We start from the raw sequence: 144,179 nt of genomic DNA, 5'->3' as shown, positions 1-144,179 counted from the left end.
TCTGTGATCGACACTCTTACTGTGGGTAGCCAATGCTATGGCAAATGCCAGTGAGTTAGTCTTATTGTGTTTCAGGTCCAGAATACCTAAAGGAATCCTGACAGATTACAGTATCCATTAAATCGAAGGTAACTGTAGTTTAGTGCTGGATCTTATTTTTTCTTTCTGATTTTTGACAAGCAGGTAGACTTACATGACCTGAAATCAAATCTGAGCTACTTAATGACAACAGTATACAAGTATTGATCACAGGATCATCATATAACATTATTCAATGTGCACAGTAACATCTGTTAAACATTATTAACAGAAGAGTATCTATTTGACAGCTAAACGGTTAACATTTACAAAAGAAGAATCACATACATGTTCAATTTTACATACAGAAGTTCCTAAAAGAAGAATTATTTGACAGGTATATATATCTCTGTGATTATTTAACATATTTTCTGGAATTAGTAGGAAAAAAAGTATTTACAATAAAATGTTTTTTGAATTTTTCATATCATGCCTTTTATGCTTCTGAAGTCCCATAATGACATATCAATATCATTACAAGTATAACAGAAAAATATGTATTTACAGTCTTTCTTTTGAGGATTTGTCTGCTCATACATTTGATTTTACTCTGCAATATTTGCAGAAGAGTAGATATGTAATGATTAGCATTAGCCATCATCTCAGAAGCATTTACATTTGGCTTCAGTTAAAAATATTCTTTAAGTTTTGTATGAAACTTCTGGAGAGTTTCTTTTTTTCTATCTTATTTTTGCTGGCAGCTGGTTTTAGCAGGCTGGCCCAACTCTTCAGATGGCCTTTTTCTCTAATCACCAGTCTGAAATGCAGTCTATTTAATATAACTGCATTGCAAATGTTTCTTCTGTTTAATTTCCCCAAGTTTTTTGGGTTTTTAATACCATGACGGGAATGGACCCCATTCCTAAGTCAAAGTACAGCTAAAGTTCATGAAATTAGTATTGTTTCAATTTTTGATGTCAGCCAGAAGTGTTCTGCGCAGCACCTGCAATGTGCCCATTAATGACTCCTTCTGCAATTCATATGGGGTTACATGTACTGATAACATATCTTAATACAATTGTAGATTCTTTTTTATAAGACTGGTTGCTCCTACTACTATTGGAACTGGCTGGGTATCTTTCTTCCACATTGCTCTCATTTCTGCCTGCAAATCCTGATATTTTATGACTTTGTGTCATGCTGTACGCAAGACACTGTAATCAATGGGTGTGGTGATTTCAATGATCAATGCTACTTTTTGTCTTCTTTTCATGGGCCACTATATCTGGTTTTCTAGGATCTATCTTTTGAACTGTTGGCAATGGGTGATCCCAAGTGATGTAGACCATCATTTTCTGTGATGCTTTGTGGCTCATGTTTCCAATGTTTTTCAGCTAGTTCAATACCATAATGTTTGCACAATCCCCAGTGCAACAGTCTTGCCACATTATTATGCCTTTCAGTATACAGTCCTTTTGCCATTAGTATGTCACAACCAGAAACGAGGTGTGCAACTGTTTCCGATTCTGTTTTACAAAACCTACATTTGTCTGTTTTTCTCATATGTTCAATGGAATTTGTAAACCAATGTGTACGTAGCCCACTATCTTGGGCCATCAATATTAACCTTTCATCTCTTGGTTTGAATTTGCCTCTCCTTAACCACTCCTGCGTTCAATCCTGATCAATATGCAGTTCTTCCAGACGTTTATACTTGCAACTATATTTATGCATTTTCCACATTTCTTGCCTTCTCATATGGTCCTTTACCTTATATTATTTCTTTTGTTTTTTGGCATATTCAGTTGCTGCCTGACTTTTATCTACTTCTGGTTTGATTTTCATTCCTGCTTGACGCCGATATGCTTCTACTAGACTAAGCAGAGAAGTCATCTTAGATTTATTCTCCTCACGTTTCAAAACATTCACCACTTTTGGGTCTTGTGAGGTCAGCAAATATGTATGCAGTCCCACGACTGCAGTTCTATACATGTAATCAGGTTCAAGGAAGCCCATCCTTCCTACGGAACAGGGAATATATAATCTTGATATGCACTGATTTTTATACGTCATTTGGTGAGCATGAAGCATCCTTCTCGTTTTCCTGTCCAATCTATTTAATACGTTTTGAGTCCAGTCAATCACTGCAAAAATGTAAGTTAGGACAGGAACAGCAAATTGGTTTATAGCTTGAATTGTGTTCCTAGATGTCAATGCTGCTTTCAGGATTAATTTAAGTCTTCTAAAGTATTCCTTACTAAGTTTTATTCACATTTGTTCATGTTTTATTGTTGATCTTCATCAATTCCCAAATATTTATACACACCATTTTGCATGAGTACATTTTATATCACATTCTTGTGCCAAACTGATGTTTTCTTGGTGCTGCAGTTTTGCTGCTTTAAAGGTTGTTTTGCACATTTATCAAGAAGAAATGACATTCTTATATCATCAGAAAACGTTTTGACAACTTGCAGTTGTGCTCTCAATTCCTCATCTGATGAGCTATACAGTTTTAAATCATCAACAAAGAGAAGATAAGTCTTTACACTTTATTGTTTTCTAGGAGCCAAATTATAGCCATGGACTAAGCTATTAAGTAGACAGCTTAATCGATTAAGGGCAAGACGGAATAGCAGTGGTGACAAAGAATTTTTATCCCTGGGATAATAATTTGTACTTTATCATGGCTTAATTGCAAACTGGTCTGCCACTGTTTCATGGTCACTGTAATGTAGTCGATTGGTGTAGGATGTATCTTATACATTTTTAAGCACTCTTTTATCCATGAATGTGGGATACTATCAAATGCTTTTTTGTAGTCAGCCCATGCCATACTTAAATTCCCCTTTTTACAGTTCTCCACCTTGACTTTATTTAACAACAGATGATCCTTTGTTCTATATGACTTTCTTTTATTGCCCTTTTGTTCTATTGCTATAACTGAGTTTTCTTCTAAATGACTATAAACTCTGTCGGCATCAATTCCAGTGTATAGTTGATATGTCATCAGAAGGCAAGTTATTGGTCTATAATTTTTAGGATGGCTTGCAGGTTCACTCTTAAGTAGGAGCATTGTTTTTCCTGTTGTTAGCCAGGCTGCTGTGTGTTCAGGATTTGCATATAAATAGCTCTTACTCATGGCTAAATCTTCATACAAAGATGTTAATACTTTTAACCAGAAGTTAGGTACTGCATCTGGGCTTGGGGTTTTCCAATTAGAGGCTTTTCTTAACTTTGTTTCAATCTCTCTGGCTGTTATTCATCCTATTTCATATCCTGTACCTTTACACTTCTTATTCTTTCTTTTATTTCTTCTATCCATTTAGCATATTTGTTATGTTCCACAGGATCTTCATAAATACTTCTCCAAAATATATCTATTTCTTCTTTTTTTGATGGTCTTTCAATTCCATTCACCTTGTTTCCCTGTTCTCTATGAAACTTTCTTGGGTCATCAATAAATTGCTTATTTTGTACTTTTCCTTTATATTTCTATGTATATCTTCAAAGTTTTTCCGCCTGTGCTGAGATTTTTAGTTTGTTATTTGTGATAGTGCATGATAGATCCAGCTCTGTTCTAATACTGCACATTGCTTTTATCACACCTATCTTTCTAAGTATTTTTGTTGATCTGTTCCCTCCTCTATACTGTTCTAATACTGACACTTCTTGCCTTAATTGCTTTAGTTTTCTCTGTTTGATGCTTCCATGATAGTATTCAATTTCTCCCCTTCCTTCCCTCACTACCCTGTGTTCTTGTGGTAGAACTTTATCAGTTAATTTAGCTGCACAGTAATATATCCTGTTTACTTCTGTTATATCACCTGGATCTCTATGGACAGTTTTAATTACTGCATTCATTTGTTTTGTCAGACTTCTGACTTTTTGGGTTTTATTGACCTTCTGCAGTCTATTTCTTTCATTGATCTTAATATGCATATCTATCTCTGTTAAATAAAGCAACTCTTTTCCATTTTCTTCTAAACTGAGGGCACATTTTTTTCTTTTCCATTTCCTGCAGGAAGTTCTATAGCATCTTCCTGTGGCACATTCTCTTCAACTTTATCCTGTGCCGTCTGTTGCTCTGTCATATGGGAACTCGCTGGCCTATCCCTCCTCAACACTGCCTACATCAGAGTTTCCACAGTTTCCTGTTTCTGCTCTTGTTGTCCAGCTTTACTTGTTTCCTGTGGAAGGCTCCAAAATATCTTTATATGGCACCTGACCAATTGCTTCCCATTCCACTGGATTCCCCTTAATTTGGATGTCCATTGCTCTATCCTGTTGTGGTGCTTTCTGAATTAGGTTTTCTACACTGAATCCTTCACTTCACAGGTACTCCATAACTTCAGTTTCTATTTCTTTAACTTCTCCATTACTAATCTCCTTTTCTACTTTTCCTCTTTGTCTTCTTATTTTTTTGTATTGTAGAGTTTTCCATGTCCAGATTCCTTTGCCTGTATTTCTCTTCAAATATCTTTGATGCTGCTCTTTTTGTATTGGTTAGTTTTGCTTTCTCCTTTGCATAGATATTATACCATATTAATTCTCTTTTTCTTTCCCATGTCCATATTTCTTCTTCAGATGTTTCCTGATCTTCCTGTGTCTCCTTACTTTGGGGACTCGTTCCATTAGGCTGTGATGTAACCTATGTTAGACCTTCTACACCAAATCCTTGACTTTGCAGGCACTGCATAACTTCAACTTCTATTTTTCAACTTCTACTTTACTAATCTTCTTTTCTACATTCCCTCTTTGTGATATTATTTTTTTATTGTGAAATTTGCCATATCTGGATGCCTTTGTCTGTATTTCTCTTTGAATATATTTGGGACTGCCTTCTTTATATTGATTAATTTGGGTTTCTCCTTTGAGTAAATATTGCACCATATCAAATCTCTCTTTCCCATGTCCATATGTCTTTTTTATACTTTTCAAAAATCTCTAGGTTTTGTTGTTTATATTTTCACACTTCTTCAGATGCTTATTTTTCCAAACAGATCAAAGTTTTTTGGTCTATATATTGTTTTTCACAAATCTGTTGTATTAATGAACACAACTTTTTATTTGAGGCTTCTGACAGTTTTTCTTTTGGAAGTATTTTTTCTTCCCTCTAATTTCTCTCAGTCCTTTTGTACATCTCATACCTGGAAATTCTGGGCTTTTTGTATAATAGTAACAATACATAATTTCTTTTGAGTGGGTATCTTAATGTTCTGGCTGTTAATTTAGACAGCAATAGTAGGCACTTTAAAAAGTAGAATGGTTACTCTTATCTGTTACATGTAGTCAGTGCAATTTATGTTATAGCAAGCAATCAACGTTTTTGTGTTCAGCCAAGTAAAAAACATACATATCTTCTAAACTATTATTTTGTAGTTTACTGTTTGTGCTAGAATGAAAGAATCCATATTCTAGTTTTGGTACCAGTACATTTTTTCGCAAAGGTTTTCCTGGCTACAAGTGCTACTAAGTTTGTACCTTTGTAGCAACGTTTCAGTTGTAATTATACTTTATTTCAGTGTAGCATCTCAAGCACAGCTTGGGGTCTAGCAGGATGCACACATAGTTTTGCTAAGTGAGTTGAACAATGCTTTTTAGTGCATCTGTTATCTTTACTGGTGAAGCATTATCTAGATTTTGTACTGTGCCAACTGTTCCTTTCTAAGGATTTGTAATGCAGTGAAGTCATTCTGCAGGCTGAGTTATGGGTTACCTGATGTGGCATCTGGGTTAAGCAAAAGTAAAGTATCAGTGTACATTGTTATCTTTTGCAGAGGAATTTCTTATTTCAGGTTGTTTATAAATATGGAGAAGTGGATGAGCTCTAATGCATACCTCTGAGGAGCCATATAATTAAAGTATCCTATATCAAAGAATATTCACCTGTGCATACTTGGTTGGTCCTACTAGATAGGAAGTTCTTGAACAATTTAATGACCACTGGCCCATAACTGAGTTTTTCTTATTTTTGTACCATAAGGGCATGATCTACGTACGTGTTATATATATGTATGCAAAATGTCACATGTTAATAGAGTTTTATTCATGTGGTTGCAAATCAGTTTAACATTAGCACAGTGGGCTTATTGGGTTGTGCTCTGTTCAGATCTTATGCTGGACATCAAACAGCAGGCCATGTATGTCTGCATGCTCGTACATTTGTGAAAAGACTTGTTACTCAAAAGTCTAATTTTTCTCTGTGTAGGTTTGGGGGGGCATAAAGAGGCAGGAGAAGGTACTCTAGCCAGTAGTATGATATGGGAATGTTTAGAAATGTACTGGCCTTACTCTGGTTGAAAAAGAGAGACTGAATAGCTGTAATAAATGTTTGGCTACTTGGGATGCTCCTAAATTTTACAAAACTTGAAGCTACGAGCAGATCAGGGCATCTGTTTATCATCCACAGATAAACTAGTTAGTCTTATGGTCTAATATTCTTGATAAATTTCAGATTTAAGTGTGCTAGAGTCAGAGAGTGTCCCTACAAATATGCAGTTATGGCCAGTTGACTGAATATTTATGAAGCCTGCAAATAAGACCATCACTAAACAGTAACAGAAAGAGTCTGAGCAACAGTGTTGTGTCATCAACCAGTTCACTCCCTTTTTGGATACATAAAAAAAAGAGTTTCTATCATTAACCATGGTCAGAATTTAAAAGTCTTGCCCCTGTATTTAGGTAAAGGTTGGTTAGGGTGTTAAGGATTTTCCTAATGTTGTGTTATGAAAAATCAGGTGGATATAGTTTCCATCATACTAAATGATTTGTTAATATCTACATTTTTTTTTGTCAGTACTGCGGTGGTGCTGCAGTAGCGTTGTCGCCTCACAGTAAGACGTTGTCCTGTTCGATTCTCAGCTAGAGCGTCTTCTGTGTGGAGACATGCATGAATGGGCGTACCTTCGTTGAAGGTTGTGTGTCAGAGCTGGCAACTCGGCACGTAAATATCTACTGCCAATCATTAGCAGACCGGAGTTCCGCTGTGGCGACCCCTAACCGGGAAAAGCTGAAAGACACAACATTCATTTTTTTGTCAGAAGTTTGGCTAAGGTTGGACGGCTAGAGATTAGTCAAATATCAGAAATCTTGGTAGATTTTGTAGATTTTATGGAAAATCTAACTACCACATCAACAACAACACCATAAGCATGCACTCAGTGGTAAAAAACCTGGGCATACAGGTTGAAAGCAACCTTACCTTTGATCACCATGTCTCCATAGTGGTAAGAAAGGCATACTACATTGCTCATCTCATAAGTAAGGGCATTGCATCCAGAAAAAGGACGTTATAATGTCTCTGTACTCTTCTCTCATCAGGCCAATAACTGAGTGCAATGCCCCTTTTGGTATGTGGGTCTATTTTGACCCATCGAAATTATGTTTCAAATAAACGTAATAACATGAGCTGGTTTTCGTGAAAGTGCACTTTTACCGAAATGCACTTTCGCGAAAAACAACTTAACCGAAAAAAAACAAAAAAAACAAACAAAATAAAAAAAACAACACTAACCATATATATGCAGGGGGCAAGCCCCACTGCACCCCCCACCCCCGCTACTTTTATATTCTCACTCCGAGATCGCACTACTGTGGGGAAAAAGGAATATTCCCTTATCCCTGCTGTACCGCGATCTAAGCAACAGCCCCCATTGCATTTTTGCAAACTAGAGCTCACCAAATTATGTTTCAGTAAAATGTAATTTCCTTGGGTCGAGGTAGACCCTGGTATGTACCTTTCCAAGCACCTGCAGCAATTGGAGAGACCACAAAGGTTCCTCACAAGGAAAATTCAAGGTCTTCAGTATCTGTCTTAGGTGGATCACCTGAAATCACTGTTACTTTATTCTGTTTCATAGAGACTACTCAGATTTCCTTGCATATAAGGCAATCTTTGACCCTGCTTTATTGGAAATGCTGCATATCCGCAAGTCAAATAGTACACAGGTTACTCACTTTAAAGACCTTAACCTGGTATGTGACATTACTAGAACTTGCTGGGGGGACATATTTGTCTCCCAGAGGTTACCACCTTTGGAATGGACTCCCGTGTCATGTCAAATAGAGCACCTCATTGGCCCTCTTCAAACGTAATCCGGATGACTGGATGGGTAACCGCAAATTCACCCTGGGGGTTCCACCTGTGTCCCTCTTGGACAACGGCAATCGGTGCTGATCATGGAAATTAGGGTAGAACTAGACTAGGCTTATAAGGGCCCTAGGGCCATTAGCCTAGTAACTTCCTATGATCCTATGAAAAAGTGACCAAGGCAAATAAGGTAAGATTAACTCTTGTAGTTACTGACAAAAATGAAAATAATGGCTAGTGATTTGTGAAGAAAGGGATGAACATTTTGAAAAAGGCTGTGTGAAGGCAGGCTCACCTTCAGTAGGATAATACTTCACTGGAAGAGAAGAAAGGAGTTCATATTTTGATTTTGAAAACTGTTCTAAACTGGACTTGTAGGGTGTAGAATGTAAGGCTGAGTTTGGGTTCAGGACAGCTGGAATTGAACTTTCATATGTGGTTACTAGATGAGGAGTTTGTGATGTGATCACTGCAAATCAGCACCTCCCTGTAATGGTAGTAGTTCACAGTCTGGGCAATCTAGGGAGTGGTTGGATTTTATTTATTTATTTATTTTACATTTGTTGACCGGGCTAGTCCAGCTAGATACATTTCCATTTTCAGCAGAGGCCCGGGGAGAAAAGCTCCTTGAGAGTACAGAACAATATTTTACTTAAATCAAAAAATAAAACAATTCAAAGTTTAACAGGTGGAAGTACCATATAAAGTTAAGCTATTTTACGCATGAAAGATCATACTGGAGTAAGTAGTTTAGTAAATAAGGAAATATGTTCAGTTCACAACACATTTGATTGTAGTATCTTTTAGTTATGTACTCACCATAACTTCAGATGTTTGGGATCCATCTCGCCTACATTCTGAACTGATGGGTTCGGAGCCGATCCCTCGGCTCCGACTCGGCACGCTTATGCTATAGAGCGAGGCCTCTAATTGGCTGAGCTATCTTTATCCCAGGATGCACCACCACTAATCCCCCAGATCTTGTTTGTCCGCATTCATGCACACATGCACAACTTGGTTATATAACATTGTTAGATGTTTCAAGATGAAACAACAGGATTCGGACCTTCTGATATCCTCTGATCTCCAAGGAAGGGGGAAGGAGGGTGGGTTATTGGGAATGTAGGCGAGATGGATCCCAAACATCTGAAGTTATGGTGAGTACATAACTAAAAGATGTTATGTGATCCTATCTCGCCTACATTCTGAACTGATGGGACAGCGTCCCAAGCACCTAAATCCCGGGTGACTCATTGGAAAACACTCCTGAGCACTGTGGAACCAAATGAAGCTCGTCCTCTAGATGCCACATCTAATTTGTAGTGGGAAATGAAGGTGTGTGGGGAAGACCATGTAGCCGCAGCACAAATGTCACTAATAGCAAGCTTAGAATGAAATGCTACCGAAGTAGACATAGCCCTTGTAGAATGAGCCTTGACAGAGGTTGTAAGCTCTTTGTTAGAATAAACATATGCTTGAGTAATACAGTCCCTGATCCATTTGGCAATAGTGACCTTTGTGACAGCGTTGCCCAATCTGTTATCTGCAAAGGATACAAACAACTGATCTGTTTTCCTTGTTTGTTTGGTCCTGTCTAAATAAAAACGTAACTGTCTGTGGACATCTAGTGTGTGGAATATGAACTCTGCTTTGTTAGAGTATTTCGGGAAAAAAACTGGAAGCTCTAACGATTGTTGTAAGCAGAAAGTAGAACAAACTTTAGGAACAAAAGAAGGATTTGGTCTGAGGGATACTCTGTCTTTATGAAAAACTAAGTACGGGGGTTTCACTGACAAAGCTTGAAGCTCTGAAACTCTTCTGGCAGAAGTAATCGCCACCAGAAAGGCTGTCTTCCATGATAGAAACTTTAGATCACATGTAGCTGCTGGTTCAAAGGGGAAAGAAGTCAAAGCGCGTAATACTATATCGAGATCCCATGAAGGTGCAGGATGAGAAATTGGAGGTCTTAATAGAGCAGCACCTTTCAAGAAGGTCTTACACAATCTGTTGCTCATTAAAGGTGGGTCTATGGATTCATGAAAATTAGAAATTGCTGCCAATTGAACTTTGATGGTAGAAACTGAAGAGCCTTGATTGAAAAGAGAGGTCAGAAATTTTAGTACTTCTGCCACAGGAATAGAAATGGGGTCCAGGCCCCGGAGTTGAGCCCAAATAGCAAACCTTTTCCATTTGCTAGAATACAGTTACTTTGTAGCAGACTTATGGGCCGAAGATAATATGTGTACAACATCTGAATCCAATGTATGACTCCTGACTATCGTCGGAAGAGGAGGAGCCAAGCCGTCAATTTTAAGGTGTGTAGGGACTGGTGGAACAGTCCCGACTGATGAACCAGTAGGTCTGGTATCTGATCCAGAAACCATGGACCTTCCAGGACATGTTTCCGAAGATAGGGGAACCACACTTGACGAGGCCAGTAAGGAGCAATCAAGATAATTTTGCTCCCCAAGAGGGATGCCTTTTGAATCATCCTGGGGAGGAGTAGAACTGGAGGGAAGGCATAAAGCAAGCCGGTGGGCCAAGGATGGACTAATGCATCCATGGGGCTCTTCCCCGGAGCCGGGATTAGGGAGAAGAATTCCTTGCACTTCGCATTCAGAGGAGTCGCGAAGAGGTCGCAACACAGAACTCCCCATTCGCTGAAAATCTGACTTGCAACTGTCATATTCAGAGACCATTCGTGAGGGGAGAGGACTGTTCTGCTCAATCTGTTGGCTATCACATTGGACTTGCCCGGTATGTGAGTAGCCACTAGGAAGCGTTTGGTTGAGACTGCCCATTCCCAAACTCTCATGGCTTCTCTGCAAAGAGGATAGGATCTGGTCCCTCCCTGTTTGTTCAGGTACCAGACAACTGACATGTTGTCTGAGTGAACAGCGATTACGCCCTGGGGGAGATAATCGTGAAGGGCTTGAAGGGACAGGAGTACTGCCCTCATTTCTAGGATGCTGATATGAAGAAGAGTCTCTTCCGGGTGCCATTTGTCTTGGACTGACCTGCCCAGGGAATGCCCCCCCCCCATCTGGGAGGCGTCCGTGGTCAAAGTGGCCGCCGGAGGAGGAAGAACAAAGGGTCGTCCCTGATCCAAATTGGAGGGCACTAGCCACCAGCGAAGGTCCCGTTTGCAAGATTCCGTGATCCATATGAGGTGACTGAGAGGGAGTTCCTGAAAGGACCACTGGGCTGAAAGAAGCCACTGGAGGATTCTCATGTGCAACCTTGCCAAGGGGACTAGAAGAACTGTTGCCGACATGGATCCCAATAACTGCAGGACCATTCTGGCTGGGGCTTTGGACCTGGGAAGTAAGGCTCGAACTTGATTTTGTATGGTTTGAATTCTGTCCGAAGGTAGCTAGACCCGCATTTGGATTGAGTCTATCTCTACCCCTATGAATCTTATTCGTTGAGATGGCCGCAATACAGACTTTGGCCAATTGAAGGTGATTCCAAGGGAATTGCCCAGTAAGATAGTGGCTTGAAGGCTCCGCCGAAGTAGATGCTTGGAGGTGGCAGTTAGGAGCCAGTCGTCTAGATACACCTGGAATCCTAGACTTCTCAGGTGAGCAGTCACTACTGCCAAGCACTTGGTGAACACCCTGGGGGCTGTGGTGAGACCAAAGGGCAGCGCACGGAACTGAAAATGACTGCCTCCTAGGCTGAAGCGCAGATGTCTCCTGGACGCTTGATGTACCATGATATGGTAATAAGCGTCCTTGAGATCTATGGAGCACATCCAAACACCCTTCTCCAGCAATGGGAGAATGGTTTGTAGAGTGACCATTCGGAACTTGGACTTTCTGACTGAATGGTTTAGGATGCTGAGGTCCAAAATGGGCCTCAAGTCCCCGGTCTTTTTTGGCACCAAAAAGAATCTTGAGTAAGTTCCTAATCCGATCTGGTCTACGGGGACCGGTTGGATGACTCCTTTTTGCAGCAGCTTTGAAACTTCTGAGGCTGCGGTATCCCGTTGACTGGGTGGCAGGTCCGGGATTTTTTTGGACTGAGGGATGGGGTGAGAGAATGGGATGGAGTAACCTCCAGCAATAATCCGAAGCACCCATCGGTCCTGAGTGATCCCTTCCCAGGCCTTCAGGTGCTTCGAGAAACGACCCCCAACTGGCTCCGGAGCAGCACAGCCGGGCAATCCCTCAGGGACTATGAAAGGTTGAAGAGCCACGAAAGGACTCGCGGTCTCCAGTATTGCGAGGGCCTCTGCCGCCTCTGGGACGGCATCTTCCGGATGAATTTCCCCCTCCTCTGCCTCTGGAAGGGGAACCTTCCTGCTGAGAGGGGTAAGGCTTCTGAGATCTACGGAATCACATCTTCCCTCCTCTTTTAGCCTTGGGATAAGGCCGAAAGGGAGTGGAAAATCGTGCCCCTACGGCAGTCAGAGTCTTACCCTCCTGTTCACAGCGGGTTAGTGTGTCTTTTACCTTGGGTCCAAACAGGGAGGACCCATCAAAGGGGGCGTTGGCAAATGAAGACTTAAAGGCCTCCGCGAAGAGACACAGGCGGAGCCAGGCTTGTCTACGTAGAGCAATGCCTGTACCCGCCGCTCTACTCGCCCCTTCGGCCGCATACGAAATGAACCTCATGGACGAGTTCGAAATGGACGACATTGTAGCCAGCTGAGAGCCAACCGTCTGGGCCAGCTCCTCAGGCAGGTTACCCAAGAGGGTATCGGATAGCTCCTTAATCAGATCCCTCTGAAATCTGGTAAAGTGCGTCAGGTAGTTCAAAGACCTCAGTGTAAAGGCCGCTGAACTAAGGGTGCGCTTTCCGTACCGATCCATGCTCCTAGACTCCTTATTAGGAGGATGGACGGACGTAGAAGCCTCTGCTACATCTTGCTGGGTAGCAGATGCCACCACCAAAGCATCTACAGCCACACCTTTAGTAAGGAACTCTCTATCAGGGGGCGGCGAGAGAAATTTGTTCGGACGAGCAGGCACCGGTTCCACAGAGTCTGGATGTACCCACGCCCTCCGACAGATCAAATCCAAGAGCTCGTCGAAGGGCGGAGACACCCAGGAGGCGGAGGGCTGAGCCCCGAAGGCCTTCAGGAACACCGACTCATCAGCAGAGGGAGGTTTGGATTGCCAGCCGCCTCGCTGTTTTAGGGCTTCTAGGATGTCTGCAAAGGAGACATCATCCGAGGACGACTTAGGGGACCCCTCTGCATCATCGAGATCGGTGTCGGATGTCAAAGACTCATCAGGGGAGTCAACGTGCTTCCTCTTGCACGACCTTTTCCTGGGGGGTTCTTCCGAAGAGGCTTCAGAAGGACCTCCAGGAGGGGGAGAAACCCCAGCGGGGGTAACCTGAGGCCCGGGGGCTCCGCTGTCCAAAGACAGGGGGACTGCCAACGACCCAGTCTCCGTATGCAGGGAGGTAGCTGGGGAAACCATGGAGGTAGCCAAGGAAGATTTGGCTAAAGCGCTCCTCATAGCCCTGAAGGCGGGACCACCAGAATCCTGGGAGGGTCCCACCTCCGTGGCCACGACAGTGGACGGTACTCCCGCCGACGCACCAAGAGGGAGACTTGGGACCGAGAGCATCAATCCTGAAGCCTCCCCCCCAGGGCCGAAGGAAGAAGTCCGTGTACTGAACTCCGACCCAAGAGCCGGAGTTGGAGCAAGGGTTGGGCCCGACCCTAACACCTCCACAGGTTCCACCAGCACCGGCTCCAACGGTGCCGAAGCTGTTGGAGGAGGAACCACAGTAAGGGAGTGGACCATCGGCTCCGAAGCCAAATGGGCTGGAGCCGAAACAAGCTTTTGGAACACCGGAGACTGGAAGAGTCGAAGGAGCACCCTGTCGATGTCCGAATCAGACATCTTGGATGACCTAGAGGATACCGATCGGGCCCGAACCGATTTCTCCATCGGCTCCGAAGGGCTCGGGACCGCCCGAAGGACTCAACAACTATCGGCTCCGAGGAAGGTTTCAAGGAAATTTCCCTCGGTGCCGATAAGGACTTCGGCTCCAAGGGGGAAGAGTCTGAGCCGGTAACCCTGATCGGCTCCAATATCAGTGGAGCCGATGAGGGTGACCTGCCTCTCGATGCCCCAGACCTCGGCTCCGAAACCAGAGGGGTCGAGGCTGGAGGCATCGAGGCAGACCGTTCCGACCTCGGCTCCGAAGTCCGTGGAGCCGATGGAGAAGTCTGCTTGGATTTCTTAGCAGTCGGTTCCGACTGACTGGTCGGAGCCGATGCTTTTTTCTTTTTAGAAGGAGACGGAGAGGAAGATAAAGCCTCCTCGAAGGAGGGCTTGATTAATCCCTTGAGGATTAATTTGTTTTTCCTCTCCTGGAGGACTCTTGAAGAGAACGCGTGGCACACACTACACGACTCTTGCAAATGCTTAGCACCTAAGCAATAGACGCACGAGGCGTGGTCGTCCGTTATGGACATTTTAAAACCACACCTCGTGCATTTCTTAAACCCGGAGGGTTTGTGTTCTTTGAACATCACTGCTTCGTCAAAGAACCAATAAAGGTAAACATTAAACACTAAAACACTAAATTTTAGTTAAAGACAGTCCAATACTACCTCAACAAAAATATATCTTTTTTTTTTTTTTTTTTTTTTACACTAACAGTAAACAGTAAACGGTAAACTGACAAAAAAAGAGTGAAAGATAGAGAGAGGGAGTCAAGACCCTCTAACTTAAACGGGTGCTTGACCCAAGAAATTACACAGACTGTAACTTAACAGGGGAAGGCCCCTCTAACTGAAACGGGAAACCTTCCCTGACTAAAAAATTCACGAAATTAGTAACACAATTTCACCAAACATACTAATATAACAACAATAGCTGTTAAAACAGCTTTTGGGTTCGAAGAAAGGAAGTTTGTGACAGGAAAAAAGCCTAAAAACTAGTACTTAGCCCAGCCAATGTTGAGACCACGTCTAAGCTTGATAGCGGCAAACCAGATCTGGGGGATTAGTGGTGGTGCATCCTGGGATAAAGATAGCTCAGCCAATTAGAGGCCTCGCTCTATAGCATAAGCGTGCCGAGTCGGAGCCGAACCCATCAGTTCAGAATGTAGGCGAGATAGATCACATAACATCTTATGTTAAGTATATATGTTAACATAGTAGGGAGACTGAGAGTCATATTTTGATATAGAAAGAGAGTCCAATCAATTGAAAGGCCAGTTATAATTCTGGTTTTCATTAGGCAGTTAGATTATACAGTAATTAAGACTTGTAACTTAGTGAAAAGAAGAAGTGAGAGGTTAGTCTGGGTTCAGACAGGTGCACAACCAATGTGATTTGAGGTAGGTTTTAAGCCTGATTTTAAATTGTGTTAGTGAATGTAGGGAGGTCAGGTCACTGGGGAGAGAGTTCCAGGTTTTACCCACGGTATTAGAGAACAGAGAGTCCCCTGCCTTATTGTATTCTTCAGCATCTTATGATTTAATTAACCTCTGTCCAGAAAGTTTTGAGGTTGTTAAATTGCTGCTAAGTTTTTTAAACAGTCAGCTTTTGCTCTTTTAACTTCTATTCTAGTTGAGGATTGAAAGTTAGGGCATTAGTCAGGCTGGCTAGTGGCTTTCCATAATCTCCAAGCACTGTGTCTCTCTCTGTCTCTCTGTCTCTCTCTCTCTCTCCCTTTTAAGTTTGAATTTACTTCCCTGGACAGCCATAGGTATCAGTTGTTCCAGACTTGACAACTGATGGTGGGAATAGGTGCCACCTGCACTATGAGAAGATTTTCTGTGGAGATTTCTAAGGTTATGTTAACATCAGCAGGGTGGTACATTTTTATGTTCTTACCAATAAGGTAAACTCCCATTGTGATTAAGCAGTCAGTTATGAACATAGCTTTAGGTGGTTTGATTGCCCAGAAACAACACAGGAAATTGTCACTAACAGAGCTTAGTAGAACCTCTAAATGGAGAAAGCTGTAAGTTTTGTTTAGTGAAGATGATGTTGAAACAAGAGTCATTATTTTGTACTGATTGTGGTATCAAATAAAATCATCTTAAAAGCAGACTAATCTGCCACAGCTCAGATCCTCCTCCTAAAGATGTATAACGTGACAGAACCTGGAAAATCCAGGAAAGCCCTCACTAAAGAATTCTGATGTATTTCCCTGGCAGGTGAGCAAGATTTGTATTTGACAGCCCCTAGTAATGAACACTGCAGTACTGCATATGAGATAATACGTGTTACAACATGAATAATTGCTACCAAATTCATAGATACAGACAGAATTGGGACACTGTTCCAGATGATGTTCTTGTGATAGAAGTAAGATATCCTGATAACCACTTACACCAAGTTCTTATATTTTAGAGCATTACTAAACACAACACCCAGATATATAACATTAGCTGAAAACATCACTTTTCTCCAAAGAAAATAAGGTGCACTAGTTACACAACCAGCATAATCTCAGCTTTCACAAGAATGATCTTAAGATGACTAATATTTATCTAGGTGATGACAGACTCTGGTAAGTCTAATAAGTTGGTAAAAATTGCTTACATGGTCCTGAGAAAAGAAAAGTTACAACTGCATACCATCAGCATAACAATGCTAATGGATTCCTCTTCCTTACATGATCTGCACTGAGTTTGCATATACTCTGTAAATAGTGATGAAACATTACACTGTGCAACCCCACACTTCATGAGGTAACTGTCAAAGAAATTAGCCTCATTGATAACCCTCTGGGAATGACCTGCAAGAAAGAGATGAGCCAGTCAGGTACAGTAGCAACATAAGAAGGAGCTCCAAGATGATCCCATTATCCACAGTGTCAAAATACACTCAGTGATCAAGTAGGGCCATAATGGTGATCTTAAAACAATGACTGCCAACATACAGAATTGCTCCATGTATCCAGCCTATGTTACTCCCAAGGGCTGGGAGAAAGAAGGAAAGAAACCAGCCCTTGCTTGAGCAAGAAAATGTAATGATTTAGCTTAGAGAAGCCTTAATTAATACATGGATTTGAGAGAAGGGTTAGACTCGGAACAGAACCAGATTCAATGCACCTGTGGTAGAACCATACCACAGAAAACTAAATACATCCATTATCCTGACCCGCCATTCCCAATGTGTCTGTTGTATGCTCTCATATATACACACCAAACAGTGAACTTCGATATATGTTATTTTGTACACTTGTACTGTTTATATCTAACTTACTTAACTGTAAAATGTTTATAGAGCTTTACTCCCCAGGCCTCCACTGCAAATGGGCTTTGTTCTCAGTCAGACTTTCCTGGTAAACAAATGTCAAATAAAATAAAATAAATAAATAAATGAAAAAAGTCTCCATTCTGATGGTATTTTATTTATTTATTTCAGTTTGATGACCAAGGAAGTCCACTGGGCCTAAAAGGAGCCCATTTTCAGTGGAGGCCTGGGGAGAAAAGCTCCAGTAACAATGACAAACATATTAGCATATACACATACAAAGCAAATAAGTCATACAACTTTATGCAGCATTCTACAGTAAAAAAAAATTCTACATTCTACAATAATAATAAAATCTAGCAACTGTACAGTGTAAAAATCATTAACAGTAAATTACAATTGAAACTTTACATTCCACAATAATAGCAGTAAAAATCTAGCAACAGCCTAAGAGTCATTAACAGTGAAATAAAATTGAGGACGAGAAATTGTTGGAAATAAACTATTAACAAAATTTGGAGGTTAAGGAGGAGTAGGAGGGCAAATGATGATTACTAGAAAAGCTCACACAGACTCTGCTACACTTTGTTGTGAGGGAAAGGTTAGTTTGCTTTTTATTTGTTGTATTACTTTATTGCCTTTTTCTATTTTGAATACTGTGATTTGTTTTATTTACCTTGTGTTTTACTTGTATTCTGCTTTTAACTGCATATTAAAACTTGAAGAGAGACCACAGCTCTGTCTCTTGTTAGACAGGTAGAAATTAGTACAGGTCAATAGAATAGGTCATTTAAGGTTAATCATCTGTGAACTGAGGGGGTGGAACTAGGAACTAAACCTTCTATTTAAGAGGTAAAATAAAACATTTCAGAGCTTTACTAGAAAGGCTTGCCCAGACTCTGCTACACTTTGCTGTGAGTGAAAGGTTAGTTTGCTTTTTATTTGCTGTATTACTTTATTGCCTTTTTCTATTTTGAATACTGTGATTTGTTTTATTTACCTTGCATTTTACTTGTATTCTGCTTTTAACTGCATATTAAAACTTGAAAAGAGACCACAGCTCTGTCTCTTGTGAGTCAAGCAGAATTTTTTCTCCACCCTCCCACCTGTTTCTGTAGTGTTCTTAAACACCACTGGATTTCTAGTTGCCTTCCCCTTATGTTAATTTGACCATATATCTCATTTCCTCTCTGTTTTTACTGGCTTGTGTAAGCACAAAATTATAATTTTGTGAAATCACTCCCCTTCAACTATTTAAATTTATTGACCATACTACTGTATTCCATAGTACCAGAATACAAAAGTGACCACCCCCTTTCAATCTATCTTGCTGTTTTAAAAATAGTGACTCTCCACTAAAACGTAAAGTTTTAGACAGGTAAAAACTTAAGTTACCTACTTTCACATCTAACTCTTCTAGTGCACACTGCAGTGTTTAGGATAAACCATTTTTTTTTCATCTTACCTTTAAGCATCCCTGTGACTAGCACTTGCTTTAAAACCTGCTGGAAAGCACTAGGAAGTCTTAAACTGATACAATCACTCAACTCTCCTTGCTAATAAGGAGAAATTAATCGTAGGCACTAAGCCTATAACTGCAAAGTACCTTGCTAAAGTAAGGGAAAACAGCTCTTGTACTTTACAAAAAAAAAGCACCAAACCAGGCATGTCCAAGGGTCAGCTTCTGGTAAATTCTCCTGTCCACCTGGTGAATCTGGGCATACTGGGGCAATGCAGCAATTGCCTCATGTACACAGACAACCATCTCCTCCTACCACCCAACACTACAACCTGTGAGAGATGCACTTACATAGCCAAACTGGAAGCAAAGCTCTCTCCACCCAAGATTGTGCTAGACAGTCAAGAGGAGAAGGTTAACACCCGCACTACACCTCAAGCAACACATAGCCCTTCTAAAGCCACACCACCAACACCCACACATAGCAACACTAAACCCACATATGTAGAGGCCCTTAACATTAACCTGCCCAAGCAACAAGGACCTCCGAAGCTGAAACGCAAACAAACACCAATTACAACCAAAATGCCACATAGCTTACAACACCAGTGTGCTACCCAACAACAGCCCCTAAGGCAAGACAATGTACCCAACACTTTAGTCATAGGTGACTCTATAGTCAGGCACACTGATGTCCCACTCACCATGCTGAACAAAGAGAAAATTACAGTCAGCTGCCTGCTGGGTGCCAGGATGCACCACATAATGCATGCACTCAAGTCACTCCACAAGTACAAATATGACTCTGTCATTGTCCATGTTGGAGTGAATGAATTGAGACGTACCTCCCTAGACTACATGAAAAGAGACATGGAAGAGCTCTGAGATCATGTGACCCAGGCAAGTATGACCCTAGCCCTGAGTAGCGTCCTGCCTTCACCCAGAATGATACCACAGTATAAGGACAAAATGATTGACTTTAACAACTGGCTAAGCTTCTGGTGTCATTCATAGGGGATTCAGTATCTGTCTGCTTGGGACGACATGATCGACAGACCACGATGCTTCACCCCCGGGATTCAGGTTACTGGCTAAGGCTCTTGCCACCCCTATAGTGCCTATTTTAGGCAAAGTTCAAAGGACAAAACCACCTTAACAGGTACAAGCATGTAACATCTGAAGGTAATGCTACTCAATGCTAGAAGTCTAAACCTCAAAATGCACTCTCTCGAGGCACTCCTAAAAATGGAGAACATCAATATCTGTGCAGTAACTCAGACCTGATTCAAGGCTCCAAAGAGCACCCCTGCAATACCAGGCTGCAACTCTTACCATACTTTTTGGCGACCAAACCAGGACTGAAACACTAAAGGTGGAGGAGTGTCCATATTCACCAAGGATATTCATACCACCAGGCTAGTTGCCCAACACAATGTGTCTGAAATTCTCCAGGTGCAACTAACACTAGGTAAGACTGCAATCCAAATTGTAGCTTGCTAAAGATCCCCCACCATGCCCCAAGATTCTCACTACACTTTTCTAAACATACTGGAAAATATTAAGATACAACCAAATACCCTAATACTGGGTGATTTCAACTATCCTGCCATTAACTGGGAAAACTACCCATGTACCAACACCTTTGCCCAACGGTTCTTGAAATTCATAAATTCCAATGCCCTGGCTCAACTAATCCACAGTCTCACCAGCGGGCTCCAATATCCTAGACCTGGTCATTACCAACATTGGAAATCGATGCTCCATACCTATGGTTACCCCCTCGTTGGTCAGATCTGACCATAAGCTAATCACCCTTGACATTCACATCCCACCCCCACCCCCCAGTAAGGAAACCTCCGTAAAAAACTTCTCCAAAGCCAACTTTATGCTACTCAAGTCAGAAGTGACAAACTTCATGACACCCATGCAGACGGGAACTGAAAGTTCGACTTCTGAATCCTACACTAAGGCACTATACGAACACATACATTTGTGCATGAATTGTGCCATCCCCAATAGAACCAAGACACTCCCCTCCAAAAAAGGAAGCCAATCTGGTAGTCCCTTGCCATAAACAAACTTTACAACAAAAGGAAGAAACTGTTGCAGAAAAGAGGAAAATCCCAGGATGCAAAAAACTCCCTTAACAGCCTCAGTAAGAAGCTGACATCCCTCATAAAATCCTCAAAAGCTACTTACGAAAATAAAATTGCCAAAGATTCCAAAGACAACCACAAGGCATTCTATAGCTATGTCAAGAATCTAAATGGCAATGCTCAGATCTGCTCTGAGCTACAACATAATGGCATTAAATATACTGATCCCAAGGATAATGCCAATATCCTGGCAGATCGATTCAGTGCAAACTTTACCCCCCTCTCACCCCCCTAAAGGGCCCATTTCAATACCAAAAGATTGCCAAATTCTGGTAATAACAGCCACACAGGAAAACAATGCACTCTTCAAAGCTAAGAATACAGCATCCATGGGACCAGACGACATCCCAGGTTGTGTACTACAAGAACTATAAAATTGGCACCTCACCTAAGTGTCATGTTTAATTATAGCCTCCCCCTCAGGCTTCATGCCCACTGAGTGGCGCACAGCTACAGTTATCCCACTCCATATGGGGGATCCACCTTGGATCCTGGGAACTACCGCACAATCAGTCTGACGAGCCTGATCTGCAAGGCCATGGAACGTATTATCATGGAACTTATAAACAAAGACATTGACAACCTTCAAACACTGGACCCCACGCAGTTTGGGTTCGTGAAGGGCTGATATTGTCTCCTGAACCTGACTGACATCTTCAAATCAGTCTCCAGAGCTGTGCACAAGGATAAGGTGGTCCACACAGCCTACCTGGACCTCGCAAAGGCCTTTGACACCACCCCCAACTCTGGAATCATAGATATACTTACTAAGCTGGGCATTAATCCCTATGTCCCTCGATGGGTTGCCAACTGGCTTACTAACAGAACCCACACTGTAAAAGTAGCTGACTCCATATCCAGCTCCAGACAAGTGACAAGTGGAGTACCTCAGGGTTCAGTCCTGGGACCACTCTTGCTTGGCATCTACTTCTCTGAAGCACAGGCCAACACTAAGGGACTCTGTCTAACAAAGTTCGCAGATGACTGTAAACTGGGAGCCATTATTAAATCCACAAATGATGTGGATATTCTACAAAAGGGCCTTACAGAAACAGATGTTTGGTGCCAGAGCTATGGGCTCAAGCTCAATGCCAAGAAATGTATAGTCATCCCCTTTGAGAAAAAACATGTACCCGTGAGTTACCACATAGGTGGCAGTACACTAAACAATGAAAGTGTGATAAGAGACTTAGGGACACAGGTGGACAGTGGTATCACCTTCGATAACCACATTGCCACAACAGTCACGAAATCCTTCTATGTGGCACACCTCATCACTAAGGGCTTTTCATCCAGAAAAAAGGAGGTCATTGTCCCACTGTACTCATCCATCATTAGACCCATTATAGAATACAACACCCCATTTGGTATGTACCTCTCAAGACATCTGCAACAACTGAAAAGGCTGCAGAAATACCTCACTAAAAGAATCACAGGCCTAAAGCAGATGCCCTATGCTGACCATCTAAAAAAAACTCCACCTATACTCTGTCGCATACTGTCTACTCAGAGGCGATCTCTGCTTAACATACAAGGCCATGTCAAACCCAGTGCTATTGGGCATGCTACACTTAAAGAAATCTCAATCCCTCAGAGACACACACTCCAGGGATCTAAACCTTGTCATCACAATGAACAAAACATGCTGGAGGGATAGGTTCCTGACCCAGAGACTCCCCAGACTCTTGTATAGACTTCCCATACATGTCAAGCAGAGCACCTCTTTCGTCCTTTTCAAAAGGAACCTTGATGATTGGATTGGAGATAGGAAATTCGCCCTGTTATACAGGGGTCCAGGGAAGTAAATACTGTGGGAAGAAATAGCCAGGGAATTGTTATGGCTAGCCTTGTATAGGCCCTAGGGCCAATAGCATAGTACCAACCTATGAGTGCAGAGATGATGCACACAGAAGGTGGGTTTTCATATAGGACAGTCCTATGTGGGGAAGGAGCAAGGGCACTCCCCCACTTTGAAGATAGTTAGAAATGGAGGAGGGATTGAAAGTTAGAGTGGTTATGAGTACTGCTAAGGAAGGGAGGTCTTGTGCAGCATTTGGAGTTTCATTGGATAAGTGCACCACAAGCTTTTATGCAACAGCTAGCAAGTCTCACTTAATACGAGCATAACAAATGTTCAGACAGGCTCTAGCAAATAATGAGCCCAGACATGGCTATAGACATTAATAAGTAACAACACTAGTATTGTGCTCTGTCTACATTGTGAACTCTTGTGTTCTTTTCAAATTAAGTGCAGTAAAGTAGGACTTGCTATAAATGATCACCTTTGCTGCTTGAGTTAGAAGAGTGTATTACAGTTTCCTGGATTTATTCAAAAATAAGAATTCTCTAGAAAGCAGTAAAATGCTTGGGATAGGATTAATTTCCAAGTATTCAGTTCCACGTAAAGTGTTCCAGGAAATATGGCCAGGGCAAGGGCCACTTCCCAGTATGGTGTTGCAGACTAGGGAATCCGTTTAATTAAATCAAAACACTGAGTTGGCCCAGGACACATGCTGCAATGTAATTTCTACCCACTACCTGTAACATCTAGATGCTCATACGGATGCTCAGTAAACAACACAGACACTGTTGGTGTCTTTATTTGTTTCTTTAATTTTTTTTACTTGAAAGTAAACCATTACGGAGATATCAGTTACATTCAAATATATTACAGATACAATCTTCAATTCACATTAACATTCTGTTATAATACAGAAACAGTACACGAGTATCCGATCCCAGTGCCTGGTGACTCGAGCAATGCGGAGGTGAAAAATAGTGATAAAATAATAGAATCTCCACCAGTAGAATAAAGGAACCACGTTTTATTCAACTCTTCACACAAATTCACGTACAATGCTGCATCAACTAGGGTTAAGCGCTTTCATCTGTCTATGCCAGATTTCATCAGAACCAAAGAGTTACTGTTGTAGCTCTGTTTTATACCAGATTTTGGCGCCATAATTAGCAATAATTAAATAATTACATCCATTAAATGCATTTGAATATTAAAAAGATGCTTAAAAATATGTATAAAACTTATACATGCATATGCAATTGCACTATATAACCCTTCCTCAACATACATGTCTATGTTAAACAATTTTTTAAAAACTTTATTGTAACATATAAAATATATCTAATATATAACTATAGACTTATGAAATATAATCATAACACTATAATAAATATGCAACTATAACATGATGTGCTAAAATACACAATAAACAATAAAATACTACTACTTGATAAGTACTAGATAAATATATAATGAGAACTATAATACTTGTCAATTGTAGTGGTAACCCCACTATAAACCATATAATATCAGTACATTGTAGAGATATGAATATAAATAAATGTATATGTAAAAATGTTAAAAAGTTAAAAAACAGAATCATATACTCTGAACAGACATGATCAGACTAGCATATAACATGGTGATAACCAGCATGATGTGAAAGTATATAATGTAAATTTTATAATATTTTTAACATTTATAAAATATATATGTAATAATTACATGTAATAAATTTATGGCATGATTATATTACTTCATAATCTCACATATCTACTCTATCCACCACAAACTAGAAGCTACCCACTTCCGTAATTAGAAAGATCCTAATACCAAAAATGGTTTCAAACTAATGTGTTCATTGAGACCTGGGAATGTGGTAGCATCAAGACATATCTGCCATCTACTCTCCAAAGATCCTAATCTAGCCTTCCAATTTCCACTTCCTCCTGATCTATTATGGCAAATTTAAATCTATGTTCTTTTCCATTGGCTATAATATGTTTACTGAGTGCGTTCTTCTCATCACCTTTTTTCATCTTGTAAATGTGTTCATAAATCCTGGTTTTGAGTTTTCTTTCTGTTTTCCCTATATTATATGCGTTGCACTCAGTATAAGAGGCTAAGTATACGACTCCTTGGCTGTTGCAGTTTCCAAATTTAAATTTACATATACTTTTCATAGTGTTGTTCAGTTTGATTCTAAGATCAACATTAATATGTTGGCACTGTCTACATGAGCCACATTTTTGTGTCCCTTTTGTCAAACAATGTTTTCCATGCTTAGTGTTATCACTTCTTTCTATAAGTCTCTTTAAATTGTATCCAGTTTTTAATACTATATTGGGAGTGTGACCTACTGTGTTTCTTACTTCCTCATCAATAGGGGAGGGGGGTGGCCTAATGGTTAAGGTGCTTGCCTTACAAACACAAGGTCAGGATTTGAGTCTCACAAGGGATAATTGGCTAGGCTTAAAGTGGCTCGCAAGGGCAGTTAGCTTAGTACTAACCTATGAACCTATGAATAGAAAAAATAGACCAATGTCTACGTAAAATTTCCTTGATGATGTTAGTGTATGGGTTGAACATAATAACACACACTCGTCTATTGAATACTTTACTAAACTTTGTATTGGGGTCTGCTTTCCCTAATAATGAATTATACTTAACACCCCATTGTGATCTAACATACTCAACTACATCTTCGAGCATATAAATAGGATCGCCTCTTTCCATAAATAATTTTTTAATAAAATCTAATTCCTGCGACATAATTTCTCTTGTGGATGACATTCGAGCTGCCCTCACACACTGACCTTTAACCACATTCTTGAATGTGTGTGGAGGATGGCTACTCCCATATTGAATGTAATCATTGGAAAAGGTGGGCTTACAATACAGTTTAGACATATAACCAACCTCATTGGTACTAATGTATGTGTCTAAATATGCTATGCCACATTTTTCAACTGTGTGTATGAATCTCAAAAATTCTGTAGTATTATTGATATAGTTAATAAAGTCAGAAATACTATCTGTTTCACCTTTCCATACAATAAATATGTCATCCAAGAATCAAGTATATAGTAACATATGTTTATAGTGTTCACTGGGGAATATGAACTGGTTCTCCCATTCTAACATGACTAAGTTGGCAAATATGGGTGCACAAGATGCACCCATAGCCAATCCTCTAGTTTGTCTAAACATTCCCCTTGGAATTCAATGTAATTGTGATCCAAAATGAGCTCCATCATGCTCATAATTAACTTGATTTTGTCCCAAGTGAAACCAGAGTATTTTCTCATACTATTACAAAAATAATCTAGGCCGATATCCTTTGGTATGCAGGAAAACAGATCTTTTACATCCACTGTTATAAATGTTATGTCCATATCCCAAACATCACAGTTTAGTTTACTGAGAAAGTGCCAAGAGTCCTTAATTAAATGTGGAACATTGTTATATATGTGTTTTGTCCAATGATCCACTGTTACACCCAAGTGAAATGTTTTGGATTTTGAACCGGATATAATAGGTCTATAAGGGGGGTTGCTGAGATTTTTATGAATCTTGGGAATACCTATAATGTGTGCCATAATAGGATATTCATTTCTTATAAAATTGTATAGCTCTTCCGTAATTCTGTGGTCCAATAGGTATTCTTCAATGGCTAAGTCAATCCGTCTATAGCCAATATGAATCTGATTCAAAGAAACTACCTCATAATTACCCGAATTAAACAAAGTGTCATGAAGTTGCTTCTGGTAGTCACATTGATATGCAAGTATGATCCCCCCCCCCCTTATCAGGTTTCATAATCCTAACATCTTTGTTGGAAATAATATCATATAACATTTTTCTTTCTTCCTTTGTTAGATTATCTCTAGGTGTATCATGTAAAACATTTCTTTTCCCAATATAATTACATAATGCGTATACTTCTCTAGACACCGCTTGTTCATACAATGCTACATGATGGTTATTGGGTGGAATGAATGTACTTTTCTTCATCAATTTGTTTTCATTAATAGTAGAACTCTCCTCGGTGTCCTTAAAAAATAAAGCCAAATTCAGTCTTCGACAATATAGTTTAACCTCTTTTATAATGTCAAACAGATTAAAACTTCCTGTAGGAATATATTTCATTCCTTTACTAAAGAGGGTAAATAGTTCATGTTTTATTTCCATATTGGTGTAATTGTATACCATAAATCCCTTAAAATTGAAAATCTTAGGCTACTTTTGTTGGTATTTTCCTCATTTTGCTCACTTTCATGTATCTCAGTTGTCACATCTTCCACCATATGGCCCACCATAGAGGTGAGATTACCTATTCTCCTTTGTTTCAATATCTCTTTTGGAATTTCTTTGGGGCTGGAAAAAATCTGCCTCCTTGAAAATTTGAATTCCCATCCTGTCTATCATGTATGTTCTTACCATTACTATGTTCCAAAAGGTTTGTATTGTTACCTTCCCTCTGTTGTTGTGGCCAAATATACACCCTACCTATCCTGTATTGTTCAGTGTCTCTCTTTACTTTATGTACTTTCCTATTGTATATACTCTTCATCCTATAACTAGCTGTCTGAAACTGTTTAAAATATAACTCTTGCCATTTCTCAAATTCATTATCAGAAGTAATTTCATCATTTAATACTTCTAATTCATTAAATAACTTGGCAATCTTTCCATCATTGTGTTTCATTAACATTTTCATATACATATTACCAAACATATCAAATAATTTGTTAAAATCTTGTTTAACAGTGCTGTTATAGTCAATCCCTAAAGGAAGTTTAAAAAAGCGTAGCCCTTTGGGCACAATGTGTGCATTCATGCACTTCTCCAAATACACATTGTCAAGCTTGACACTTTTAAATTGTATTAACTTTTTACCCAAAAGGTTAATCTTCATTTTCATACTATTGTTATATGGTGCACTAAAAGCATCAATGTCATGTCTATTTTTAAAATCACCATCTAAACAAAATTCAAAATCATCAGTTAAGAATTCTTGCATAATATTGTCCTTATTTCCTTTATCATATATCTTCGGATTAATTCCGTACTTATCAGGTTGTTTATATGAAGGAATAGGGCTTGAAATAAATTCTTTAAAAACAGTACCTGTATTTGTTTTATTCACAGCCTTGCTGATTGCACTAGAATATGTTTTAGTTTTTTCACATAATTTGGGACGAGCCCCCAGTCTCTGTGTCTCCTCTTTGTTGTGGAACAAGCTGAAATCAAAGGTGAATTCAGCTTCGGATAACACGTTGTCACCCGTTTCTTTGATATCAAGGTCAGCGGATTGCTTGGGTGTATTTTTCGCGTGTATTTGGACATTTGGTATTTGGCCATTTGGGATGTCACCCACGCTGTTCAACTCAATCTGTTCGCCAATGAACGGAGGTGTGTCAGTTATTTTATCCCTTCTATTCGGAGAGCTTGTACTGTTGCCAGCTTGCAATGTAGCAGCTAGCTTCCCCACAAGGTCAAGAAGCTTGTTTACGTCAGCTTGTAACATTGAGACTTCCGCTCTCAACGAAACAAACTCCGCCCTGCTCAATGAAGTATCCAAGGGTGCTGGTTCGGCCATAAAGCAACTCAGAAGAACTGTAACAAGCAAACCAACCACACGAGTATCCGATCCCAGTGCCTGGTGACTCGAGCAATGCGGAGGTGAAAAATAGTGATAAAATAATAGAATCTCCACCAGTAGAATAAAGGAACCACGTTTTATTCAACTCTTCACACAAATTCACGTACAATGCTGCATCAACTAGGGTTAAGCGCTTTCATCTGTCTATGCCAGATTTCATCAGAACCAAAGAGTTACTGTTGTAGCTCTGTTTTATACCAGATTTTGGCGCCATAATTAGCAATAATTAAATAATTACATCCATTAAATGCATTTGAATATTAAAAAGATGCTTAAAAATATGTATAAAACTTATACATGCATATGCAATTGCACTATATAACCCTTCCTCAACATACATGTCTATGTTAAACAATTTTTTAAAAACTTTATTGTAACATATAAAATATATCTAATATATAACTATAGACTTATGAAATATAATCATAACACTATAATAAATATGCAACTATAACATGATGTGCTAAAATACACAACAAACAATAAAATACTACTACTTGATAAGTACTAGATAAATATATAATGAGAACTATAATACTTGTCAATTGTAGTGGTAACCCCACTATAAACCATATAATATCAGTACATTGTAGAGATATGAATATAAATAAATTTATATGTAAAAATGTTAAAAAACAGAATCATATACTCTGAACAGACATGATCAGACTAGCATATAACATGGTGATAACCAGCATGATGTGAAAGTATATAATGTAAATTTTATAATATTTTTAACATTTATAAAATATATATGTAATAATTACGTGTAATAAATTTATGGCATGATTATATTACTTCATAATCTCACATATCTACTCTATCCACCACAAACTAGAAGCTACCCACTTCCGTAATTAGGAAGATCCTAATACCAAAAATGGTTTCAAACTAATGTGTTCATTGAGACCTGGGAATGTGGTAGCATCAAGACATATCTGCCATCTACTCTCCAAAGACCCTAATCTAGCCTTCCAATTTCCACTTCCTCCTGATCTATCTACCTGATCTATTATGGCAAATTTAAATCTATGTTCTTTTCCATTGGCTATAATATGTTTACTGAGTGCGTTCTTCTCATCACCTTTTTTCATCTTGTAAATGTGTTCATAAATCCTGGTTTTGAGTTTTCTTTCTGTTTTCCCTATATAATATGCGTTGCACTCAGTACAAGAGGCTAAGTATACGACTCCTTGGCTGTTGCAGTTTCCAAATTTAAATTTACATATACTTTTCATAGTGTTGTTCAGTTTGATTCTAAGATCAACATTAATATTTTGGCACTGTCTACATGAGCCACATTTTTGTGTCCCTTTTGTCATACAATGTTTTCCATGCTTAGTGTTATCACTTCTTTCTATAAGTCTGTTTAAATTGTATCCAGTTTTTAATACTATATTGGGGGTGTGACCTACTGTGTTTCTTACTTTCTCATCAATAGAAAAAATAGACCAATGTCTATGTAAAATTTCCTTGACGATGTTAGTGTATGGGTTGAACATAATAACACACACTCGTCTATTGAATACTTTACTAAACTTTGTACTGGAGTCTGCTTTCCCTAATAATGAATTATACTTAACACCCCATTGTGATCTAACATACTCAACTACATCTTCGAGCATATAAATAGGATAGCCTCTTTCCATAAATAATTTTTTAATAAAATCTAATTCCTGCGACATAATTTCTCTTGTGGATGACATTCGAGCTGCCCTCACACACTGACCTTTAACCACATTCTTGAATGTGTGTGGAGGGTGGCTACTCCCATATTGAATGTAATCATTGGAAAAGGTGGGCTTACGATACAGTTTAGACATATAACCAACCTCACTGGTACTAATGTATGTGTCTAAATATGCTATGCCACATTTTTCAACTGTGTGTGTGAATCTCAAAAATTCTGTAGTATTATTGATATAGTTAATAAAGTCAGAAATACTATCCATTTCACCTTTCCATACAATAAATATGTCATCCAAGAATCGAGTATATAGTAACATATGTTTATAGTGTTCACTGGGGAATATGAACTGGTTCTCCCATTCTAACATGACTAAGTTGGCAAATATGGGTGCACAAGATGCACCCATAGCCACTCCTCTAGTTTGTCTAAACATTTCCCCTTGGAATTCAATGTAATTGTGATCCAAAATGAGCTCCATCATGCTCATAATTAACTTGATTTTGTCCCAAGTGAAACCAGAGTATTTTCTCATACTATTACAAAAATAATCTAGGCCGATATCCTTTGGTATGCAGGAAAACAGATCTTTTACATCCACTGTTATAAATGTTATGTCCATATCCCAAACATCACAGTTTAGTTTACTGAGAAAGTGCCAAGAGTCCTTAATTAAATGTGGAAAATTGTTATATATGTGTTTTGTCCAATGATCCACTGTTACACCCAAGTGAAATGTTTTGGATTTTGAACCGGATATAATAGATCTATAAGGGGGATTGCTGAGATTTTTATGAATCTTGGGAATACCTATAATGTGTGCCATAACAGGATATTCATTTCTTATAAAATTGTATAGCTCTTCCCTAATTCTGTTGTCCAATAGGTATTCTTCAATGGCTAGGTCAATCCGTCTATAGCCAATATGAATCTGATTCAAAGAAACTACCTCATAATTACCCGAATTAAACAAAATGTCATGAAGTTGCTTCTGGTAGTCACATTGATATGCAAGTATGAACCCCCTCCCCCTTATCAGGTTTCATAATCCTAACATCTTTGTTGGAAATAATATCATATAACATTTTTCTTTCTTCCTTTGTTAGATTATCTCTAGGTGTATCATGTAAAACATTTCTTTTCCCAATATAATTACATAATGCGTATACTTCTCTGGACACCGCTTGTTCATATAGTGCTACATGATGGTTATTGGGTGGAATGAATGTACTTTTCTTCATCAATTTGTTTTCATTAATAGTAGAACTCTCCTCGGTGTCCTTAAAAAATAAAGCCAAATTCAGTCTTCGACAATATAGTTTAACCTCTTTTATAATGTCAAACAGATTAAAACTTCCCTAGTTGATGCAGCACTGTACGTGAATTTGTGTGAAAAGTTGAATAAAATGTGGTTCCTTTATTCTACTGGTGGAGATTCTATTATTTTATCACTATTTTTCACCTCCGCATTGCTCGAGTCACCAGGCACTGGGATCGGATACTCGTGTGGTTGGTTTGCTTGTTACAGTTCTTCTGAGTTGCTTTATGGCCGAACCAGCACCCTATAATACAGAAACAGTAACAAACTGATGGTCTATATTTAGTATCTCATATTACAGAATCATAAATGAGGTACAGCATTTAATCCACAATCACTTTCAATTACAATTACAAACTGTCCCACGTAGTAGCAAATGAAAGAATAGTTGCACTAATAAATTTGTATGGATTACATGCATACTGTTATCCACTACTGGTTGCACATTAGTTGTATGCTGCTGAGAGAATTCGCTACATACTGAGTATAGACTCTCATAAGCTGTGCAGTAATTATCCTGTATCCCTTAAGCAAGTGCACTTACATTTGCTTATAAGCTGTTCCTTTGGTAGCTTTCTAAAGTGTGTGAGTTTGTCGGTTCTGTGCAGTTTGTTTGAGAATGTACTTCACGCCAAAGGCATAGCTGGCTCCATCTGCTCCCTGTCCTGTTATCACAAACCATTTCCCCACCCCCACCCCCTCAGCTCTTCAAATGACGAGAAAAAACAAGCACTTCACTGTATTAAGCTGTGAAGTGCTTTATTTTTTTGTAGATCCACCCCTTCCCCAATTCTTACAATGATTAAAAAAAATTTTAAAAAGCAATTCCTTCTAAAAGATGTGCAATACACACACCCTCCTTCCTGCCCCAGTCATTCAAGTCCTGTTTCTGTGCTCCACTTCCCCTGCCACAATTTATTTAAAAAAATCTTTTAAACTAACAAACAGTTGCTATAGTTTATACCCTGCTTAAGTAAAAAAAAAATCCTTCTTTTAAACTGTAGTAAACTGCCTGCTACAAATGTAGCAAACAGTTGCTACAGCTTAGACCACACACGGAGCATTGCAGCTCTGAGATTTGACTGCAAATGCAATATAGGCTTTTAAAGCCGGTGTTGCACTGGAGAGTGATCAGGTTGATCTATGGCCAAACATGCCCACCCAATACTTTGTACCTGGAGCCACTGCCCTCTCACCCTGCCCTAGCTACGCTTCTGCTTCATGATTTTCCTGCTGTCTTAAGTCATAATTTATACTTCTGACTAGCAGTGCTGTCTTCAAGTATTGGCAATAGCTTTCATTTAGTAGCTTACAGGAAAATGTATTTAATACAAAATAAAAAAATTAGCTATAGCTTCAACTGGCAGCCATGTAGATATTTATATAGTAGTCCCATGATAATACTTTTATGCAGTGAGGCAGTATTTTGTTGGGAAATTAGACTAATAAGTGATAATGTATAATCAAAGGTTGGGTAAAGACATTTTGTTTCAGGAGGCATACATTTCCAGTGTAAGTAGGTTAGAGATTCTATAGGCTATCATGAGCTGCTTTACAACTTTGTTTACCTGCTGTTCATACCTCTCAACCTCTTAGAGCAAGAATTCTGGACAAAGCCATAAATAATTGGGAGCAAAGGTCCAAAAATGGGGACATTTTTTAAATATTGCTCTTACAAACTCTGGAAGTTGATAGAACAACAGGTTTTGCATTAGTATGAATTTTCTGAAGGGTATGGAGTCTGAAACTCAAATGTCTGTCATTATTTTCTGACTTCGGTCTTTATTGACTAGCCACTGATTTGCCAGAACACCACAATTTTATGCAAAACAGATTAAAAATATGATGCAAAAATGTGGACATTCTGTGAAAATCTGTACAGTTGAGAGGTATGCTGCTGTTCTACATGAGGGAGAACAATTAATGTGTTATTTAAAATAATCCATAGAAACCGTAGTACTTCAGTTGAAAGAATAGGTATACCATCAGGACTAGTGATGTTTACACTGTTACTCTGAGCAAGTCTATTCTGTGTCCCAAATACCACTGATGAATATTCTGTTGTGTTGGCAGTTAGCTTTGTGGCAGTAAGTCAACTCCAGACTTCAGCAAACTCATTTTGAAGCTGTTGTTTAAAATGTTGGAATCTCTGTGGCCTCTTATAAGCATGGTATCATTTGCATAAAGACTGTGCTTCATATTTGGGATATCATAGGGTAGAATATTAATGAGTATGAGGGTAAACAGAGGGATGAATGTTAAACATTTGTGTTCTTACCCATGTGTACAGCTTCTGAATTCCAGATTTTGCATTGCAGACCATTGTCAGGCATGATAACATCAGGTATATACAGTCTCAAGATTACAGACTTTAACTCACTAATTAAACTTTCATTGGTTGTGTCAATCAATGTGAGTATTCCAGGGTACTCTCAATAATAGTCTACACACAGAGCTTCATTAAATCGAACTATTCAGCACAACAGATGACCTAGTGTTGAATCTACTCCCATATGTGTACTATTTGTTCTATCTAAGTCAATATTCCAGGACAGTAAATTACATCTCTTGCTGTTTCTTCACAATTTTCTATTCCAGGATGTAACTCATGTATACTCTTAAGTATATGTCTTATCAGTTAATCAGGAACTATTATGTCAGCTTTCTGTACAACTTACTTTTCCTTCAGACTTAAATAAAACTGAATTTCTCTGAGACACATCCTATATCAACCATGCTGAACTATATTCGCTATTAAATCTGTTTGCGGTACCTCCCTTAATCCCCCCCCCACCTCACCCATTTAAAATTCACTGGGAGGGTTAGGAGGTGCCAACCACTCTTAAAAACAGAACTATCAGAAAATATAATTTGTTTACCTCATGTAATTTAACAAAGTAAGTGAAAACTGTTCATCATGGATCCTCCTGTGGACCTTCCCTTATCAAATAAGGAATACACCCTCTTAGACAAATAAAATAGTGAGGGTACAGCCTTAGACCACTCCCACTTCATAATCTGGCAGGGGGTAATGGAAATGCAAGTTAACAAACAGAGGCAGGAGTCAGAAGATGAGCAAGACAGTTGCTCAATGCATGAACACTAAAGTGTTAGTAGGTGCTTTACGTACTGATTCTGAGACGGCAGTATCAAAGGCAATCTTGAAGTTAGCCTTTACAAGTAAAGGTGTTGTGGAAGAGACAGACTGCTATGCTGAGGAATGCAGGGTGGTAAAAGTCTCCCTGCAAAATTCAGTTGCAGAGAATAAAGGTGAATTTCATTTTTTTTCTTTTATAATCTCACTTTGGTATTCACTCTGCAGCCTCAAGCATAAACATAACAATTATTTGTTAGGCAGCTAACAAAAGCTCTGTTTCCAGTGAAGTCAACAAAGAAATTAAGAGGTAAAGCAACTAAAGAAAATGGGATTTTGGAAGCTGTGATGATGTGAAAACGAAATCACTGATGAACAGCCCTAAAAGAATGTAGTTAAAAAGGTATTATTTTATCCTACTTTTGGGCCCCAAATTTCACATATAAGTGTATTCAGCTATGATAATAACATATTACCTGGAAGAAAAAGGAGACAGTTTATTCAAATAAAGATAAAGATAAAGCATTTCAAGGTGGTGGTGCTGCAGTAGTGTTGTCGCCTCACTGTAAGACGTTGTCCTGTTCGATTCTCAGCTAGAGCGTTTTCTGTGTGGAGACATGCGTGAATAGGCGTACCTTCGTTGAAGGTTGTGCGTCAGAGCTGGCAACTCGGCATGTAAAAATCTACTGCCAATCATTAGCAGACCGGAGTTCCGCTGTGGCGACCCCAAACCGGGAAAAAGCCAAAAGACATAACAACAACATAAAGCATTTCAAATATGCATTCATATTTACATTCATACCTCTCAACTTCCAAAATTATAGCAGGGAACAATCAAAAATTATAGCAGAGTCCCAAAATCAGTAAATTTAAAATTCACTTACATGTAAAGATTCTGCCATGTGAGTGTAGAACTTGTAAATTTGTCTTTGGGAGGCACAACTTGTAAAATTAAAAACAAGCTAATATCTGTCAACACACACACACACACACACACACACACACACACACACACACACACACACACACACACTCACTCCTACACTCTTCAGCAGCTACATGGCTGAATATTTCTATTTAAACCGACTATACCTAATATTTCCTACCGTAAGATCCCTGTACAATCAGATGTCAACACATCACTTGCTAGGTTACTAATTAAGAAAAGCCTGAATTGTGACAGTGGCATACTGGCAGTGTACTCTAATCCCTGGTCACAATGGACTCTAATCCCTGGGCACACATGACCCAGTCACTTGAGAGATATATAAAATAACATGGGGAGTAGGAAGATGACATTTCCCAGCCTGGCTGCAGTCTGCTAGTGACTATAGTAATTATTCCTATATCATAATCACAGAACCAAGATACTGTTGAGCACTCTGTCTTGAAATGGTCCCCTTTTTCATTTTAGGTGAAATTTTTTTCCATTCCACCAGAATGCACATGCAGGCGCCATGAATGAGTGTCAGTTCTCACTCCAGTAACTGAAGATCAACACATGCTTTTCTTTAATTTGCCAAGAAGAATCCCAGACATACTGCTCTAGGCTGACACGGCTGAAAATACAGATGTATCAAGCTTCAGATACCACGGCTAACTGAGACCAACTCCAGTTTTTATACTACTGTGCAGCACAGGCATTAGTCAGAGATCACAGCTGTTTTTGTATTATCTTTGCAGGAATTAAAAAAAACTTTTATTGGTTACATCATAAACTAGATTACTATTAAAAGTGCATCATTAAGTATGCTAACAAACAGTTCTGCATTAAGTGATTTTAAAACTATACTTTTTTCATTAAACATTAAGAATTTAATAATTAGGAACTCTATTCCATCTTGACAGCCCTACAAGTTATACATTCATAACCAGGGCATTTGAAAAAGGATATATATTGATCATTTACAAGGAGAAAAAGAAGAAGAAATCTCTGCATCTTAATCCAGCAGCTCACAAAGACAGCATCTAAAAAAGAAACAGCAGCGGCATCAGCAGAACAGACACAAGAGTGGGGCAACAGATAGCAGTCCCACCTTTGGTGCTGCAAGGCCAGAATGCTAAGGCTTCTATTCCCACACTAGATAGCTGGAATTATTTTTAATACTTACACTGCAGATGACAGGATGAGACAAAAAAGAGCGTCTGAGTGGAAGGAATGTTAGAATCCATACAACAGGAGATAATACTAGAAGAGGGAAAAGATACAATTGTAAAATTATGGACTGGTCACACTGCTAAATGCAGATCGTAGATCCAATATAAAATTATAGACTGGTCACACTGCTAAATGCAGATTCAAGATACAATGTAAAATTATAGATTGGTCACACTGCTAAATGCAGATTCTAAGATCTTGGCGAACATACTGGTGAACAGCTAGTCAGGTTTGAGAAAGGGGAAACCACCGGTAGAACCTGAAGAAGTTAGGTTTGCTGAGTCAGATGGAGGAACTAAGACAGACAGGGTTGATCAAATGATACTATCAACAATCTGAAGTCAAGCCACAGTGGTGCAGCGGTAGCATTGTTGCCTCACAGCAAGAGGTTCTCCAGTTTGATTCTCGGCTGGAGCGCCTTCTGTGTGGAGTCTGCATGTCCTCCCCACAGTTGAGTGGCATTCGATAGACATGCGTAGAATGGGTGTGCCTTCGTTGAAGGTTGGGCATCGAGCTGGCACTTTGGCACCCTAAAAATCTACTGCCAATCATTAGCGGACCGGAGTTCCGCTGTGGCGTCCCCTAACCAGGAAAAGCTGAAAGAAGAAGAACAACAACAACATTCTGAAGTTATTTGATTCAGTGGAGTATACATGCTTCAAGGTGGTAAATGAATGGATTACACTAGGTGTATGCTATATAAAAGACCAGATAATTATGGTTGGTGAGGTCAGGTGATATCAGAAACTTCTGAGCTGAGTATAGCTACAATACAATGGTTCCTGCTATTCCCTTTTTCTTTATCATCATTGTGGGGGTTCTATCATGTAGCATAAAGAATGATATTTGGAAAAGGGGGAAAGAAAACCTACATATGTTTGCAGATGACTGCATTCTAATGATCAACAATGTGGAGAAGATATGAGGAGAGTGCTAGAGGAATTTGGTAGGGAGGGTGTCAGTGAAAGTTTGTGGTAACTGGATTAATGGGAATTAGAGTTAGGCTTATTATGGCTGGATGGGCAGCCAAATTACTTGACAATGATGGCACATCACTATTGCTGATGTGGAAGAGGAGACAAGGTGGAAAACACTGATGGGGTATGTTTGTAAGAGGAAAGGCCTTTACACAAGATGAGAGTGCAGGAGAAAGTTGATGAGTGCAGTTATGCCTCTGGGAATATGTAAATGTGATAGCTCTGGATGTGAATGTGAAATGTTGAGGAGCTCAGACTTGCAGGGATCAGGGGAAAAGAGATTAGAAAGAAGAAGGAGATCAGTGTGGACAGGTCTTGGTAGACCAGAATGAAAATGATGGGTGGAGTTAAGGGTAAAAGTGCAATGAGAAAGATTATGATGAACTAAGAAATTCACTGCAGGGTGAGGATGCTGAAACATATTATATGGAAAAGAAAAGAGAAGAAAAAAATTAGGCATTTAAATCAGACAAATTGTAGCTGAAACGTAAATATGTCATTTTAGCATGTGAGTACGACTAAGACAGAGAGAAAGGACACAAATTAGGACCCTGGTGGAGGGAGGCAGAGTGAAGTGGGTGAGAGATATAAGACATTTCACATAAGTGTTTGGCAGTGCCCTGTGTCGGCACAGGCACCTTGAGTTTACATTTTCCTGTAATTATTCCTTGAAATTTCACCAATACCTAGTTGCACACAGGGCAAATAGTTTGCAGTGAAAAGCGCCGACCATAGAGTTCCAAATCAGAGACTCCTGACATTACTTTACATTCTCACTGCAATCGTCTAATCAATAAAACAGGGCCTGTTGCCATGGATATGCATTTTCCCACTATGTCAGATATCAGCTTGGTGAATATGGGCATCCTGAAGCAATGCAGAAATTGCCTAATGTTTGCTGACAGCCAGCTAATCCCCAAAAAACTGATGTGGTATATGAGAGATGATGTACACAATATCACTGGACAAAGCTCTCACATAAAAGCACTCCTAATGTCAATAAGGTCGCCAGCAGTACACATGCTGCACCCATCATGCACACAGTTCAAAGCAGATGTATAGACCCACATATACTGAGGCATTTACATGTTACCTTCCTAAACCCCAAAGACCTCTTAGATGAAGTACACATAACCAATACCCAAAGCAGCTCTGCATGCACTCTTTCAAAACAACACCCCACATCAACACACAGAGCTACATCTCATGCAGCCTCTACTTCCAGGCCCATAAGGCAAGCTACCACACAGTCCAACATTATGGTCATTGTAGACTCCATTGTGAGACACACTGATGTCCCTCTCACCAGCTGAGTAAGGAGAAAGTCACAGTCAGTTACTTATTATGGGCCAGGATCCACAACTTTACACATGCACTCAGGTCATTAGACCACAACCAGTATGACTCAGTCATAGTCCATGTGGGTGCAAATGACCTGAAATGTACCTCCTTAGACTATGAAATATGTGTCTCAGGCTAGTGTGAACCTAGCACTGAGCAGCATTTTACCTTCTCAAAGGATGATGCCACAATACAAATAGAAGATAACTGACTTTAGTAATTGGCTTAGTTTCTGGTATCATTCTAAGGTGTGCAATTTTTATCAGCATGGAAGTCGATGGTCAACAGATCATGCTGCTCTGCCAGGGATGGTCATGGTTTGTTTGAGCTGCTCAATGCTAGCAGTCTAAACAAGCTCTCTTTGCCCTAGTGAATGCTGATGTCTGTGTGGTCACTGAGACATGGTTTAAAGCCGCAGAGAGCAAACTGGCAGTGCAAGGCTATAATGCCTTCCGTGCATTTAGTCCAGGTACAATAAGGTTGAGGTGTCTCAATTTACATCAAAAATAAATATATCTCAAGGCTGGTCAAAACTCCACTTGAGCTTGTTCACATTCAAATCACCATAGGCAAAATCCCATACCACTTCATTGCAAATTATAGGTCACCTTCTAAGACCTAGAAAACATACAACATGTATTTAAACTTACTGGAAACACTCACTATCCAACCCAATACTACATTCATAGGTGACTTTAATTACCCCACTATTAAATGTGAATCCCATATGATACCTAACATGCTGGCACCAAGATTCCTGGATTTTGTAAACACAAACTCCCTGGACAAGATTTTCAGTATGGCGGCCAGGGGGGGTGCAAACATACTGGATATTATCCTCACTGATATGGGAGAGTGCTTCACACTCCTCGTGTAATGTCTTCTCTAGTAAGGTCAGACCACAAAATAGTCTCCTTTGAAGTAAAAATAAAACCCAGAACCGCAACGAACCTTGGAATGTTCGGAAACTACTCTAAGGCTAACTCCCTACTATTAAGTGATAACCTGACAAAATTTAAATTCTCCATAAACCCTGAGAACACTGCTGCCTACACAGAAACCCTATACAGAATTAACTCAAAAAATAAGCCACTCTGTTGGAATCACAACATCAATAAGCTGTATAACAGAAGGAAGAATATCACGGCAAAAATTAGGAGATACAGCACCCAGCAGGATAAACACACTCTCATCAAACTAAAAAACAACCAAGAGGACAAATAAAGTCTACAAAAGCCACATTTGAGGCAAATTTGCCTTCCCAGGCCAAAGACAACCATAAGGCATTCTTTAGCTATGCCCACAACATCAAAGGCAATACACAATTGTGTGCAGAGCTCATTGTAAATGGAGCCACCTATACTGAGCCAGACGATATAGGTAACCTACTGGCTGACAAATTCAGCTCCAACTATGCCCCTCTCTCCCCCCCTCAACCTCCTCTCAAGAAATACCATCAAATATAACTCCTACTATCACCATGGAATAGGTCCTCAATGCTTTCTCTAATGCCAAGAACACTGCATCAATGGACCCAGGCAATATCCCAGGTTTTCTTCTAAATAGCATGAATCATGACTTATCAGGTCCTCTGGAATTGCTATTTATCTGTAGTCTCCAAACAGACTTTATGTCTCATGAATGGAGAACCGCTACAGTAATCCCTCTGCAGAAAACTAGGCCATCTACAAACCCTGGAAACTATAGACCCATAAGTCTCATTAGTCTATATGCATATTAATGGAAAAAATTATCATAGAAATGATCAGTAGTGACACGGCAAACCTCCAGACACTGGACACAACCCAAATTTGTTTCATCAAGGGCAGGTTATGTCTACTCAACCTGGTGGACTACTTTGAGAAAGTCATTAAAGCAATGGATGAAGGTAAATGGTTCACACTGCCTACCTTGACCCGGCCAAGGTATTCGAAACAATACCCCACAAGGGCATTGTTGACAAACTCAAGAAGTGAAGCATAAACCCTTATGTCATCCGATGAATAGCCAGCTGGCTCACAGACAACTCCCAGAAAGTTAGAATTGAGGAGTTCACCTCTACAAAGAGGCCAGTCATAAGCAGAGTCCCTCAGGGATTGGTCCTTGGACTACTCCTTTTTGGCATTTACTTCTCTGAAGTCAAAAGCAATGTTAAGGGCCTCTGGCTGACTAAAGTTGTAGATGATTGTAAATTAGGAGGAGTCACAGAATCCCCCACCAGAACAAATGTTCTCTAGGAAGGGCTGACACACAAGTGCCACTTTTCAATGGTGTTCAAGGAACACCACCTTGTTATGAGACTGTCTCAGTTGTATAGCAAGCAAACGGAGACTATACAAATCAAATCTAGGACTGCAGGATAAAGCTCATTAGCAGCTTAAATTCATAATCTTCTGCAGTAAATGGCCCTCCTAAAGAATTAAACAAATATTTCCAAATTATTAATTGTTAATTTTGTTCATACACGCTCCATACACAATGACTTGCACTATGTAGTGGGTCCACGTCCTTATATGTCATAAAAATCTGCAAACTGTATAGTTGACTATTAGACCAGCTGATAAAGATGGTCCTACTGTGTTATTTGATACTGAAAAATATAATAATGATATGGTAACTATGCTTTCAGATAATTGTTTTTACTCTAAGAAAGCCTCTAGACACATTGAATTTATGATTAAGAAGGTTAATCATGTTTTCAAAACACTATTTGATGATGGTTTGATTGATAAACAGTTGTTTAGTTACTTATTTGTTAAAGATGCTCTAGTACCTGTCATCCATCCAAGGCCTGTCCAAATTACACAAGGACCCATTACATCCCCCTTTACGACCCATTGTAGCAGGAAGGAACTGGTGTACAGAACCTGCCTCTATTTTCATTGAAAAACAGCTTAGACCTGCCTTAAACACATGCCCACATATTTTAAGGGATACTCAGCATTTTTAAGTGATTTATTTCTGTTTATGAGCACATATGAAAAACAAGATAGCTTGTATTTAGTGACTTTAGATGTTACGTCTCTTTTTACAGTCATTCAGAATAATGAAGGGCTTGCATATGTTAAACAATTTCTGGAAAGGTGTACTGATTTTGATAGTAAGAAAGTTGAGTTAATATGTGTATTATTAGATTGTGTTTTGAACAACAATGTGTTCGTATTTGGTAATAATTTCTATTGGCAGAAACATGGCGTGGCTATGGGCACATCATGTGCCAATAGCTACTCCAATGTGGCCATGGGAATTTGGAAAGAACAGTTTATTTTTAATGGACCTTTCAGTAAACAGGTTATTTTTTATCATCGGCTTATGGACAACATTTTTCTTTTATGGGAAAGCCCTACTGAAGTTTTACATGAGTTCATTCGTTATGTTAATAATACCACTTTGTTTTTGAATTTTTCTTACAAAATTTCGGTTGACTCTGCAGAATTTTTGGATGTTAGAGTAGTTTGTGATATAAATGGTCACATCATGACTGAATTATATAGAAAGCCCTGCTATTGTAATCATTTTTTATATAAAGAGAGTATGTATCCACCGCATGTGTTCAAAAGTGTTGTTAGGAGTCAGGTCTATAGAGCCTCAAGGCTGAATGTTAAAAATTCTGAATTTACTAAGACAAACTTATTCTTTAAAGGAAGCCTTTGCTGCCAGGGGCTATGCACAAAATTATGTTGCTGAGAATACTGAAATAGTTTCTAGTTTGAGAACTAGTAGGGCTAGACCCTACTTTGGTGAGAAGTATACTGAGAGTATGCAAACTGCACCTCAGAAAAATGATAAGTTAAAGGTGTGTTTGTTCTACTCCACCGATATTAAACAGTATAGGGAGATTATTGAAAGACACTGGGGCATCTTGACTACAGATGATGATATCAGAACTATAGTAGACACTAGATCTGGATTTGTGTACAAGAATATGAGGTCCCTAAAGAAATGTTTATGCTATCCAAGGAATATGCCAATTAATATGAGCCATGGACGTACTATTGCATGTGGACATTGTCAGGTTTGTAAATATATTGACAATACTGGTGAATACAACCATCCTGATCAAAACAGAATATATAGTTTTAACGTCTCTGCGACATGCAGCAGTGTCCATGTGGTTTATTTGGCTCACTGCTCAGTGTGTATGAAATTTTATATTGGTAAGACTGATAGATCACTTAGAGATATGATTAAGGAACACTGTTACCATATAGGTAAAGGTGATACAGTTAGTGCTTTATCTAAGCACACTGCAGATACAGATATTTCTCACTTCTTTAAGTTTATGGTAATAAGACGCACCTATGAGAACATTAGGAAAGTTGACATTAGGAACCAAACTGAGCAGTTAGAAGCCAAATGGATAGTTAGAATGTGTGGAGACTATGGACATGGCCTGAATGACAGAGTATCGTTGAGACCTAAACTTAAAGCCAGACCTTTAAATAGAAGATAGCCCGACTTTTATTTATCTTGAATCATCACTACAACATAGGAATATATATGTATATGTATATATATATATATATATATATATATATATATATATATATATATATATATTTATACATTTATAACTATGTGTTTTTGTATACTTTTTTATATATGTATATGTGTTTTTATCTATATGTGTTCATATATATGTGTGTATATATATATATATATATATAGATATATATATATATATATATATAGATATAGATAGATATTGCTTATAAGCATTTTTTATGGCATATGTCTTTAAGAAAGCAAGTTAGTCATGTGATTTTTAATTAGTGTATTTAATGAACTGAATTGTCAGCTGTGTTATGCATCTGATGAAGTAGCTTTGCTATGAAAGTGTTCATGCTTTTATTCTTTGTACATTAAAGACATATTTAGTTTGGAGTTCTCTGGCCATCCTTGGATCCTTTTATATATTTTTTGTGCTTTACAATTTTCTTGATGGACCCAGGTTCTGGTGCTGGTTGGTAGTTGCTGTGTTTTATTACATAAATTACTCAATTACTGCTTTCCTTTAAACCTCACTCATCCTCCAAAATATTACTCTGCATGTATTGTTACCATAATTTCCATTTTTTATGTAGTTTTCTCCTACCCTTTTCCAAACAACCCATTTCCAGTTCATTTATCTCCGTTACAATAATCACTACTACCTGGGAAAAGTATTGAAACTTTGTATGTATGTATGTTGCATCCTGTTCAGGCAACTATGAAACCATTTCCTCCTTCACAGTAATTACTCTTCTGGTTTGACGCAAATGTGCAATAGATGTCAAGCATGATTAAGTCACAACAGTGGACTCCAAATCAGAAGAGATTAGGTCCCAGAACTGCAAATGCTGGCTGTGTCATTTGTAGTTATCATTATTTTCATACTAGCACATTCCTTACATTCATATAATTTTGCAGTAAATGTTTATCAGGACAAAGTTTGTAAGTAAAGCAAAACAAAAGAAATATAATAAGGATATAGAAGAATAAGATTTTGGGTCAGACATCTTACATCCCAGTTTTATCACTGATGTACACATTCACTAGGTTTTCCAGTTAAAAAAAAAAATCATGGTATAAATGCAGCAGTCCATGGCAATGTAGTGATGGTCATGGTGGGATGAAGTCCCTCCCAGTTGTGGTATTTGTTCCCTCAGGGTTCACCCTTGGAACTAAAGCCAGCAATTATGGAGTGAATCCTACTATGACACATACCTTTCAATGTATTCTGCAATCTTAGGAGCAAGGAGTTAATACTTGGGACCACTGAGTGAAATGTATACCTTCACACACCTTAGGGGATGCAGTCCGCAGGTGACTGCTGCACTGTAAAGATGAAACAAAATTTTGAGGCAGGACTTATAAGACTGCAGGAAGCAGACATGTCATGAGACAGTGCAAATCTGTCTGTGCCATTTTGATAACAGGTATGCTTAATTATTATTGCCTTTAATGCAAACAAACAAGCTTCATATTAGCAAACATTTCTCTTGAAATTACAGAGATTCACTTAGTATCAAATGATTCTTTCAGTACTAAGTTAAATAAAAATGGGGCAGGAAAATGAATAGAAAGTCCTGGTAAAGTGTGACATACCACAGCCATCGATATCTCAATTCACCAACACTGAACTAACAGCTGGTCTACTAAAAATGAATAAACACAAGAATATCTGCATCACTGCCCTATATATCTCACCTGGTAACAACATCTCTACCCTCGAAAATATTCTCCTATGGCCTCAATTGAAATAAACTATGAAACTTACATTCTAGGGGATGTAAATATCGACTGGAATAAAATCAATAGTCCCTCTCCCTCCCTTTCCATTAACCTCTATAATTTTACTCAAGTAATCCTCTCCATCACCCAACCCAACAAAATAAATCCCCCAGGATCCACTATTGATTGGATCCTAGTCACCCATACAAATAAAATAACCAACTCTGGCACCATTCCCGACAGCATTAGCGACCACCTCCCAGCTTTCATTCATCGTTCAACTAGCTCTACCCCACACCAGCAGCAATGCATTCTCACTCGCAACCTCAGCAGCTTCAACCCCACAACTTTCTCAAATATTCTCAAATAAATGAACTGGCAAATTCTTAATACCCTTCCTCTTGACAAAGCTATAGACTACTTCAACTCTGTCTTCCTAGACACTTTAAGCTCCCTAGTCCTACTAAGAAACAAAAGGATAAAAAATAATACTGCTCCTTGGCTATCCAAAGACACAAAACAAATTATGCATCAAAAGGTCAAATTATGGAAGCTTTACCAAAACAATAAACTGCCCAATACCCTGCTCCAATACATGCAACTCTGTAACCTTGCAAAACAGCTAATCACTAAGGACAAAAAATCCTACTATATTAAGCTCCAGTCCAATAATAATAAAAACCTCAAGTGGTTCTGGAAATCCATAAACTCACTTCTCAATCCAGGCTCCAAGAATAACCCCTGGCCCTGACCCAAGTAAATCTGACCTCGATTTAGGCACCAAATTTAACTCATTTTTCATAGAAACTATTTCTGACCTGACCAAGACTTTTCCCAACAATAATCCACCTGTCCCTCATTCTTCTCCATCTAAGTCCCATAATAACCTTCCCATTATGTTTGAGCTCAAACCTGTCTCTACTTACTTTATAAAAAGACTTGTATCCAAACTTAAACCTTGCTCCAATGCTCCTGACAATATTCCCTGCTCCTTCCTATAATGTGCTGCTGATGGTATAGCACTCCCAATCAGCATCATTATTAACAGATCTATAAAGGAATCATAAGTCCTTAAACTCTGGCGCTCAGCTTATCTTCTTCCTCTTCACAAAGGAGGCAAAAAACACCAATATCTCAAACTTCCTCCTCATTGCGCTGCTCTTACCAATCTCCAAAATCTTAGAAAAATGCATCCATCTCCAACTTATGCCTTTCCTGACCCAAAATCAACTTCTTACACCTACCCAGCATGGCTTCTGCCCAGGCCACAGCATTATAACCACTCTACTCTCTTTCTTAGAAACTGTCAATCAAGCCCGAGATTCAGGACACTTAGTATCTACAGTTCTCCTCGATCTTTCTAAAGCATTCAATACTGTTTTCCACAAACACCTTCTCTATCATCTCTCAAACCTTCATCTCTCACCAAATACTTTATCCTGGATCTCTAGTTACCTGTCAGATAGATCACAGGCAGTTAAATGGAAGAACACCACCTCTACCTTCTTACCTACCCCAACTGGCATACCACAGGGGTCCATCCTCGGACCTATGCTTTTTAACATCTTTATCAATAACTTTCACATTGGTATTCCTGATGCCAAAATCATTCAATATGCAGACGATTCAATTTTAGTCTGCTCTGCCTCAAACCTCCCTGAACTGCTGACTAAAACCCAAACTGCTTTTTCAACTACTGAAAATTGGATGGGCCAAAACTACCTCTCTCTCAATGCAAATAAGTCAAAAATTCTACTATTCCCTCCCACAAAGACTTACTCTTATGACAAAAATGCATTCAAAGTCCTTAGTCAAACCAACTCACCTATAGAAGTGGTTCCTTTCGCTAAACTTCTTGGCATTACTATAGGCGAACACCTCAAGTTTGATATCCATATTCAACAAAATACAAAGAAAACCCACCAAAAGTTAGGTATGCTTTACAGAAACAATCCCTTTCTCTCCAACTCTACTAGGCATACTCTGGCCACTACTTATCTTCTTCCTTCCTTATTATACGGAGCACCTCTTCTAGCTAACCTGTCCTCTTCCATCACCTCCAAACTAGAAAACTGCTATAATAAAATCTCTAAATTTGCCACTAAATCCAAAAATTCCACCCATCACTGCCTTACCCTTCATGCTCTGAATTGGATAGAACTCACAAACTACCTAGACTACCTCCAACTCACCACTGCACACAGACTTGTATTTCACCCAACAAAATGTCCTGCTTTAACAAACATCCTTCCCCCTTACACCCCTAACAGTACTCTCAGATCTGAACACCAAAACTTAATTATTATCCACACACCTAAACAACCTGCTGGCCAAATTCTCCTCTCTTTCTCACTAGGCAAGAAATGGAATTTTCTCTCTTCCACTCTTACGACAATATAAAACTCAGAAAACTTCAAAACCCAGCTTTTCACATACCTGTCCACTAAATGGAAATGTACCTGCTTTCACCCTACCTAATTCTATTTCAGTATATGCCCCAAGGAGGTTTTTTCCCAGGTTCTTAAGCTCTCTACAACTCTCCTAGCTGTTTCCTAAGAGTGGATCCAAGCTCTCTGCAACTCCTATAGATACCCATCTCACAATTTCAACTTTGTAAATACTGTAAATAGCATCTTACTTTATATGAGTGCATGTAAAGTGTTTCCATACTTGCTTCACACGTGTGTATGTAAAGTGTTTCCACAACAGACATAAGAAATGCTCAAATGAATATGTACAGTCCAACCCTTAAGACCAATCACAATGAACTTTGTTGCTCATGCTTGACATTGAATGTACATATTTGTAAACTGTTCTATATACTGTATCTTTTATATTTTTGAATATTTACTGTATTTTGTATTTTCCCGTGGTGGTGGTGCTGCGGTAGCGTTGTCGCCTCACAGTAAGACGCTGTCCGGTTCGATCCTCAGCTAGAGCGTCTTCTGCATGGAGACATGCGTGAATGGGAGTACCTTAGTTGAAGGTTGTGCGTCAGGCCTGGCAAGCCGGCACGTAAAAATCAACTGCCAGTCATTAGCGGACCGGAGTTCCGCTGTGGCAACCCCTAACCGGGAAAAAGCCGAAAGACACAAACAAACTGTATTTTGGAGCTTTTCTCCCTGGGCTTCCACTGAAAATGGGCACATTTTGGGCCCAGTGGACTTCCCCGGTAATCAAACTGGAAATAAATAAATATCTGTGCTTACAGAACATAGGTAACAATGGCTCATCTTCCCTAGCATTTCAAAAAATGTTTTAATTTCATCACGATCAAGGACACATACTATGATGATGTGTGAAGAAGCTGATTAAGTGTCTGTATATATTGTGCAAATACAACACAACCATTGCCATTTTAAGACTAATATACTGTGTTGCCCTTTTAAGACTGTACATATCTTATCATGCATTGCATTTCTGAGTGGGTTTCAGAGAAATGTGTGTGAGATACTAAGGTATAAACACTGTTTATGTTAAGCTGCCATGTTGTTATGGCTAAAGGTTAGCAGTCTGGTTAACCTGATGGTGTATTCTGATATTTCTAATTTGATCAAAACATGTTACTGGGTATCCATTGGTACACACTGTGATAAATCATAAATTATATCTCATGGTGAAATCCAAGGATGGTGTACTTTGATTAGCCACTGATAGCCAAAATAACACTGCCCGGTACTGTCATTTTAGCAGAACTTAGAAAATTAACTCAGGAAAAGGCAACATCCACCTACCAAGAATTCCATAAGGGAAAAATCTTAAAGAAAAACTCCACCTTAGAACTAAAAAAAAACTTATTTTTTTCATTGCATCTTTGTTTTTGAGATATTTTAATACATCAAAATCACTCCATGTGCTTCTTTTACAATGTTAATGTGTTTCTCTCAAAATGGCGGATGATGGGGCCTGCCTTGGTAACGTGATCTTACTTTCTTTCTTTCTTCCCAGAATACATTTCAAGTCCTCATTATATGACTCATGCCAGACATAAGGAAGTGGTGCTGTTTTCTCATGCCATTAAAATATAATGGCAGGACTGTAAAGCACTGTCATCTAAACACACCTTCTGTAAAAGAGCTGCTTCTCTGTTTACCTGACTGAGCCTCATTTATCTGTCTGCCAGAACTTGTTCTATGCTATAAATAGCTGTTAACTACTTGCAGCAAAAGAATGCAGATAAAAAACTGTTTTTTGTAAGAGGAGTCTTTTGTAGTCCTAACAAACTTGATAACTCCCCCCCATACTCTCATGCTGACTTGTGAAAACTCTCACTGCAGTAAATAATCCTTGCTGTAGATTTACAAGTGACAAGTAGTAGGACTCTAAACTTCGTCTTCTGCTACTTCTCAATGCCTTCAGTGGGAGGATTTTTCTCTCTCATGAATGATGCAGACTTAAAATGTGCTTTACTAGTTTCTCAATTATTTCTGTCATGTTCTCCCTCCTTTTTTCTATTTCATATTTGTTTATACTTTGGTAACCAGGAAAGTGAACTGGTCCCAGGACCCTTTTCAGCCACAACATAAGCTACACTGAACAATTATCACATGCACTTATCAATAGAAAGAAAAAATACTGACAGAAAGACAATGACCAAGATTGCATGTGGTACACATAGCCAATGTGTTACAGCAACCAAGTAAATCAATGAGCAACATTTACTAGAATGTATACATTAGTAATGCTTAACTATACTATGTGGTTTATTATAAATAATTAATTAATTTTCAAAATCAGGAAGCAAACAGCAGGCTGCACGTCTCGCTACCCGCTGTAACCACGGGCACTCCCTGTACTATCCTTACAAATAAGGATAGTATTTCCAGTCAGGAATCCCTCCGGTCATAGTGAGGACATCTGAGGATACTCTGCTCCCAGGCATAACAATCGCCTCCCAAACAGAAAAAGGCTCAATTCCACTCCTAGAGGAACAACTCAGTGTATGTAGCTCTAAGGGCAATATTGTAACAGCATTATAGTGTTATCCAGCGTCCTAACTAGTGTATGCGATAGCAGCCTGCCGCAAGCCCCCTGAGTCCATGGTTATCCCCGACTGCTCCTACTAACCCCTTAAAAGCATTACAAGCATTGTGCAGACTCCTAAACTGCTGTGAATCACTCCCCCTTCTTCACCACCAGGTGGCAGCATTTCACCCTAAAAAGGTCCTGCTAAACCCATTTTATAAGACCTTTGCAGACTTACCAAATAGGATTTCTCTCTGCTCCTAAACAGAGTATTCCACTTAATTATCTTTCTCCCTAGGGTTTTTCTTTTTTGTAGAAATTATAACAGTTCTTGAAAATACTTTTAGTGCAGACACCACAAAGATACAACCCACTCCCTGGCTTTACCTGCAGTTGAAATCCTGTTCACTGATTGTTTTTTCCTGAGGCACCTCACCTCTCGGCTCAATACCCCTCCTCCTCCCCTGCTGTCTCTACCTCATCCCCTCCCACAAAGACTCATATCCGCCCCAAGTTTACATAGCAGTGGTGCTCTCTGTGGCGCCATTTTCAAAATCAGGAAGCAAACGGTAGGCTGCACGTCTCGCTAACTGGTAGGTTTCAACAGAAATGGCAATGTACCTTGTTTAATGTAAATCAACTGCCTTATTGCTCTGTTTCAAGTGTGTTAGAAGACTGTTAAAACAAAATGCACCACAATTCAGTGTAACCGTAGCTTGTGCTGTTAAACCTACTATGCTATGAACTCTGTACTTGTGACATGTGCTTAGAAATGACCCTTAAGATATCCTTAGTAGCTTTGTTATTGTTGGATCATTAGCGACTGCAACTTATAAGGTTACAGATATTTAATATAGTCGCCTGAAGCATCGTTTGTTTCATTTGCACAATATCCCTACTATCTACCTCTTATACCAGTAGAACTACCTGCTTTACTGCTGACAAATGCTGATATCTGTTAGATTAATGACTAGAGGCTATATGAATAGGTGCTAGTATGCTGTCCTGTGAAACGTTCATATTGCAGTTTGTGTATTGTGCAAGTGTACTTATTTCCGTTGCTAGCTGCTGTAGGGACACAAAATACCTAGTGGCTCCTAATCTTTAGAATACTGCCACTGTTTGCTGTTTTAAGTCCTCTCGACCTCATTGTGTAGTGCGTTATTAACAGTCGCTAGTACTTATTCAGTCGCTAATGCTGAAAAGATGTTAAATACTTAGTGGCTCCTAGATTTTTTAGAATTCATCTAAAAGTATGTTTTTAGATCCTCTTGACCTCATTGCGTAGTGTGTTATTAGCGTACTTATACAGCCGCTAGTACTTATTCAGTCGCTAGTGCTGAAGTGACGTGAAATACCTAGTGGCTCCTAGACTTTTAGAATTCTCCCAATGTTTGCTGTTTTAGGTCCTTCCTCATTGTGCAGAGAGTAACCATATCCATATGAATGCATTGCAGTGTATTTTATTTTGTGTAAAGAGATTGAAGCAAGTGTTCTCCTCAAGTTAACAGGGGCATTGTATTTGTATAGAGAATAACAGATCAAGTTATGTTATACAAGTGTTCTCCTCGAGTTAACAGGGGCATTGTGTCTGCAGAGAATAACCATATCCATATGAATGCATTGTAGCGTAATTTATTTTGTGTAGAGAGATTGATACAAGTGTTCTCCTCGAGTTAACAGGGGCATTGTATTTTATTTTGTGTAGAGTGTTTGATACAAGTGTACTCCCCGAGTTAACAGGGGCACTGTATTTAATAGTGGAACTCCATACTTTGTACTACTAATCTGCCTCCCATTCCTCTTCATCTGTCCTTATTTCTGCAGTTGTCTCTCCCTCTGCCTCCTGTTCTACTCTTTCTTCTGCTACAGTAGAGGTCTCTCCCGCCGCCTGACTCTCTTCCCTCTTTTACTCTCAGTATCCTCTTTCCTTGGCTCACACTGGTACTATCCCTCTCACTCTGAACTCTCCTTCTCTATGCCCTATCCTCTACACAATCCTCCTCCTACTTTCCTGAAGTACTAAGGTTTGTTTGTCTCTCCTCTCCTTACAGCTGTAACCACGGGCACTCCATGTACTATCCTTACAAATAAGGATAGTATTTCAAGTCAGGAATCCCTCCGGTCTTAGTGAGGACGTCTGAGGATACCCTTCTCCCAAGCATAACAATCGCCTCCCAAAGAGAAAAAGGCTCAATTCCACTCCTACAGGGACAACTCAAGAGTATGTAGCTGTAAGGGCAATATTGTAACAGCATTATAGTGTTATCCAGCGTCCTAACCAGTGTATGCGATAGCAGCCTGCCGCAAGCCCCCTGAGTCCATGGTTATCACCCGACTGCTCCTACTAACCCCTTAAAAGCATTACAAGCATTGTGCAGACTCCTAAACTGCTGTGCAGGTGGCAGCATTTCACCCTAAATAGGTCCTGCTAAACCCATTTTATAAAACTTTTTTCAAACTTACCAGATAGGATTTCTCTCTGCCCCTAAACAGAGTATTCCACTTAATTATCTTTCTCCCTAGGTTTTTTCTTTTTTGTAGAAATTATAACAGTTCTTGAACATACTTTTAGTGCAGACACCACAATGATACAACCCACTCCCTGGCTTTACCTGCAGTTGAAATCCTGTTCACTAATTGTTTTTTCCTGAGCCACCTCACCTCTTGGTTCTTCCCACTCTGTTCACCCTCCGGGCTCACTCTGCTCCCCTACCCTACCCCCAAAATCTCACCCACCCCCAGTGCAACTAAACTTATAATATACCCTGAAAACCAATCCAATCTCCACACCAATCAGCAACTTCCTTCAATTACACCCAGCCACACCAAAATTAAATACCCCACCCAATAGCCAAACTAAAGACCTAAGATCCAACCACTACCACACCCATCTTACTTCCTATCTCAATATCTCTAGTAACTAGACAAACCATGCAATTCATACTACCAGTACTAGTACTAACTCTCTCCACTCTAACCTACACCACATCCACACCCACTAACATACCATTAAACAGTACCTTCCACACTACACATACGTTCACACACACACACACACACACACACACACACACACACACACACACACACACACACACATACATTTTACAATCTGCTCTACACTATTTAATGATAGCTCATTATTCTATATATACAAAACACACACCACTCTACCTCTCAGAAGACAAACACTACCTAGAGCAAATATAAACCTAGCACATGCTATAGAACTCAAACTATTCTACAAAAGATGTTTATTAATCTCAGGAGACATACACCCCAACCCAGGTCCATGTAACAACTTTCTCTCACACAAACAGAAATCAGACCTAATTATTATTATTAACCTAAACTCAAGAAGTATATCTAACAAACTGCATGACCTACACACATTCATAGCCCACTACTCCCCAAATTTACTAACCATTACTGAAACCTGGCTAAAACCCTCCACCCAAAATGAAGAAATTCTCCCACCAGGCTATAACATCTTAAGACTAGACATAGATGCTAGAAAGGGAGGTGGAGTTGCAATTCTATTTAAAAACACACTCAACCTCCAGCCTCTGCAAACCCCACTTCCCAAATTCCTAAATGCAGAAACATTAGGCTCAATTTTATCTCTAAAAAACAGAAAGAGAATCAACATCCTATGCAGTTATATCCCTCCAGGAAATAACTCCCCAATAATAGAGGAAATCTTGCAATGGGCTACAGCCAACCTGCCACAAGAAACTATCCTGTTATTAGACCAAAACCTAGACTGGCTATCCTGCAATTCTAGCAATCCCACAAACCATATTAACTTATTCAGATTCTCACAACTAATCCAAGAACCCACCAGAGTGGACAAAAAAATCCCAGAAACAGTCAATTCTATATTGGACTTTAGTAAACTTCCCCAAGCAGAATTATCACATGGGCTGCCTACCTGATGCACTCAGTGATCACTGCCCCACTTTCCTTCTTCGTAAAAAGGTAAGCATACCCAAACTCATACTGAATAAGGAAACTAGAGATGAGCACAAAGTAAATCCACAAATTCTTAATAGTATGTTACAACAATGTAATTGGCACCCATTACATACTCTAGCACTAGACCAGGCAGTTAAACTTTTCAATAGTACTTTTATGAATGTTCTTAATACAGTAGCTCCCATTACAAAACTTAGAACCAAAGTAAACTATGCCCCTTGGCTGACTAGGACCACAAAAGGCTTACTAAAAGCCAGAGACAATGCCTGGAAGATCTGGAAAAAGAACAACACTGGCTTAAATAGGCAGAACTATCAACAACTTCGTAATCAAGTCAAAAGACAAACAAAACTAGATAAACAAATCTACTTCCTAAATATCCAAAACAAACATTCCAAAACCCCCCAAAAGTTCTGGCAGGCTATCAATTCCCTTCTGAAACCTGGCAAAACTACCACCCCAGCTCCCAACACAAAAACTAATAATGACAGCATAGCTTCTCAATCACTTCACAGATTCTATTCTATCACTATCTACCCAGCTATCTAGCAATAACTCTCTATCCACCCCCACTAAGGATCACAATAATATACCATCATTTACTCTCTCACCTGTACCAACCTCCATAGTCAAAAAACTACTCTCAAAACTAAAACCTACCACTCTCGCAGCTGATGGCTTACCCACTAATTTCCTAAAATTAGCCGCAGAGTCCCTAGCCTACCCTGTCTTAATTCTGATTAACTGCTCCATACAAGACGCTTACATCTTCCAAGTATGGAAAGTATCATATATTATCCCCCTACACAAAGGTGGCAACTCCTATGAGCTATCAAACTACCACCCCATTGCTATCCTATCCCCCTGTCCAAGCTCCTTGAAAAATGTATTCACACCCAAATGATGCATTTCCTAACCTCACATAATCTCCTCTCCTCAACTCAGCATGGCTTCCGCGCAAATCATAGTACAACTACTGCTCTTCTGTCTTTTACAAACCAGGTTAACCATCTTAGAAATAACAACAACTTTGTATCAGCCATATTCTTAGATCTCTCTAAGGCATTTGACATAGTCTCACATAACCTACTTCTAGACATTCTATCCTCCATGTCCTTTGCCCCCTCCACAACTGATTGGTTCAAAAAACATCACTCTGATAGGAAACAGTCAAATGACAAGGAGTACTATCACCTTTACTTTCATCCACCACAGGTGTTCCACAAGGCTCAATACTGGGCTCTTTACTATTTTCACCAACAGACTGCACACCTCCACACTGCATGGGTCACTTATACAGTACGCAGATGCCTCCACCTTAATCTGCTCAGCCCCATCCCTAACCACTCTTCAAAACCTTACCCAGGAATCCTTCAACTCTGTTGAAAAATGGATTACTGATATCCAACTGATTCTTAACCCCAACAAGACCAAATTACTCCTATTCACCCCTAACAAATACAGATCCACACCTCTTTCCTTCACCATCACCTCCAAAAATGGCACCACAATTTCCCCCTCCCTCCATACTAAGCTCCTTGGCATTGAAATAGATAAAGATCTTCACTTTGATATCCATATCTCTCAAACCATTAAAAAAGTACATAAAAAATTATGAACCCTATACAAACACAAACACTTCCTATCAGACCAAGCACGGGTCACCCTAGCCCAAACCCACCTTCTGTCTACCCTAATGTATGCATCTCCAATCCTAACCCACATTAGGAAAACAGGCATGAACAAACTACAGTCATGTTACAATAAGATTGCTAAATTTGCCAATAACTCTGCTTTTAGAAGCCATCCTTGCCTTGTTCTAAAGGAGCTTCAGTGGTTAAAACTTCCTCATTTAATTAGTTACCACCAACTAGTCCTCACCTATAACATCCTAAAGAATCCCCACAAGACTCCAGCCCTAAACCAACTACTGAACAAATACTCAGCAAACCGTCCGCACCGCTCATCCAACAAAACCCTTTTACGTATAACTAATGCCAACAACACTGCAGGAAAAGCTCTTTTCTTTCATACCATAGCAAAAATGTGGAATAACCTCCCCCAGAATATTTTCTCAGCACCATATATCTCACTCTTCAAAAAATCACTCACACCTCTTGCATTCCTGGCTCTGCCTTGCATCACATAAATGCTTTACTGCTCTCCTCAAATACTTACGACCTTCCTCTATACTCTGCTCACTGTCTCTATATTACAGTACTAAGAACTCCTCAAAACTGCTATACAGGGCCTACCTCTGGATACATTTAAACTTGCTTAGCACAAAATATTGTCAATTTATACTGTCTTATGTGATGTCTCTGCTGACTGTATTGTTACGGTGGAGTTTTTTTCTCCCAAGGCATACAAAACTGCCATTCAGGGCATAATATGTATAAATTAAGCTAGCTTTAACAAACCATTGTAAATGTGTTCTTCTTGTATGAAATATCTTCTTGGATTGTAAAAATATCACTGTACATATTGTTTAGTTGTGGAGCTTTTCTCCCCGGGACTCCGCTGTAAATGGACCTAGTTTCAGGCGGACTTTCCTGGTCAACAAATGTACAATAAAAATAAATAAATTGTATATACATACACACACACACACACACACACACACACACACACACACACATACACACACACATAGTGTGTGTGTTTCTGTATATGTGTATGTCTATAAAATACATGTGTACAAAAGCGTGTGTGCATTTAAACACAGTTAAGTACTTCTGATTTCCTTTTCTTAGTGTTTTTAATACAAGGGCAGATAGTAAATGTATGTTAAAGTAAATTCAGCTGTATATTATGGTTGCTGTCTGACAATTCAATGACTGAGTCAAAGTCACTAGGAATCTCTTACAATGGAGCTGCATGTACTAGATATGCATCCCCCTCTGGAAGGATGTCACACAAAGCATAAAAGACCTTTTTTATGAACAGTATCAGTGCACCTAGTTGATAGGGTTGCCACCTGACTCTCTTTCTGCAGTTCTGGCGTGTGTGTGTGTTTGTGTTTGTGTGGATGTGTGTGTGTGTGTGTGTGTGTGTGTGTGTGTGTGTGTGTGTGTGTGTAGGGGGGGCTTGAAAATGGTAAATGCATTTATACTTTACAAGAAAAAATATTTACTGACTTTTCTCTAAATGTCACAGAAACCTTTGCTACTACTCTCACGTTATCTTAACACAAACTATTATAAATAACATTTAAAGATTAGAATTTCAATACTGTGTTGCTCCTTATGTAAATTTGTCAGAAGAGTTGCAATTGCCTTTAAACCCCTTCCTCATCTAATTGCTTTGTTTTGCTATGAAAGGGGAGTGTTAAGTTATCCTCCCCTCTGCAATAAAAACAGTGGAAACAATTCTACAGCTTTCTGTCTTTTTTATATCAGCTGCTGTGTTCCTGACATTAGCAGAATTAATTACCCATCTAAGATTGACAACAGTACCTGACAGGGTAAACTACAGATTTAACTGTGTCTATGATATGTCATGCAGGTGGAGATGGATTTCTCTGCAAAGTATGTGAAAAGTTGAGTTAAAAAGAAGTAGGTGGGCTTTCCCTTCCTTTGACTCCAATGCAAGGAAATAAAAGTTTTAAAAACTACAAGCAGGTTTCTGGTACATACACAATGCTGGAACCACATTGTAGGGAGAAAAGAAACCTAACAATGGCGTTAAACTATATGAGAGGGTGGAGTTTTCCTTTAAGGCATGTTCTGAGAAATTATGTGGCAAAATGCTATCCATTCTATAGAGCCTTGTTGAGGCCTTAAAAAATACAGACGCCTACTATCTGTTAGTCTTCATTTGGATATAAATCTGTAAAATACAAGTAAACAAATTTGTTACCTGATGATGACAATAACTAGCAGGCTACCAGAGGGGGGATTACACTTTCTTTACAGTTTTATAACAAGCAAAATAAACAAGTGAACAACTTGTGTTACATTTTATTTATGTGTTTCTGTTTATTAACTTGGATGGCCATCTGGGCAGACCTTAATTAAAGAGGAGATCCTAGGAGAATGGTTCCAGTCAATATTACAGTCAGGGTTCACCACATTTGCATTTGCAACATGAATAAGCATACACATATTGTGCGACATACAGTGCAACAGAACACATATACATCAATATAGTATACAAATATAGAATACACAGATAATGAGCATGCAAAAAAACATAGACATTCTAGTTTTCAAGCATACACTGCACAATTAGCACTACAGAATTGTGCCACCACTGCACTGGCCCAGTAATCAAGGACCCTCAATCCTCACCACTAGCACCAGTGAGGGACATGCACATTGGGAAAATGACAAGTACACACACAGTAAAGTGCAATTTCCCTTAAGAGCACACAGAGATCACAGTCAGTCTGGGGCTGGTTTCTCCCTCTTTCTCCAGATCCCCACTGGCACAGCTATAGAGTTGAGTCCTTAGCCAGAGTTCCAAGCCAAGTCCTCCCAGCACTCTCTCTGTCCAACCAGTGCTTTGTGTCCCTGCGCAAGTAGCTGACACACACACACACACACACACACACATACACACACACACTTTGAGATTTGATTTATACACAGACATACACCTGGGAAAGGCTGGCATAGGTTTACTAGCTATGCCCCCTTCTGTCCAGACCATAAGGTAGTTAGCACTGCCACTAGAACCTCTTATCAGCTACTTTAAGGCCCTTCCCAAATGGTGACCAATTTTACTGTGTAATGTTCCTATTATCCAAATGGTACGTCTGACCAATACTTTCAAGGCTATTTAGGAGTGGCCTGTACAGTATCACCGAATACATATGCAAGTACTCTAAGAGCTTAAATATATCTAAACAAACCAGCCAGAAGTAAAAGGTTTAAATATATTTATTAATAAATAATAAAGAACAAGACAATATTCAATAACTCAGCACAGTGACTACAAAGTTCAGAATAACAGGAAATATTTTAAAACAACATTCTAGGACAGTCTCAAATAAATACAGAAAACATATAAACTAATCTTCACTATATTCCTATCTATATCTAAAAGAAAACACTTTAATCTAGTTACTTACTATTAGCAAGGCAAGTTCTCATGAGAGGATGTTGTCAGATCCAAAGACAAATACAAGATGCACAGACTCACTCTCTGAGATAGTTCTTAAATTAATAATACACATTACTGCTGGGTTAGCTGGGATGACATCACTCTTTCTCACATGCCTTCAATTCCCATGCTAACCAAAACTTAGAATTTAGCACCTCTGTGTCAGAGGTACATATCTCTCAGAAGGTTGCCTAGAACTGGAAGTCATAAAACAGTTAAACACTTTTACATTTGAAACATAGTAAATATTTCTGTTTCAAGACAATAGGAAAATGTCCAACTCTAGACATTGTGTCTCTTTGCATTAACTAAGTTTTATAGCACAGTCATAAATGATTTCAACTTATTTTCTTGAAGTTTTGCAAGTTAACTCTGTATGTCCTGACTTCTTCCATTTAAACTATCTGCACTGGTATACAGTTTATACACATTTCTGCTCTTTTCCAGCAGGGTACACTGTGGTTACATTCTTGAAGCTCAGTTCATAACATACTGTTCAACACACACTTCTGCACCAATAGTTTAATATACACATAACATATAGTTCTCTTACATTTGTAAGACAAGCCTATGGATCATATTAGTATTCACAAATGACATATGATTATTTACAAAATTACAGATAGCTGGGCTGGCAGCATTTCAGTTTGTCACACTTCTCCCCCCATGAGAGCTCACGTTAGTTTTTCAAGTGACCCTTGAGAAACGCTGCTTGAGAGGGTTGAGCCTATCTGGGAATACCTTATCCCATTCCCTGTCTTGACAGCCCATCTGCAGTGGCATTGCTAAATTCACTGCAGTGCTGCACTATCATATCATATCATATGCTTGCAACCCTAGGCTCCACCTTAGTAACTTGGCATTTAGCTGGCAGGCTCGATGTAGCCATATTAAGGGATTGTGGTCTGTAACTACAGTGAATTTCTTTCCATACAGATAAGGCTGAAGTTTCTGCAGTGCCCACACTATGGCAAAACATTCCTTTTCTACAGCTGCATAGCATTCCTCCCTGGGTTGGAGCCTATGGCTGAGATAAACCACTAGGTGTTCTTCTCCCTCTCAGGAAACCTGTCTACGTACAGCTCCCACCCCATGATTTGAAGCATCCACCTGAACAATACATTCTTTGCTGTAATGTGGACTTACTAAGCTTCTGGAATGCCTGCTCACATGCTGAGGTCCACACTACCTTATCTGGCCTGTTTTTCCTTGTCAGATTTGTGAGGGGAGCAGCTATGGTACTATAACTGGGGGCAAACTTTCTGTAGTGCTCTGCTGTCCCTAAGAATGCCCTCACCTGCTTTTTGGTAACAGGGGCAGGCCATGCCTGAATGGCTTCCACTTTGGCAGGTTCTGGTCTGATCTTACCACTCCCCACTCTATGTCCCAGGTAGGAAACCTCCACCATACCCACCTGACATTTGCTAGGCTTAATGGTCAACCCTGCCATCTGAAAACTGCCCAGCACCTCCCTGACATGCTGAAGGTGCTCTTGCCAGTAATGGCGGTAGATGGCAATATCATCTAGGTAAGCAAGGGCAAAATCTCCTGCTCCTGCTAAGATATGATCTACCAGCCTCTGGAAAGTTGCTGGGGCCTTTTTCATCCCAAGGGGCATCTTTGTGAACACATCCAAGTCACAAAGGCTGACCTCTCTCTAGCACTGGGAGTCAAGGGCACCTCCCAGTAACCCTTAGTAAGATCAATGGTGGTAGGATACTTAGCCCAACCCAGCTGCTTTAGGGCTTCATCTGTCCTAGGCATGGGGTAATCATCAGACTCTGTGTGACTATTTAATTTCCTGTAGTCCACACAGAGCATGGTGCTGCCATACTTGTTTGGTACCAGCACCACTGGGGAAGTCCATGGACTGCTGGAATCCTGAATGACCCCTAGTTTCAACATTTCCTGTACCTCCTCCCTCAGAGTCTGTTTGACTCTTTCAGACACCCTATAAAGGGCCTGCTTAATAGGCCTTTTGGGTCCTGTGACCACATGGTGCTGCATCAGGTGGGTGCACCCTGGTTTCCCAGTGAACATGTCCCCAAACACATATAACACTGCTTGAATTTCTTGAACCTGGGTAGGGGATAGCTCCTGGGACATTGCTACCCCTTCCACTGAGGTATCAGTCCAAGCCTCATTGAGGAGGTTATTTACCAGATCCCCTCAGACTCCTCCTGCAATCTGCTGCAACTACTCAGCACAAGGGCCTCCCTATCATGGTAAGTTTTCAACATGTGGCCCTGCCTCCTGCCTAGCAGTTCTACCATATAGTTAACATCCTTGACCTTCCTTACCACCTTGTAGGGTCCCTCCCAAGCTGCCTGCAGCTTGTTGTGTCTGACAGGAATGAAAACCATTACCTGCTGCCCAACCGCATCCTCTCTAGCTCAAGCATTCCTGTCATAGCAGACCTTTTTCTGCTGTTGGGCTTCTGCCAGGTTCTCCTGGGCCAAAACCATGAGTTCCCTGAGCCTTGTCCTGAGGTTTAGGACACATGCCACAACAGATTCCTTGTGGGATTCACACTCACTCTCCCACTCATCTCGAATCAAATCTAGAGGCCCTCTCACCCTATGCCCATATAGCAACATAAAGGGTGAAAAACCTGTGGATTCCTGGGGAAACTCTCTGTAAGCAAACAACAGATGGGGCAAACATTTGCCCCAGTCCCTCTTAAACTGGTCCGCAAATGCCTGTAGCATGGACTTGAGTGTAGAGTTTAACCTCTCAACAAGACCATTAGTCTGGGAATGGTAGGGAATGGTCTTCAAGTTCGTCACCCCACAGTACTTCCACAGACAAGTCAGCAGGTCTGACATAAAGTTGGCACTTTCATCAGTCAGTATCTCCCTTGGAAAACCTACCCTGCTGAAAATTTCTAACAAGGCATTTGTCCACTTTCTCTGCCTCAATGGAGGGAAGAGCCGCCACCTCAGGGTAGCTGGTAGCATAATCCATCAGCACCAGGATATACTTCTTTCCTGTAGAAGTTGGAGTACTCAAAGGCCCCTGCAATATCAGTCTCCCACAGACTGCACAGAGGTGATTGCTTTCTGGCATACAAAGAATCTCAGACTCCACCCTGATGGGACTGCTGTATATCCACAAGTCAAGCTCCACTCAAGTAGCACACATGCACGACCTCAACCTGGTCTGTGACATCAATAGGACTTGTTGGTGGGACAGATTTGTGTCACAGAGACTCCCCCTTTTGTGGAATAGACTAACTCTCCACGTAAAGCAGAGTACCTCATTAACCATTTTTTAAGCACAACCTGGATAACTGGATGGGGAACAAAAAATATACCCCTGGAATTCCACCTGTGTCCCTGCTGGATAGTGGCATAGGGTGCTGACCTGTTGGAACATGGGCTAAATTCTTGGCTAGTCTTGTAATGGTATCAGGGCCAATAGCCTAGTAACTTCCTATGATCCCATGATCATGTGATCCATGGCTACCCTCTGAAACAGCTCTTCATTCACAGGCAAAGGCATCAACAGAGCCTTGACCTTGTCTCCCACCTTGCCTACCTTTTGGCACTGCTCACAGGTCCTGCAGTACCCCTTTACATCTTTTGCAATCCCAGGCCAATAAAAGTTTTGCATAATGCATCTCTCTTACTATGCTTTATGCCCACATGGCCTAGAAAAGGAATGCCATGGCTATGGCTAGAAATGCCAGATGGTAGGATATTGGTACTACCAACTGCTGTATTACCTCATCCTCTAAACCTGCCTCAGGGGTCCACTCTCTGTACAGTAACCCTTTATTTCAGTATACAGACTCCACTCTTCCATGAGCACCAGGTGCCTCCTTACCTACATCTCTCTAAAGCTTCATAATATAGAGTCCATAAGTTCAGCCTATCTCATCTCTACTCTTATGGCCCTACTCAGCTCCCCTTCCACAGGAAATTCAGTATCCCCTGTCAGTGTTGCCTCACTGTCAGTCTGGATACCATCATTCACCTCTGTCCTTGCAGTCACCATCTCCATGATAACACCAGTATGTACAAGTAGCTGTGGTTCACCTTCAGGCTCACTGCTAAAAGGTAGCTCACTCCCAGAAGTAACCACATCACCAGCCCCAGCTTCAGGCATAGGATCTGTCTTGGTCTCCTCCAGGTTACCAGACCTACCTGCCTGTTTCCAAGCTTCACTGTGCATCACTGCATGCACACAAGGTGCTATAATATCAAAATCATTCTCTATTAAGACATCTGCAGGGATATTCTCAAACACACCTACCTTCTTGTTCCCTTTACCACCCTCCCAGTGAAGATGAACCCTGGCCAAAGGTATATGGAATGGGATCCCACCCAAAAATCTGACTGGTGTGGACTGCCCAAGCAAGTAGTCTCCTCCTTAACCACTGCAGGTTTCACAATGGTTATATCAGAAGCTGTGTCTCTCTTAGCAATGGTCTGTCTTTCATCCACTAGGATAGGATACAAATTTTGGTGATAGTTTGGCACCTCTGTTGTTTCCAGACAACTTATCACTGTCATTCTGTCATTCCCACTTGCTGACTCCCACACCTTTTGTTTCTCACCTTGCTTCAATGGACATTTGTATGCTACATGGCCCCTGTGATTGCATTTGAAATATCTAATCCCTGATCTTGGCCATGTGCTTGAACTATTGGCTTCCCCTGTTACTGGTGAACTCTGTTGGAGTGGTTTAGGCTGAGCTCCATGGGTTCCCTTATGTCCATGTACAGCACTGCGTATTCCTTTTTTTATGCAGTGGTGCCCTGCTTGCCAAGTAGAGATCCCTTTTTCTCCCCAGCTCATTTGCAGAGTTACACTCTTGGTCTGCTAACCAGATCCTCACGTCCTCAGACAAAGTGCTGATAGCTTGTTCCCTCACCAAAAGGTTGGCCAGTCCCTCAAAAGTGGTGACCTGACACCCACTCACCTACCTGTGAAAGTAAGTACTTAAATCAGCAATGTAATCACATATACTTTCATCTGCCTTGTGTCTATGTTCAGGAAACTTTTTTCTATACATTTTAGAAGTCAATTTAAAACAATCAAGTAAATATTGTTTTACATGATTGTAATTCAAACAATCAATATCAGACAGTTTAGCTATTGCATTAACAGCTTTACCATGGAGTAAGGACATCAGGAACCATACCCAGAACCCTTGGTCAATATTATATTGTTTACATACCCTCTCAAATATATAAATAAAACTATCTAAGTAATCTCCCACCCTGTACTGAGGAAAACGTTTACTGACCTTTATGGCTTCTAGGGTTCAGTCATTCCCTTCTCCATTACCTCCATGACCCTGTCGAAGGGTTAGAAGCTCCTTTTCGTACTGTCTCTGCCTCTCATTTTCTTCAGCTTTAATCTACAAATGTCACAGTTCATACTGACACTGTCTCGTCTCGGTCTCCAAACATTTGGTTTCCAGTTCATGATAACACTGCTTTTCTCTCTCCTCAACTTCCAGTTCATCCTACCACTACCACTAAATAATGTGACAACCCCACTTAAACCTGAGGTAGTAACTAAGGAGCCTTAATCCTCACCACTGTCACCAGTAATGGACTGTCACTGAAGGCAGAGATAGAAATACACAGTTTCTCCTAGGAGTACATGAGGAACAGGCTCCAAACCTGGGGCTAGACTATATGCTTCACTCCAGGTCCCCAAATGAGTCTTCACACTAACCACTGCAGAACACTGTGTCCCAGTTCTAAGTATATGACACACTCACTCTTAAATATTTGATATTCACACATACAAACACTCTTGTGAAAGACTGGCACAGATTTACCTGCTATATCCTCTTTCCTAAATTACAAGGTAATGGCTGCCACCAGTCAAATACCACAATACTCTTCAAAAGGATGTTTAATTATATTGGATAAAATAAATGTTGATATAAATTGTAGCATGTTATCCAAGCAGTAAGGCTTTTTGAAGTGGCCCTGTTGTTATCACAATAAGCATAAACACTCTCAGGTTACTAAAAACACTTTCTAAATAACCAGGCGCAATAAAATATTTAATAAATAAAATGATTTAAAACATTTATACACACTGAATAACTGATTACAATAAACCACAGAGTTTCACACAAAGGAATTATGAAAATAACACTGTAGGCTATATTTCACATTGATTGCAGAAAAACACTAACTATCTAACCATAGTTCCTTAACTATCTTAAAATTAACTGTCCCTGTCTAATCTAATTAACTCAACATGGCAGGATGATACCCTTACTTCTGCCAGGCAAGATATGAATTTATGCCTACTCTTCAGGCTGTTGTCTGGTCCTCATCGACTACAATAACAACTCCTACTATTACTGCTAAACAGCTCTGGAAAACAAACTGAGTGATAACTACTGATCTGGAAAGCAACAACCACAGGACTACTCTGGAAACAACCACAACAACCAAACTTTAACTGACTTAGAACCTGCTTTTATAGCAGAATTTTATTTTAAAAGTCACAGAAAGCTATTATGCAGTACACTATTTTTTTAACTTTTCACATCAAGATCATAGATTTGGCACCCAAACAAGAATAGACAAAATTTTAGTCTTCCATGATCTGTTCTCTAACATTTTCCATTTTTCCATACTTCCTTGCCCATTGTCTGATCTTGATTTACTTACATTTAAGTTTCAAAAGATTTCAAAAGACCTTCCTTTACAACCAGAATTCCTGCTTACATAACTAAAATCTAAGATTTTTAACCATGGCTAACTTTGGAACTATACATTTTCCTTAAAACAAACTTTACACCAGATATAAACATTGTTATTATTTGGGATACAATAAAAGCTTACAGATATGGTAAAATACTTACTTGGTTTGAATATACATTAAAATAATGATAGTAGCTAGAATTACAAGATATTCAATCTTAACTTTTATTAGCTAAAATAAGAAGTTATGTACCTACCATAACGTTCCATGTTAGTTGTCTTCTCTCGCCTTCTTTCTTGCTTGATGGGTTCGGAGCCGATCCTCGGCTCCGACTCGGCACTTGCTAAGCTCGAGAGTCACTTTTACCAGCTCGAGGCAGCCCCATATCCCATGATGCAAGGCGGTAAGTACCCAGATCTCGTTTGATGACAAAGGGCAATAGCACCAAGCATAAATACTTCCCAAAGGAAGAAAGAAAGCCTACAGGATGAAAGAAGGACCAGTTCTGAATGGTCTTCAGCATAACAATCTCTTGTAGAAAGGTCTGTCCAGGCCTGGGGAAGGAGGGAGGGTCGAAGAAAGAAGCGAGAAGACAACTAACATGGAACGTTATGGTAGGTACATAACTTCTTAATGTTAAGTTGTCAATCTCGCCTTCATTCTTGCTTGATGGGACCGCGTCCCTAGCACCTCTATCCTGGGTGGCTCAATGGAACAGACTCTTGAGGACTGTAGAGCCAAAACTGGCTCTGTCCCTGGAGGCCAAGTCCAATTTGTAATGGGAAACAAAAGTATGAGGAGTGGCCCAAGTGGCCGCTGCACAAATAGTGTCTAAAGGAAGTCTAGCTTGAAAGGCTGTAGAAGTAGCTAAGCTCCTAGTTGAATGTGCTTTAGGTTTTGAGCACAGCTGTTTTCCCTGAGCAGATAAATTTCAGAGATGACAGAAGAAAGCCATCTAGATAAAGTCACTTTAGAGACAGGAAGGCCTTTCCTGTTATCCACATAGGAAACAAAGAGTTGATCGGATTTCCTAAATTGTTTAGTTCTGTCCAAATAATATCTGAGTTGGCGGTGGACATCAAGATAATGTAATTTTTGTTCCGATCTGTTTGAATAGTTTGGAAAAAATACAGGGAGATCAATGGATTGATTCAAATTAGCCTTTGAGGCGACCTTAGGCAAAAAGGTCAGATTAGTTCTCAATAATACTCTGTCCTTGTGAAAGACCAAATAGGGGGGTCGAACCGAAAGAGCATGAAGTTCAGACACCCTCCTGGCCGATGTAATAGCTACTAGGAATAATGTTTTCCAAGAAAGAAATTTTAGCGAGCAAGAAACAGCTGGCTCGAAGGGGGGAAGAATCAAGGATGTCAGCACTAAATTTAGATCCCATTGAGGAGGAGGATTCCTGATTGGAGGCTTTAGAAGGAAAATTCCTTTCAAGAAGGCTTTACAAAACCTATGGGACATGATATTGTGATCTGCGATCCCGACATGAAAGTTCGAGATAGCAGCCAGTTGAACTCTAACTGTGGAAGAAGAGGAGCCTGCATGAAAAATCTCCGCTAAGAAGTCCAAAACTGCCTGAACTGGGGCAGTGAAGGGATCGATATTCTTGGCTTTAGCCCAATAAGAGAAACGCTTCCATTTGCTTGTATAAATCCTCCTGGTAGAGGATTTTAAAGAAGCTACTATGATGTCTCTAACAGGGTTAGAGATCAAAGGAAGCCTGGCTAAGGAAGGAAGTGGAGCAACCATGCTGAGAGGTTGAGAGAAGGGATAGACCGGTGCAGCTGACCGGATTGGTGAACCAGAAGATCTGGCACTGGGTCCAGATGCCATGGCTGCACCAAAAGATGACGATGGAGGAACGGAAACCAAATTTGTCGAGGCCAGTAAGGAGCAATGAGAATCATTTTGGCTCTCAAAACGGTAGCTTTCTGGATAACCTGAGGGATTAGAGGAAAAGGAGGAAAAGCATAAAGAAGTCCCTGGGGCCAATCCTGGGTCAGAGCGTCTCTGGGGGGATGGCCTGACAGAGGGAAGAGAGAGAAGAAGTCTGGGCATTTTCTGTTTTGGGGAGTAGCAAAAAGATCGCAACATGGGCGACCCCATTCCAGAAAAATCTCCTCCACTATAGATTGCTTGAGAGACCACTCGTGAGGCATGAGAATAGCTCTGCTCAATCTGTCCGCTAAAATGTTGGTTTTCCCAGGGATGTGCATTGCTACCAGAAACCGATGAGAGGAGATCGCCCATTGCCACAGTCTGAGCGCTTCGACACAAGGGTAGGACTTGGTTCTGCCCTGTTTGTTGATATACCAAACTACAGACATGTTGTCTGTGTGGACTGCAATTGTCCCTACAGGAAGAAAGTCGTTGAGGGCTTGCAACGTTAAAAGCACTGCTCTCATCTCTAGGACATTTATGTGCAGGTGGTACTCGAACGGTTGCCACGTCCCATGAACCATCCTGTCCTGATAATGCCCCCCCCACCCGATCAGGGAGGCATCCGTGGTGACAGTGGCTACCGGGGATGGGGGTACAAAGTGTCTGCCTTGGTGAATCTGGGGAGAAGTGATCCACCAAGCAAGATGATTTTTGCAAATCTGTGTCACCAGAATGTGGTGACGCATTGGAAGTTGTTGGTAAGACCACTGAGTGAACAACATCCACTGAAGAAGGTGCATGTAGAAGCGAGCCAGGGAAAGAAGAGTAATGGCCGCAGCCATGAGACCTAATACTTTTAGAACCATTCTGGCCTGTACCTTCTTGTTGGCTAGAATGATCCTGACATGACTTTGAATGTCTGAAACTCTTTGGTCTGTAAGGGTAGCTGACATCCGAACAGTGTTTAAGTTTGCGCCTATGAAAGTAATAGACTGGCAGGGCAATAAGGATGACTTTTCAAGTTGATCGAGATGCCCAAATGAGAACAAAGATTTATTGTGTAATCCCTGGCTTGAACAAGCTGATGCCTGGTGGTGGCTGACAGGAGCCAGTCGTCGAGATACGGAAACACCTGGAATCCTTGACGTCTCAGGTGAGCCGTGACCACTGCCATGCATTTGGTGAACACCCTGGGGGCTGTGGTGAGACCAAAGGGCAGGGCTCTGAACTGGAAATGACTGGACCCCAGCCGAAAGCGGAGAAATCTCCTGGAGCGTCTGTGAATTTTTATGTGATAGTATGCATCCTGAAGATCTATTGAGCACATCCAGTTGTCCTTCTGCAAGAAGGGTAGAATCAACTGAAGAGTGACCATTCGGAATCTTGTCTTCCTCACAGACTTGTTGAGTCTGCTGAGATCCAATATTGGTCTCCAGTCTCCCGTCTTTTTGGGGACCCAAAAAGAACCTTGAGTAGTTTCCGGCTCTGAATGGTCTGTTGTAACTGGCTGAATGGCTCTTTTTTGCAGTAGTTTTGAGACTTCCAACTCTGCAATTTCCCTTAGACCGGGTGGTACGTCTGGGAGGGAATTTGAGGGATAGAAAGGACTTTCCTCAAAAGGAATTATGTAACCCTCGGATATGATCGACTGTACCCATCTGTCTTGAGTGAGAGAACGCCAGGCTTCTGGGTACAGTGATAGTCTTCCCCCGACTGCCTCCAAGGAGGGACAGCCGGGCAACATCTCAGGGATGCTGAAAGGGCTTGTCAGAGAGAGACTCTCTGTTTCCCTGGTTTTGTGGACCCCCTCTGCCTCTAGAGCGGCGTCTGTTGTTGTTACCCCCTCTGCCTCTAGGGTAAACTGACCACGTGAATCCGGCGTGACTCCTTGGGATTTGCGGAACCACATTTTGCCACCCTTCTGTCCTTTGGGATAAGGTCTAGAAGGGGTGGAAAAACGGACTCCTACGGCAGAAAGAGTTTTGCTGTCCTGCTCACACCTGGTCAACGTTTCCTTCACTTGAGGGCCAAACAAAGCTGACCCATCAAAGGGAGAGTTTGTGAAGGACGCCTTAAAGGGATCTGCAAAATTACATAGTCACATCCAGGCTTGGCGTCTAAGAGCCACACCTGTACCTGGCCTACTAAGCTCCATCAGCAGCATATGATATAAGCCGCATGGAGGAGTTTGCAATGGAGTTAAGGGTTCCTAGCTGTGAAGCAATTTTTCCTGAGCCCCGCAGCTGTAGGATCCTGCACAACTTCACCTAGCTCCTTAAGGATATCCCTTTGGAGTCTGGTGAAGTGACAAAGATAGTTCAGCGAACGATAGCAAAGGTCGTTGAAGAAAACATCCGCTACCATATCTATCCATGGTCCTAGAGTCCTTATTAGGAGGATGGACAGGTACGGAAGGATCTGCAAGTTCCTTCTTGGTGGCAGCCGCCACCACCATGGCATCAGCGGGACACCTTTGTAAGGAATTGCTTGTCTGACGGGCAGTAATAAATTTAGAAGGCCTCCTAGGGACAGGCTCTACAGAGTCAGGAGCAGTCCACGCCTTCGAGCAATAACCTGCATAAGGGGGTCGAAAGGCGGAGACACCCAGGAGGTGGAGGGCCGAGATCCAAACGCCTCCAGGTATACTGACTCATCCTCAGAGGGATTGTTGGTGGGCCAGTTTCCCCTCTGTCTAAGGAGTTCTAGGGTGTCTGAGAAGGAGACATCCTCAGAGGGGATCTTGGGGATCCCTCTGACTCATCTAAGTCAGTATCCAGTGATAGACTCGGGAGTCTACGTGTTTCCTCTTACAAGTCCTCTTCCGCGGAGGATCACCCGACAAATCAGGAGAATCCTCAGAAGAGGGAGATATTCCCAGTGGGGAAACCTGAGGCGGAGGATTTCTGGGTCCGGGAGCAAGAGAAGTGGCAGAGATGTCAACAGGCACTATAGAGGGAGGAGCTAAGGGAACAGACTGCTGGCTGAGTCCAGAGGCCAGCACACTCTTCATCACCTCAAGGCTCCTCCCAGGGAGGTCCGAGAGAACCCGCTCCGAAGAGCTAGGAACTCCAGGACCCACCGAAAAGGAAGGCTCCGAGGCAGATGTCGGAGCCGAGCTCACCAAGGCCGAGGCTCCAAGGGAAGAGCGGGTCGGACAAGGGTCCGATGCCACTCACCCCTCGGAGGAGACCAGGGAAGCCCGCCACCGAATCCCTCTAAGGAAGGTCTCGAAGAGGAGATAAGAGTAGAGGCTGAAGGAGCAGAAGGGGGTATCTGTCCCTCAGCCGTAGCAGAAATTATTCCCGAAAACTCCAACTCCAAACTCTGGGGTAGAGTCGAAGGAGGAACTGCAATGGGGTGTGGACTAATAGTCGTCTGCTGAGACGGACTATGTAGCATTTGGGCCAGTGCCTGTGACTTTAGTAGTCTACTGACCACTCTCTCCAAATCATGGTCAGAAAGCCTGGATGACCTTGAAGATCGGCTTCGATGGCTCCGCTCCGAGAGGAGAGGCGAAGCCGGAGCCGAAAGTATCGGCTCCAAGGAAGGGGACCTAGACCTCTTCCTCGAAGGAACCATCGGAGCCGATGAAACTACTAAAACTGTCGGAGCCGACAACTTATCGGCACCGACAGGTAGCTTCGATGTATCGGCTCCAGCCGGAGCCGATACGGCCATAAATGTAAGGGTGTCGGAGCCGATCGGAGCCGACACCGATGCCTGGGCCACATGGTGGTTGGAACTGATCGGAGCCAACACCGAAGTGGTCGAACCAGAGTCGGCACCGATAGCCATCGGTGACGAAGGTTTAGGTAACCCAGAATCGGCTCCAGCCGGAGCCGATCTCGACTCTGAATGAGTCGGAGCCGAGGCCACAGGCTTGGACACAGAAGCCTGGGCCTTGGAAGACTTAGAAGTCTTAGATGGGGCCGACTTAGCCGGAGAGCCCTCCGGCTTAAGAAGGCCCCTCAAAATCAATTTATTTCTTCTTTCCTGCAGGACTCTCTGGCTAAAAGAATGACATATAGCACAGGAGTCCTGCAGGTGAAGAGGCCCCAGACAGTACAGGCAAGAAGTGTGACCGTCTGTCAGAGACATCTTCTGACAGCACGAGTCACACTTCTTAAAGCCTGAGACCCTTTCTTTAGACATGGTGTAAAACACACACACACACACACCAGTCCAAGAAATTAAATTAAATATACCAAAAGGTATCACTAACAGACACACACACACACCCTAACAGGGGGGGGGGGATGGGATGGGTTTTAGTCTGACTAAAAGTTTTGAGGAGACAGGGAAATTTTCTGTCAGAAAGGAATTAAAACTAAGTTAAAACTAATAATTTAAGTTTTTTTTTGTAAAAAGGGGCTAAAATAGTAAAGTAATAATTCACTTACCAGGAGCTGGTAAAAGGAGGACCTCATCAGCTTAGGCAAACGAGATCTGGGTACTTACCGCCTTGCATCATGGGATATGGGGCTGCCTCGAGCTGGTAAAAGTGACTCTCGAGCTTAGCAAGTGCCGAGTCGGAGCCGAGGATCAGCTCCGAACCCATCAAGCAAGAATGAAGGCGAGATTGACAACTTAACATCCAATCTTTCCAAAAATAAAACTGACAACAAAAAGAAACTTGAGGAATTAAATAAAAATATATTAATAACATCTCATAAGGCAAATATGGCGATGGAGAGATTAAAACTGAATTCTTATTCTTCGTCTCCCATATGTATAACTTATCAATGAGAGCTAAGATGCATTCTAAGTCCAATAATGTTATAAAATACTACATGAAGGTATAAAAAAAGAAAGTATCAGATATTGGAGGGATACATGAACCTTTTAAATATCATTACTCAGTTCAAAATAACTGTAATAATATGGAGGTCAATTTCTCAATATTAAGCTCAAATTGTTTTAATAATATAAAAATTCATGAAGAATTAAAATTAAATCTTCAAACACAAATTTCATATAAAAAAGTTGCAGATAAAGTCAAAAATTTCAAATCAAACAAAGCACCAGGAATGGATGGCATAATTATAGAAATTTGTAAACTATTTCCTCCATCTATCACATCCTTTTTTTTTTTTTTTTTTGTAAAATTTTGGTTCAAATTCAAACACAAGGTAAGATTCCTCATCTTGGAAATACTCACTAATTACCCCCATTCTAAAAGAAAACAAAGATCCTCAATTGTGTAGCTCTTATAGACCAATTTCCTCTTAAACAATGATTATAAGATCTTCATGTCAGACAGAATAAAAATGCCACTATCTTATATAATGAATAATGATCAAACAGGTTTTATATATAACAGACACACACAATAATATAAGAAGAATATTAACCCTTATCAAATATTTAAATAGGGATAACAAAGAAGCTTTGATAATTGGTCTAGACATCGAAAAAGTTTTTGACTCTTTCAATTGGGATTATCTATTTAAAGTTTTAAACTTATTTGATTTTCCCTCTTCTTTTACTTCTCTTTTAAAAAATATCTATAAAAATAACTTTGCTTATGTTAAATTAGGACTTTCACTTCAAATTCTATTCCTTTATCAAAAGGCACTAAACAGGGCTATCCTTTGTCTCTCATTTTGTTTGCAATGGCTATAAAAATTTTTGCCATTCTATTAGAATTAATCCAAACATTAAATGTATTGACATAAATAATCAAAATTGCTCCAAAATGATTTTATTTGCAGATGATATTTTATTAACATTACCTAACTCAGATGTAACTTTATCAGAATTAAAATCCTTAATAAATATCTTTCAGTCAATGTCTGGTCTACAATTTAATAAACAAAAATCACATTACTTATTTCTAAACAAAAAGAAAAAATACAAATTTGCAAAAATAACATTATTGGGAAACAATCTCTTGACTACCTGGGTATGGTTCTACATAGTGCAATAAAAGATCTAATTATAACAAGCTATAATGATATTATAAATATAATTAAAAATGCTATAGACAAATGGAACAAGCATTTTATTTCCTTTGAGGACAGGCTTCAGTTAATAAAATGATCATTTTACCCAAAATCTTATATATAACCCATGCCTTTTTAATAATTCCTAATAAACATTTCATCAAACGTATAAATAAGCTATTAAAATCTCTGTGGTTTCCTAATAGGAGTAGAATAGCTTTTTGCATCATATCAGACCTTGGGACAAGGAAGGGATACATTTTCCAGATAATGAAACTTATATCAAAGCTTCAACTTTTAAAATTGTATTGAATTTGGTGGATCCAAATTATTCTTCCATTGGAAATCTTTACATTCAACTATTTTAAAAACTGAACATAATATTCTAAATAACCTTACTTTAGAGAACCATCCCAATAAAATCTGGTCCTTTCTCTGTTAAATCTTACAATAAAACATCTCTACGCCAACAAAATTTAATCCTATAATCTCTATTTTCAACAATTTTAAGAAATTTATCATTTCTAATGTTGATATAAAATCTGGTCTGAAGTTCTAATACCCTTTAGTATTACAAAAAATATTTTTATAATGTTAAAAAGAACACATTTACCTCATGGGAAGCTAAACATTTTATTTGTTGGCAAGAGTGTAAAAAGAATACAAAGTCACTGACCATCATCTTATGAAAGATTTTGACTTGGCCTCAGATGACTAGTTATTATTACAAAGTATATCCATTTACTCACAAGATCTTTGCAAAACATTTAATAATTATTTTTCAAAGATATACCCAAACTAATAAACTGATATAAAATTATATACAACAAATTCAACATAGAAAGCATTATTTCCAAGCTATATAAAATATTAGTAAATTATAAAACCCATCCACAACAAAAACTTTGGAATTATATCACTATGGGTAATCTTCCTTGTTTATCTAAAAAAAAAAACAAATATAACATCTTATCATCTATAAAAATCAATTCTTTGACACAATATTGGAGCATATTCACGTGAAAGTATTACATAGGGCTTTTCTAACCCCTAACAGGATACCTAAATTCAGTAAATCTAAAAATGTTTCTTGTTGGAGATGTTCTCAAGTTTGCAAAGCAGATTGGCTACATATGTTTTATGATTGTCCTATGTCAAAATAATTTTGGAATGATCTGTATGACTTCTTAAAAGCTTTATGTTTTTATTCCTTTTCATTAACTAAAGCTTTAGTCTTACTTAACTCATTATAGCTGAGTGCACCTCCAGGCATTTCTGCAGTTACCTCCTACTGTGCCTCTAGGCATCAAATATTGCTTGTTCATATTTGCATTAATAATTCTAAAATCATGCTGCATACAAGATATCAGAATATTTTATCTTGAAGCATATATGACAGCAAACACAACTGCATTGATATTTGACCTCTGTCAATGAGTATTTGTTAGAACTGTAAGTTAATGACTTCATTTTTTAAAGGCTCAGGCTGCCTCCACTGGGAGTCAAAGGTACATACTCAAAAGAGCTGTACTGGAGGGAATGAGTTAATGTCAATGATGGTTTTCCTTTGAACAAAAATAATCTCATTGAAGACTTCTTATCCTTGTTGAAAGAAGCTGTGTTTAAAGAAACCAAAGTTAAAGAACACAAAATTCATCCCAAACCTTTCACCAACAATCCTTGGAAAAAAAAGTTATACCTCTTATTGACTAGTTATTATACATGGATTCTACCTTTCTTCAATGAATAAGTAAAAGTCATCTTTATATTTTTTTCCTTTATTGAGTAATGTAAATTTTATAGTTCTATTTTTTTAGGCCAATGTACATATTGTATATAGTTAATATTGTTAAATTTTGTGTTTATCAAATCTTAAGTTTTACGTATATACTATTAATTATCTATGGGGAACTGCTATCACTGTCATTCACTGAACATAAAACTGTGAATTTATAAAATAAGGCATAAATGTGGACTTTAGGAAAATTGTGATACCATAAGAAGAGGGAGGAAGTAATGGTCTGGACTGTGCAAAAGAGTTAACATCTTGGATTGGGTTTCTACAACATTGGTAGCTGCAAAGAAGACACATTGGTTGGCACTGTTGTCTTTGGGAAAGTCTTGTGTACAGTCAGTGCAGTTTTTATCCATGTGCAACAAGGAGGAGATATTTTTGCAACTTTGTAGAAGGGCTAAAAATTTTGTAGTGGAAGGGAGAACTGCTTTCCCTGATCAGGATTATTTGTGGTTAGCACTCAAGCAATATTATTTTTTTTACATCATGAGGAAATGTCAGACTAAAAAATTAATTTTAGTTTGAAGTATCCTGCAGTTTTGAAGGTGTTTTCCCTAATGAGATAAAAATTACAAAATTAACAGAACACTCTTCCAATTTAGCATTAAAAGGAAATGTCAGTGAAATAAATCCATATTAGTAGATTCTACCTGATGCTATTAAGGAAATTATTAAACAGTATAATAGTTTTAGTTATTGATAGCCAGCTTAAAGTTATTATTGGTTAAGTGATTACATTTGATAGCAAATGGTAAGAGCAAAAATCAGGAATAAATACTGTAATAAATACTATGGAAAATAGTATATATTATAATTTTATTCATGAAGGGGTAGCATAGATCTGACAACTTTGTCAAACGCTGAAATGTTCCACATAGCAAAGGGTTACTGGACTAAATTACGTTTTATGAATGAAGTAAAGATCATGGCAGATGCATGTGAGTGGTTGGGGGGATTCAGATCAGTGTCAAAGGCTCAGAAGGTAGCACACACCTTTGGCGCTAGATGACCAGAAAGCTGTGGGTTCTATCTTCACTCCAGATGACTGGATTGGATTGCTGATTCTGTAGTTCAGCATTAGGAGGGAGGGGGTTTTGCTGTACTCCTGAGTGTATCATCCATCAGATGAGATGTTAAACCAAGGTCCTATCTGCTTAGGCTGCTGGTACCTCAGGTGAATGTAAAATATCCCACAGTATCTATCAAAAAGAGTAGGTGAATTTCCCCTATCATCAATCATCATCACCAACCTTTTCCCACTTTCCACATGAGGTCAGGGTGCCATATCAGTTGTCATTATCTCTCTTGATTCAATGCCACTCCACTACCTTCTTTGACAGTCACGCCTAACAGTTGCAGATCATCTTTCATACAATCTAGCCATCTCTTTACTGGTCACCTTTGTTTCCTCTTACCTTCTTCCGGTCTGTCCCAAATATTCTTTCCCAGGTTGTCTTTTGCTTTTCTCATTCAGACTTCCCTTCTCCTCAACCATCCTCTCAGATACTTGAAGCTGTTAATGTGTTCCACAATTTTCCCTTCTATCTCAATTCTCAGCTCCTTCTAATGTCCCCCATTTGTTGCAATTACAACTATTTTATCTGTACTCAGTTTCACCCCATGTGCTTTCAGTTTGGCATTCCATTCCTCAATCTTTTTCTGAAGATGTTGCTCAGATGCTGCATGTAATGCTACATCATCTGTATACAGCAACATTGTTCATCTGTCCCCTCTGACCTGTTTGCTAATGTAGTCTATCACTGGTATGAACAGTGGGTTCCATCTGAAAATCTTGAAGTCTCAGATGCTTGAAACTTATAAGAACAAGATCAGATGCTTGAATCTTATAAGTTCAAACTGGCAAAAAGAAATGGAACAGTGTTAGTGTTTCTTTTTATTGAACCTGAACAGTCCGGATCATGGCAACATGGGGACTGGGGTACTGATCCTTTCCCTTCTGTGGTGCAGTCTCAGAGTTGGAATATATAAGTAGCTAGAAGTGCAGGAGAACTTTTCCCCTGCAAAAACAAGTGTTTTGTTTTTGTTTTTTTGTCCAATTTACAAGATTTGCACATTTCAGCTTGATCTTAAAAATTTCCAGCATTTGGGATTTCAGGCTTTTAATATAGAACAGAAGAGTAATGGGCTCAAAGCTAAAACCTGATGCACAATCACTCCTTCTGGAAAAAACTCTGAGTCTGAATGCTGTTCATACTTGAGTCATTGGGTCCTTACATGTAGCCCTCACTAATTCTACCGATGTATGTTTCTGGGACTTCAAACCACTGCAGGACTGTTATATGCTTTCTCCAACAAGACTAGCAATGCCCAGGTGGACTCTTTCTTCATCTCCAGATTCTTCTCATCTATCTGTATTACTGCAGACATTAGGTTTGTTGTACTACATACTTATTTGAATCCAAACTGCTTGTCTCCTATCTTAGTTTTTACTACCCTACCTGTTCATTAATCAAGCACTATCTCCAAAACGTTCATGCAATGTGATAGGAGTTTGACACCTTTGTACTGCCCACTGTTGAGGATGTCCCCTTTTTCTTGTACACTGCATTAGTATGCTTATTCTCCAGTCATCTGGGATAGACCTTTCTCTCCATACTTCTATAACTACCCTAAGGAGCCACTTTTCCCTATCATTCTGTCTTTGCCTTGCAACCTGATAAAGTTTCCTTGTGGCACCTGCTGAGTCAAATTTTCCAGAAGCTAGTAGAGTGTCTCTGATGCCTTGTGCTTTGCTATTGTGACTCTTCTCTTAGTCTCTCTCTGGTAGCCAACCAGTATTCCTTCTTAGGCTGGTCTATCTTTTCTATCTCCCACTTTTTTCCTGCACTCCTTCTTTCTTTTGATAACTTCCTGGAAGTCTGCATTCCACCACCAGCTTTCTTTATGTACCTTGCTTCAATGCCTGGCTCAGGCACATATCTATTCTATAGTCCTTACATATGTTGTTTTGAGGCACTGCCATTCTTCTTCAACTCCACCTATTTGCACCTAGCAAAAAAGTGGGAGTCCTTTATTTATATACAAAAAACTCTTATTTATAACGTTAACAAATATTTACAAATATATAGATATACAAATATATTAACAGATATTCATAATTCTCCTTAAAGTCATACAAAATGTTCATCCCTATTAGACCCCCACTCCTTTTTCCATAACCACCATCTGATTTTACTTAATATTGGTACTGAAATCCAACATGATTTCATTCTTTTTTTTCATTCCATATAATCCATATGACATAAAATTACTTTTTATCTATTCTTTTAACATATTCTTTACTTTTATTCTTATAATATCCATACTTAATCATATCGATTTTTATTTTATCCATGTTTTTTATATATTCAAAAATTTTCTTTACATAGTTTTACCCATAACTTTTTTTTACTCGTTTTCATTTCAAAAATACATGTTCAGTAGTTTCTTCTTCTTGACAATGTAAACATATTTTATTACTTTTCTTTTTATATGGCATATCCCACTCGTTTTGGCCTGCACCTCAGAGAAGTATATCCCAAATAACAGAAGCCCCAAAACCGATCCCTGCGATATGCTGCTCATTATGGGTCTACTGCTTGAGGTGACTTCTCTTATTTTGATTAGGTTTATCAACTTTAATACTTTGTTCTCATAGTAACATGCTCTTTGCGTCGCCATATTACTTATCTATTTCCTTCTTTATACCATGCTTTCTCATTTATCCCTTTTATTACTTTGTCTATTTTTGTATATTCCTTGTTTTCCTTCATCTCTAGCCATATTGCAAGATGATCAGAAAATTCTGGTTCAACTACCTTCCTTCCCATATAACTAAACCTTCTGATTCTATAAAAAAATCTATTTCAGTTCTATAAACAACTCTTTTGTAAGTCCATGAATTTTTGTCCCAGTGTTTCACTTACCACATCTTATAACTTCTAAGATTTTTCTTATATCATTTCCTTTCTTTTTGCACTTGACTCTTAAATCACAGTTAGTCTCCTGTTATTATAATATTCATATTTATCACTACAGTCTAAAATCTGATAAAATAAGCTTTCCTTTTCTTTACAATTAATATAAGCATTTAATGTTCTAATTCTGTATACTTGCTTTTTCCATTTTAAATCTGCAATGGTTAATCTTCCCATTTTTGCTAAAGTTATATTTAATATCTTTACTGTATTTCTACAGAATACGGCTATTTCATAACATCTCTCATTTCTCAAATTCCAGATTATCTTTCCTCTCCATAGTTTTTCTGTTTGTAATCTTTCTTCATCTGTTAAAAAAAAATTGTGTCTTCTAATATAATTACATCTACTTTACATCTATTCTTTATGTATTACACCACTCCAAAATCCCTGTTCTTCTTACTATATTCTTAATACTACTCATACTTACAGAAAGTACTCTAAAATTTTCATTTTCTTTTAACTTATATTCATGGTTTCGTACTGTAAGTTCATGGCTAGCTGCCTTGATGGGCCATTCTAAGCCTCACCAATTTCCCTGCCAAAGGTCAGACTCAAACACTTGTGTCTGTTAATCAAACACCTTAATCATCACACCAACCCCAGCCAATAGCTGTATATACTATTTTTCACCCATTTTCTTTTTTTGTTTTGTACATGTCCCTTTAAATTTTCTTTTTCTGTCTTTTACACTTTTACCAATAGAATTTTTTTTTTCTTTTGCTATAAATGTATTTCTTCTTCATCACTTATTTCGGAGCCTTCTGTCCTCTGTATTATTTTTTCCTTATCTACTTTTTCTTCTATTTCTGCTACTTCTAAACATTCTTCTCTTTGTTCACTTTCTTATTTTTCTTCTATCACAGTTATTTATCAAAAGTTCTTTTCTGCAAAATAAATGTTTTGGGTTGTCCCCAGTATTTTTCGACATCCCTATTCCACTCCACATTTATCATGCTTGGTATATTTATAATGTTTTCTCTTTCTATTTTAATACAATGTTACAATCCCATCCACCAGTCCATAAACCCCTTTTATCATAAATGTTTGCAATATCCAGTAGTTCTTTACATATAGTTTTCAAATGTTCTTTCAAAGTCTGTTTTTCCACCTCTGTTCAAAATTGTACATGACTTTTCTTTTTTGCTTCTCTGTTAAATGCTTTTATCACATAAAAATCTCATGGGTTATAGTCTTTTTTTTCATATTCTCCAAGAATGTTTTCCATTGAAAAAACAGTCGCAAATATAATGTCACAAAATCTCTCTTTGTTAATAAGTATAAATGCTCTTACCTCATGTGCTTTCACACCCAATGGATCTATTAAACTGCCCCACACTTCATAGCTGTCCATTTATTTGTGTTCTTTACTTTGAATACTTACCATGCATTTCTGTTTTTCATTTTCTTCTGACTTTTTCTTTTCTACTACTCCCCCCTTTGTTTTCTTTTACTTTCTCTGCATATGTTTTCTTTTCCATCCTACCACTATTCTTCAGGATTGTCTCTGAATCCTCCTTTTGTATTTTCTCCATAATACCCCCCCCTCCCCCCCAGAAATGTCTCCTTCATTTTCTGGCTTACTTTGCATAACCATTTATTTAAGTTAATCATTCTGCATCCCTCCCAACTGGAGGGGTGTAATTATATAGCCATCATTTGCTGACTCATCTTCATCAAACAGATTTCTTTGAAACATCTTCTCAGAATCCTGAATGTATCGTCTGGTCTCAATATTGGCTTTCTCATCCATTTCTCTCACCATTCCATTATCTCCTCTCTCCATCTGCCTCCTTGTTTCTCCAAGTCACCTCTTCACCTGGAATGGATATAGGAAGTGCTCATGCGAAATGGGCCCCCCTCACAACAATGACAAGTATGGGAAGTTCCCTGATGCCCTGGCTAAAAGTTCCCTCTTAATATACTAACCCAGTCGACAAAGGATAAATAAACAAAATAAAACTCTGGGAGATAATTCTACTTTGTGATACTGGAGTACTTCTGAATAGAGGCTGATCTTTCAGTGGTTTGACATTAGAAAGTTATAGGTGCCATTAAAGGTGACTGCCTAAAAGCTGGTTGTACTTCTTGGCATAGATCTTTACAAAATACAGGGTTTCGTTATTAATTTGACTGATGACTGTGCTAACTGTTATGGACTTTCTGTTCCATTTTTATGTTTAGTCAAGATGGTCTCCTCGTAACTATAACATAACTGATATTATTTATACTTTATTAAAATGTAACTATTTAATTGACTGGATTTTCTCAGCTGTTTGAGAGGCAATATGAGGAAATTTGTTTATGTTGTGTAAGATGATTTTAATCTGACCAACTAACACAGTGGGTGAATATTTATTTGCAAGATTACAAGGGCTAGAAGGATTCTGACTGGCCTTCTTCTTCTGTGGATTTTATGTATTGCTACACAGGCCACAGCAAAGACCTCTTAACCTGACTTAGTTTACCTCATTTTATGTATATGTTGCAGTTTTGAGAGTCTTACATTAGAATAACAGTTTGGGGTGATTCTGTCAGGAGGTCTGACTGTAGAACACATTTTGACAATAAATTTAAATTTCAGGCAATCAAGAGTTAAAGGTTGAGCTATAGTTATGAGTTTGGAATGACTAAGGTACATTATGCAATAATATATTATGGGTTGTTAAACAGGGGCATAAGAAGTTATGATTATTAAACCAGACAAACCGAAGATGTGAGTAGCACTATTTCATGATGAGTTTTAAGTTACAGGAAGTTAAAGAAATTGGGATTTGGGAGTTCTTGGATTAGCCAATACCACTTTGTTAATAAGCAATTATCAGATGGGCCACAGTTTTATATGGGTAACATTTCCCATAATAGGCTGATTTTATTGATCAATGATATTCTATTGTAGTTTTGTAAGTTTCATAAGTATACTTTAACATGCAAAGGAAAGTTGAGCTGAAGTAAGATTTACTATTATTTACAAAGTATGGTTAAGTGTTTCTTACAGCAGTCAGCACATAGTGTTTTCTAAATGGAAGGAATGGTTGGGATGAAAACAGAGGAGTCTAACACAAAGCTGTCTTCTCATAGCACAACTAGTATTGTAATTAAATGAAGTTGCAAACTCGAGGTTGCTTTTTTTTTTTTTTTTTACATTAATATGAGCTAGCAGTGAGGTCTATGGTGGGAGTGACGGATGCATTTAAGGTGGAGGTGGGATTACATCAAGGATCAGCTCTGAGCCCTTTCTTATTTACAATGGTGATGGACAGGTTGACAGACGAGATCAGACAGGAGTTCCCGTGGACTACGATGTTTGCAGATGACATTGTAATCTGTAGTGAGAGTAGGAAACAAGTGGAGGGGACCCTGGAGAGGTGAAGATATGCTCTAGAGAGAGAAGAGGAATGAAGGTCAGCAGGACTAAGACAGAATATGTGTGTGTGAATGAGAGGGAGGATAGAGGGATGGTGAGGATGCAGGGAGTAGAGGTGGCAAAGGTGGATGAGTTTAAATACTTGGGATCAACAGTTCAGAGTAATGGTGAGTGTGAAAAAGAGGTGAAGAAGAGAGTACAAGCAGGATGGAGTGGGTGGAGTAGAGTGTCAGGAGTGATTTGTGACAGACGAGTACCAGTAAGAGTAAAAGGGAAGGTCTACAAGAGGGTAGTGAGACCAGCTATGTTATATGGGTTGGAGACAGTGGCACTGACAAAAAGGCAGGAGTCAGAGCTGGAAGTGGCAGAGTTAAAGATGTTAAGATTTGCACTGGGTGTGACGAGGGTGGACAGGATTAGGAATAAGTATATTAGAGGGTCAGCCCAGGTTGGAAGGTTTGGAGACAAAGCCAGAGAGGCACGATTACTTTGGTTTGGACATGTGCTGAGGAGGGATACAGAGTATATTGGGAAAAAGATGCTATGGATGAAGCTGCCAGGTAACAGGAAAAGAGAAAGGCCTAAGATAAGGTTTATGGATATGGTGAGAGAGGACTTGCAAGTGGTTGGTGTGACAGAGCAAGATGCAGAGGACAGGAAGAAATGGAAACAGATGATCCACTGTGGCGACCCCTAATGGGAGCAGCTGAAAGAAGAAGATGAGATATTACTGTGAAGATTGGGTAGAGATGGGTGAAGGCTGCCAGCCTAGCCAAACAGAATTTGATACATAATTATGGCATTTGTAAATATACATGTAAAATACAGGTTTGTTTCTTAAATGAAAGAAAACACTGTAAAATGTTAAACTTCAAGATTGTAGCAATATTGTCATCTGCAGTAAGGAAAACTAAGTCAAGCATTAAAAATCTTTCTTTTGAAGTTAAAATTATTTCAAGTCTAGTCTTTGATCTGTAGAGCTTGGAGTCAGCCTGTCTGAGCTAGCACATTCTTTCTATTGTTTTAACTTAAGGAATAATTACTAGAGTGTACATGTGAAATGCCTTTTATTGTTGTGGCTTCCTCAGCAGGTGTTAGTTTGTTAAATAATGTAGCCTGTTGGCCTGGGAACTCCAGACTAAGTGTCAAAATGATGTAATGTGTATACTGGGAAAACCCAAGTGTCAAAATTATGTAATCTGGAAGGTCCAGCAGAAATGTTTGTTAGTGATTTTAAAAACTATTGCTCAGAGAGAGACTGTAAGCATTTTGATCTTGGACATCTAACTCAGCACTGCCTATGCTCTTAAGCAAGTTATCTCAGAAGTGTGTTTTCTTGTAGCGATAGCTAGGAAATTAGAAAAGATTAGGCTAAGTGTTTTTCTGTTATGTCAGAACTGTACTACGGAATTATTTTAAGTTTCTGTGTGATCTCTGAACTCTTGAATAGCACTGTGGTGTAGTAGTATTGTCTTGTGTTTTTAGTATTTATTATTAAAAATGTTTAAACCCTTTTCAACTGTGGCTGGTTTATGTAGAGATAAATTAAGCTCTAGAGTACATTGCATGCTTATAAGTGATCCTGTAATAAGCCCTTCCAATAAGCCTTAAGACTGCTTAGTTACACTACTACTGGCTTATAATATTGCACAGTAATAATTGGACACCCTTTTAAGGGCCTTTGGGTGGCTGATAATTATTAGCTGGTGGTGGCAGTAATTACTACCATATAGTCTGGGTATACGGTCACAGCTGGAGAATCTGTGTCAGCCTTTCCCAGGAGTGTCTGTGAAATTGTATAAATACTTATCTCAAAGTGTGTGTGTGTGTGTGTGTGTGTGTGTGTGTGTGTGTGTGTGTGTGTGTGTGTGTGTGTGTGTGTGCGCGTCAGCTACTTGGGCAGGGACACAAAGCACTGGTTGGACAGAGAGGGTACTGAAGGTTAGCTTGCCAGCTAGGTTGTGATCTGGACCCTATAGCTGTACCAGTAGGGACTCATATTGGGGGCCTGTGCAGCAAGGGAGCGACCAGCCCCAGACTGACTGTGATCTCTATGTGCTCTTGAGGGAAATTGCATTACACTGTGTGTATTTTTTATCCTTTCTCCTATATGAGACGCCCTCTCTGGTGTTAGTGGTGAGGATTGAAGCTCCTTGATTCCTGGGCCAGGGCACGGCGTCACAATTACATTAATATGCTGCATACTGAGTATTATAATCTGAAGTTTATGACCAAAATGAGTAACACTGTTCTCTGTTCTTTGCTTGTTTTAACAAGGATTCTTCTACTAAGATTATACAGAATGTTGCTGATGTATACGACATTTAATACTTAAATGCAAATATGATGATTATTTTATCTGTCTAGTCTTAAAATCTTCACATCTATCCACATAATTCTTGTATTAAAGCTATTAATATTCATATTTCATTGTATTATCTTTAGGATGAATTAATAGTTTCACAGATATATTTATTAACAGCTAGTGGAAAAAAAAACTACAGCACATAAACATTGTAAGGTGAATTCTAACAAAGGCAGTTTTCAAGCTCGTCTACACACAAAACATTAAGGCCATCTGTTATCAATATAAACTGCAGCACTGACATATGAATCACTGCTTGAAAGATTTTATTTAAATACCACATCTGGCAGTTAGCAGTGGATTACAGCTATGATCTGTTAGCGAGAGGCTTCCTGTGGTATACGGTTCGATTCCCTTTGTGTTCATTTGCCTACTGTTTGACCTTAAGTAAGTCACTTAACGAGACCTTTGGGACAATTAGAAAATTGGACTAGTCTCCTCAATGGTTTCCTGGATTACATGCCGAGTAACTACCTATGCATCTATGTTTTCAAGATGGGCTGTAAATAATTTTAAAGATGACATTCCAGGCAATGTTTATCAATTGTTACTCTATATCTGTATGATATGTAAGATTGGAAGTGCAACTGTGAATTATTTATCATGCCTTTATAAGCTGCAAATAAAGATAGCATGTTTAAAAATGTAGAGAACAATGAACTATTTGACCTTAATTGTGTTGCTGAAATAACATTATAAGCTAAATTATTGTTCTTAACATGACTTGTAATACTTTGGAGCTTTTCTCCCTGGGCCTGCACTGAAAATGGGCTCCTACCCAGTTGGACTTTCCCAGTAATCAAATGTCAATGAATTAATCCATCAATTAATCAATAAATAAATAAGACACAGCTGCTGTACAGGAAACCAGGAACAGTGTCCATGAGTCATGAGTTATATGACAATGATTTAATGCTTAAGAGAAATTGTATTTGTTTATAGAGAAATTAAAGGTAAGTTAGCATAATACAAACAGGAATTGCAATATGAAGTTAGAGAAAAGAAGGCTTATGGCATATTTAGAGAAAGACAGGAGAGACATTGATAGAAGTAAGGAAGTGAGTGGAAAAGGGAGATTATGGAGATGCAAGGGATGAACAGGTATTTGTTCACATTTACGGATATAGTTTATCCTGTTGTTGACCAAGAACAGAGCCAGCTTTTGGCTAGGAAGTCTTTCATAATAGTTTTGAAGGATGGAAGGGAGGGTATTGACCTGATGGATACAGATAAGGAGTTCCAGGCTTTGCAACATTAGACGAGTACTGACAATGCCCATAGGTTTGTGGACACACAGAAGTTTTTGGTCACTAGATCATAATGACAGGCTAGGAACATAGTTGCGTAAAATGTTATTTAGTGCTGGACAAGCAGATGGATGTTGGATAATTTTATAGGTGGTAAGAAGTTGTGTATATGGAGTTAATGAGATAGTTCTAAAAAATGTAGGCTTTATATTGCTATACAGTGCAGGGTTCTGAAAGGGGTATCTGCTGCAAATTTAGCAACTTTGTTATAGCATAGTTCAAGTTTTGATTGTTTTGTCAAGCCTGGAGGTTAGAAAAGATTGGAGCACCATAAAGAAGTTTGGGTAGGAGATAAGTAGTGGCAGGTGTAGTTTTAGTTATGTGGATAATAACATTTTTGGCTCTATAAAGCATCCCTAGTTTTGGTAAATTTTTGTATGCAATTTTGTATCTGTAGGTGGAATTTAAGATTATTACTAAATTTGCTGTGAGAAGTGACTTCAATGGTCTGTGTATTTATTTCTGCTCAATATCTGAGCTGTTTGACTGGCTGTATCTACCTGCAATCAACTGTATTACAAGCTGAGTTAAGTATACTTTGTTCTGCACAGTACTGCATTTTATTTATCTGTTTATTTATTTGTTTCATTAAATATTGTGGTCTCTCTGTCTCTAGTTTGCTACAGGTATAGTAAACTGGTTTCATTGGGGGTTATTGTTGCTTCACTTCTTTGATATTCGGTGTTTAACTCTTAGACTAGAGGGTTTCTCTGTGCTTATAAGTGTTAGTCACATATCTGTGTATTTATTTCTGCTCAATATATGAGCTGTTTGGCTGGCTGCTATCTACCTGCAATCAATTGTATAAGAAGTTGAGTTAAGTATACTTTGTTCTGCACTCGCAGTGTTACAGATAGTACTACATTTGTTTCATTGAATATTGTGGTCTCTCTGCAGTTAGTTTCCCATCTTCCCTCCCTGTTCTTGTTGTGGTATTAATCTTGGTGGCTTTGGAATTGCCTGCCCCTCCTGTAAATTTGTGTTGAAACACTACTCCTGGGCCCATCTCATTTGCTCATTCAATTGATTTCAGACACTCCTACCAGTCCCATCTCGTCAGCTCTATCCACTGTGTACAGAGAGAGCATTTGGGAAGGACAACCCCTGTAGTCTCTTAATTGTGGTCTATTCCATCCCTCTCCACTAAAAAAAAAAAAAAAAAATATTTATATTTTATTCAGCTGCTCTTACTGTAACTGTCTTCTACCTTCTTTATTACCTTAGTTTGATGTTCTCTGTGCTCTTAAGTGGTCAAATGCTCTTATTCTGCCCTTATTACTGCTTGTTAGTAACCTGATTAAATTTATCTGCTATTCTAAGTGTCTTAGTTTTGGTTTTAGCACTTGTGCTTCAGGCCAGTTATTTTACATTTAGGATTTTTGTGGACAAACCGTCATCAAACCCTGTTTTCCCTACGTCCACCAAGTATTCTGAGCTCTATGTCTGGACAATTCCCATCAGTTTCTCCTGCCAGTCTGTCTGGTCAACATAGGCATACTGAGACAATGTAGCAACTGCCTCATGTTCACGGACATTCCCCTTCTCCTAGCACATAATTTTTCTACTTGCGAGAGAAGCATCTACATCAGTAAGCTGGAATCCATGCTCTCTCACACCATAGTCAGTACTCCTGGCAAAGAGGAGATGGCCAGTACAAGCACCACACCACCCACATCACAGAGACACACACCCACCTAAGCATGGATCCTCAACAAAAACTTACCTAAACAACAGAGACCCGTGAAACACATTCACAAACATTCCACACACAATGCCAATCACATTGCACAAAGTAGTCAACACACCAGTCTCTCAGAAAGCCAAGCCCAGTAGGCATAACAGTAAACCAATGCAGCCCGTTAGGCATAAGAATAAACCAAACATTGGCAACTCCATAATGAGACACACTGATGTCCCCCTCACCAGGCTCAACAAGGAGAAGGTCAGAGTCAGCTGTTTGTTTGGGTGCTAGAATCTGCCACATCATACACGCACTTAAGTCTCTCCACAACAAGTACAACTATGACTCTGTCATTGTCTATGTTGGTGTGAATGACTTGAGATGTACCTCCCTGGACTACATGAAGAGAGACATGATCGAGCTCTCAGAATATGCGCTCCAGGCAGGTGTGACCCTAGCCCTGAGCAGCATCCTACTTTCACCAAGAATGATGCCATAATACCAACAAAAAAATGATTGAATTCAACAATTGGCTTAGTTTTTGATGCCTTTTCAAGGGATCCAGTACCTGTTTGCCTAGGATGACATGGTTGACAGGCCTCGTTGCTTTGCCAGAGATGGCCTCCACCTGTCACCCCTGGGGTTCCGGATCTTGGCCAAGGCTCTTGCCTCTCCTATTGTGCCTTTTTAGGCTATGTCCCAAAGACAAGTCTTCCAACATGAAAGATCTGTCAAAAAGCAAATTGAGGTCATGCTGCTCAATGCTAGGAGCCTTAATCTGAAAATGCACTCACTGGAGGCTCTCCTCACACTAGAAGATGTCAATGCCTGTGCAGTCACAGAAACTTAGTTCAAGGCTGCAGAGAGTACCCCTGCCTTATCAGCCTATACCTCATTCCAAACTTTCTAACCTCAAAATGAGGTTGGAAAGTCTAAGGGTGGTGGAGTCTCTATCTTCACTAAACACAAGCACATCTCTAGGCTGGCTTACCAGCATGATGCACTGGAATTACTCCAGGTGCAACTGACAGTTGGCAAGACACCCATCCAAGTTATAGCCACCTACCATATACCCCCTCCATGTCTCAGGACACCCATGTCTCCTACCTGGACTTACTTGACTCAATCAAGGTACCCCCTAACACCATGGTCCTTGGTGACTTCAACTACTCCACCATAGACTGGGTGAACTATTCCTGCTCTAATGCACTCACCCAATGATTCCTTGACTTCATCAACTCTAATGCACTAGACCAGCTGGTCTCATCCCCCACAAAGCGAGATAACATACTGGACTTGGTTCTCACCAACATGGACCACTGCACCACTCCCATAGTATGTTCTTCCCTGGTGAGATCAGATCATTAGTCTGTCTCATTCGAAGTTTCTATCCCACCCAACCCCTCCCCAGTCATAACCAGGCTAAAAAACTTCTCAAAAGCTGACTACACCCTCCTAAGGGAGGGTATCAGCAGCTTCACACCACCGCCCCCCTCAGAGGATGCAGACAACTATGCTGAAAAGTACACCAGTACAGTATACAAGCACCTGTACAACTGCATGGACTCAGCTATACCCAATAGAACTAAAACCTGCTCCTCAAGGAAACACAAACCTGCCTGGTGGACAGCCTCTATCAACAGGCTTTATGACAAAAGGTAGAAACTGTTGTCCAAGGGTAAAAAGGAAGAAATTCCAAATCAGAAAATATCCCCTGCCTCAACATGCAAATTAGATCACTAGTGAAAAACTCCAGAGCCAATTATGAGTTGAAACTAGCCTCCAAAACAAAGGGAAACCACAAGTCCTTCTTTAGTTATGTTAGGAACCTCCATGGCAAAGCCCAAGTTTGTTCCGAATTAGTCCTTAATGGTACCAATTACACTAATCCTGCCGACTTAGTCAACCTACTAGCTCATAGGTTCAGTTCAAACTTCACCCCTTATGGCCCCCTAAAGGCACAGTAGACATCCCCAATACTTGGCCCACACCTCACATCTCCATAGACCAAGTGTTAAAGGTCCTATCCAAGGCAAAGAACACAGCTTCCATGGGACCTGATAATATCCCAGGCTGTATTCTGCACCATATCCAGCAAGAACTAGTTTCGCCACTGAGCACTCTATTCATCCACAGCCTAATTACAGGCTTCATTCCAGCAGAGTGGAGAACCCCCCATTCTCATCCCCTTGCATGAAAGTGGTGCAACTACTGACCCAGGAAACTATCACTACATTAGCTTGCAAGTCTGATCTGTAAAGCCATGGAGCGCATTATTATGGATCTCATAAACAAGGGCATAGGCAATCTCCCAACACTCAACGCCACCCAATTCGGATTCGTCAGGGGCAGATCTTGCCTACTGAACCTAGTTGGCTTCTTTGAGATGGTCACCAAGGCCCTGAATGAGGGAAAGTCAGTACATACAGCTTACCTTGACCTGGCCAAGGCTTTTGACACAATTCCCCATTCAGGCATCATTGAAAAGTTAACAACTTGGTGTTAATCCTTATCTCATCAGATGGGTGGCCAACTGGCTCACAGATAGGACAAAGTCAAAATAGGTGCCACCACCTCTGACAGCAGACCTCTCACTAGTGGTGTTCCCAAGGAGCTGTACTGGGAGCCCTGCTGTTTAGCATCTACTTCTCAGAGGTCCAGGGAAAGACCAAGGGCTTGTGGCTGACCAAGTTTGCAGATGACTCTAAGTTGGATGCCATCACTGACTCTCCAAATGACATTAACATACTGCATGAGGGTCTCACAGCTACAAATAACTGGTGCCAAAGTCATGGCCTTAAGTTAAATACAAAAAAATGTATTATCATACCATTCTGCAAAAACATGGTCCCTACTGATTACCACATCAACAGCAATCCCCTAAGCACACAACCGGTGGTGAGAGACCTGGGCACTCAGGTTGACAATCTCACATGTGACCATCATGTGGCGACAGTGGTCAGAAAAGCCTTTTACTTGGGTTCATCTCATAAGTAAATGGATTGCAGCCAGAAAAAAGGAGATTATTACCTCTCTTTACTCCTCCCTCATTAGACCTATAATTTAGTGTAACGCCCCGTTTGGTATGTACCTCTCCAAACACCTGCACCAACTGGAAAGGCCACAGAAATACCTCAAAAAAAGACTCCATGGCTTCTACCACCTGTCTTCTGTGGACAGGCTCAAATCACTATCACTTTACTCAGTATCATACAGATTGCTCAGAGGTAATCTGTGTCTCGCCTACAAGGCAATATCGGACCCTGCCCTACTAGAGATGCTCCATATCTGTAAGACTAACTCCTTGCACATTACCCGCTCAATAGGCCTAAATCTAATATGTGACATCAACAAAACCTGCTGGAGAGAGAGCTTTGTCTCCCAGAGGCTGCCCCATCTCTGGAATATTCTTCCCATACATGTCAAACTGAGTACTTCACTGACCCTCTTCAAGTGCAACCTTGATGAGTGGATGGGAAACCACAAATTTGTCCCAGGCATTCCACTTTTGTCCCTCATTGACAGGGGTGACAGGTGCTGACTGAGGTTTCTTTTTTTGGAGGATAAACTTTTGGCTAGGCTTGTAAGGACCCCAGGGCCATTAGCCTAGTAACCTCCTATGATCTTATGATAAGAGAGAGGATTTTAAAATTTTGTTTTTTCATGAGAGAGGAATTTGGGGGGAAAAGTAGTACTTTGTTGTTTTTAAGGTTAAGCATGAGTAGTGAGTTACAAAGCCATGTTTCAGTTGTTGTTAAAGCTTCCTGAGTAATTTTTAGAGGTGTGCCACTTTGTCAGATGTGCAAATGAGTATGGATTTATCTGTGAAGTGTATTAGGGATGCCTGTTGTCTGGATGTATGGAAGTTGTTGGTGAGAATGTTAAAGAGGAGGGGACCAAGGACAGAGCCTTGTGGTACACTTGTGGTGACTGGGAAGTATGGCGAGAGGGTGGAGTACCATTTTACTGACTGATACCTATTAGATAGGTAGCTTTTGAAGCGCAGAAGGGTAGACTAAGGAGAAGTACAGGTTTGCTGTGGCAAAATTTGTTGAAGGCTATAGACAAGTCTATAAATAAGGAGGAGACTAGTTTGCCATTATTTCTAGCTTTATTGACAGTATTTATATAGATTAGAAGTGCAGTGTTAGTATTATTGGAAGGACAGAAGTCATGCTACGTTAGGGATAGGAGTTCTTCCTGCAGGAAATAGTTCAGCAATTGTTTTTGAATACATTTTTCAAGTATTTTGGAGAGGGGGATACGATTGCTATCATTCTAAAGTTACTAATGTTGGTTGAATTTTCTCCTTTGTGCAGAAGGATAATGTGTGACTTTTTCCAGAGAAAGGTAACATGGGATTCCTGTATTGACCTGTTTATAATGATTAAGATAGGGTAGTCAATGCTAGTAGCTGCTATTTTAAGGTATTGGCTTAGAAGGTAATCAGCTGAAATAGAACATGTTTGGGTTTATTTAGGAAGAGTTTTATATAGGATGCAGGCACAAGTTTGAAGGTGAAAGTGGATATGATGATACATGGCTGCCGGGCAGGGTTAGGATTAGATGCTGGGGAATCCTTTGTTCAAGATGCTATACTATCTATGAAGTAAGATTTGAATTGTATCATGGTTTTAAGTGTTGAGTCATTGGTAGACGGGTTAGGGTTGAATTTATGGCCAGGATGCACGATTTCGTAAATGGCTGTCCAGATTTTTTTTTAGAGTTGTGTTTACTAGTATTCTGAACGTTATTATAGTATAATTTTTTGTCTTCATTAATTTGCTTTTTAGTAAGTTTGCGAAACATTCTGATGTTTTCAAGATATTGTGGAGTTTTATATGTTTCCCATTCTTAAAATTATATTTTTCTTAAGTTTATGATCAGGGTTGCTGCAACCATGTATTCCATAGTAAGTGCATCCTGCCTCCAACATTTTAGAAAACATCAAAAATGATAGCAGTAGAATAAATGGTGGGAAGGTATTCAGTTACCATCATATCCCTCCATGCTAAATATAAAAATAATATGAACACACAGATATACACACACATGCACACACACACTATTGCTATCTGACTATGGATGTCCTCAACATTTTGAAAAGACTCTGCAGCAAGCAGTTGTGAAATGCAAGCTTTGTTTTTTTCTGTTTTATGAAAACAAAGTTGTTCTTAGAATAATAAAAAACTTCAAGTAGATGGTTGACTTTATTTTAGTCACATTTACTCATGCAGCTACTACTGCTCTAAAATGTTGAGACTAATCACAAAGAGCTTTAACTAAATCAGGGGTATACTCCTTGGATTCAGATAGTTACTACAACAGATGAGTTGTTTGGTCCCTTAATTTTTATACATCTAGCTGCCTGTCACAAGTTCTTCATTGTGAAACCCCACACACATATTGTACATCTACTTTCATTTCAAAAAAGAAAAAAAAGATCTACCTCTGAAAGGGGCTGCTTAAAAAATTACTAGAAACAGAAAAAAATAAAGTCCTCATTGGCTTTGTTATAAAGCAGAACACAAGTTCAGACCAAAAATAGATGTGGGGTCCACTAGTTTTATTAAAATACCATATACTGGTTTTGTCCTCACTATATTTCATCAGTAAGTAGTTACAACTACTTTCAGACCCTTATTGTTATACTGTAGTGACTTCTCAAATCTGTGTCTGGTTGCACATCCTATCAGAACCTACTTTTGATCAAACATAATGCAGAAATTTCTGAAGTCTCTAAAATGTATTATTCTGCCAGCCTATTTAATTTGCTCTACCTAGATTTTTATATCAACATTTCTCCACTCTGTGAGTTAAGCATTATCCTATAGAGAAACATTGGTAAAATTATGAATAAGGACCATCTGGACCAAATTATGTGCATCACACACTGCATGCTGGATAATCTTCTAGTCCTGGTTAATACACAGCATCTTTACATAGAAACAAGTATCATAGCATTTCTTCCTCATACACACTTGAATTCCTTCACTTTTTCAAAGCAAACATTCTCCCCAAGGAGCCTGTTCCATGTTGTCAGTAGCTAGTACCCTTCTTGGAAAAAATATTTTCTCAAGTTGCTCCTCAGTTCATTCACCTTTATCTGTAACACTTGCCCTCTCATTCTCATACATCATTACTTCAACAACATTATATCCCCTCGGATATATGTCAAAGGAGTTAATTCCTTCTAGCACCTTGTATAGAAAAGCTTTTGATCTAAAAATAATGCACTGTAAAGCACCACTGAGGCTCAATGATTGCCTCCACCTCAAAGCTCCTGGTTTCAGGGCTCAGATTTTACATTGTCTATGTGGAATTTATTTATTCTCTACTCATTTATTTGGGTTTTCATTGGGGTCTTTTGTTTCCTCACAGCAATCGTGATGCTTGGTTGGTCAATGCCAGGTCTGAAAAGTAAATTAAAAAGACCAGTCCACTTACACAGTTAACAGATAACTAAAAAATAAATATCAATATTTCCCATTCTTCCTCATACCTTTGCTATATCTAACTGCATGGATCACACCTTCCAAGACCGCATAATGTTAGAAGCTATTTATATAAAAAAAACATTGAGAAGGGGACGACACTGACCCTTCTCTTGAGATTAACTTCAAACATAATATTTTAGATTTTAGTCCTCCAAGACTTAGGAAATAGCAAAACTGGTTTAGATGGTCATTTCTGAAAATGATATTACACTACATATACAGTTTTTAACAGAAATATAATTTCTTTTTGCAAGAAGCACACTTCACGTCAGTACTACTCTAACCTCTACCTTTCTGTTTAATGTATATTTTAATGTACTATAAAATTTAACTTATTCCACTGTAACTTTTTCTAATAAAAATATATGCTGCACGCAGCATTTATACTGAAAGTTCCCAAAGGGTTTTAGCATTTTGCCTACTACTAAAATGCCTCCCTTGCTGAGCTTTATAGCTGCTTACATTCCATTATTATTTAATTCCTCAGAGATGAAGCACAGATTGAAATCATTTTAATAACACTTATTTCCCATGAGCTAGTTCATTAAAAAAATTCTCCAGGCTTCTGCTTTATTCATAGCTAAAAATATGAATGTTTGGTTGTCCTGACTGTAAGGGGAACATCTATCCTGCATTTCCTCTCATGTAATCATTAAATATTGCAGCTACAAGCTAAAGCCTGTTTAGTGGTTGATATTACAGTTTAGGTATGACAGCCCTAGACAGCTTACAATAATTATTTCTCTAAATGTATTTTGTTGAGCCAACACTAGGATCTTCACTCTTCTTCAACTAATAGTTGCACTTCAGCACAGTAAATAAGGACATACATGTTTCTCTTTCTCACAATGATACATTATTCACTGCAAGTTGTTCATTTTTTCATCTTTTTCTTCCTATTACAAAGTCAGTTAATTATCAAATAACACAGAAATGCATATAGGTTCATAGGAGATTACTAGGCTAATGGCACAAGAGCTCTTACAAGTGTAGCCAGTTTACACGGATTTTACCCAATTTTCTGTCCTTAGAGTAAAGATAATAAGGGTCAGTAAGTGGAGTTTTGACAATTTTTATAGACTGCCTGTGTCCATAGGGGACATGGGTGCCACTCCAGGAGTGAATATGTGATTTCCCATCCATTGATCCAGATTGTGCTTGAAGATGGTCAGGGAAAGACTGTGCTTCACTTAAATAGGAAGATTATTCCAGAGGAGGGGCACTCTCTGGGACACATTTCTTTCTCTCTAGCATGATCTACGAATATGCAACATTTTCAGCAGGGATGGGTCAGACATAGATTACGCCTCAGTAATAGGTAGGAAACCGAATACAGTGATAGGGCTTTTAGTTAGTCTGCATATGATATGTTGGTTATACCCTGTAATAGTAATTGTATAAATTCAATCAGTGCTGGTTTAGGTTTCTGTAGGTACAGTCCACATGTTATTGACAAGCTGAATATTGCTTATAAAGTTATCTTTTGTAAATCATTTGTGTATTTTTATTTTTAAGCAGCTTACTTTACTTAAGTAGGAAAGCCACACTGCAAGGCAATCCTGAACATCTTCTTTCTTTATGAATATATTACTGCAACATCACTTATAAAATGCAGAATTAGCTATCATTTACTTATTAATCCATTTGCATGGTTTGCTCTCTCCTTCACTGTCTGGTACAGACATCCATGGCTGATATTTAACCTACCCAGCATCTAGCTGTAGGTCAGTTTCTAGGGAATATCTGTGATATAGTTGTTACAAACTAAACTAACCATACATATGCATAATTTTGGTTCAGTAGGTTCTTGGTATATTGCTATTGTAACATAAACTGTTTCAATGATGAGGTATATTTGAGGGCCACAAGTAATTTTTTTCAGTAACAGACTGTCTGCCAAGGACATTAAGTTGACCACACAAATGTTCAACTCACACCACATTGAACCACATACAGTTAAAAAAGTACCAACAAACATGCTGTCAGAAAAGCCACAGGAAAAATAATAGGTAAACTCCTATTAAGTAGCATTTTTGTTCACAATAATAGTGAACTTTATCAGAACAAATCCAATTACATAACCCCTCCTGCAGCTTTTCTGGCAGCATGTTTGCTGGTAGTTGGTCTTGGTTTCACTCTGGATGATAGTTTTTCATTATTTGTTTAAAAAAAAATAAAAAAAAAGCTTTTATGGAGGGGAGCAAGCCTCCCTGAACTGAAATATACCAACTTCGAGATCACATTACAGTGGGGATAGAGCAAACTTCCAATCGCAACAAATGCCAACAACCATTCTAAATGCTGGTTCAATATTCCGAACATTGAGTCAAAGCAATGACTCTCCTGCATAAGATATAGGTACAGTTCAAGACTTAAGGGCATGTTTTTGTACTTTACAGCTCACCCAAATCCTGTTGTTTACAAGAGTGTTGCATCCAATCACATCTGTTTTTTGATATGTTGGTTTTTGTAAATTATACAATTTAAAATAGATAAATTAAGTGTTGGAAAGGTAAATGGATTTTTATAGGGCCCTCATATTTTAGTGACCTGAGATCTGAGTCCTCACGCTGCAGCCTATAAGTTCATAGGGTTATTTATTTATTTTATTTAACATTTGTTTACCAGGAAAGTCCGACTTGGAATGAGGAAATTTTCAGTGAAGGCCCAGAGAGAAATCCTCCAGACGCATGTCTTTGTAATGTGGGAGAAAACCGGAGCACCCAGAAGAAACCCACATGAATGCAGAAGGACATGCAGACTCCACACAGAAAGCACTCCAGCCATACCTCTCAACCTGAAAACATCAAAAATCTGGACAAGGCCCGTGAAAAATAGGTACAAATCTGTATGCGGATTAACATCTAATTTGCATACATAATTATGTAACCCCACCCGCTCCAATGGAATTGTGGGATACCAACTTTCAAACACAAACTGAAGAACAGACAACCAAAACATGGCACCAGAGTCCCCCTGCAGCCATACCCATGTCCCATTACCTGGCTATTTCACCCCATTTGCCATAGACACTAATGTGTGCATACTGCTTTGCTTCTGCAATGATTAATTTGATTTTATTTTTACATTTTACAGCACAGCAATGCAGAAACACTAATAGACATCTGGTAAACAAAGCAATATTGTCTCACAATGAAAATAGGCTTGGCATTAAAACTTATCTGTCCTTGAAACTCACATTCATTGAAACCCACACCACATCCAAAGAAAATGCATCTGGCCAATGGTGGATAAAGATTACCTTTGGGCTGCTTTCAAATCTTCGGCCCCTTGCACACAAAACAAGAAACATACATGTGTTCTTTTCTTTGATACACCTTCCTGACTTTATTAAATTATATTCCTTGTATAATACAACACACTTGCTAGGGAGCATTTTAAATTTATTGTTTGAGCATTTTTGCAGTAGGCTGTACTGTAGGCAATGAAACAAAACACATGAATCAATAATGACAAAACTGCTCAATTCAGAACATTTCCATCATAAAAGTCTACTTCCACACCCAAACTATAAATAGAATAATAGTAGTGTAAGTCATAGGCATCTTACACAGTGACTTGCACTTATTTTCAATTTCATTTTTTTTTTTAGGGGGGGGCAAAAAACAATTTCATTTTTTTGGGGGGGGACAAAAGGTCAAAAACCAAGGACACATTTTAAACACTGCTTGTATAATTTTGAAAAATTGCTAGAATAAAATGTTGTGTTACCACCATGCATTTCACTGGCAAGGTTTGAACCCAGGACCCTATGCACTACAGTCAGAACATACCACTATGCCAAATCAGCAGCTTCCTGAAACACAGGAAGACTGAAACTTAATGGCTATCATTTAGTGAATTAATTTCTCACTTCTCACCATAGCTCTCAACCTCTTAGCACAAAAAACCTTGGCAAAGCCAATAATGGGGGAATACAGATTCAGGTCTCACTTCTATCCGGATAATTTTTCCTCAGGCAGACAGCAAATGTTGGAGGTGTGAAGGGGAAGAAAGAGGTAATTTGGAACATATTTTCTTGGAGTGCAGTGAGTTGGCAGACTTTAAGGATTCCCTGGGGGATGCACTGTTCAACATGCTGGGTGGACAGATTGGTCTGAGGAGGGAGATTGTTTTGCTGATTATGCTACAGATTCAGAATTACTTAGACATGGTAAGACTTTGCTGTGTCTAATAATGATGGATGCCAAAAACAGCAATTACTAGAATAAGGAAATCAAAGTCTAAACCAACTGTACAGGAAGTAGTGAATATAGTAAGAGATAAAACAACTGGAATTGGGATCTTTAGAAAAGGGTAGGAGCAAACTACATAGGAAATAATGGGAATTGTGGGAACAATACATACAAGGGAAGAATGAGATTTATAAGGCAGCAGGACTTAAATGAGCTATGTAATGTTTGAGTGAGAAATGTTGGGTTGATTACAAGTGATGTATAGTGTTTGCAAGTGGGAGTATGCCAGAATGGTTTGTGATGTAAAATGCTTGCAACTAGGATTGTGTCAGTGTGGTTCGTTTTCATTTATTTAAATGTATGATTGCCTATGTAGTAAGTGGTGGTTTAATAAAGATGTTTCTTGTTTAAAAAAAAAGGCAGGAATTGAATAATTTATGTAATATTGCTTAGGTTATATGACATAGCGCAATATATGAAAAGTATAATGTTTGCTATGTTAATATACTTTGATTACTTTTATATAAATGTAAATTTGCCTGTGTCACAACTGATACTTTAATAAAGGTGTTTTTTTTTTTCTTTTAAAAAAAAGGGCATATGTGGGAGTGCCTATGCCCTTTACATCTATATGCTAATTCTGTGGTGACATGATTAGTGGTATTGCTTTCCCTTGGGTAATAATCAGAAGTGATTTCAAAACTGGTGAACAGAAACTGATAGATTTAAAGCTGTCCACTCTGCACTCAACCAAGTGTTGGTGTAGGGAAACTGATTTATACATCATGGTGGGGGGTAACAGGACTACTGTTTTTAAATATTTCAAAACTCTAAAATTGGTCCAAGAAAAGAAACCTTTTTCAGAAAAAAAATGTTCCAGTCCAATGGGTTTGCTGTGAAACTATAATTGGTAGGCCATGCCCAGGTGACAACGTCAAATCAAATGAAATACCTTTATTATGGTCACTGATGCTGCCCACCTGTGTGAACCCTAGCGCCCTCATAATAAGGAGGATGCCTCTTTCTAGTATGATAGTTTCACCAGTGTGCACACTATTGAAATAACCTGAGAAAAGACAATAGGGTTGACCAGCACTGATCTGACAAGAAACTCAGTAAAGTGTTGAAAGAACATCTTGACAAGACATGGATCCGTCCCCATTTCCTTTACTTTTTCTACTTGCGTAAGGTAGAGGTGTTCATTGTAACATGTATGTGTAAACATATTGATGAATTTCACAACTGTTATGCCCCTAAACTTATTAATGTCATTCAGGTCCTAATCAAGGAGTAAAGCCAAAATCCTACACCCTAAACAACACATTATTATGCATTTTGTCCTTCTAAAGTCACCATCCCTGACCAGTTCCAGGACATATGATCACATCCCTTATCCAAGGTTTCAGATTTGCACCTGATAGCTCAGCTGATTAGCCATTTTTTCAACATCAAGATGAATCTGCTGTTAAACTTGTTCTGCATAATACTTCAGTCCACAGAGTCATTTGTAATGTACACTCAGCTTTTCCTGATCAGATCAGACATTTTTTCCATTCCCCTCACTTAGCAGCACTGTCTACAGCTAAAAAGAGCACTGCAATATGTGATAATTTGGCAGATAATGTATTGTACGCAGTACTCAATTAAACATAAGGTCTTACAATAAATCGCAAAGATGCTTAAAAGATAATGATATATCATTCAAGAATGTATTCTTGTTATACCCTAATGGTGTTTGGTAACTTGATTTCAACTAAGATGATACTGTAAAACAAAGTCAACTTCAAGACAGTTCAACTTGTGCAAATACTATGATCTTATATTATTATAACTACATATTTAATCATTTATGATTCATTCACTCGTACTATGATACCTGCAGAGTCGCAGAGGAGCCATAGCCTATTCAGGGAAGTAAGAAGCAAAAGCATGAGGCAGACAAAGAATCAGCTTCAAACGATATATCAGTCCATTGCCACACACACACGCACACGCACACACCGAGTAAAGGTCTCGGCGAGGCTTCTAAATAAAAGAAATCCTTTCCGCACACACTTACTTCTTCTCTATTCAGCCAGGAGTGAGTAAATCCATTTTGGCGCTTGCTTTCTGTTCCCACTCGCTTGTCGAGCCTTCTAAATGAAAATACATCCTTGCTTTCTGTTCCCGCTCGCTCGGAAAGCATTTGAACTGGAAACCCAGAAATATGTGCGTGGCGTGCAAAGCTTGATTCCGACAGGCTGGTAGCCCTAACGAGCTGACGTCATCACGCATGTGATGACGTCAGCTTACAAAGCGCGAAAAATAAAAAATAAATTCTATGTCACCCAACTCATAAGTAAGTGAAAGAAAAAAATCAGAAATGAAGGGGTGCCACTCGGGAATCATGGCACCCCATTATTTGGACCCCAAAACTCGGTAAACACCGAGTAATTTGGGACAGTTGGGAGGTATGACAACAGCTGAGAATTAAACCAGAGAACCTCTTGCTGTGAGGGGACAATGAAAACTGCTGCATCACTGCGCCATCCAAGTTGCAGTATAGTTACAAGCCTAGCTGTACAATCCAACCCAGTTTTGTTCTCAGTATCTTTGGACACCTATATGGTGGGGTATGTTAGTAAAGAGGTAGCTGAGGGTTATGTGGGGAGGGTATGTTAGCTGGTGATTAATTTACTTACTGTCAACATCTGTCCATCACAGACATGGGGGGGCTAGACCAGGAGTGAATATGTGATTTCTCACCCAATGATCAAGATTTCTTTTGAATAGGGTCAGGGATGAACTCTGCTTCACGTAGATCAGGAACTTATTCCATAGCACAGGGATCCTTTAAGATCCATATTGGTCTGTTAAGCATGTTCCATTTATGTCACAGGCAAAGTTCAGTTCCTTGGATCTAGTGTTTCTGGTGTTTGTTTATTTTGTGGATGTGAAAGGGATTCAGTAGAGCTGGATCTAAGGATGCCTTATATGTTAGACATGCTCAAGTAACCTGTAAGAGATTGAGTACAGAGATGACCTTAAGGTGATCTACATAGGGCATCGTAGTCATACTCTGGATCTTCCTGGTGAAGAAACTTTAAGGGCATTCCAGCTGTTGCAAATGCCTGTTTAGGTACACGACAAATGCAATATTGTACAGAATAATGTGGGCTAATAGGGGCTGAGTAGAGTTGTACTACAACTTCCTTTGACCAGGTGCCATACCCTTACTTATGAGTTGGGTGACATAGAATGATTTTCTTCCTATCTTGGCTACATATCGGTCAAAGGCCAGATTACTGTCTACATATGTTCTCAGATTTCTAACTATAGGGTCAGCTCTTAGGGATGTTTTATCAATGAAGCAATTAACTTGGGTGGATAATTTCCTAAAGGCCACTGCAATGCATTTCTTCATGATGAGTTTTAATACGTGGCTTTGGCACCAGTCATCTGTTTGTGTTAGACCCTCTTGCAGAATGTTGCTGTCATGGAGGGAATCTATAACAGCTCCCAATTTACAGTAATCTGTGAACTTGGTGAGCCAGAGGCTTTTGACATTAGCTTTTACTTCCAAGAGGTAGCTGCCAAACAGGAGTGGGCCCAACATGGAGCCCTGGGGTACTCTGCTGGTGACCATTCTCTGGGTGGAGGTGGTCATGATTACTTGGGTCTTACTCTAAGCCAGCCAGAAATCCAGTCAGTTATGCAGGGATTTATGCCTACTTGTAAGAGTTTCTCAACAATATCTAAGTGGGATATTGTTTCAAATGCCTTGGCCAGGTCCTGGTGACACTTTTGATGAAGTCTTCCAGGTTGAGTAGGCATGACCTTCCCTTAGCAAAGCTAAACTGGGATGGGTCTAGTGTCTTTATGTTGCCAAAGACCTTGTTGATCATTTTCATAATAATTTGTACCATGGCTTAGAGCAGGTCCTTGGCAAGTGCTTCTAGAAAAAGAGGAATTATTTTGGCAGATTAGAACTGCCGCATACTTGTCCCCTGGACTCAATGAGTATGTATGTATTGCCTGTGTGCTTAAACATTTGGCTCTGCGAAGATAACTTTGTGATTTTTTCAGCTGTTTTATTACAATATTTCTATTATTTTTCATATTTTTTTATTATTTGAAGTTTAATAAGTTTTTTGTAAGTTAAGATTAATGGCCCTTTTACTAGTATTCAGAATAACTGATTTTTAATGTTTTAGGTATGCTAATGTGTGGGTTTTGTTGTGTGCTATTTTTTACGAATGAGGGCATGCTAAAAGTGCATTGTTGCTTTAAAATCTTGATTGCAATTAATTTAATTAAGTGATTGATTTTCAAAAAAAGTTTTTATATACATTTGTTATTGTATGTAGTAGTTTGTCTGAAGAAGGAAAGATACGAGTCTTTCCGAAAGCGCTTATTAAATTGGTTCGCGTACTCTTGGTGTTTGCTTTTGGTTCTTCGCTTTTGTGTTTTCCATGGCTTAGTATATCAGACTTGTCAGACTGATAGGTCTGTAGTTCCTGAGATTGGTTGCGGTTGCTGTTCCACCCTTATGAAGAAGGATGACCATTGTGTCCCTCCGTTCATCTAGCACGTAACCTGTTTTGAGGCTGACGCTGAAGAGTGCCTCAAGTGGTCCTACTAGTTCTTGTTTTAAGCTATTTAGGTAGCAACTGGGGATATTGTCAGAGGCCATTAAAGCAGTTTTTTTTACCTTAGCACACCAGGACCTGCTCCCTGTTGATAGTTGATAGGATTTCACAGGCAGTAGTGGGAACAGAGTGGGAGGTGAAGTTAGAGCAAAATTTATCAACCACATAAGTGTGTCAGTCAGCATTCTTCTCCCCCACTAGTGTGTCCGCAGCTGGCTTCTACAACCATTCCCACAGTGAAGCAATCACCAGTTTCACTTCCTGCAAGAGAAAAATTGGTCTAAAACCCCATACAACCTACATGAAATATTAGGAAATACTGCACATCCCCCCATCCTTAACCAACATGTATTGCTGTAATCCCTTTGCCATGTCTACAGCATTTCTATTGACACCTTTGCAGTGTTCTGGGCACACAGAATTGCCCAATGGAAATTCATATTTCAAGGGGGGAAGTATACATGGCAATATTGTATTGGGTGGTGGAGTCAGTATGCTGTATAAGACAGACACACTGTATGTTGCTGTTCTGTGTTTAACACAGGGGGGTGGGGGCTGGTATAATGGTTAAGGTGTATACCTCATAAACACAAAGTCCAAGGGATTGAGTCTCACCCTTGGAAGGGAAATTGACTAGGCTTAAAATAGTCTACAAAGGCAACTAATCTAATACTTACCTATGAACCTATAAACTACCTCACACAGTAACATGTCCATAATTTTCCCTCCATTTGTTAGTATTTGAAATGGCTATGGGACAAACCTCAACAACAAAGATGGTCCAGCAAAATGTCAACAAACTGGGGAAAAAAGCCATTAAAATGGCAAAATGATTTCTGGGAGAAGAATTCCTGCTCCTTTGTAGTTATCTGGTGTCTCAAATAACATGTCAAGCATATGCAATATCTCTGGCTAAAAGAATTATGAGTTGGTCATCGAATTGACCTTGATTTTTAATTCACACCTAGTGGCTTAATGTTCTGTGTCAGAATTCAAAGTTATATTTTCTTTAAGAACATGGTCTAAATGCAGTTGCAATGTCTGTCATTGCGTGCAGTTCCCAAGTCATTATCTGACATTTTGTGTCTTTCGGCTTTTCCCGGTTAGGGGTCACCACAGCGGAACTCCGGTCCGCTAATGATTGGCAGTAGATTTTTATGTACCGAGTTGCTGGCTCTGACGCACAACCTTCAACGAAGGTACGCCCATTCACGCATGTCTCCACACAGAAGACACTCTAGCTGAGAATCGAACAGGACGTCTTACTCTGAGCCGATAATGCTACCGCAGCACCACCACCGCAGTTCAAGTCATTATCTGACATAGTGCATTAAAATGATCAGAAGTATGATAGAGCACAATGATTCTTTCAGCCTTCACCTTAACTTGGGCAGTAATTTTTTTTTCCGCTAAGCAAAGTGATGTTTTCTACTTCTAAAGATGGATATTTAATCAGACTACCCTGTTTATACATGTCCAAAAATGCATTTGTTAATTTTACAAAGACGATAAAGACAAAACAGAACACTTACAAAGTATATATTTTAAATACCTTTATTAAATTAACACTTAAGACATAGACAAATACACATTAACAGAAATGAAATCAAGTAAATTGGCATTAATATTATTAGAGACGTGGTAGGTGAAAAACCCCTTATTAGTTATAAAAATAAAAAATCTTTGAAACAACGTCTCTGTTATAGAGACAGTTACAATGAGTTCCCTCGATCACAGTCTTTTACAGGGACTCGTCCATGTGGCAGCTGTAGATATTATGTTCATATAGATGGTACAAATGAATTTATACATCCTGTCTCTGGACAAACTTTTTTCTTTAAAGTTAATGCCAATTGTAAGATCAAAAACCTGGTTTATTTAGCTACCTGCAAAGATTGTAACAGTTATTATATGGGGAAAACTAATAGATTTGTGAGCACCTTTATGCCATAAAAAGTGTGATGCTACAAATGTTTTAGCTAAACATGTGTTAGAATTTGACTTGCAACATAGTTTTGTTTTTAAAGTAATGGAGGTAGTGTTTAACAATCCCAGAGGTGGTGATTTAAAGAATTATACTGAACAGAGAGAACTTCAGTGGATTTTGAGGTTTGGTGCTGAAAGGAAACCTGGCCTCAATGACAGGGTTTCTTTAAGACCCATTCTAAAATCAAGGTATTTAGTTAAGTGATAACTGCTCATTTTAATAATTGATGACTGCTGTTTCACTATATAAATGTGTTTTGCTGCAATGTTATTTGTCTGAAGAAGCACTTCAGTGTGAAAGCGCTTACCATTTGTTGTCAAGGTTTGTTTTTATTAAAAGAATTGTGCTACAGCTTTGTCTTTTGAGATTCCCTCTATTTTTTATTGAGAATTTTGCTTTTGGAGGTATATTGAACTTTGAGAAATGAAAACAAACCATTTGAACATTTTCCATTTAAATACAATATAGACCACATATATTTTCTTTGCTACTATCATCAGTCAAACATTACAATTTGCTGAATTCCTGCCTTCCCTTAAACTTCACTCCTTCTCTTCCTGAACATTATTATGCATGTATTGTTCCCATTATTTATATTTACCTCTACGAAATTTGCTCCTTCTAATTTCTAAAGATCTCTCTTTCAGTTATTTTATAATATACAGTACCTGAAATACAGTTGGTGTAGACTTTGATTTCCATTTTCTAATAATTGCTTTTTTGGCAGCCAACAAAATTAAACTTACTATGTCTACACAATTCGGATCCTGTACCTGGCATAAAAGAATCATTTCCTTAGAGCCATTTGCTCACCCAATATTTCTGATAGAGTACTCTGCAGGGAATTTTTAAAATCTGCCAACTCATTACACTCCCAAAACATATGTTCCCAGTTATCTCTATCTTCATCACAACTCCGAACATTTGCTATCTACCCAAAGAAAAAATCTTCACTTACATAATATATTGGTTAGTATATGAAATTATTTCATTTGCTATTAATCTGTCAGAGGACGTTATTCCAACACACTGATAACAGTACATTAAATATACAAAAGTAGATGTCACTAAAGTAATACATTTATTACATAAAATTAAATGTTATTGTGATGGGTCCCTACTCCGGGCCAGCAACATAGGTGCCAGAACCATAGAGCGAGGGGGAGGGGGCGCCACCCACCACCACTTTTACAGCTGCAAGACCTGTAATGACATAAGCAAAAATACCATGTAGTATTTCTTTAAGGAGGACTCATGCGTGCATCGCATGCTAATGTGAATTTAATGATTTTAAACAGAAAAGTGCGCGGAAAACTGTTCCTTGCTGCTAACTATTTAAACAGCCTGCTACCAGAGTCAACACCCATGGTAAGGAGAAGTTTTATGTGCTCTGTTGTTTATGTAGGTAGAGTGTTCCACTGTTTATGTAAGTTCAGTGTCCCATTGTTTATGTAGGTAGAGTGCTCCGTCGTTTATGTAAGTAGAGATATCTCATTGTTTATGTAAGTAGAGTGCCCCATTGCTTATGTAAGTAGAGTATGCCGTTGTTTATGTAGGTAGTGTACCCTGTTGTTTATGCAGGTAGAGTGACCCATTGTTTATGTAGGTAGAGTGTCCCGTTGTTTATGTAGGTAGAGTGCCCCGTTGTTTATGTAAGTAGAGTGCTCCGTTTTTTGTATTTTTACATTCTTTGTGCCACATTGGACCTTTGGTGCCTCTTCATTTGTTTTTGTTTTATTTTTTTAAATAGGAACTGTGTAAGTAATTAAAAGCAACTTGCTTGATTAGTTGAAAGTGTTTGTCATGTAGCTGCATTAGTTGGTATAAATTATAGTGGTTGTATAAAGTTAATTTATTCTGTTGAAGTCCTTTGCCTCTGTGGATAAAAGAGCCAAATAAATTGTTCTGTCGTGTTTCACAGTGTTTCCTTAGTTTTTTTTTTTTTTTTCGGTCGTTTCATATTCTAGAATATCTAGTGGTCTGTACATCTAGGCTGACTATTGGGTATACATTTATGAGGTCATGGATAAAGACTATAGAAGAAGCCATTTGCTAAAAGAGATATTTTGCATAAGTAAAAAAATAGTATTATACAGTGAAATGTTATTATTAAAAGCTACGGCCATGGTGGTGCAGAGGTTAGCGTTGCTGCCTCACAGCAAGAGGTTCTCCGGTTCGATCCTTGGCTGGGATGCCCTCTATGCAGAGTCTGCATGTCCTCCCTGTGGTCGCATGGGTTTCCTCTGGGTGCTCCGGTTTCCTCCCACATCCCAAAAACATGCTGTAGGTGGACTGGACACTCTAAATTTGCCCTAGGTGTGAGTGCATGTGTGCGCCTTCTGTGGAAGGTTGGGCACTGGGCTGGCAACACGACACCATAAAACTCCACTGCCAATCATGAGTGGACAGGTGATCCACTGTGGCGACCCCTAACCGGGAAAAGCCGAAAGAAGAAGAAGATGATTCACTTAGACTGGACAGATTAATAGCATGCCTACTGTAAACCAGCATTGCCCAAAGGAATACATTCAGCCAGCTCTAGCAACTTAAAAAAAAGGTGTAACTGCCATGTTCTCTGCTCTGGAGAAAAGTCATGTAACTACTAACAGGATTTGGAAGACAAACTTCCAGTCTCCTCAAAGGTAGACATAATAATTAATAAATGAGAGTTACTGCCAAATAAATGAGGTCAAGGAAAAGAAATCAATATGGAAGGAGAGAGGTGTAGACAGCAGTGACAAGTTTTAAAGAAGTGGATGTGGTCATCTAGGAGACCGAAACAAAAAGATGAGTGAGAGGAAAGTGGGCAGGGGTTCCCTAAGGTAGAATGGAGGGATGGAAGGTGAAAGGAATAATACAGTTGTTGTAGGCTCATAGGAAGAGTAGAGTAGGAATGGCTAAGTGATCAGATATAGCACAGAGAAGGAGATGACCAGCACAGACCTGGATGTTGGAACTGATGATGGAATATTGCAAATAGGTGGGGTAGTAGCATGTGCATGAAGTGAAGCTGATGACATCCTTTGTAAGGGTCAGGAAGATGGGTTTAGTGATTAGAGACCCAATCACCATGGGATTAAGTGTCTTGGCAAGGCAGGCAAGAAAAACTAGATTACACTTAGATAGAATTTCAATTCATTAAGTTGTAAGTGTGGGAGTGATCAAAGTGGTCAGCAATGAGATAAGGTTGACACATGGTACACACAGGCATTAGTGACATGGGGAGAAAAAAGATGAGGTATCTGTGAACACAGCTTAGAAGTGTTACCTGGATCAGCAGCCAGTATGTTTTAAAAACAGAGGATTAGTGAGCATAATGACTGGCTGTGGTAGTGGCCGAGGGAGAGGGAAATAATATGAGAATGACAGAAACCTGCCAGAGAGACCAGCTAGGGAGAGGTTTTATCTTAGTCCAGAAGAAATAATAATTCTAGCTCAGGGTTGGGTTGGAAATGTACATCTCAATGACTGTATATTGAATCTAAGATGGAAACGTGAAGAAGGTGTCACAGAAGCAGAAGGAATATGTGCTCAGGCAACGGAAGAAGGACAAACACAGAGCACAGCATAGGAAGAAAAAAGAGTGATTTAGAACACATCTGGGTAGTACTATAATACACTGCAAATAGTACGAGTAGGAAAATGGGGATGGTACAAAAGTTGAGGCAGATAGGGACAGTAGATTTTGCTTTGATCAGCAAAACATATTCTAATGACAAGAGTGACTAAGATATGAATAAGCAAGCTTAGCAATGGCAAGGTAAAAGGAGAAAGAGGTGTAGAATTTTTCTACATAAAGGTGGGCAAATAATATGGCATAAAGAGGAGGCAGAACACTACTACCTCTTGAAGTGAGCAGGACAGCAGACAGGGACATAACCATGGATAAGTGCTCTGTTGTTGCACACAGAGGTAGGGAGAAGTGCTGGTGGTTTTATGTAGTAAATCAGCCCCAGAAACACATTAATGCACATGAGGAGTTACCATAGGGGAGCATAATGGAGGGAATAGGAAGAGCAGACTTATTTACAAGGGTTTCTGACACTAAACGTTGCAGACTGGGATAAACCAAGCTCCTAGCCTCTGGTAGAAAGGCAGTGGGAATTGGCTCGGTTAATTGCTTATGGAATTCAGCCAAATGATGCAGAGCTTTACGTAAAAAGGATAATGTTCTGAATGTGTTCCTAATGCTCCGTTGTTTATGTAGGGTGTGTGTGTGTGTGTGTGTGTGTGTGTGTGTGTGTGTCTTGACCATACCACTATCCCGGAGTTGTACTGCATGTCTTCTCATAGCATATTGTGAAGCATGCAACATGCTAAGAACACACTAAGAATATCCTGCATGTCTAGCTCATACTATAGTGCCGCACAGACATGAAAAGGCAGGAGAGGTACACCTAGAGCAGACCACGCATTTGCCCTGGGAGACTGTTGTTCTTCATGTGCATAATGTTTTACCAGAGTTCAGCCATACACTGTGGGTCCCATTTGAGTGCCATAAGCCAGGGCTCCAGCAAGTATCCAGTATAACCTGTCACAGCTTATAAACATGTGAGGGGGCTACTACGTATGGACTCATTAGATATGAAGATCTATAGCTGCATATTAGCCATAGTGACTCCAATTACCAACTAGATGAATTTGTTGAATTTAAGTATGCAGGAAGCAGCAGCATGTCTAAGGAGTGTCAGGTCTGCAAATATTATGAGTTGGCTAGGAGATTTTCAGACAATCATATTGCCAAAGTAGTTAGGAAATCCTTCTATGTGGCCGATCTAATGACTAAAGGGTTCGCATCTAGAAATAAAGAGGTTATAGTGCCCCTCTACTCGGCACTCATTAGACCCATCATAGAGTACAATGCCCCATTTGGGATGTACCTCACAAGACACTTCTAACAGCTGGAAATACCACAAATGTACCTCACCAAGACGATTACTGGTCTCAAACATATGTCCTATGCAGCCAGACTGAAATAACTCCGGCTGTACTCAGTGGCGTATCGCTTACTCAGAGGTGATCTCTGCCTGACTTACAAAGCCATGTCCAACTCAGAATTGATGGACATGCTCCACCTAAAGAAATCCAAGTCACTGCGAGCCATGCGCTCTAGTGAGCTAAACCTCGCCACAACAATAAATAGAACATGCTGGAGGGATAGATTCTTGTCACAGAGACTCCCCATGCTTTGGAACAAAATTCCAAATTAAATCAGGCAGAGCCCCTCACTAACACTCTTCAAGAGAAACCTTGACAAGTGGATGGGTAACAGAAAATACACCCCTGGGATCACTTCATTGGCTCTGCTTGACAGAGGATCAGTTAATTAATCAATGGGGTGGCGAAAGCCAACACACTCTGGCTAGGCTTATAAATGCCCTTGAGCAGATAGCCTAGTACCTACCTATGAACCTATGTAGTTTATTATCCCAGATATATCACACTCTACTTGGAAGTCCACAGAAGGGTTGCCCTTGTGACTGCGTGCAAGGTGGGCTCTTTTTTGCTACATGGGTGCTACCTATGGCATCCTGTACCTGGTCAGGTGATCAATATCAATGAAAGCATGCATTACGTTTGTTGTCTTCTGTTGGGTACTTGGCAATCATATATGATCCTCCACATATAAACGTATTATGTCAAGAACTTATTAAGAATTCTAGAAATGGAGGCCTGTGAGCCAGGATTGAAAGAGCTATTCATACCTTGATCTCCATAGGTATAGAAAGGCCATGCATTCCTATCAGTTCAATGTTTGGATGACACAAATCAGCCAAGACCCATACAATCTTCTTATCAATTCTGAAGTAATCAACAATCTCATCATCACTGAAAAAGTGCTACTTTAAATGCTGATGGTACTGGCATCACAAAGACATAACAGCAGGATTTGTACAGCTAAAGGCTACAGGCTGCTACTGCACAATGGCTGCTATGACTCTCAGTATTCTTACTTTATAAATTGACACCGTTTTGGCATGCCTTGGTTACTTACTTATAGTCAAGACAATCATGGCTCTATTAACCTTGCATACATTTAATCTCATTAGGGCATCATTTTACTACCCAGTTCATTTGCATGTCATTATGCAGTCACTTACAAAAATGTGTGGCAAATTTGGCCTCATTGCACTTAAGTGTAACATGGGACTGCAGACCGATATGAGCTGGTGACTGCCTGCACATTGCTGACTCCAGCACTGCAAAGGATGCAACTTTTCTAGCAATCCCAGCCTATACTGACTGGTACTTAAATGAATGTTGAAAAGTTTTATCACTTTACTATCCTGTCCAACATAACAGGAAGTCATCATTTCCCTCACAGATATGCCATTGATAGAATTTTGTTGAAAAATCTTTAGTATCTTATATATAACTTTTTACTTTAACAAGATATTTACTAAGCACAGACTGCAGGTAAAGAGATACGGGGTTCAGTAATCCAACTCCCGCCAGAAACAAGAGGGTGCAAGGGGGGGGTGAGTCAGACTCTTATGAATTTTAGGCAGATCTTAACCCATAACCTGTCTCGAGAGTCCAACTGCAATGGCATTGCTGACCCCGCTAGGGTGCTGCACTGTCATGTCATATGCCTGCAACCCTAGTCCCCACCTTAATAACTTGGCATTTTGCTGGCTGGCTCAATGTAGCCTTGTTAAGGGATTGTGGTGTGTAACCACAGTGAATTTCCTTCCATACAGATAGCCTGAAGTTTATGTATTGTCCATATTATGGCTAGACATTATTTTTCTACAGCTGCATAACATTCCTCCCTGGATTGGAGTCTACAGCTGAGATATACAACTGGGTGCTCTCCTCCCTCTGAGGAAGCCTTGCTGATTACAACCCCCACCCCATGGTTTGAAGCATCCACCTACCATCTACTACAAATACTCAGCACCAGGGCCTCCATATTATGGTAAGGCTTCATCCATTATGTTAACATGTCACAATTTGTGCCTCTGCCTCCTGCCTAGCAGGTTTACCATGTAATTAACATCACTGACCTTCCTTACCACTTTAAAGGATCCCTCCCAAACTGCCTGCAGCTTGTTGGGTCTAACAGGAATGAGCACCATAACCTGCTGTCCCACAGTATACTCCCGTGATTGAGTATTCCTGTCATACCAGAAATTTTTCCTGCTGTTGGAGCCCATGAGCTCCCTAAGCCGTGTCCTGTGGTTTAGGACATACACCACAACAGACTCCTTGTGGGATTCATACTCACCCTCCCACTCATGACAAATCAAATTCAAGGGCCCCTCACCCTATGCCCACACAGCAACTTAAAGGATGAAAAACCTGTACATTCCTATGTTACCTCTCTGTAGGCAAACAGCAGATGGGGCAAATATTTGTCCCACTCTCTCTTAAACTGGTCTGCAAATGCCCTTAGCATTGTCTTCAGTGTAGAGTTTAACCCCTCCAGAACACCATTAGTCTGGTGGTGTTGTTTAGGAGCTTCACCCCACAGCACTTCCACAGACAAGCCAGTAGGTCTGACATGAAATTGGCATCTCTGTTAGTCAGTATTTCTCTCTGGAACCTACCCTGCTGAAAATCTCTAACAAAGTATTTGCCACCTTCTCTGCCTTGATAGAGAATAGAGCCACCAACTCAGGATATCTACAGCATAATCTACTACCACTAGGATATACTTCTTCCCTATGGAACTTGGGGTACTCAGATGCCCCACAGTATCCATAACTAATCTCTGAAATGGCTCATCAATCACAGGCAAAGTCATCAAAGGTGCCTTGACCCTGTCTCCTGCCTTGCCTACCTTTTGGCACTGCTCACAGGTCCTGCAGTACCCTGTTACATCCCTTGCAATCTCAGGCCAATAAAAGCTCTGCATAATACATCTCTTGGTATGCTTTATGCCCATATAACCTGCAAAAGGAATGTCAATGGCTATGGATAGAAGTGCCAGATGGTAGGCTCTGGGCACTACCAACTGCTGTATTACCTCACCCTCTAGCCCTCCCTCACGGGTCCACTCTCTACAGTAGCCCTTTGTTCCAGTATACAGTCTCCCCTTCCTTGAGAATCAGGTGTTTCCTTCACTTCCTGATGAAGTCGTTTGATGAAAGCGGGCAATAAAATGTTTTGGTACGCTATTTGTTTGGAACTTTGTGGACTCCCTTCGCTATTCTCCTCTTGGTATTTTTTTGTTTCCTTCACTACCTCCCTCAAGCCTTGTAATGTAGGGTCCAAAAGCTAAGCCTTTCTTCTTTCGATCTTTGTGACCCTTCCCAGCTCCCTTTCCACAGGAAGCCTGGTATCTTTTGACAGCTGTGCCTCGCTGTCAGCCTGGGTACTACCACTCACCTCTATCCTTGCAGTCACCCGGTCCACTAGAACATCAGTACCTACCAGCATCTGTGGCTCAGTTTCAGACTCACTGCAACAGGGTAGCTCCCTCCCTGAAATAGCCATCTCACCAGCGCCAGCTTCAGGAGTGGTGTCTATCGTGGTCTCCCCCAGACTACTTGACTCACATGCCTGTCTCCAAGCCTGACTATGGGTCACTGCTTGCACACAAGGTACTGCATTATCAAAATCATTCCTTATCAAGACATCTGCAGGGATATCCTTAAACACACCTATCTCCTTGCTTCCTTTTCCACTCTTCCAGTCAAAGTGAACCCTGGCCAAAGGTATTGGAATGGGGTTCTTCCTAAACCTCTGACTAAGCAAGTAGTGCTCCACTTTAACCACTGCAGGCTTCACAATGGTTATGTCAGAGGCTGTATCTCTCTTAGCAGTAGCCTGTCTTCCATCCACTAAGATAGGATACAAACTTCTGTGATAATTTGGTAGCCCTGTTGTCTCCAGACCACTTACCCCCGGCATACTGTTATTGCCATTTGCTGGCTCCTTCACCTTATGTTTCGCACCTCAGTGGACATTTGTATGCTACATGGCTCTTTAGTTAAATTTAAAATATCTAGGCCTTGGTCCTGGCCATGTACCTGAACTAGTGGCTAACCCTGTTACTGGTGTAGTCTGTTAGGGTGGTTTAGGCTGCCCACCATGGGTTCCCCTATAGCCATATGCAGCACTGGGTATCACCTTCTTGTGCAGTGATGCCCTGTTTGCTAAGTAGAGATCCCCTTTTATCCCCAGCTCATCTGCAGAATTACACTCCCAGTCTGCCAAACAGATTCTCATGTCCTCAGGCAAAGTGCTAATAGTGTGTTCCCTCACCAGAAGGTCTGCCAGCCCTTCAAAAGTGGTGACCTGACAACCACTCACCCACTCACTCCGCAAACACTCTGCTGTCTCCCAATTTTAATACTTTGCCCTTCTGTCACAGTTTTGTCAGTATCAACTCCTGCTGGTACGATTGCATCTTTACTATTAAAGTTCTAGGTTGCTTTCTTATAGCCAGGTTTGGAACATAAACACAATGTGCCCTTTCAATTAACAACTTCTACTGTGGATTTATCAGTCCAGTTATTTATTTGTGCTTTCATAAAATTAATGCAGTCTGTTCCTTCCAGCTTCTCTGGTATAGTTGAAAATCTCAGGTTTTCCCTATATGTTCTGTCCTCTAATTCTTTTATGTTTTTTAAACATCTCTTCATGAGCAGTGTCATATTCAGCCAGCTTTTTCTTTTTCTTTATTTCGACCTCTGATTTTTGCAGCTTTATTATTTCATCTGAATATCTGTTTAAAGCTTCTGCCATTTTTTCCAGCCTTTTATTTGTGTTGATATACTCCATCAGTGTTTTGTTTATTTTAACCAGGTCTGTATGCAGTTGCCTTGTATCTTTCTGTAAGTTACTGGAAGTCATGTCATAAGGTTGCATTGCTTTTTGCTGAACAGCTGCAGAACATTCCTCAGTCAGTATTTCTTCCTCACTTTTTGTAGCTGCTTTTTTCCAGGTCTTCTGTATTTCTTTATTCCTTGCATCCAGGCAGTGCGCTAGCCAATTACTGAAAATTTTCCATAAACACAAGTCTACTGGCCTTCTCTGCTGAGATTCTGTTTTCACAGTGGGAGAGCTAGAAATAAGCTGTTATTCAGTGTGCAGCCATCTTGGAAGACTCCACAAAAATAAAGCTGTTCTGAAAATGAAACTTTGTATGTTTACCTTGTGACTGCTGGGAGTGCACACACCTTCAGTGACAACTGCCCACCGTCTACTGAAGTTCAATTAATATCCCACCCAGCTGCCACCAATATGTGACACGTCCCTAATCTGGGCCAGCAAATAAGGAGACTCAGTCCTCATCACTGACTCTGTTGAAGGACGGTCACTAAGATCAAAGATGGATTCACACAGTATTTTCAGGAAATATCATCAAATATAACTTCCCCTACTATCACTAGGGAACTGGTCCTTAATGCTCTCTCTAAGACCAAAAATGCTGCATCAATGGGCCCAGACAATATCCCAGGATGCCTTTTAAAAAGCATTAAACATGACCTATCAGGGCCTCTGCAATTACTATTTAACTGTCGCTTCCAAACAGACTTTGTGCCTTATGAATGGAGAAAGGCAACCATCATCCCTCTGCACAAGGGTGGGCCATCTACAGACCCATAAGTCTCACCAGTCTTATATGTAAACCGATGGAAAGAATTATCATGTAGCTGATCAATAGAGATATATAGTAAACCTCCAGACACTAGACTCAACCCAGTTTGGTTTCATCATGGGCAGGTCATGCTTACTCAACCTGGTGGACTTCTTTGAGAAGGTCACTAAAGCAATGGATGAGGGCAAAATCGTTCGCACTGCCTTCCTTGACCTGGCCAAGGCATTTGACACAATAACCCACTTGAGCATTATTGACAAATTCAAGAGGTTAGGTACAAACATGTATGTCACCTGGTGGATAGACAACTGGCTCACAGACAGGACCCAGGAAGTTAGAACTGGGGAGCCCACCTCTAAAAAGAGGCCAGTCACAAATGGAATCCCTCAGGGATCTGTTCTTGGACCACCCTTTTTAGCATTTTCTTCTCAGAAATCAAGGCCAATGTCAGTGGTCTCTGGCTGACTAAATCTGAGATTATTGCAAATTAGGAGCTGTCATTGAATCTCACACTGACACAAATGTTCTCCAGACGGGCTGACACAGATAAACAACTGGTGTCAGAGCCATGGACTAAAACTAAATCCCAAGAAATGCATAATAGTATCTTTTGGGAAGTCATCCATCCCTGGTAAATATCACATTGACAACACACCCTTTAGAGTAACCCAGTAGTCAGGGACTTAGGGACACACATAGATAGTAATTTAGCCTTTGACCATCACTTGTCTACAGTGGTGAGGAAATCACTCTATGTTGCACAACTTATAAATAAAGGTATGGCACTTAAGTCCAAGAAAGTCATTGTTCCACTGTATTTGGCATTCATCAGACCTGTCATTGAGTACAATGCCCCCCTTTGGTATGTACCTAACCAGGTATATCCAACAACTGGAACATCCACAGAGGTTCCTCACTAAAAGAATACAGGGTGTAAGTAGAATGTCCTATGCAGACCACCTCAAGGCCCTATTCTTGTATTCTGTCTCCTACAGGCTTTTGAGGGGAGATATATGCCTGGCATACAGGGCATTGCCTGACCCCACTCTGATGGACCTCCTGCCTATCCACAAAACAAACACACCAGAATTATCCATTCTAAAGACTTAAACCTTGCCTGTGATATAAATAGGACCTGCTGGAGAGATAGGTGTGTGTCTCAGAGACTACCCCATCTATGGAACAGGCTCCCCATCCACGTGAAGCAGAGTCACTCCCTAACTCAATTCAAGTGCAACTTGGACAATTGGATAGGAAACCGGAAATTCATTCCTGGTTTGGCACCTATGCTTCTAATGGACACAGGTAACCTGTAAATGGTTCATCTTCCAGGCCCATGCTTACACTTATCAATGGTATTAGAACTTGTCAGAGATTTGGGATGCATGGCTAGGCTTAAAAAGGCTCTTGTGGTCATTAGTCTAATAAACACCTATGATCACACACACACACACACACAGACACACACACAGACACACACACACACAGACACACACAGACACACACACAGACACAGACACACACACAGACACACAGACACACACACACACACACACACACACACACACACACACACACACACACACACACACACACACACACACACACACACACACACACACACACACCTGGGAAAAGCTAGCAGATATTTACTAGCTGTGCCCCTTTCTGCCCAGACTCTGAGGTAATCACACTGTTACCAGTTAGCTACCCTAAGGCTCTTACAAAGGGTACCCAATTACACTGTGTAAGATTAATACTAATACAAATGTGACCAAAGCAGCAAGGCTTTCAGGAGTAGCCACAATGTCACTAAAACAAGCATAAATACTCTTAAGATGTTAAAAGTATACTCTAAAGGACCAGCCACAATGAAATATATCAAAATATTTAATGATAAATAATAAAACAGAAAACTGGAGAATACTGAATAAAATAAACAACAGAGTTTCAACCACAGAAATATAAAAAAAATACAATTGGATAGCTTCACAGATGCAGAAAACAATACTAAACTATTCTCAGTAAATGTCACTGACTGACTAAAGAATTACTGTTCCCTGACTACTTACTAAAGCAAGGCAAGCTGATGTGTGTTGAGTGTCTTATCTCAGCAAAAGTCAGATGATATCTCTGTTTGTCTTTGTGGATGTGTGAGATATATATCCTTTCATAAATCTTTCCTGTCAGGTTCCAAAGTGCTGCCGTGAGAGTTCCAAAGAAATCAGATGCTGGTTAGAGGATAATGTCACCTCTGGTCACCTGAGTCCTGTACAATAGACACACAGGGCTTTGCTAAGATCTGTGGCAACATCTGAAAGCTATAACACAATTTCAAACTTTCCACCCTTCCAGGGTTCTCTGATAAACATACACATTTGTTCAGTCACAACAATACAACCTAATATACAGTGGATATAAAAAGTTTACACACCCCTATTAAAATGCCAGGTTTTTGTGATATAAAACAATGAGACCACAATAAATCATTTCAAAACTTTTCCCACCTTTAATGTGACCTATAACCTGTATAATTCAATTGAAAAACAAACAAATCTGTTAGAAGAAAAATATCAAAAACAAAAAATGTACAATATGCTGGTTGCATAAGTGTGCACACCCTTAAACTAATACTTTGTTGTGTGTGCACACTCTTCAACTAATACTTTGTTGAAGCACCTTTTGATTTAATTACAGCATTCAGTCTTCTTGGGTACACATCTGCCATCAATTAAAGAGACTCAAATTAACCCCAAATAAAGTTCAGCTATCCTAGTAGGATTTTCCTGACATTTACTCCATTGCCTGCTACAGCAAAGGCCATGGTTTGCAGACAGCTTATAAAGCATCAAAGGGATCTAATTTTTGAAAGGTATCAGAAAATTCCCACAGGATTGTATATACCATGGAAAACAGTGAAGACAGTCATCAAAAAGTTGAGATAAGATGGAACAACAGTGATGTTGCAAAGAACTGGACTTCCCTCCAAAATTGATGAAAAGACAAAACAAAAACTGGTCAGGGAGGCTGCCAGGAGACCTACAGCAACCCTGAAGGAGCTGCAGGAATTTCTGCCAAGAACTGGTTGTGTACTACATGTGACAACAATCTCCCGTATTCTCCATATGTCTGGACTATAGGGTTGCAAGACAGAAGCCTTTTCTTACACAGAAAAATATTCAGGCCCAGCTAAAATTTGCAAAACAATACATCAAGTCTCACAAAAACATGTAGGAAAATGTGTTATGGTCTGATGAGACCAATGATGAACTTTTTCGCCACAATTCCAAAAGGTACGTATGGCACAAAAAGGACCCCTCGCATCACCAAAAGAACACCATCCACATGGTGAAGCATGGTGGTGGCAGTATCATGCTGTGGGGTTGCTTTTCTTCAGCTGGAACTGGGGCTTTAGTCAAGGTGGAGGGAATTATGAACAGTTCCAAATACCAGTCACTTTTGGCCCAAAATCTTCAGGCATCTGCTAGAAAGCTGAAGACGAAGAAGAATTTCACCTTTCAACATGACAATGATCCCGACCATACATCCAAATCAACAAAAGAATGGCTTCACCAGAAGAAAATTAAAGTTTTGGAATGACCCAGCCAGATCCCAGACCTAAATCCAATAGAAAATCTGTAGAGTGACCTGAACAGGGCTGTGCACAAGAGATGCCCTCGCAATCTGACATATTTGGAGCGCTTTTGCAAGGAAGAGTGGGCAAATATTGCCAAGTCAAGATGTGCCATGCTGAGAGACTCCTACCCAAGAAGACTGAATGCTGTAATTAAATCAAAAGTTGCTTCAACAAAGAATTAGTTTAAAGGTGTGCACACACAATAAAGTATTTGTTTTAGGGTGTGCACACTTATGCAACCAGTGTATTGTATGTTTTTATTTTTTATATTTTTTCCCCTAACAGATCTGTTTGTTTTTCAATTGAATTGTACAGGTTATAGGTCACATTAAAGGTGGGAAAAGTTTTGAAATGATTTATTGTTGTGTCATTTTTTATATCACAAAAAACATGGCATTTTAACAGGGGTATATAAACTTTTTATATCCACTGTACATGCATACATTCTTTCTGTCCAGCATGACCTACAGTTGACACATTTTAACACAAGTAACTTATAACTCAAATATCTGTACAAATCAGTGTGATAATCAAATAACATAAAATTATTTACAAAACTCCATCTAGCTATGCTGGCATGGCACTGCCTCATAACATCACAGTTATAAACGCTTGTTTTGAGCCTTTAATTTGGAATTCATAAGTTATTTATATTTCTTTTGTAGAAAACAGTATTTTAAAATATTATGGCATGCAGAAAAGCTAGAACATATCAAAAGACTTGGGAAGGAGTTCTTGAAGATAATTTGTAAAGCTAGACACAATTGATTGATACATGTATGTTATACAAGCAATAACACCTGACAAGGTGTGTTATTGGGGAAATATCATCTGCCCAAACATGTTGTAAGGCCTGATACTACAGGCAGATAGCTTCTACACCTGTTGAAGGTATTATTTCCCCAGTAACACTGACCTTGGAAATCATTATTGCACATAGATAATGGATTATCTGGCAAATTGTTTCATAGTTGCTTCTTTATTAGTTTATACTTTTTTATATATATTTGATGCAAAACAGTTCCTCCACCTGTGTCAAAGTTGTAGCATATATAAAAGTTATATAAGTATTTAATATCAACACACACACACACACACACACACACACACACACACACACACACACACACACACACACACACACACACACAGTCACACACATAGGGTTGCCACCTTTTCAAATGCCTAAAGTGGGACATTTTTGTAGAAATGTGAGATTTTGCAGGACAACATGTACCCATGGTCAGTGAAAAGGACACACATTTATGTTTTTGTCAAAATAAAGGCTTATTCTTGTAGCATTTGACTTGTTTATGCTACCTCATATAACATTTATGTATTATAGATGCAAAACAACTGTTTTATGCAACTATTAAAGTAAATTTGGGAAATATTTTTGTCCTAAAATCTCAGGACATTTACCATTTTTTAGTTTTTTCCGCAGGACACAACTGCCCAAAGAGGGACAGGTGGTAACCCTACACACACATAAAAACAGAAACACACATATGCATGTACACAGAGATATACATAGAAAAAACACACAGAGATATACATAGACACACACACACACACACACACACACACACACACACACACACACACACACACACACACACACACAAAATGTGCCCAGCAATTATTGCCCCTTTCTTGGCTGAATACCCCTCATTTGTAGTTGTGATCAAATAAATGAATGAAAAAAAATCATACAGTGGAAAGCATTATAATGCCCCCCTACCATGTCCCTGATTTTGCATAACATTGCTGGTGAGTGCCCTTTACTTTCTGTTAAATCACTAAGGATTGAAACAAATAAAATCCACACTGTTTATACACACACAAACACACACACGTTTATATGGGAACTTAACTTTTGATCAACAGCACAAATTGTTGATCCACAATTCAACGGAACTCAGACATTAAATACACAATACATCTATCGACAAAAGATCAAAACACAAATAAAACAGATTTTTATTGCAGGGAGCAAGTCCCTCTTGTACTCCTTGCATGCCCTGAAAATTATATATACCAGCTCCGAGATCACACTACAGTCATGAAAGGGCATATTCCCCAATCCCTGCTTTACCATGATCTCTAAGTTAAAATGCCACTACTTTTCAGACAGATGATTTTTGGTCAACTGCATCAGCTCCCCTCACCCCCCACAGATTACAATGCTCATCATGAAAGACTATGGTCCCAGATATATATATATATATAGAGAGAGAGAGAGAGAGAGAGAGAGAAATGCATCTATATATCTAGACTTCTATCTATATATGTGTGTAGATTATGATTCCAAGTTCCCTGAAATAAATGGACAGACACAGCAAGTGCAAGTAAAATTAGTACAGTACCAGATATAGTCTCAGGACAGGAAATACTTGATTCCACATATGACAGCATTCTATCATAGAATAGCTAAAAATCCCAGAAAGTGTTGTGCATGAGTGGGGATTGAAATATACAGTTTCCAGGCCATTTGATTGCAAAGAATATGCACATGTGTAGAAAGCTATCCATTGAAAAGTAGCAACCACTACGAGGGTTACTGTCCAACTGATTTAGAACATGAATATTCAGGTGTCTCTTACTTGCTCATCAGTTCATAGGTAGGTACTAAGCTATTGGCCCTAGGGCCTATATAAGCCTAGACAAAAAGGTACCCTGGCTTTTGCCACCCAAGAAAATTATTTTCCTGTGCCCCTGTCGAGCAGAGCCACAGAGGTGATCCCCAGGGTGAATTCCTATTTCCCATCCAATCATCAAGATTTTTCTTGAAGAGTGCTAATTAAGAGCTTTGTTTGATATAGACAAGATAGTTTGTTCCAGAGTATGGGAAGTCTCTGGGACAGGAATAAATCCCTTCAGCATGTTCTGTTTATTGTGGTGACAAGGTTTAGGTCCCTAGAGCGTGTAGCTCAGAGGGACTGGGATTTGTTTAAGTGGAGTATGTCCAACAGCTCTGGGTTTGACATAGCTTTGTATGTTAGGCAGACATCGCCTCTGAGTACGTGATATGCGACGGAGTAAAGCTGGAGTTTTTGAGACGGTCTGCGTAGGGCATCTGTTTGAGACCAATAATCCTCTTTGTGAGGTATTTCTGCGGCCTTTCCAGTTGTTGTAGATGTCTTGTGAGGTACATACCAAAAGAGGTGTTGTACTCTATAATGGGTCTAATGAGTGATGAGTAGAGGGGGACAATGACCTCTTTTTTCCTGGATGTGAAACCTTTTGTGATGCGGTGTGCCATGTAGCAGGATTTCCTGACTACTGTGGCGATGTGATTATCAAAGAAGAGACTACTGTCCACCTGTGTCCCAAGGTCTCTTAACATATCTTTGGTGTTAAGTAGGTGTTGGTTCCTGGTTAAAAGGCAAAAAAGTAAAAAAAAAAAAAAGTGAATTATCAAGTTATGCTATATTATTGATTCCTGAATTAAGTACAAATTATATGAAATGCTAGAGAGAAATCAACAGTCAGAAATACTGTAGGAGTCTGTCAGCATTAAAGCCTGATAAAAGTTAATAATACAAATCCCACTGGAAAGTATGCATGCAAAAGCTGAAGTGGTTTGTCAAGCAGTGGAACCAACATCCTTTGCTACACATAAAGACAAAGGAAAACTACATAGAATTAATTTCAGATATTTGTATAAAACAAATACGTGAAAATCTATAGAAGGGGGGAAACAGAACTACAGTAACCAGTACAGAAAATAGAAGCTGTGAGGACTATGACAGTCGGGAGTTACAGGAAGAATCTCCCTATATTGCACCTTGAAGTAAACTCATAGCACAGCTAAAACAGTCACAGAAAAAACAGAAGTTAAAAAAAGTCCTTATAAATAACCAAGAGCAGTCAGATCTAGACAATCTGAGAGTTAATCTTTTACACAAGACCTGGAGAGGTATGGAAAGTCCTGAACTGTATGTAACAAGTTTGTCATCAAAAAGGAAAGAGAAAAACGTTTATTTCAATCCTGTTTCAGTATTTAAATTGCACTTATAGTGACCTGTGTGGTGATACTAATTTGTACTTTTCTGCTTTTTCCATGTTTTAGCCCAAAAAACTTATTTGTTTGCATTTTTTAGTTTGCCCTGGGACCTTAGTCTTGTAGCTTAATTTGTAGTTGTGGGAATATTTTATTTCTACATCATACTGCATTTTTATCACCACAAGTAAAACTACTTATAAAAGATGTTTGCATTTTAAACCCTGCTGGCTTATAGTCTTGTAGTTTCATTCACATTTGTGGCAGAACTATGAACTACTGCCAGATCTCAGCTTTATTTATTCATTTATTACTGCATTTTTCCATCAACAGTGTTACCTTTAAGTTTTAGCATAGTCTAGTGCCTTAAACTGTAGTACAATTAAAATAGTGAGAGCATTGTTTTTTCCTGCTCCCAGATTTGTGCTTCACTGCTTTTCCAGTTGTTGATACTCCAGTTTTGCTCCTACATCTTTATATTCTACTTACCTATTATATCCTTAAAATTGCATTGCAATTTCTTTCTGCTACCCTGTTCTTTGTTTCTGCCCAATCTCACACTAAGACATTAAGTTAAAATTTCTGAAATTCTAACTTGCCTGGAGTCATTGATCTGTAGCTCAGAGAAATTACATTCCAGTGCTGTTCTGTTCCTCTCTGTTCTTTGTGTCTGACTCACCCCTCACTAAGACATTAACTCAATCAAGCCTACTTCCACTTCACACCCATACCACATTATGGCGTCCAGAACCTTTTTGGATCTGGCTTCTTTAACTAAGGGACTTACCAGCTGATAATAGGCAGTATTAGGAAGGGCACGGAGTTATTAACACAAATGACATAAAGACTGTCTGTCTAGGATGTCCTGCAGTGGAGAAATTAATCTGTTTTCCTTTTATTATTCATATTTTCAGATTTATGCTCCATTTTTCATAACTGAGAGACCTACATGTTACTCAGGTGTATGGTTCATAGGTTAGTACTAGGCTAACTGCCCTTGCAAGCCATTGTAAGCCTAGCCAATTATCCCTTGTGAGGCTCAAACCCTGCACCTTGTCTTTGTAAGGTAAACACCTTAACCACTAGGCCACCCCCCCCCCCCTCAACCCACATCAATACGGGAGACTGGACAATTCATTGTCAGTGCTGGTTTATATTTTATTTTTTATTTAACATTTGTTAACCAGGATAGTCCTACTTGGAACAAAGCCAATTTTCAGTGGAGGCCCAGGGAGAAATGCTCCAGATGCATGTTTTTGTAACGTGGGAGGAAACCGCAACACCCAGAGGAAACCCACACAAGTGCAGGGGGGACATGCAGACTCCACACAGAAGGTACCCCAGCCAAGAATCGAACCGGAGAACCTATTGCTGTGAGGTGACAACACTATCGCTGCACTACTGTGCCATCATGTATATCACAATATACTGGAAATATTGCTAGTTGTTTGATAGTAATTGTGAAAATAAGCAATATTTTCATATGTATTTAATAATTCAAAAACTGAGTGACTTCCAAACTGTTGCATGACATGTTTTACTGACTATGCAGTTAAGCATATGTTATATCTCAATAAATATGCACTTATAGAGGAATTTCTTGATGTCATGTGAAAGCTTATGTTTGGTTAACGTTAATGTTCTAACAATATATGTCTAGGTTATACACTTTCCAAGATATGATAATCTGTGAAAGTTTACAAAAAATATAATTTGGGGTTAGTTGGCATTATAATGCATTACAGTATTTATGAAAAAGACTAGGACTGCACCTACTATTATCACAATAAATAATACTTCTTACTGATAACATTGCTATTTGTTCAGTTTTAATAGCTTTTATTTTTCACAGAATATTTACATTTGGTAATCTTATGCTTTTTGAGTTTATTTTTCAGAAAATGCTCTGGAATGCAAGATGTGTTTTGGCTACTAGAGGTGTGACATTCCACACCACATAGGTTTTAATGAGTTAGAGTAAAGTTTTCTGAAAGAGCTCCAGTATTGGCTTTATTTGATTGCATCCCTAGCTTGTTAGCCTGGTTGTTCATAGATTTTTTTCCCCGACACTCCCACTCTTTTCCTGTTGTGGTTTTATAAGGCTGTGTCTCTGGCCTATGTCCCTTAAGGTAATCTGATTTCCAAAGTCCTTCCCTCCTCTCTTTCATTGCTATTGCCTCTAATACAAGCTATTTAAGTACTGTTCCCACCAACTGTTCTCCACAGATCCATGTTACCGAGTGCCCACTCAGCACACCAGCAATGTTGTCATTCAGTCCTGAGGGGCATGTTGCATTTAGTCTAATTTGCCATTTAATGAGATGTGATTGGATAGACAGTGTGTAAATTATGACTACTTAAGAAGTGATGTATTTGACTCATTAACTCTGAAGAAGCCATACACTTGGCGAAAGCGCTTAGTTTTTAAGAGGAATTTTATTATTAAAGAAGTGGATTTCTCTGTCCGTTTTTGGTTTTGTTATTTTTACCAGTTTAACCCTAGTTGGGTTCAAGTTTTGTTTAATAGGCTTAAAAAGGCTCCTGTAGTCATTAGCCTAGTACACACCTATGAACCTAAGAAATCAAATTTTTCCTAAAGAATGGTCCCTAAAACTGTATCATGTAAAGCAGTAAATATAGAGCAAATACCCTGCGCACCAAGAAGTTTATAGCAGCTAACTGGCTGTTGAGTGGTGATGCCTATGGATTTAGTAGATTTTAGTATTATGAAAACATTGGGGCGGCCACGGTGGTGCAGCGGTTAGCATTGTTGCCTCACAGCAAGAGGTTTTCCGGTTCGATCCTCGGCTGGGGACCCTTCTGTGCGGAGTTTGCATGTCCTCCCTGTGGTCACGTGGGTTTCCTCCGGGTGCTCCGGTTTCCTCCCACATCCCAAAGACATGTTGAAGGTGGATTGGACACTCTAAATTGGCCTTAGGTGTGAGTGTGTGCATGTGTGTGCCTTCTGTGGAAGGTTGGGCTGGCAACTCAACACCATAAAACTCCACTGCCAATCATGAGCGGACAGGCAACCCCTAACTGGGAAAAGCCGAAAGAAGAAGAAGTATTATGAAAACATTAAAGTTAGTAGAATTTAATACCATTTAGCATAACCTCCCCCGTAAAACACCCCTAAATCATTCACTCCAATGGAGCTCAGGAATTTTACACTGTAACTTCCAATGGGCGGAGCCTAAGCCTTTTGACAAAATCAAATTACGTCCTCACATTTCAAACAAATGTTCATATTTCTGGAATGATAGGAGTTATAAAAGAAGTACAAATGACAAACTCTTAAACTATTTTTATACTGGTAGCATTCTTTAGGTTCTAGATCTTAAACTGAATTTTATAAACCACAGTAAACACAGTAACTGTTACATTTATAACATTTTGTAAACAACTTACAATATCTCAGCAACTACTGAAGTGCAGCATTTTACTCATCTTGCTGAGAGCTTTCATATGAGGCTAAGAAGTCCTGTCTGTGTTCCTTGTTTGTTGACATATTTAGAAAAATGTGAAAATGATATCTATATAAATTAATATCACAAGAATAACAGTTAATATCTATTTACCTGTATTAGATAGAGGTCAAATATTAATGCAGTTGAGTTTGCCATTGTATAAGGTTTACAATGAAATATTTTAAAACCTTGTACATAGCATGGTTTTGGAATTACTAATGCAAATATGAACAAGCAATATTTGATGCCTAGAGGTGTCAACAGGAGTTAACTGCAGATGCACCTGGAGGCATCCCTCGAATATAATGACTTAATAGCCTTCAAACCCAAATATACCACCTCTTTGTAGCCCATCAATCAAAGGAATGGACAGCACGGGTATGCAATTTCCTAACTTCTCTGTGGCCATCTTGGTGGATATGGGCATCTTGAGTCAATGTAACAATTGTCTCATGTTTAAAAAAATCTCTTAATCCTTAAAAAAACAGACACAGTATGCAGGATGTGTGCTTATACAATGACTCTCGCATACAAGCATATATCAAGTTGTTGAAACCATGCAGACAACACCCACCTCGCACAGCACACACATACACTGAGATATGCTGAAACACTTAAACGCAATCCTTCTAAACAACAAAGCTCACCTAGACTGACAGTTGGCAGAGCTATGTCTCAATGTGTCCAAAGGTCACTCAGCAAAAACAACACCTAACATAACACATACAGTCATACTCAATGGAGCCCAAACATTAATTCCCTAATGCAAGCAAGCACACCTCCCATGACACTGGGAACTCCATAATAAGACATACTGACGCCCCTCTAACAAGGCTGAACAAAGAGAAAAAGAAGTTATGTTTTACCATAACGTTCCATGTGTGTTGTTCATCTTCATTCATTCATTACTGATGGGTGTTGGTTCCTTCCTCGGAACAGAGTCGGCCTTATACCAAGCTCGCGCCAGCCAAAAACTCTCGAGCTAAGCTTTACCCATATTGCCCTTCTCCCAGTTACCTCAGATCGAGTTTGACAGTGACAAGAAAAGCAGAGGCTATATCTGAACAAGTTCCCTAGAGTGACATTTGGACCCAGACAATCCCCCAGGAGCCTCTAGGAGGATGGGACGTAATGAATGAATGAAGATGATCAACACAGATGGAATGTTATGGTAAGACATAACTTCTTTATCTGATGTTGTTAATCTTCATTCCTTCCTTACTGATGGGACAGAGTCGAAAGTTACTTTATATGTCTTGGTTGGCCCTTTTGGAAGAATATTCCTGAGCACCATCAAATCAAAGGAAGCTCTTCCCCTGGAGACCAGATCCAATTTGTAAGGAGTGATAAAGGTATGGGGAGTGGACCATGTTGCAGCTGCACATATATCGTCCATGGATGCCCTTGAATGCAAAGCTATTGAAGTTGCCGCAGACCTGGTGGAATGTGCTTTGATTTTGCCTGGTATAGGGGTTTTTGAATGTTGATACACCAAGATTATACAGTCTCTAAGCCATTTGGATAGAGTTACTTTAGAAATAGCTTTTCCCAGTTTTGGGCCTGAAAAGGATGCAAATAATTGGTCTGATTTGCGGATTTCCTTTGTTCTGTGAAGATAAAATCTCAATTGCCTATGTACATCTAACAGGTAAAGGCAATATTCTCCTGTGTTTGAGAAATTAGGGAAGAAAGTTGGTAGATCCATAGACTGATTTACTGCGAAATCTGAAACAACTTTGGGTAAAAAGGAGGGATTTGTCCGAATTGATACTCTGTTCTTATGAAAAATTATATAAGGGCATTTAATACATAGTGCCTGAAGCTCGGAAATACATCTAGCTTAGGTAATGGCCACTAGGCATAAGGACTTTCAGGATAAGAACTTGATATCACAGGTAGCAACAGGTTCAAAAGAGGGCTGCATTAAAGCTTGAAGAACTAATGTGAGACTCCATGGCTTGGTGGATTCCTTAATGGGCAGTCTAATATGAGATATCCCTTTTAGGAAAGTCTTGCAGAGACAAGGGAAATTAAAGAAGAGTCCTTGAAACCATTATGAAAATTGGAGATGGCAGCTAAATGAACACGGATGGCTGATGCTGCAGCTTCCACTTTGAAAAAATTTGACAAATAATCCAAAACTGTATTAACTGGAGCTGAATAAGGATCAAGCTTTCTTTCCTCGGACCATATTAAGAATTTTTTCCACTTACTACGGTAAATTTTCCTGGTGGATTGTTTATGCGAAGCCATAATAATGTCAAGGACTGGGGAAGAACGATTGTTCTGCCTTGCTATTACTAGAAGTGGAGAAACCAAGTCATCAGTTTGGGACTGACTATGTTCGGGTGAATCAACCCTTGGGGGTGAGAGATCAGATCTGGAGTTGGATCCAGGATCCATGGCTTGTCTAGCAGGTGAGGCCAAAGAAAAGGGAACCATACTTGACTGAGCTAATGGGTATAATGAGGATCACTTTGCTTCTCAACTGGAGGGCTTTCTTTAGAAATTTTGGGATTAGGGGAAGAGGGAGGGTAAGTGTATAGAAGTCCCATGGGCCAATCATGAATCAGAGCATCCCTCTGGGATGGTCCTGCAGGGGGGTCAGGGTGAAATAGTTGCTGCAGTTGTGGTTTGTTGGGGAGGCGAAAAGATCGCAGCAAGGCTGGCCCCAACGGCTGAAGATCTGAGGCAGAAGGATATATTCACCCAGTTTGTCCGCAATCACGTTGTAATCCCCAGGAATGTGTACTGTGATCAGGAAGCGGTTGGTAGCTATTGACCATTGCCACACTCTTATGGCCTCTCGGCACAACGGGTAGGACTTGGTTCCCCCTTGTTTGTTGATATACCAGACAACAGCCATGTTGTCTGATTGAATGGCAGTTGCTCCAGATGGAAGGACAGAGTGAAATACCTGCAATGCTAGAAGCACTGCCCTCAGTTCTAGTACACTGATATGCAGATTGGCCTCTATGGGTGACCATGTAGCTTGGACCATCATTCCCTGAAAATGCCCCTTCCCACCCTATCAGGGAAGCATCCATGGTCACAGTGGCTTTGGGCTGAGGAGGGGAAAAAGGTCATTTCCAAAGATTTGCATATGGCTTCATCCACCACAAAAGGTCTTTTTTGCACCATTCTGTTATCCGTATTTGATAAGATAATGGATGATGATTCGGGTAATACTGAGACAAAAGAAGCCACTGAAGGAGTCTCATGTGTAATCTCGCAAGTGGGACAATGGTGACTGCTGCAGCCATTGAACCTAGAAGTTGAAAGACCTGTCGAGCCAAGGCCATGCCCTGACAGAGTATCACTCAGAGTTGAGCCCTTATTCTTTGCAATCTATGATCTGGAAGAGACACTTGACAAGACTGGGTACTGACAACCACTCCTATGAAATCTAAGCTCTGAGTAGGGGTCAGGTTGCTTTTCTCCCAATTTATAGAGATTCCCAAGATTTTTGTCAATGTCAGGGTGTATAGCTCAGGGCTTTTTTCCAGGAGATGCTTAGTGGGGGCGGTGAAGAGCCAACCATCTAAGTATGGAAACACTTGGAATCCTTGTAGTCTCAAGTGAACTGTAATCACTGCCATACATTTTGTAAAAACTCTGGGGGATGTAGAGAGTCCAAAGTGCAAAAACCGGAATTGTTAAAGATTGGCTCCTAGCCAGAAGTGAAGGAACTTTCTGGAGCACTTGTCCATTTTTATGTAGTAATATGCATCCTGAGGGTCCATAGAGCACAACCAATCGTCCTTTTCCAAGAATGGAAGAATAGACTGAACCGTGACCATCTGGAATTTTGTTTGGGTGATAAACTTGCTCAGAACACTGAGATCTAAAATTGGCCTCCACTGCCCTGTCTTTTTTGGCACTAAAATAATCTTGAGTAGAATCCGGATCCTATTTGGTCTGATGGGACTGTTTGGATGACTCTTTTTTGACACAGCTTTTTTATCTCTACGGCTGCTGATTCCCTTTGACTGGGTGGAATGTCAGGAATATGTTTTTGTGGATTTGGAAAGGATTTCAATGGGATTTTGTAGCCTCTGGTGATTATCCTATGCACCCAAGAATCTGTGGTTATGCAATGCCAGGCTGTTTGGTGCAGGGAAAAATGTCCCCTGACTGCTTCCAAAGGAAAGCAATTGGGCCACTCTTCAGGAGCGCTGATAAGGCTGTCCAGAGAAACAATCTCTGGACCCCTGATTACACGGGCTCCCACTGCCTCTGTAGGGGCATCTTTCACTAGAGTTACCCCCTCTACCTCTGGGGGAGAACTCAAAATGTGTGTCATGAAAAGGACCCTGACACTTTTTGTGCCACATTTTTCCACTCTGCTGGTTCCTTGAATAAAGACGCTTGGGGGTGGGGAAATATACACCTATGACAGACAGGGTCTTTCCGTCCTTCTCACACCTGGCTAACATGTCCTTCACTTTAGGGCTGAATAGTGAAGATGCTTCCACAGGAGCATTAAGGAAGGAAGACTTAAAAGGGGTCGTGAAATCACACAGGTGCATCCAGGCATGGCGTCTCATGACTATGCCTGAACCCGCAGCTCTAGCTGCCCCTTCAGTTGCATGGGATATTAACTGCATGGATGAGTTAGATACAGATTCCAGGGTCGCTAGCTGTGAGGCAACTTTGTTGCGTACCTCGTCAAACACTTGTCCTGCTAAGGTTTCAGATAGCTCAGAAACTGGATCCCTTTGGAGCCTAGTAAAATGTGCCAGATAGTTCAAGGACCTAACTGCAAAGGTCGATGATGCAAACACTCGCTTCCCTAGTCGATCCACCACCCAGGACTCCCTGTTACGTGGGTGGACCATCTGGCTCTCCTCTGCGAGCTCCTTTCTTGTGGCAGCCTTCACCACCACAGTGTCCACTTGAAGGCCCTTAGACCAGTGTGGGTTCTGTTATCTGGTCTCTTCAGGATCAGTTCAACAGTGTCAGGATTATTCTAAGCCCTCTGCACCATGAGTTGTATCAGCTCATCTGCAGGTGGGGGTCACCCAAGAGGTAGAGAGTCAAGCATGAAAAGCCTGCAGAAAGCCGGATTCCTCAGAGGAAGGGTTGGAGGGCTTCCAATCACCCCTGTTTTAAAATTTCAAGGATGTCTCCAAAGGAAACATTTTCAGGGTGAGATCGTGTGGACCCTTACCCTTCATCGTAGTCCATATCCTCAGTGAGAGACTCCGCAGGGGAGTCAATGTGCTTCCTCTTGCATGATTTCTTCCTAGGTACTTCTTTGGGGGGAGGTTCTGTACAGGACCCAGAAGAAGGGGCACCCTACGATAGGGTCTCCTGAGGTTCTTATGCTCGATGTCCCATAATGGTGGCTTGTGTCAGTTGCGGCTGAGAGGGAAGAGTCAATGGGTAATCCAACATCAACGGTTTGTCAGCAGTGTCAAGTGCCCTCTCCATCGTCTGGAATGCAGGCCCACCTGAAGAGGGATGGGAGCCCGGAACAGAGAATGACACCTTTGGAATCAGGGTCTCACCCCACTCCAGCAAACCTGTCCACAGGGATGGAGTCTCAAGAGAAGCCGGTACCACAAGAGCCCCTGGAACCGAGGACGGTGCCATAGAAAAACTCAGAGCTGGTCCCAGAACCAGAGAAGTTGCAGTCCAACCATGATCTTGAGAAAGCCTCGGTTCTGACTACACCAAAAGCCAAAGGGACGATTCTGAAACCACGGTGAGGTCCACCAGTGGAACCATAGTCATGGGTACTGGAACAGACGTTGATTCCAGGGTCTTCTATGCCTGCTCTGAGATCGAAGGAGGAGAGTAAGCTGAAGTCCTTGGAGAAGTACCCACAACTCCTAATGGGAGGGGGGTTTTGGATGGTGTAGTAATCCCTCTAGCCGTAAGCAGCTGATCAACAAGACACACAACATCAAGTTCCAAAAGGCTCCTGGTTGATTTACTGGATATTCCCAAAGGGGAGACGGGCCGGCCTATGAAGGGGCTGAACTGTTGCCCCAGAAAAGGATCCATCTTTGGAGAATATCGGGTTTGAGGCTCTATCAGCACCGAAGTCTCAGTGGAGGCTTGAGTAAGATGAGTCAGTTTTTCTGGGCTAGAAAAGGTTGTAGACGGTACCGTGCTCAGTGCCAAAGTTAAATCACTGGAGAGCACCAAGGGAGACAAAATTTGGAGTTGCATTGTCGGTGTGGTAGTGCTCGGTGCTGAGATGATAATCGGTGCCGATGGCACAACTTTAGTAGGCAGCACTGTAGAAGGTGTTGTAGATGTAATTTTCAGTGCAGTAGTCACTTTTAAGTGTTTAGACTTAGGTTCCTCTGATTTTTCACTGGGCAAAGATGGAACCGAGTGTGATCTCATTTTATGGGATTTGCTTTGAGGAGGTGAACCCTCCGGCACAGAGAGGGCATTTTAAGAAGGCCTTTCAAAATAAGTTTGTTACATCTCTCATTAAGAGTTCTAGAACTGAACCCTTGACAAATATCACAGGGAGGCTAAACAGTTAAATGAAGTACATTCAGACAATGCACACAAGATGTGTGAGAATCAGAATTCAGCATCTTATGACCGCAATGGTAACATTGTTTGAAACGAGATGCTCCCTTTTTTTCTGACATGGCTACAGAGATGTACAATAAAGATTTTTTTTAAAGGCAAAGAAAGGAAGGAGAGGGAATAACAATGGTATTAGAGAAATTTACCACAAGGGTAAGGAAGAGAGGATACCAGCAACGGTATGTGAAGACATACCTCAAAAGGGTAATAAAAGAGCAGTAAAAGAAGTAAAAAAGGTTTTCCAAGAAAAAGAGCAAACTATCGACTAAAGAGAAAGGTGAAAAAGATTCTCAGAAATACTTAGAAAAATTTCTTTACCTAGGCTTAGTCGAGAGCAGGCTTGACACAGCTTTTCTGCAACACGGCAAATAAGATCTGAGGTAACTGGGAGAAGGGCACTATTGGTAAAGCTTAGCTCGAGAGTTTTTGGCTGACATGAGCTTGGTATAAACCTGACTCAGTTCCGAGGACGGAACTGACACCCATCAGTAAGGAATGAATGAAGATTAACAACATCAGAAGATGATGATGGTTAGTTGTTTATCTGGAACCATGATCTGCCAAATCAAGCACACACTCAAGTTATTACATGATAGATACTAATATAATTCCATTATACTCCATGTAGGTGTAAATGACCTGAGATGACTTATATAAAAGGAATCATTATGGAGCTCTTAGACTACATTTGCCAGGCTAGTATGAGCCTAGCACTGAGAGGTAAATTACCGTCACCATGAATCATGCCACAATATGAACAAAAGATGATTGATTTTAACATCGGCTGTCTTTCTGTTGTCATTCTAGGGGGATCCAATATTGGTCAGCTTAGGAGGACATGGCTAACAGACTACATTGTTTGCCAAGGATGGCCTGCACCTGTCCCCTCTAGGCTTTTGAATACTGGCTAAAACTTTATCCACCCCCATACTGCCTTTTTGGGCAATGCCAAATTTACAAACCTACCAATGTAGCAAAATCAACTCAACTGAACCTTGAGTGTTACTGCTTAATGCCACAAACCTAAATAAAAAACCTCACTCCCTCAAAGCCTTCCTCACACTCTGGAATATAGACATCTGTGCAGTTACTGAGACATGGTTTAAAGCAGCAATGTAGTACAAGGTCTCAATGCTTACACATTTTTAGACCAGTAGTAGCACAGACAAGGGCTAAAGGTGGAGATATATCGATGCACGTCAATAACAATTTTATTAATTTATTTGTTTTACATTTGTTGACCGGGAAAGTCCATCTGGACACTTTCCCATTTTCAGCAGAGGCCAGGGGAGAAAAGCTCTATTTTTTTTTTTTACATGATCGATGTCATTTGAAGTGTTATTTACATACAAATCAGGCAGAGCAAGATTAGTAAATATAAGACAGCATATAGTACAGGCTCATAGTAAGATTTACACTTCAGAGGTAACACCCATCATGATACATTCAATACATAGCAGACTTATACATACAGATTTACCAGTTCAGAGGTAACACACTTCATGATACATTTACTACATAGCAGACTTATACATACAATACATGCAGTTCTTAAAACTTATAGATACAATATGTTGCAGTACATACATACAGTACTATACATGCAGTTCTTTGAAACATAGATACAATATGTTGCAGTACATGCTTTCCTTTGCAGACTTCAACTTTCAATATGTAAGGTCACACTTGAATTGGAACCATGGAGAGAAATTACATTTGACATATGGCTATGTTAAGAGTTATTGCTTGTATGACTGCTTTTACCCAGGGCTGAGACAGAAGCATAACCAGTTGTTTGTAAGGTGGGTTTTTAGGAGGTTTTTAAATTGTGTATTGGAATTACTGGATGTTAGGGAGGGCAGGTAGAGAGTTCCAGAGTTTAGAAATGAAGTAGGTAAAAAGATTTCCCTGCCTCATTGTTATGTTTGGTGACTTCTAGAAGGTTTAGGGTGCTAGATCTCAAAGTTCTTGTTGTGGTGTGAGAACATATATGTTGGAGGGCTGGGATTTTGTCTAGGTAGTAGTATAACTTGTGTGCTAGTGACAGTTGATTAAGTTAAAGTAGTAGAGGGAGTTCCAACCAGTTTAGCTTTTTGACAGAGTTGCAGTGCTGTGTTCTACATGAAGATTATGTAACAAATCTAGCTGTCTTGTAGCAGGATTCTAGTTTGTTTAGGTCAGTTTTACGAAGGTTGGTTAGTACTGGGGATGCATAGAGGAGGGGGATAGCAGATGTGTCCTGGCTACTGTGGTTCTAAATTGCTTTGAGAGAAATTGTTTGTTCTGATAGAGCAGACCTAGTTTTTTGTGAACTTTCTTGATAGTTTGGGCAATGTGCAAGTCGAATCCTAGGTTGTTGTCTATTTCAACGCCTAAAAGTTTGGTGTGGGTGGTTGGGGTGATTGCAGTTTTGTTATTGGAGGTGATTGTAGTTATCTGTTTGGGGAAGGGATCTATAAGAGGAAAAGAGGAGTAATTTTGTTTTAGTTGTGTTAAGAATAAGCTGGTGGTTAGTGAAGCAGGTTTCAGGTAGTGAGAAGCATTCTTGTATTTGTGAGTGGAGATGCTCTAAAATGGGAGTGGCACATATGATAGTGGTGTCATCTGCGTGCTGAATAACTGAGGCATTTGGTGTGGAGGATGGGAGTTGATTGGTGAATAGAGTGAAGAGTAGTGGGCCTAGGATGAAGCCATGAGGGATTCCTAGAGATACTGGTAGTAGAGAGGATAGTTGGTTTTACCACTTTTAATGCCTGCTGCCGACCTGATAAGATAGCTCTTCATTCATGTGATGGAGGAGGTACTGAGTTTTAGGGTAGAGAGTGAATGGAGAAGTTTATTGTGGTTTACCATATTGAAAGCCTTAGACAAGTCTAAAAATATGGCTGAGACTAGTTGTATGGTAATTAATGGTATTAGTGAATGATATAAGTGCAGTGGACTTACTGTGAAAGGGTCTAAAGCCATGCTGGTTTTTAGATAGCAATTTGTTTTCTAGAAGGTAATTCATGAGTTGAGTGTGTATGACCCTTTCTAGGATTTTGGATAAGGGTGATAAATTAACTCCTTTGTGTAGTGGTATGGTATGGGAGGTTTTCCATAAGTGGGGTACTTTACACTCTGTGATAGATCTGTTAATGAGAATAGCAACAGGATAGGCTATGGCTGTTGCAGCTATTTGGAGGTATTCTGCGGGTAGGTTATTGGTGGCCAGGGTGATGGGTTTCAGTTTTTGGAGGAGTTTCAGAATGGTTTTGATTGACACTGGCTGAAAGATAAAGTGGGAGCTGTTAACTTGTGTTTAATTTACGGTTGGTGTATTTGTTGGGGTAGGGTGATTGGTGTTAATTTGGTTATTATCTAGGGCCTGGATTGTCTCAGTAAAATATTTGTTAAACTGCCTGGGGATGTTATCATGGTTGTTCACTGTTGTGGGTGTGGGGGTAGTAGTTTTCCCAGGCTGCTATACAGAGTTGATTGCTGCCCAGAATTTTGATTTTTTTTTTTAACATATCTTTCTTGTAGATTTTGGTAATAGGTAATTTTGTCTATTTTGATGAGTTTCTTGGCTTTGTTGTGCAGTTCTAAGTAGTTTTGTTTTTCTACTTTGGTTTTGTGAAACTGTTCCCATGCTTTGTTCCTTTCTTTGAAAATAGTTATGGTGGCTTTAATTAGCCAGGGGGCATATTTAGCTTTTATTCTAGTGGTTCTAGGGGAGCGTTTTGGTTTAATATGTTTAGGAAGGTTGAATTAAAGTGTTTTAGAGGGGTCCAGTTGCAACTTTTTAGGTCGCTGATAAAGACATTTGGGTTAAAGTTCTTTTTGTTTCTGACTTCTTTTTGCGTTATTTGGCTTATATGGGGAGTTTTGTTTCTCAGTAGATACGTTGGTTGGTGGTCACTGAGAATGTCTGGGAGACATCCAGCTTGGGATGCAAGGGATCGATGGGATGTAAGTATCCAGTCCAGTATGGACTGGTGTTTGGATTTTTTGTCATATCTGGTGGGGGCTGTGATAACTTGGGTAAACACATGGAGGTTAATGTGGGTGAGTGGATTTTGGCTAGAACAGTTAAGTCAATGTATATTAAAGTCACCTAACATGATATTTTCTTGAGGTAGGGAGTTTGAGATCCATTCTAGTAGGTTTTCCATGATTGTAATATTGTTTCCATGGGGGACGTAGCCGCCAATTATATTAATATGTTTTTGGGGTTCAGTTTAAATTTGGCAAGGATGAGTTTTGCATTTTTGATGTCTGGGATGGTAATATCTAGTTGTTCAAGGATGAGGTGGTTCTTGTACATTATAGCTACCCCCACCCCTTTTTCCTCCTCTGTCTCTGTCATAGATATTATACCCTGGAGCTGTAATTTCATTATTGTGAATTTCTGGTTTTAGCCAAATCTCAGTTAGTAGGACAATGTCTAGATTGTATACAGCTAGTAGGGAATGTAGGTCATGGACCTTATTAAGAATACTTCTCGCATTTAGGTTGAGTAAAAGGACAGGTTTTTGCGTATCGAGTAGAGGATTAATTAGACTGAGATTTGGGGTGATTGTTGTGGCTGGACCTGGGTTGGGGTGCATGTCCCAATAACATGTGAGTTTCTTTTAGTAAAAATAAGTAGAGTTTGTTAAGCCTGACGATAATTTAGAGAGGCATGGGACTTTCTACTGGGTGGAAATAATTTATGTAGGTGATAGTGTGGGAGGGTTGGAAGAGGTATGGAGCAAATAGAAACTTTGGTGGGGCTGAATTATAGCCTAGGGATGAGGTCTGCTGGGGGGATTAGGTTGTGGTGAAGCTGGACATTATAGCTGGTTAAGGCTGAGAGTAGAATCAGGATAGAGATGGAGATTGTACAGAGTAGGAGTCTTAGAATGGAGTTGACTGATAATGGGTACATGGTTAATTATATCAGGGAGAGTTGATAGACTAATAGAGTTCTGTTATGAGGGTTGTAATAGACCTGTTAAGATGACTGACTGGGTAGGGGAGTGTGATATGGTAGTTTAGGTGGTGGGAGTTGGCCTGTGGTAATGGGGAGGAGTGGTCTATGGTTATAAATCAAATTGAAATGGGGGTGGGAATGGGGGTAGGGGAGTGGAGTGGGAAGAACCCCGGATGACTTTCTGAGCAAGTAAGCTCTAGAAACAATTAGTCAGGTATTTATTGTATAAGTCTAATTGTCTTAGATAGCTAGGGCTAACACTTTTAAGTTTTGCTGCTTAGCATACTCTAATTGGACTTATAATATGCAAAAAGGACTAAAACAGCAGATTCTAGTTAAATCATGGCAGGAGGGGGTGCTGAAAAGTCTAGAAGGGCAGTCCGGGAGCAGAAAGGAAGGGTGGTATAAATGACTCATGGGATGTGCAAGTAACCAGACAACAAAAGATAGGATAGAATTACAGTAGTGAGTTTTAAACATACATTGGTTGTAGAGTGGTCCAAGTACTCAGGGTTCAGAGTTCTTGCTTGGGGAGTACACACAGGGTACCGGCAAACTACTGATGGGTCCTCTGTGGGTGGTTCCTTGATCAGGGCTTTCTAACCTCTGCAAAACAAAGTAGGTATAAGGTGAGGGGATAGTATAAAGAAAAATAGATACAGATAGGCTATGTTGGAGAGCACTTTTATGGCAGGATATAAGAAAACAATATGTAGAAAGTAACATGGATTGGAGAGCACGTTCTCGTAGAATATTATAAGAAATGTAGTAACTAACAGGGATTGGAAAGATGTAGGTAAGACAGGGTGGGTGAGAGAGTGCAGTGGGGTGACAGGATGTTCTCCGGATATGCGTGCAGGTCTGATGGGTTAGAGTGTAGAGGGAAAGGTAATACTACAGGGCAGGTTAAGAGGTGGAGGTTGCAGATTTCAAAAGCAGTACTACAGCAGTTAGGCAAAGGATAGTGGTCTATTGTCTAGCCATAGAAGATCTAGCAATAAGTAAATGCTGTATGACACTTAATAGTTAAATACTGTAATAACAAAAACAAGAATGTCTCCACTCAACAGTTATTAAAGCTACACACTTCAAACTTTGTAGCATTTGTGGCATTAAGTAAAGCTGTATGACCAATGATAGTTAAACACTGTAATAACAAAAACAGGAATGTCTCCACTCAACAGTTATTAGAGCTACACACTTAAAACAGTTCAAGCGGTTATTATTTCACTCAAGCCGAACATGCAGTTTCAAGGCTACTCTATACAGTACAGTTGCAGAAATCACATTTATAAGTTCATAGGTAGGTACTAGGCTATCTGCCTGAAGGCATTTATAAGCCTAGCCAAAATGTGTTGGCTTTCGCCGCCCCCTTAGATTAGTTCTCTGTGCCTCTGTGCAGCAGAGCCACTGAAGTGATCCCCGAGGTAAACTTTCTGTTTCCCATCCACTCGTCAAGGTTTCTTTTGAAGAGTGTTAGTGAGGAGCTCTGCCTAATGTAGATTGGGATCTTGTTCCAAAGCATGGGAAGTCTCTGGGACAGGAATCTATCCCTCCAGCACGTCCTATTTATTGTTGTGGTGAGGTTTAGATCCCTAGAGTGTGTGGCTCGAACCTGTCTAATAGTGGAATGCAGTAGTTAAGTTAGTACAAATCGGTTATGTTTGGTGCTACAGTATCTTTAGGTGATCCATTCCATAGCAGTATTTGGCAAAGAGTTGAGACAAGCTGATGATGACAAAAACAGCAAATTCCCTGTGCTAGGACCTCATGTGGTAGCTCTCTGCTATTCCCTGTTAGCATTCACTCTAAAGGTATACACTATGTAATGTACGAACAAGCTAGTCTAGTAATAACCATTAAGCGTATCAGGTTTAAACCTGTGTGCTACATTACAGTAAAAACAATAGTATCCGTGTGATTTTAAAAGTATGGCTGTTAAATAACATAAGATGTCATCAATAACAAGCATATCTCTGTGTTTGTCACAAAGGATGATGAGCTGGAGTTCTTCCAAGTGGAGATCACCACAGATGAAATCCTGAATCATATCCTAGTGAAGTACAGGTCACCCTCCATGTCCCAAGAAGCTCACAATGCATAGTGGGACCTACTGGAGACACTAACCATCCAACCTAACACTCTACTCATGGGGGACTTTAATTATCCCTCTGTAGACTTGGAATACTATACTGCCTCAAAATCAACTCTGTATCCCAAATAAAACCAGTAACAGGAACTATTTCAAAGTAAACTATCTTTTATTAAGTGACGGCTTGTAAAAATTCAATGCCCCTCCAAACCTGAGAACACAGCAGTCTATGCTGAATTGCTCTCAGAAACTCTGCACAACCATGTCAGTGGCTACATAGAGGCTGCTAGAAGCAAGCCTATAACTAGCCCCAGAAACAAACTGTCCTTGTGGCATCCCAAATTAATCAGAATATACAAAAAAAGGGAAGAAATTATGGCAAAAATCAAGAAAGGTAATTCCCATAAAGATAAAAACTCTCTTATCAAACTACATGGGCAAGTAAGACAGCTAATTATGTCAAACAAAGCCATCTTTGAGGTTAAGATAGCTTCCCAGGTGAAAGATAACCATAAGACCTTCTACAGCTATGTCAGAAACCTCAAGGGCAGCACACAGCAATGTGCTGAAATGGTAGTTAATGGTGCCACATTCAATGAGCATGGCAATACAGCCAACATTTTAGCAGACAAATTTATTTCCAACTTAACTCCAATCATCCCCCAAGAAATAACCCCAAACATAACCCCCTCCAACTATAGCTAGAGAGCATGTGCTGACTGTGCTCCCTAAAGCCAAGAACAAACAGTCACAATGGGCCCAATAAAAAGTCAGGATGCCTTCTGAATAGTCTAAAATATGACTTATCAGGACCCCTGGAGTCAGTACTTAACTAGTCTTAAAACAGGCTTTGTGCCATGAGCATGGAGAACTGTGATGGTCAATCCCCCTTTATAAGGGAGGGCCTTCAACAGATTCTGGAAACTACAGACCCATTAGACTAACTGGTCTTGTATGCAAAGCCATTGAAAGAATTATCATGGAAATTAGCAACAACAGGAGACCTCCAGACAATAGATCCATCCCAGTTTGGCTTTGTCAAAGGAAGGTCATGCTTACTGAACCTGGTTGACTTCTTTGAAAAGGTCAGTAAGGCAATGGATGAGGAGAAAGTGGTGCATACTGTCTACCGACATCTAGCTTAAGTATTTAATATAACAGTCCGTTCAGGTATTGTAAACAAACTTATTGAATTAGGCATAAACCCCTTAATAACATGTTGCATAACTAGCTAGCTCGCAGATAGAATCCAAGAGGTTAGGAATGGTGAGGCCACCTCTACAAAGAGGTCAGTCACAAGTGGAATCCCTCAGGGCTCAGTCTTGAGCCCACTCCTCTTTGGCATCTATTTCTTGGAGGTCAAAGCCAATGTTAAAGGCATCTAACCAAGTCTGCAGATGATTGCAAACTGGGGGGCTGTCATTGAATCCCCCCAAGTTCAGTACACCCTTCAGACAGGCCTAACACAGATAATTGTTTGGTATCAAAGTCATGGCTCAAAATTCACTGCCAAGAAATGCATTATTGTACCTTTTGGGAAGTTGGCAACTCTGGGTAACTATATTATCAATAAAACAGCCCTAAAAGTTGATTCACTAGTTGGGGATCTGGAACTCATGTAGTTAGTGGCCTAGCCTTCCACCAACATGTGTCTAAGGTAATACGAACATCCTTCTATGTTTCTCAACTTACAATCTGTATCTAGGTACACAGAAGTCATCATACCACTACTCAGCTCTCATCAGACCCATCCTAAAGTATAATGCCCCCTTCAGCATGAACCTGACCAGAAACATGCAGCAACTGCAATGTCCACAATGGTTCCTTTCAAAAAGATTACATGGAATAAAAACAATGTCCTATGCTGATTGCCTCAAAGCCCCTAGCATCCACAAAACAAACAGCATCAGAACTACTAGATCAACAGAATTAAATTTTGCTCTTGACATAAATATATTTATTTTATTTATTTCCAGTTTGATTACCGGGGAAGTCCACTGCGCCCAAATGACCCATTTTCAGTGGAGGCCCAGGGAGAAAAGCACCAGGATACATTATACAGTTTAGATACAAAGAATACAAAAGTATAAAAGTTACATTATATGGAACAGTTACAAATAAGTACATTCAGTCACGCATAGTCAACAAAATTCATTGTGGGTGATCTTAAGGGTTATACAGTTTCATTTGAGCAAACACTTATGTATTAGGTGTGGAAACATTTTACATACCTACATTTAAGTAAATGTGGATACACTTTACATGCACACATTTAGAGTAAGATGCTATTTACAATATTTACAAAGTTGAGTCATGTGATAAGTAGCTATAAGAGTTGCAGAGAGCTTAGATACACTCATAGGAAAAATAGCTATGGGAGTTATAGAGAGCTTAGGAACCTGAGAGAACCGCCTAGGGGCATATACTTAGAATGTTTAGGTAGGGTGAAGGCAGGTACATTTCCATTTAGTGGACAGGTGTTTGAAAAGCTGTGTTTTGGAGTTTTCTGAGTTTGGTATGGTTCTTAGAGTGGAAGGAAGAGAATTATATTTTTTGCCTAGTGAGAAAGAGAGGAGAAGTTGGCCAGCAGGATGTTTAGGTTTGTGGATAGCAATTAAGTTCTGATGGTCAGATCTGAGAGTTCTGTTTGCGGTGTAAGGGGAAGGATATTTGTTAGAGATGGACATTTTGTTGGGTGAAATACAAGTCTGTGTACAGTGGTGAGTTGGAGGTAGTCTAGGTAGTTTGGGAGTTCAAGCCAATTCAGGAGTAGTAGAGTAAGGCAATGATGGGTTGAAGTTTTGGATTTGGTGGCAAATTTAGAGATTTTATTGTAGCAGTTTTCTAGTTTGGACTTGATAGAGGAGAACAGGTTAGTTAATAGAGGGGCTCCGTATAATAAGGAAGGAAGTAGATAAGTAGTGGCCAAAGTATGCCTAGTAGAGTTGGAGAGAAAGTGATTGTTCCTGTACAGCATACCTAGCTTTTGTGGGTTTTCTTAATATTTTGTGAATATGGATATCAAACTTGAGCTGTTTGTCAATAGTAAAGCCAAGTAGTTTAGCAAAAGGAACCACTTCTATAGGTGAGATGGTTTGTCTAAGGACTTTGAAAGCATTTTTGTCGTAGGAGAAAGTCTTGTTGGGAGGGAATAGTAAAATGTTTGATTTATTTGCATTGAGAGAGGTGGTTTTGGCGCATCCAGTTTTTGGTTGTTGAAAAAGCAGTTTGGGTTTTAGTCAGCAATTCAGAGAAGTTTGAGGCAGAGCAGACTAAGGTTGAATCGTCTGCGTATTGAATGAGTTTGTCATCGGGAATAGCAGTGTGAAAGTTATTGATGAAGATGTTAAAAAGTATAGGCCCAAGGATGGATCCCTGTGGCACGCCAGTTGGGGTAGGTAAGAAGGAATAGGTGGATT

This window comes from Protopterus annectens, chromosome 1.part1, assembly GCF_019279795.1.
Source record: "Protopterus annectens isolate FY-2018-M chromosome 1.part1, PAN1.0, whole genome shotgun sequence".
Classification (NCBI taxonomy): domain Eukaryota; kingdom Metazoa; phylum Chordata; order Ceratodontiformes; family Protopteridae; genus Protopterus; species Protopterus annectens.
This window is presented reverse-complemented; position numbering follows the sequence as displayed.